The 144,179-nt window shown below is 39.0% G+C and overlaps 2 protein-coding genes and 1 long non-coding RNA gene across 3 annotated transcripts; 2 read left to right on the top strand and 1 right to left on the bottom strand.

Moving 5' to 3' along the window:
- The first annotated feature begins 39,242 nt into the window (after positions 1–39,242).
- On the top strand, positions 39,243–73,603 carry ADORA2B (adenosine A2b receptor). The gene is made up of 2 exons (XM_053457003.1): positions 39,243–40,416; positions 72,197–73,603. The coding sequence occupies exons 1-2, from the start codon at positions 40,091–40,093 to the stop codon at positions 72,876–72,878; spliced, it is 1,008 nt and encodes a 335-aa protein (XP_053312978.1). The 5' UTR covers positions 39,243–40,090; the 3' UTR covers positions 72,879–73,603.
- A 4,428-nt stretch (positions 73,604–78,031) lies between these two features.
- On the top strand, positions 78,032–78,476 carry LOC128474638 (uncharacterized). Its single transcript, XR_008346381.1, has 2 exons — positions 78,032–78,071; positions 78,175–78,476. It is a non-coding gene; the product is annotated as an uncharacterized LOC128474638 (long non-coding RNA).
- Positions 78,410–111,446, bottom strand: ZSWIM7 (zinc finger SWIM-type containing 7). Its single transcript, XM_053457002.1, has 6 exons — positions 111,366–111,446; positions 111,166–111,244; positions 101,923–101,944; positions 99,854–99,956; positions 80,996–81,100; positions 78,410–78,618 (listed from the first exon to the last, which is right to left on the bottom strand). Exons 2-6 carry the CDS (start codon positions 111,239–111,241, stop codon positions 78,511–78,513), a joined length of 414 nt encoding a protein of 137 aa, XP_053312977.1. The 5' UTR covers positions 111,242–111,244; positions 111,366–111,446; the 3' UTR covers positions 78,410–78,510.
- Positions 111,447–144,179: the final 32,733 nt, after the last annotated feature.

The raw sequence follows: 144,179 nt of genomic DNA, 5'->3' as shown, positions 1-144,179 counted from the left end.
TGATGGGAGTGATAAAGCACCTCTGTATGCTTATGAAGATATTCCATTAAAAATTAGCTGTTTACAACAGATATTTACAACATTAAAATGTCTGTATTGTATTTCTGACCCATTTCATGTTATTTTAATGGACAAAATGTGCTTTTCTTTCATAAACAAAGAAGTGACCACAAACTTAAAAACTATTTGAATTTTTAATTTTAAATTGCTTTATTGAATTTATTTTAATTGGTTATTTAATTGATTTTTTCAGGGTCAGCTTTTAGCATACGTAATTTAATTGATTTGAACTAGTGTGTTGATTGGTTCAGGCAGTGTTTGTAAGGATGAGAAGAAGGAACAGGAAATTGACTATATATGCCAGTTCCGACACTAGTTGCCATGGTTTAGTGCTTCCATGAGGTGAAAATGTACCCTTAGTTTGGAAGTAAACATGTCGACAAGAATTAGATTGATTGGAAAATAAAAAGCACGCGCTATAGGTAATTGTGTTAGATGAAATTAGTTGTGGTACAAAATGTGTACCCTTATAAATGTGTAAAAGAAATAAGGCTGAAGGTGATGAGGGTAAGAAGCAGCATTGGGTTCATGGAGTTTACAATGTCTGGATCACCACAAATACAATTCATTTCAACACAGAGAAGACAAACAAAGCAGTAGTAATTTGTTTGCATTTTGCTTGTCTTAATATCCTGGGGGCAGTAATTAGTTACACAAAAACATCACAACTCCGCAGCCTTTCTTCTGAGAATCTCCAGTGCCTCCAGCACACAATCCATGCTTGTTTAAACCCAGATTACTTTAAAAAAAACAATCACTTCTCTTTCCCTACACAAATAAGGCTGTGGTTTCGCAAATCTGCACGTCCTTCTTAAGAAGGCTAATCTTGGAAAATGGGTGGACTATTTTTCAGGTTGGAAGACCAAGGTATTGCTCTGAGCAAACTACGCTAACACCTCAGGTACTCAATAAGGTACTCCCAGTACTTTAGCCATCAACAAAGTATTCTTAATTCATGACTTTATTCTACTACCCATAACCAAAGCACAGTCCTCAAGTACTCAGAAGGTACCCTCACTGATCATGACCTTAATAAAGGCTTTCATTCCAGTATTCCGGTAAATCAATGCAGTCTTCAAGTTTGCCATGATAAAAATAGCTATACAAACGTCATTTTTTTGTTTTGACTTCAAATATGTTTACTATCCTGGAATTCATTTTCCAACTAAATGAATGTTTTCCAAAATAGTCACACGGATACGCTGATTTACCAAACATAGATTGTATTTACACTAAGGCTTAAGAATCAGCTATTCCTGACACACAACTACATTGAAGTTATGTGGAACCTTGTAAGATTCTTCTGTAATAACACCATCTACAGTCTGTTTTTTTTTATATAGAAATTATAAAGCATGGCGTGAGAAACGTTTTCAGTTGCACTGAATCAGCAAAGTGTCCAACCGCCTTTCATTACTTATTTCTTTAAATATTCACTATATTTACAGTCAAACCTAGAACCATTCTAAATAGGCCAGTTCCAAGACTTTTATCAATATTAAAAGCCATATAGACAATGAAGCAAACTGTCAGCTGTTTTAGGCCAGTGGGACAACATAGAAAACCTGCACCACTATGGCTGTTTATGGGCAGATTGAGAGCTAGAAGGATAATGAGAAGTAGAAGTGGCTACATTGCATTATCTCTTTTAATAAACACTTACATTTTAGAATGTGGAAACAACCAAGCTGAATAATTGACCTCTCCATGGATGATCCTCGTCATGAGAACCATTTTTCAATTTTCTGTCTTATGTGTGAGAGCCATTGAGTCAGTTAGATTATAAAAGGCAGCAGCTAAAACATGTTTCCCTAATAAGCCATATCCATTTTTATTATAAATAATGAAGGTTATCATTATTGATCTATTGATGCGAGATTACATTGTAGTATGGATAACAGTTCAACTTATTTAGCCATTGTAAACAAAACTGGAAACTGGTTGCAGCGTTTCTCTAGTTATGATTATTAATATAATTATTTACTTATGCCATTATTACAAAGCAAGTCTGAAAATGTAAAAACATGGTTTTCTCATAATTCTTATTTGTTGTACTCAATTCATATTTTCAATACCACATGGAAAGATGAAATACAGATTCAGGTTGTAACAGGGGTCCTGTACACAAGGATCTACAATGTAATTTGCTGGAGGTTAAAGGAGAAGTCGCGTGGAAACCCATACATTTGCTCTTTAAGCTTTAAATGCAATGTTGTATATGTAATGTAGCTTAGCATTAAAGAAAATCCAGAATCTGCACACCTGGACGGCACCATTGTTATCAGTCATGTGATACTGAGCTGATTCTTTATGACAACACTAATAAAGCCACTGGAGTCAAGCTATCAGACAGTTTCAAATCAGTGGTCATGCCATCAGACGCTTTTTCTTTAGATTAGCAAAAGGTGCCTTAGACCTGGAAATGTGATAATAATCATATAATGTTACAATTTTTAGTGGATTTTGCAGAGTTCTCACACAAATATATCTCCCTGCAAAATTAGATACGTTTATTAAACAAATTAAAGGTAAATATCCGCTCATATCTAGCAAATTACCTTTTATAACATTTCTGCATATATTACAAAATTCCACCGTTGGACCAATACATTTACACTGTACATATCTCACATATACACCCCTATATAATATCTTACAATATGATGCATTTTTACTGTGGAAATTTAAAGATATAGCACCCCAAATAGCAGTGCAGTACTTGATAAATGTCATATTTCAACATTCTACATGGGGTTAAAAATAATCCCCCATTGGACCAATACAGTTACACTGCACATATCTCAAACACAACCCCCTCTATTATTTCTGAGAATATGGTGCATTTTTACTGTGGAAATTTCAAGCTATAGCGCCCCAAATATCAGCCCGGTAGACAGCAACCGTAATTTTTCAACATTCTACATGGGGTTGAAAAAAATTCCCCCATTGGATCAATACAGTTACACTGCAGATATCTCAAACACATGCCCCTCTATTGTTTCTGAGAATATGGTGCATTTTTACTGTGGAAATTTAAAGCTATAGCGCCCCAAATATTAGCCCAATACATAGCAAATGGGATTTTTCTAAAATCTACAGAGGGTTAAAAAAAATTCCTCCATTGGACCAATTCAGTTACAGTGCAAGTATCTCAAACACACCATTCTCTATTATTTCTGAGAATATGGTGCATTTTTACTGTGGAAATTTAAAGCTATAGCACCCCAAATATCATCCCAGTAGACAGCAACTGGCATCTTTCAGCATTCTACAGAGGGTTAAAAAAAATTCCCCATTGGACCAATACAGTTACACTGCACATATCTCAAACACAACCCCCTCTATTATTTCTGAGAATATGGTGCATTTTTACTGTGGAAATTTCAAGCTATAGCGCCCCAAATATCAGCCCGGTAGACAGCAACCGTAATTTTTCAACATTCTACATGGGGTTGAAAAAAATTCCCCCATTGGATCAATACAGTTACACTGCAGATATCTCAAACACATGCCCCTCTATTGTTTCTGAGAATATGGTGCATTTTTACTGTGGAAATTTAAAGCTATAGCGCCCCAAATATTAGCCCAATACATAGCAAATGGGATTTTTCTAAAATCTACAGAGGGTTAAAAAAAATTCCTCCATTGGACCAATTCAGTTACAGTGCAAGTATCTCAAACACACCATTCTCTATTATTTCTGAGAATATGGTGCATTTTTACTGTGGAAATTTAAAGCTATAGCACCCCAAATATCATCCCAGTAGACAGCAACTGGCATCTTTCAGCATTCTACAGAGGGTTAAAAAAAATTCCCCATTGGACCAATACAGTTACACTGCAGATATCTCAAACACATGCCCCTCTATTATTTCTGAGAATATGGTGCATTTTTACTGTGGACATTTAAAGCTATAGCGCCCCAAATATTAGCCCAATTCATAGCAAATGGGATTTTTAAAAAATCTACAGAGGGTTAAAAAAAATTCCTCCATTGGACCAATTCAGTTACAGTGCAAGTATCTCAAACACACCATTCTCTATTATTTCTGAGGATATGGTGCATTTTTACTGTGGAAATTTAAAGCTATAGCGCCCCAAATATTAGCCCAATAAATAGCAAATGGAATTTTTAAAAAATCTACAGGGGTTAAAAAAAATTCCCCCATTGGACCAATACAGTTACACTGCAGATTTCTCAAAGGCATGTCCCTCTATTATTTCTGAGAATATGGTGCATTTTTACTGTGGAAATTTAAAGCTATAGCACCCCAAATATCAGCCCAGTAGACAGCAACTGCCATTTTTCAACATTCTACAGAGGGTTAAAAAAAATTCCACCATTGGACCAATATATTTACACTGCACATATCTCAAGCACACCCCCTTCTATTATTTCTGAGAATATGGTGCATTTTTACTGTGAAAATGTAAAGCTATAGCGCCCCAAATATCATCCCAGTAGACAGCAACTGGCATTTTTCAACATTCTACAGGGGTTTGAAAAAAATTCCCCCATTGGACCAATACAGTTACACTGCAGATATCTCAAAAAAGTGCCCCTCTATTATTTCTGAGAATATGGTGCATTTTTACTGTGGGAATTTAAAGCTATAGCTCCCCAAATATCACCCAGTAGACAGTAACTGACATTTTTCAACATTCTACAGGGGGTTAAAAAAAATTCCCCATTGGACCAAGACAGTTACACTGCAGATATCTCAAACACATGCCCCTCTATTATTTCTGAGAATATGGTGCATTTTTACTGTGGAAATTTTAAGCTATAGCACCCCAAATATCAGCCCAGTAGACAGCAATTGCCATTTCTCAACATTCTACAGGGGGTTAAAAAAAAATTCCCCATTGGACCAATACAGTTACACTGCACATATCTCAAACACATGCCCCTCTATTATTTCTGAGAGTATGGTGCATTTTTACTGTGGAAATTTAAAGCTATAGCGCCCCAAATATTAGCCCAATTCATAGCAAATGGGATTTTTCAAAAATCTACAGAGGGTTAAAAAAAATTCCTCCATTGGACCAATTCAGTTACAGTGCAAGTATCTCAAACACACCATTCTCTATTATTTCCGAGAATATGGTGCATTTTTACTGTGGAAATTTAAAGCTATAGCGCCCCAAATATCATCCCAGTCGACAGCAACTGGCATTTTTCAGCATTCTACAGAGGGTTAAAAAAAAATCCCCATTGGACCAATACAGTTACACTGCAGATATCTCAAACACATGCCCCTCTATTATTTCTGAGAATATAGTGCATTTTTACTGTGGAAATTTAAAGCTATAGCGCCCCAAATATTAGCCCAATTCATAGCAAATGGGATTTTTCAAACATCTACAGAGGGTTAAAAAAAATTCCTCCATTGGACCAATTCAGTTACAGTGCAAGTATCTCAAACACACCATCCTCTATTATTTCTGAGGATATGGTGCATTTTTACCGTGGAAATTTAAAGCTATAGCGCCCCAAATATTAGCCCAATACATAGCGAATGGGATTTTTTAAAAATCTACAGGGGTTAAAAAAAATTCCCCCATTGGACCAATACAGTTACACTGCAGATTTCTCAAAGGCATGTCCCTCTATTATTTCTGAGAATATGGTGCATTTTTACTGTGGAAATTTAAAGCTATAGCACCCCAAATATCAGCCCAGTAGACAGCAACTGTCATTTTTCAACACTCTACAGAGGGTTAAAAAAAATTCCCCCATTGGACCAATATATTTACACTGCACATATCTCAAGCACACCCCTTCTATTATTTCTGAGAATATGGTGCATTTTTACTGTGAAAATTTAAAGCTATAGCGCCCCAAATATCTGCCCAGTAGACAGCAACCGTCATTTTTCAACATTCTACAGGGGTTTGAAAAAAATTCCCCATTGGACCAATACAGTTACACTGCAGATATCTCAAACAAGTGCCCCTCTATTATTTCTGAGAATATGGTGCATTTTTACTGTGGAAATTTAAAGCTATAGCGCCCCAAATATTAGCCCAATACATAGCAAATGGGATTTTTCAAAAATCTACAGGGGTTAAAAAAAATTCCCCCATTGGACCAATACAGTTACACTGCAGATATCTCAAACACATGCCCCTCTATTATTTCTGAGAATATGGTGCATTTTTACTGTGGAAATTTAAAGCTGTAGCGCCCCAAATATTAGCCCAATTCAGAGCAAATGGGATTTTTCAAAAATCTACAGAGGGTTGAAAAAAATTCCTCCATTGGACCAATTCAGTTACAGTGCAAGTATCTCAAACACACCATTCTCTATTATTTCTGAGAATATGGTGCATTTTTACTGTGGAAATTTAAAGCTATAGCACCCCAAATATCATCCCAGTAGACAGCCACTGGCATTTTTCAGCATTCTACGGAGGGTTAAAAAAAATTCCCCCATTGGACCAATACAGTTACACTGCAGATATCTCAAACACATGCCCCTCTATTATTTCTGAGAGTATGGTGCATTTTTACTGTGGAAATTTAAAGCTATAGCGCCCCAAATATCAGTCCAGTAGACAGTAACTGCCATTTTTCAACATTCTACAGGGGTTTAAAAAAAAATTCCCCATTGGACCAATACAGTTACACTGCAGATATCTCAAACACATGCCCCTCTATTATTTCTGAGAATATGGTGCATTTTTACTGTGAAAATTTAAAGCTATAGGGCCCCAAATATCAGCCCAGTAGACAGCAACTGACATTTTTCAACATTCTACAGGGGTAGAAAAAAATTCTCCCATTGGACCAAAACAGTTACACTGCAGATATCTCAAACACATGCATTTTTACTGTGGAAATTTAAAGCTATTCTCAGAAATAATAGAGGGGCATGTGTTTGAGATATCTGCAGTGTAACTGTATTGGTCCAATGGGGAATTTTTTTTTAACCCCCTGTAGAATGTTGAAAAATGGCAGTTACTGTCTACTGGGCCGATATTTGGGGTGCTATAGCTTTAAATTTCCACAGTAAAAATGCACCATATTCTCAGAAATAATAGAGGGGCAGGTGTTTGAGATGTCTGCAGTGTAACTGTATTGGTCCAATGGAGGAATTTTTTTTAACCCTCTGTAGAATGCTGAAAAATGCCAGTTGCTGTCTACTGGGATGATATTTGGGGTGCTATAGCTTTAAATTTCCACAGTAAAAATGCACCATATTCTCAGAAATAATAGAGAATGGTGTGTTTGAGATACTTGCACTGTAACTGAATTGGTCCAATGGAGGAATTTTTTTCAACCCTCTGTAGATTTTCGAAAAATCCCATTTGCTATGAATTGGGCTAATATTTGGGGCGCTATAGCTTTAAATTTCCACAGTAAAAATGCACCATATTCACAGAAATAATAGAGGGGCATGTGTTTGAGATATCTGCAGTGTAACTGTATTGGTCCAATTGGGGAATTTTTTTTAACCCTCCGTAGAATGCTGAAAAATGCCAGTTGCTGTCTACTGGGATGATATTTGGGGCGCTATAACTTTAAATGTCCAAAGTAAAAATGCACCATATTCTCAGAAATAATAGAGGATGGTGTGTTTGAGATATTTGCACTGTAACTGAATTGGTCCAATGGAGGAATTTTTTTTAACCCTCTATAGAATGTTGAAAAATGGCAGTTACTGTCTACTGGGCTGATATTTGGGGCGCTATAGCTTTAAATTTCCACAGTAAAAATGCACCATATTCTCAGAAATAATAGAGGGGCATGTGTTTGAGATATCTGCAGTGTAACTGTATTGGTCCAATGGGGGAATTTTTTTTAACCCTCTGTAGAATGCTGAAAAATGCCAGTTGCTGTCTATTGGGATGATATTTGGGGCGCTATAGCTTTAAATTTCCACAGTAAAAATGCACCATATTCTCGGAAATAATAGAGAATGGTGTGTTTGAGATACTTGCACTGTAACTGAATTGGTCCAATGGAGGAATTTTTTTTAACCCTCTGTAGATTTTTGAAAAATCCCATTTGCTATGAATTGGGCTAATATTTGGGGCGCTATAGCTTTAAATTTCCACAGTAAAAATGCACCATATTCTCAGAAATAATAGAGGGGCATGTGTGTGAGATATCTGCAGTGTAACTGTATTGGTCCAATGGGGAATTTTTTTTTAACCCCCTGTAGAATGTTGAAAAATGGCAATTGCTGTCTACTGGGCTGATATTTAGGGCGCTATAGCTTTAAATTTCCACAGTAAAAATGCACCATATTCTCAGAAATAATAGAGGGGCATGTGTTTGAGATATCTGCAGTGTAACTGTATTGGTCCAATGGGGGAATTTTTTTTAACCCTCTGTAGAATGCTGAAAAATGCCAGTTGCTGTCTAGTGGGATGATATTTGGGGCGCTATAGCTTTAAATTTCCACAGTAAAAATGCTCCATATTCTCAGAAATAATATAAGGGGGTGTGCTTGAGATATGTGCAGTGTTAATATATTGGTCCAATGGGGGAATTTTTTTTAACCCCTGTAGATTTTTGAAAAATCCCATTTGCTATGTATTGGGCTAATATTTGGGGTGCTATAGCTTTAAATTTCCACAGTAAAAATGCACCATATTCTCAGAAATAATAGAGGGGCACTTGTTTGAGATATCTGCAGTGTAACTGTATTGGTCCAATGGGGGAATTTTTTTCAACCCCCTGTAGAATGTTGAAAAATGACGGTTGCTGTCTACTGGGCTGATATTTGGGGCACTATAGCTTTAAATTTCCACAGTAAAAATGCACCATATTCTCAGAAATAATAGAGGGGCACTTGTTTGAGATATCTGCAGTGTAACTGTATTGGTCCAATGGGGGAATTTTTTTTAACCCTCTGTAGAATGTTGAAAAATGGCAGTTGCTGTCTACTGGGCTGATATTTGGGGTGCTATAGCTTAAAATTTCCACAGTAAATATGCATCATATTCTCAGAAATAATAGAGAGGCATGTCTTTGAGAAATCTGCAGTGTAACTGAATTGGTCCAATAGAGGAATTTTTTTAACCCTCTGTAGATTTTTGAAAAATCCCATCTGCTATGAATTGGGCTAATATTTGGGGCGCTATAGCTTTAAATTTCCACAGTAAAAATTCACCATATTCTCAGAAATAATAGAGGGGCATGTGTTTGAGATATCTGCAGTGTAACTGTATTGGTCCAATGGGGAATTTTTTTAACCCTCTGTAGAATGCTGAAAAATGCCAGTTGCTGTCTACTGGGATGATATTTGGGGCGCTATAGCTTTAAATTTCCACAGTAAAAATGCACCATATTCTCAGAAATAATAGAGGGGCATGTGTTTGAGATATCTGCAGTGTAACTGTATTGGTCCAATGGGGGAATTTTTTTTAACCCCTGTAGATTTTTGAAAAATCCCATTTGCTATGTATTGGGCTAATATTTGGGGCGCTATAGCTTTAAATTTCCACAGTAAAAATGCACCATATTCTCAGAAATAATAGAGGGGCACTTGTTTGAGATATCTGCAGTGTAACTGTATTGGTCCAATGGGGGCATTTTTTTCAACCCCCTGTAGAATGTTGAAAAATGACGGTTGCTGTCTACTGGGCTGATATTTGGGGCGCTATAGCTTTAAATTTTCACAGTAAAAATGCACCATATTCTCAGAAATAATAGAAGGGGGTCTGCTTGAGATATGTGCAGTGTAAATATATTGGTCCAATGGGGGAATTTTTTTTAACCCTCTGTAGAATGTTGAAAAATGGCAGTTGCTGTCTACTGGGCTGATATTTGGGGTGCTATAGCTTTAAATTTCCACAGTAAAAATGCACCATATTCTCAGAAATAATAGAGGGGCATGTCTTTGAGAAATCTGCAGTGTAACTGTATTGGTCCAATGGGGGAATTTTTTTTAACCCCTGTAGATTTTTAAAAAATCCCACTTGCTATGTATTGGGCTAATTTTTGGGGCGCTATAGCTTTAAATTTCCACAGTAAAAATGCACCATATTCTCAGAAATAATAGAGGGGCATGTGTTTGAGATATCTGCAGTGTAACTGTATTGGTCCAGCGGGGGAATTTTTTTTAACCCTCTGTAGAATGCTGAAAAATGCCAGTTGCTGTCTACTGGGATGATATTTGGGGTGCTATAGCTTTAAATTTCCACAGTAAAAATGCACCATATTCTCAGAAATAATAGAGAATGGTGTGTTTGAGATACTTGCACTGTAACTGAATTGCTCCAATGGAGGAATTTTTTTTAACCCTCTGTAGATTTTAGAAAAATCCCATTTGTTATGTATTGGGCTAATATTTGGGGCGCTATAGCTTTAAATTTCCACAGTAAAAATGCACCATATTCTCAGAAACAATAGAGGGGCATGTGTTTGAGATATCTGCAGTGTAACTGTATTGGTCCAATGGGGGAATTTTTTTCAACCCCATGTAGAATGTTGAAAAATTACGGTTGCTGTCTACCGGGCTGATACTTGGGGCACTATAGCTTTAAATTTCCACAGTAAAAATGCACCATATTCTCAGAAATAATAGAGGGGGTTGTGTTTGAGATATGTGCAGTGTAACTGTATTGGTCCAATGGGGGATTTTTTTTAACCCCATGTAGAATGTTGAAATATGACATTTATCAAGTACTGCACTGCTATTTGGGGTGCTATATCTTTAAATTTCCACAGTAAAAATGCACCATATTGTAAGATATTATATAGGGGTGTGTGTGTGAGATATGTGCAGTGTAAATGTGTTGGTCCAACAGTGGAATTTTGTAATATATGCAGAAATGTTATAAAAGGTAATTTGCTAGATATGAGCGGATATTTACCTTTAATTTGTTTAATAAACGTATCTAATTTTGCAGGGAGATATATTTGTGTGAGAACTCTGCAAAATCCACTAAAAATTGTAACATTATATGATTATTATCACATTTCCAGGTCTAAGGCACCTTTTTCTAATCTAAAGAAAAAGCGTCTGATGGCATGACCACTGATTTGAAACTGTCTGATAGCTTGACTCCAGTATAAAGCCTGGGTAAATAAATCTGAGACTTTCTATTGTTTGCCACAAGGTTCTATGATAAGGAGTCAGATCACTAGTCTAGGAGAATGGGCGAGTATGAGAGAGCTATATGACATGCTCATGACAATGCTGGTGTCTAAAAATACTGTATTATCTAAACCCTGGAATTGTTTCAAAACAGAAATGTAGTCACTACTGAGAATGAGTTAAATCTTTTTGTTTTTCTTTGGAAGCAGCCAGTTATAGTTACATAATATCATAAAAGGTGTGTGGTTTACATGTTCGAGTGGTATTCTCATCTCTACTTGCTGACGGGCTGTGGCCAGAAGTTAAAACAATACTTTATGAAACGCATTCTGAATAAATTCTACATTAAAAAGCTACTTTACAGGTGCTCAAAACAGCGAATGGATCACACAAGGAGATGCACGTTAACAACAGTAACTACTCAGAAGGTTAAAACAGATGATTAGGTTGGACAATTTATAGATGGGCTCTATATGGCAGAAACAGACCTGTGTAATAAGGGTCAAAGCAACGTAAGGGCCCCCAGCATGCTGATGTCACTGGTACACTTATAAATAAGAACCCATCTCTCTTTTAGTTCACTAAAAAAGCTGAGTACACTTGAATAAAATTGATTCACTATTTTAATACAATGCTTTTCATTTGAACATTTAGGTCTTCCAATTAAAAGAAGAGGAAGCTCTGCAAAGGAGAGCAGAGGGTGAATTGTATCCAGCAGAAAGATGGTTTGTGTCTGGATAGATCACAGATGGTTTTTGGGCAGTGGTTTTTACAGTGTGCATCTTCTTTATCTCTGGCTCTTTAATGCTCTCTGTGGATGGTGTAGAGAGAGAGATTCAGATTCTATGGTCACTGGAGCCAGTACTGAAGAGATGTTTGCACTGTCTTTGATATCCTTGCGCAAGGATTTTGCTGGGGCATAGGTCTTTGGGGGCCATCGGTTCTTTTTATATATTTCCAGGAGGGCTTCTTCAAGCAACTCCTCCACATTTCCAGTCTTGATGAAGTTGTTGTTATCAATGAACTGGAGCCGCATCAATAGAGTTGCCAGAGCCTTTCTGTCAATTGAGCCGATCCATTTGAAATACGCACTGCCAACTGGACCAGTTCTGTCGCCAAAATGCCTGGCGCTTCCTGGTATCCCACATTGGCATGCACGTTTTTGCTGAGGCTCTGGTGATGATGTTGTTATTGCTGCATCTCGCCCTACAGCACGTGATCTACAATAACAGTAAATCACCACAAATACCAGAACACATAGCAGCGTGATCGGCAGTGGCACTATGGCAATGGAGAGTGCTTCTGGCTGGTTAAAAGCACAGTCATCCATGATCCAATGATCCACCTAAAAGTTGAAGCAGATAAGGTGGTTAGTTTTCCGAACAAGGATAACATGTGTGCGTGTTGGGGGAACCTATGTAATAATTGTAACTTATCTAAGAAATTATTAATGGGCCTATATAGAGCTCTTAGCATGATCCTCTGCAACTACATAGCATGTTCGTGGTATGTAAACGAAATGTCATGTAAAGGTAATAATGTATTGACGTGTGTTGAGGAAATTTACATTTTGTTCTAAAGCGACTTGAATCTATCCCAACAGCTCCAAGTAACAAAGACAAGGAGGGTTAAAAGGGTTGAAGAGTAACAATATTGCATAACCAGTATCATAAGCATAAAGTGAAGAAGCCGTCAATAACCCAAACCATATTCTTCTTACCTCATAGTGCCACTCAGCTTCTGGTGGTTCACATTCACAAACTGGAAGATTCTGGATCCAGTTTTTAATGGTCTGTAAGAGAAGCAGTGATTAGCACAGAATAACTTAACTAAGATCTCCTGACCAGGCTCCAGAGATAATATGTAACAATATCCGATAATATGCAATAATACAGTAAGGCGCTTGGCTTGCAGTGCTTCATAAGCAGGATAAACATACATAAACCTTACTCAGAACACAAGGGAAATAAGTGAAATATTCTTCATTCTTTCTCAGAAAGATACCAGCTCATCACAATATAGAAACACCGAACCTGACTGTAAATAAGACCTATTTTGCCCATCTAGTCTTCTCATTTTTCCTAATTAAAAGATTCAGTGAGACCTTAATCAGTCCTTACATAGCATCTAATCTGACATTGCAAAGGGAATGAAGCAACACATTACTGTCTATATATTTTCTTTTCTTTTTTTTTATATATGTTTTCTAAATACAATAAAAGATTTCATGGCTAGAAATAATTCCTCCTTTACCCCTTATTTACGATTTCCCCCATTTCTGCTCAGTATTCTTTTTGTGTGTTACTGAGATATTGAACAGTAACATTACCCACCACCAGAAAACATCCACTAGAAAAAGATTGAAAGTTCAGAAGGAATATGAGTAAGAGGATTCTCATCTCATTAGAAAGTACATTTTACTGACACGTACTGCTCCTTGTGTAGCCAGACACCAATTCCCTGCCATTGTGACTGCAAAGTGACTGCATGTAGGTGTCCAAAATCTGAAACTCATGGCGGAAAATAAAAAAATCCTTAGATATTCATAAAGCCTAAATGTTTGTTATGTTTCGTAATGTATAAACCCTTTTCTGTATTAAAAGTGAGCTAAGAAAGACATATCACACTGGATTTCCAGGAAAAAAATCTTTCTGTTCAGAGATAAAAGTATTGATTAGTAGTGATTATTACTCATATATTATGCACTTTCTGATTCCCTTTTTAAATGAATGGTATCCACATTCAGCCATAGTTTCAGGACATATACATTTCCCATGTTGCTGCCCTGTAGTATGTGGAATGTATAACGGTAATAAATGGATTTATACAACTGCGTACTTAAATGTTTTTGTGTTCTATAAAAAACGGCTGAATTTGGTCACCATACCTGGAGCCCCCTTGCAGGTTGCGGGCAATAAGTCCCGCTGATGTCGGTGGTGCTTCTGCTGTTTTCAGTGGGCGTTCTGACGTCTTAGGACACTCGGAGAACCAGAGAAGCAGTGATTTTCTTGGAGTCTCCAGGGCGAAACCTGGAGAGTTTCCAGGTATTTTAGTCAGCATAGCATTTTTAATCACGATTTCTTCAGTTAGAGAACGTATCCTGAAACCCACTGGCCTGGGAATGACAACGAAAAGTATATGGAAACAGACTTCTTTCATTACTCTATCTCACTTTATGTCTTAACCAACCCCCCCCCAATGAAACACATCAAAGGAAAGGCGCATGACATTTAACTTTACCGAAGAATAGGTCAGAAATGAACCAAAAAGTCAATTTCTCACGTTAATTTATGATGTCAGTGTCCGCTCTTAGGGTCAGTCAACTCACATCCACTGTGATAGGTAGCAGGCAAATACATTATTCATCCCAGCCGTCCCGAGCAACGTACCCTGGTTCAAATTAAACATCGTAACAAAACATTGTGAACTTTTGCTATCACAAATGTTACAAAAGTCAACAATGCTAGTACAGAGTATGTAGTGATCTCCTGTAAACATTTGTTGGTAAATTATGGTTAAATCAATAATAATTTTGTATAGTTACAATACCTGTTAGTTTACACAGGGTAGTATTTTGTCTGGGCTGGTCAGCAATATGTAAGCATTACATGTGTCCTGGAACACATGGCTGATGTGGTCACCCTAGCTGATTGCTGTCATATCACTGAATTATTTTTGTGCAAAATAAATCTATATGCACTATAGCCTCAGCACAGCACAGACATCCATTGATTTTTCGCCTTCCTGGGCAAGTAAAGAGATCAACTGAGCAATGCTCCCCACTGCCAGCAAAAGCAGGAGATTGTGGCGTCAAACCCAGGATAGTCGGACAGACACAGGGAGAGAAAGGAGCCACAATGCAGTTGGAAAAATATTTCAGTATCCCATAGTTTTTCTTTTTGTTGTGTTCAACATTTTAGACAATGTTTAAAACAGATCTACACCAATGTCAACATGAACTGTCATGTCTCTATATTGTTGAGCTTCTAAGATGACAAAGTTTTCCTTCAAAACCGACCTGTCAAAAAAACTGCCTAGATTAACTATGTATTTTGCAGGGTCAGCTCAGCCCTTCGTTCAGTAAAAGCCCACTAGAGTTCTCCCTTCATAGACAGAGGAAAGATGATGCTGGAACTCTCTACAAACAGTCATACCCCCCAACATTTTCAAGTTGGGACACCTGTCTTGAGGGGTGGTGTCAGACCTGAAAAATGGGCAGAGTGGAAGATGTGGAGGCAATGTGGGAACTGTTGTTGAGGTCTATACATTAATTCAGTAAAAATAAGAGTTGCTTTAGCATATTAACTTCACTGTGCATTATGAAGGGTCAACCCCTTTACATTATTGTATTTCATTTAGTGAACAAGGTGTATTCAGTCTGTAGAGACCATGACTGGATCCTTTTCATGCTCATTGAAGGCACGTGTTGTTGTTCATGAATATGCTTTTTTTTTTAATAATCCCCTTCCTCGGGGCATTTGGCTGGGTTTAGATGATTTTGGCTTGGCACATGCATTGTAAACATTTAGTAGTTCACTTTTATAGCATTACTGTTATAGGAGTCAGCAGGCAATGTGTCCAAGATTAATTAGGCTTCATCTTATACACTGATTTAACAGCAGCGAGCTTGCCAAGTATCAATACTTTGCAATGCAAGACAACAGGATACTTTTATTATTAGTAGCATAATATGCACAATGGAGCATTAAAACACATTACTACCTGACTCTGAATATTCATAATTTATGAGCTTCTAATAGAATCCTTTTTCAGAGACATTATCTTTATAGTAATAATATTTTAACCATTGTATTCACAGCTGGTGACATTTCTCTGTACCTTTTTTATTTTGTCATTTATATTTCATGTCAGGAACATATTGTCCAAAGTCATACATAATCAAGGCAAAACTGGAGAAATTTGGTGGAAAATTGATCCAGTCTTAATAAATGTTTTTTCTTTTTTTAATTTTCTGAGCCAGGCCAATGTGTTTGCCTCAGAGAATTGTTTGCTTCTTTTGACTGATGAAGACTAAGCGGGTAAACATGGTGCACTCTTTCATTTCTACTATCTGTGGAAAATACTTAGACCAAGCTTTAACAAAATGGATTTTAAAAGACACTTTTAAAACTCTTAAAATACTTCTTTTTCAAGCAACATATCCTTAACTCCAGGGGATCGGTTCAGAAGTGACAGTGATACAAGATAACCGTGTTATTATAGTAGCCAATCAATCTTGAATTCTTGCCAGAGCCACATTTTTTACATCTTGATAGAAACTGCTGAACACTTATGTTTCCAAATCCCCTTAGGCTACAAAACCATCCCTGTCTGCAGTTCATTCTTGAAAAACAGATTCAAAGGAAATCCTAACTTTCCACTAAAGTTGCTGCTGAACAAAGAGCTGATTTGCCTTTATTTAGTTATGAAAAAATTAAAATGAAAAAATAAGACTGCCTGTTTTCTCATGTTTATTAACAATTTCATTAATTGAAGATCACTGGTAAGAATTGGGCAATTCTTTGCATGACTGATTGTTAATAAGGGCCTTGATTGAACAACTCATCTAAACTTTAGTTGATGCCAACGTTGGTAGGCAATGCATAGTCTGGGATTCATCTCCCTCACCAATTCCCATTAGTTATTGCAGACTCTAGATTGCGACCAGTAAAAAATCAACATGCAGCAACTTCTTCTAGGTGCCTAAATATGTGGCACATCATATAAGTGCAGCTTAAATGGGTGAATTAAAAAATATCTAAAATTTATAAGACACAGCTTAAGAAATTTATTGAAAAGCTACAATAAACACAACGTGCAGAGAGAAAAACACAGTATACAAGGAACCATTGTAATTGTGTTATATTTTGATCTTAGTAAATAATATTAGCTACAAAAGCAAAACAAATCTATTAATTTAACACAGGAGTAAAGAGACATGAAAACAAACATCATTAAAAAATCATCAAAAAACAACTCATGATACTGTAGGGTTTCCATTACTGGCCATTTTCCCTTGACACGTTTAATTTTTCTATGTTGCTGACTACAACTGATAAAGTGCTTCCCTTCATTATGAAGGGTGCGTAAACTTGACCAAGTAATATATTTCCTTCTGTGAGATTATGTAGTGTAGGCCAGCAATGTGTAAAAATCCTGTGTCCTGGATAAAATGGCTGATATTACAACAATACACTACTGGCTGTATCATATTGGTTTAATGAGCTTCAGTGGTGGCAACAACATGGGCCAACATCGATTAGAAGTTTTCCTTTACCTTACTTAACAAGGAAATTAATAGGTAAAGAGATGTAATCAGAAATACAATTTATGCTAAAATATCTGAAAAATCAGATATTTATAGTTTATATAAAAGTATGGCATAACCTAGATTATGAGAAATATTTGCAAGGTGTTAACTTATTTGCAAAGTCAAATGATCACACTGTGCGGGAACAGGATGTGTCCTCCCCGCTGATTTCCACATACTAATCTCATGGCTTCAAAGGCGAAAACATTTATGCTAACTGAGATATATGCACTTGCTTTGATGTACTTTACAAGAATACCAGTGTTTAACCCTCTGAATGCCACTGGTTTGCACACATTTAAACTCAATAAATGTGGTCGTTACAAAATTAAAAATATTAGTTCTCCAAAAGCCAAAACTGCTATGTATACTGCCCATAAAAAGCTGAGTTCTTAATAGATTTGTTTTAGAACAATGATTTATGATTATGTATAAAGGTTTTGCAAAGGCATAAGGCACAATGCCTAAAACTGCCCTGTTTCCATAATGGTACATATACACAGTTCTGCGTGCAAGGCTTCATTGGTTACCTTTTTGCCAAACTGGACAAAATTGTTAAAACCAGGCCCGGACTAGGACAAAAAATAGGCCCAGGCATTTAAGCCTGAGCAGCCCATATTTATTTATTTATTTATTGTTAAAGCCCACCCGTACCATCTTTGCATTTAATCATTCACACAAATCATTAACACATTCATTAATGCAGTCTCACAAATCATTCAAGCAATTCATCCTCAAATGAATTCATTAATTGTCATACACATTCACACAATTCATCCACACATTTATTCATTCATTCTCATACGCATTCACACTACCCCCTCTCTTCATCTTATCTGCCCCTTATCACTATGTTCCCCCTTTTCACTATGTAACCCCCTTCCCCACTTCTCAATATGTACCGCCTCTATCTATCCCCTCTCCCCCTTTCTCACTATCTAACCCCCCCTCTGCCCCTTCTCACTGCACGCCCCTCCCTCACCCTACTTACCTTGTTGCTGGAGCAAGCAGCAACTGCGACCGCGCCTATGCCAGGGCAGGATTGATTTAGGGGCTGATGGAGCTGCAGCTCCAGGCCCCCACCTTAAAATAGGTCCAGTCAGGGCTGGACTGACTGGTCCTATATGGCCGCATTAACGCAGAGCCCCTTAAGCCCGCTGCAACTACCCCCTCCTAACTATCTACCCTCTCCCTCTTTGAAGTTCACTTACCTTTCAGGAGTCCTGTGGTAGGGGTGCAAGGCCTCTGCCTCCCAGCTCTGCCACTGTATGGAACAGTATAGAGTGATGGGAGTTATGATGTACTTTTAGAGCATAATTAGATCATGAAAAAGACATTGGAAATGGTACAGCATAACACCCATCACTCTCACACACTTACCAATCCACACATATACTAATCCACACATATATACCAATCCACACGTATACCAATCCACACGTATACCAATCCACACGTATACCAATCCACACGTATACCAATCCACACGTATACACCAATCCACACGTATACACCAATCCACACATATATACTAATCCACACATATATACCAATCCACACACATATACACCAATCCACACATATATACTAATCCACACACATATACCAATCCACACACATATACCAATCCACACACATATACACCAATCCACACATATATATCAATCCTCACATATATACCAATCCTCACATATATACCAATCCACACATATATACCAATCCACACATATATACCAATCCACACACATATATATCAATCCTCACATATATACCAATCCTCACATATATACCAATCCTCACATATATACCAATCCACACATATATACCAATCCTCACATATATACCAATCCACACATATATACCAATCCACTCTCACTGAATGTTTTCCTACCTTTCCTCTTTTCTCCTTACAGCTCCTTTTCCTCCTCTTCGCTCCTCTTCTTCAGTTCTTCTGTCTTCTCTGTCTTCTTCCGGTTCAGAGGGCACGGACAGCGGTGGGCGCGGCTTCAGTGTTGTGCGCCGGGATCTGACAACAAACCCCGGCGCACAGCAGCTGTTACCGCGCAGATCACAAGGGAGCGGTATCGGAGGTCTTTAACAGACCTCCGGCTCCCTTGAGTGATTTTAAGCCGGGTTGAACCCGGCTTAAAATCACTCAAGGGAACCGGAGGTGTGTTAAAGACCTCCGATACCGCTCCCTTGCGAGCCTGCGCCTCCAGCGGCGGACATTACTGTCCGTCTCTGGAGGGGTGCCGGGTGCCGCAAGCTGGCACCCCCTGATGAGCGGCACCTGGTGCGGACCGCCCCCCGCCACCGCCCCCTGGAGTGTGGCGCCCTGCTCTAAGAGGCCGGGAAGCCCCCACCAGGGCCGGCCTTAGGGGTCTGCGGCCGCACAGGGTTTAAATTAAAACATCGGGTGTTTTTTTTCCAACTTTATTTAACATCCTCCATGTTAAATAAAGTTAAAAAAAACTTTATTTAACATGAGGATGTTAAATAAAGTTAAAAAAACCCCGATGTTTTAATTTAAACCCTGTGCGGCCGCAGACCCGTAAGGCCGGCCTTGGTGGGGACTTCCCGGCCCCTTAGAGTGGCGGACCCGGTCGCAGTTGCGGCGGGCTTAAGGGGCAGGTGCCCCTTATGCCCTGCGTTAATGCGGCCGTAGGTAGGGTAGGGGCCTGGAGCTGCAGCTCCATCAGCCCCTAAGTCAATGCGGCCCTGCCGTGGCCCGGCCCACCGGGCAAATGCCCGGTGTGCCCGATGGCCAGTCCGGGCCTGGTTAAAACCCTTGTTCATTCGAGATCCCACTGACCGGTATAATTTCTAGTTTTGGTCCACACATGTTTTGTTGCAATAGGCTTTGATTAGCACCATATATAGGCATTTTAGATCTTCATAATCATACCTGATCAATTTGTTTTGAATTGAAAACATATGTTACTATTCAAAATGCCCTAGGTTTGTTTATTCATTATGTTTTACCGTGCTTTTTATACCACTCAAACAACTCCCCTCAGCAGCCGAGACAGCTGAAATATTCATAAAAGAGATTGTTCAGTTACATGGAGTTCCTCTTCAAGTTTTAACGACCGGGGGTTCTTAATTTACATCAAAATCCTGGAGATTTTTTTGTAAAGAATTAAAAATTGGACTGGCCCTATCCTCTGGTTATCATCCTCAAACTAATGGGGCAAACAGAAAGAGTAAACCAAAGTCTAGAGCAATACCTACTATGTTTTACTTCTTGCCTTCAGTCAGACATGTCCTCTCTGTTACCTATGGCCACATTTGCGCATAATAATGTTAAAAATACATCTACAGAAGAAATTGCGTTTTTTATATATATCACCCACCTGATCTACCAATAACCCTCAGTAATGGATAAGATTAAGAATCATACAAAGAGTCCTACAGATAGCGAAAACCAACCTATCAATTGCTCAACAACGGTACAAGGGTCAAGCGGATAAGCGGAGATGCGATAGTCCTGATTATCAACCAGGTGACAAAGTATGGTTATCCACCCGACATATGAGATTGGCAATATCCTCTCTGAAGTGGGGACCCTGACTGTTAGGTCCATATGCTATAACTCACCGTATTAATCCTGTCACATATCGGCTCGATGTATCACCATCTCTCAAAGTCCATCCAGTATTCCATACCTCATTACTTAAACCAGTAACAATCAATCGGCTGACAAGATGTTCTCCACTACCTCCTTTACCCATCATCGTCGAAGGGCACCCAGAATATGTTGTTCAAGACATCGTGGATTCACATTTTCGGGGAGGTCATCTGTATTATTTTATAGATTGGAAGGGCTATTGTTCCTGGGAACCTGCATCTTCAGTTCATGCATCTACTCTGATCCGACAGTTTCACAGGAATCACCATTTTAAACCTGGTCCTATCGGTTCCTGGAGGTTACCGTTAGGGAGGGGGTACTGTTATGAACCTCGTTCTTACCTGCTCCCGTGGCGGGCAGACGCATCACAAAATATCCTTTCCTCCCCTACTCGCTGACACAGAAGCGAGCAGGGTCTCTATGGCAATGCGCCCCCACCGTTGCCGACAGAGGCCAATAGACAGGAGGACGCGTCCACAGGTTGCCATGGAGACACGTCTCCTCCCCACTGGCGGCAAGGCGGGCGATGCATACAGGCGTTGCTATGGCGACACGCCTCCTCCGCTGACATCATTTTGGCGCCAAATTCAAATAAAAGCCCTGCTCTCCCAAAAACCTTTGCTCAGGTATCAGTTGAATTTTATTCCTATACCCAAGCGTTTCTCTATTTGACTCTTTGTGTACGGGATCTTATTTTGTGACTTTGACCAGTGTTTTGCCTCGTGACCCGACCTTGCTCCTGGATTATGCTTCTTGTACCTCCCCTGACTTTTTCTGTGGTTTGACTCCTGCTCACGAGCTCATGTTGAGATCTGTCATCTACTCACCTAGAGGCATAACAGAGACAGAGATGAAAATGTATTTTTGTTTCTGTCAATGTGTTAGTTGAATGGTATTATAACTTCAGGTCCATGTTATAAGATTATTCTAGCTGTATCATACTGAATAAAACATTAAGTAGATAACAGTTTGTGGTGATCTCATACAGCCTGGAAAATGTAAACCAATTTTACACTTAGCCATAACAATACACATTTTGACCTATGCACGGTTAAAGACATTTACATTAATCATAGTTAGATCAATAAGAATTGGTCCAGATGGTGTTTAACTGATATTCAGTGAGTTTTATTGCTAAATTACCCCTAAATTAAAGTCACTTGAATATCTCCAAAATGCTTTTATGCGTCTTTTATTGTAATTGAATAGACAGTCTGACGTAGCCTCTGTTACAGTCATTTTGTTTGCATATTTTTATGTAAACCATAATCTGCAAGTAGACTTCTTACATGCAAAGATTTCCCTGATTGACGTCTATGAATAACATGACTATTTAACTCATCCAGACTGTCATTTCAGGAAACGCTTAAAACATATATATTACCAAAAAGCAGTTACCCAATGCAGCTACAAATTTGGTTTGTCCGATATTGTCCCTACATTTTCCTTCCCACTCAGTAGAATTGGTTGATGGATCGTTATGGGCCTCTATAGAGAATTAGATAAAATTCAAATGCTACACCTATTCTCTAATTCTAAAACAATGAGCAAGTCCGTAAGTGTAGTTTATATGAAATCTGTGGTCTTCACAAATGTTCAGGTACTTTGGGACTCTAAAGTCAAAAGTTACAGTAGAACAAGACAATGTCTGAATGCTGAAGTCAAGAAATCAATTTTATTATAATAACAACACGGTGCTTCTTGCAGAACGTACAGAACTAGACAAACCAATACATTAGGTAATTAGGGCCCTGCTAGCAATCTTACAGCTTCCAAGAATGAACTCCAAGGTATAATGGAATGTATGCGACGGCTAACAAATTGAGTGATTTGGTTAAATAGCCGTAAGGAGAATTAGGAAGCAATTTTAATTAAACATTGGAGCACATGGAATCATAGATTAGGATCTAGAAATTTTACAGACATTGGGGGCCCTGAAGGACAAAACATGGATGAGGTTATGTTCAAACAATCCATAGAAAGGAAACGTATTTCAATGTACGTTAAGTGATTTGTTTCGAAACCATAAAGATAGACATATGATTCTTAAGCCTACATGGTCAGCTTAATTCAAGAGCCAGTGGGTTTCATCCATGCTTGCTGATAAAATATGGCTAAAATGGCTTTAACACATTAAGCTTGTGAGCAGGGCTCTCTCCACCTAATGTATTGGTTTGTCTTAGTCTGTTAATTCTAGTCTTGTCATACCCCTTGAATATATGTATTGTATTAAATGCTCCATAAACTGTTGGCACTATATAAATAAAAGATAATAATAATAATAATAATAATAATAATAATAATAATAATATAACATACCCATACTAGTAAGCGCACTTCCAATTGGGCCTGGAATACTGGATTAAAGTGAACTATGATTTATGGTGCACATGGAACTCAAGATTGCAGTCCACATACACAATGGAATTTGGGGTTTCTCTTCTACGTAAATTCATCCTTGTCCATGTTATCTAGGGTAGGGCAAACAGTACAGTGTGGAGCAGAAATATGTTTTGTAGAAACCACTGCATCATCTGGAAATTGAAATGTCTCAGACGTGTAAAAGAAAAAAAAAAACAATAACTCTGTTCATAGGACAGGAAATAAATTCTCACAGCTATAGATTTCTCACCTATCTGAACATTCAAAACCTTTAGTTAATGATTGCAGAAGTTATTTGCAATTACAATACCTGGCTGTCGACGGTTAGAAATGAAGAATAGTGTACAGGAAAAGGGTTTTCTCTGGAAGAACCGGCTCCAAAGAGTTTGTTCTAGTAAATAAACTTTAAATTCCCTGGTAAAGATGTGGCCTTTATTTTATGAAGTCGGTGTTCAGTAAATTACTTAGTGGAGGGCGCTGCCTTTATGATCACACAAACACAGCATTTCAAAAGACACCATGGGAGTATGACCACCTGTTTGAAACACTGGATTAAAAACCCATAAACTCCTCTAGGAGACAAAGGTCAATGTAGAATACTTTAATGAGTAATTTAAGAATAAATATTTTATTTGGTATTTAAAAATGCAGCAACTCCTCCAAATTGTCTAAATTATTTTTATATTTATGAAATCCCATTAAAAAAAAAGATGTGACCCGTGTAATAATTTGCAGCAGTCATAAAGACTTTTGCATAGTTTATGTAATGTATATGATAATAAGAAAAAAACATTTTTCTGACAAAATAATTTTTTTAGGATTTTTATATGTATTGTCATTTGTCACAACCATAAAAGAATATGGGCAACACAATTTTAGAAACAAGTTTACTAAAACATCTTCAGAATTATTGAGGGTTATTTTAGTCCAGTATTTACTTAACCAAATGCATTTGCAATCCACTTTTAATAAATCAATGGAATCTTATAAATATCCAAATGTGCAGACAGTGGGAATACAAAGACAAGAGAAATAATGGTTCATTGTCAATGAGGTCCAGCCTAAAAGCTTGTGGTCAAAACTTAGTGTTATGTCAATGATTCATTATGTAAGACCTTGGGGTAGCAACAAAAAATTGCTTTGTTGCCTGGATGTTTTCGCCAGGCAGTGGGGTTTATGCAGGGTACTTGGGCCCTTTCATAAGAATGAATAAAAAAAAGCCAAATTAAGGAACTTGGGACCTGGAGCACTTACCTGCTATTTTTCCATATTCGCAAATATAAAGCATAATTTATTAATTAATGTAAAATAAAACAGTTTATTGCAGGTTTCTGCAAGTACTGGCGTCACATTCTGTCCTACCTAATCTAATGCTTGGTCACTGCAAATGTGAAAACCATGTTGCCATGTAAAATATGCACTGCGCATGTGCAGTCAATTAGGTGTGACATTGTTGTGACATTAGACAAGACTGTTAGCAAGTGGCACATAACCATACCTGGGAACTTCTGAGCTCCGGCTACCCGGAGCCTTCTCTTGTGGGACGCGGCCAGGACTGCCCACTGATGTCCGTGGGCGGTCCCACTGATGTTGGTTGGCGGTCCTGTGACATAGGTGGGTGGTCCCACCCTCATTGAAAGGGAAAATGGGCAGTGAGCAGGACGTGTCAAGACCCTGCTCCCGCAACCCGGAAGCGGTACTTCACCCGGAGATCAAACCCGGAAAGTTCCCAGGTATGCACATAACTCCTCATCAAGACTGTTTCATTAATATTAGAACAATTGGCAAAATTCGAATGTGGCACAAAATACCGTATTTGCTCGATTATAAGACGAGGTTTTTTTCAGAGCAAATGCTCTGAAAAATACCCCTCGTCTTCTAATCGGGGTCGTCTTCTAATCAGACCTCAAATAGAGGTCTGATTAGGAGACTAAGATCCAGATCCCCCGCACCGCTGCAGGGGACCTGGATCCTCCTGTCTCACCCCCCCCCATCATGAGAGAGAGTGTGTGTGTTAGTTAAATGGGGGTATAGGGTGTGTGTGTGTGTTAAATGGGGGCATAGGGCATTTCTGGAGTGGCGTTAAGGGGGCATTTAATAGAGCACTCTGCCTCCTGAAATGCCTTATACCTCCCTATATGCCACTCTGCCCCATAATATGCCTTTTAACCCCCTAAATGCCAGAGTGGCATATAGGGGTATAAGGCATTTCTGGAGACAGAGTGCTCTATACAATGCCTTTTAACTCCCTTAATGCCACTCTGCCTCCTGGAATGCCTTATACCTCCCTATATGCCACTCTGCCCCATAATATGCATTTTAACCCCCTAAATGCCAGAATGGGATATAGGGGTATAAGGCATTTCTGGAGGCAGAGTGGCACATAGGGGGTCAAAAGGCATACCATGGGGCACAGTGGCATATAGAGGGTTAAAAGGCATATCATGGGCCACAGTGCCATATTGGAGTGGCAAGCCTGGGGGCAGATGTGCGTAACTGGGGGACAGGTTGGAAAATACAAGAAATAAAAACAAAAAAAATATTTTTCTCAATCATAGCTTTTATTAAAAAAAATAGTTTACATGAATTAACATTTACTGGTAAAACTTTTTTCCTTTGGGGTCGTCTTATATTCAGGCTTTTTCTTTTTTTCCTAAGTTAATATTCAGATTTTGGGGGGTCGTCTTATAATCAGGGTCGTCTTATAATCGAGCAAATACGGTATCTGCTGCTGACCCTCGCTCTAGATGCGCCTGTCTATGATCTCTACAACCCTTAGCCTGGTGTAGGTACTAACAATCCTGCTACAATTATATTTCTATAAACATAACTTACAATGCTACAATTGATGACAATGGCAATTATAGGAGAAGCGTTGTTTGTGATCTGTTAACACATGGCTTTGAGAGAATACAGCATCTTGCTGCTGTTAAACCTGCCCTTGATTTATTTGGATTTACGTAACTTTTCCTTATTCTCCTTGCCACTTCCTCTTCTTGTGACGCAGTCTATTTGAGACAGCAAACCCCCTCAGCAATAAACTGGCCTGAAAGGAGATTGCACTTGTCAGGCCCACCCTTGCAAGTTATGGAACTTGACAGATGCTGCGTTCTCTCTGTGACCATCCTGGCGACTCCGAGTAAATGCATGCTTTCTGCCTGATCCTGAATTCAATTATTGCTATTAAATTTGATAACGGAAATTAGAATTTTTATACTCGTACCGGTGACTCTGCAAGAAATATGCAAATATTCTCAAGGCACTGGAAAGTTTTAAGCCCTGTTTATGACAGAATCCTGTAAACTTTTTTTGTTATTATTAAGAAAACAAGAGAAAAAATAATACAAAAAATAAATCAATTAAACAAAATATCCCATTATTGTGTGCTGGTTGGTTGGCTAGCTCTAACTACTCTAGACAGTACGTGAAAGCATGTTTGCAGTATGTCTATTGATTAAGAATAAATAAATGGATATCATATTTAGAAAACAAATATCCTTTGTATTCAAGAAAGTATGTAGCAAAGTCATTCCAAATACAAAGTGTGGAGTTTGGGGGGGGGGTGTTTGTAACTGTAACAGTGAGCAACTAAATTAATCTGACCAAATATGTCTGCGCAGATATCCCAGGCCTAGGATTGCTGTAGCTGCATAAGAATAAAATTAGGTTTAATATAGTATCTTGGGTATATACTGATATTGTTTCAAAATGTCTGCATAGATGACATGACTGAGAAATGGATACAGATCAGCAGGCATGTCTAGACATTTTGGACATCTTTCCTCTGGCAGAAAAAGGCAAAGTGTCCGCACAAGGATGCGAGCGTCTGTGGCAAGGTTTATGAAGGTCCATAGAACATCATTCAATTGTCCACCACAGACCCCAGTAAATGTCCACCATGAGCAATGTTGGTGCCCATAAGATTTATAGAGAGATTCAGGTGCAAATTGCATGAATAATTCAATAGTATACTTCAGTGTCGAAGATGGGAGAAGCCAACCCAACGACACCTTAACTTTGATAAAATTCTCATATGAAGTGTACCAAAATGCTGACTTATACACTTATAATACCCTCATCATGATTTTGGCTATTCCTAATCAAAGAATATAAAACACAGATTTTGGGCTGTACATAGAAGGCTATATTGGCCAATCAAAACTGTTCACTGATGAACAAAACCTTGTAACAGACAAATGGCATTATGGAAAATTGTAGATATTTGTATTTACAACGGACAAAGGGTCATGTTTTATGAAGGCGTCCCACTGTTGAAAAGGAGGGATTATTAAGAAAATAATAATAATGAAATAATGAATATTGCCAACTAAGTCGTAAACAAAAAAATAGTACAGTCAAAAAAGTATCACGTATGTTGAAGGTAACTTCTCACAGGTGCACATGTGCTTCCTTAGAGTTATCACAGAGGTATGTATGCTACTCATGAATTATTCTTAGATTGTCTGGATATGAGAGAATGAATTGAATTCTCTTTTCAAATAATTACTAGAATAATCATGTATCCCCCTCATGGGTCACTCTTAGTTTGTCTAAATAACAGAATTGGAATTGAATTCTCTTTTCAAATTATTGAGAGTAAATATTTGGAAATTCTGAACTTTTTGCCATCTCCACAGCAAAGTAATCATGAAAAAACAAGATTTTATCACTTTCGTATTTTAAACCTGGCACATTCATATAAGAACTAAGAATCGAATTTTGAGCTTATCTGTAAAGTTAAGTAGTTTGATCATAGCTGGCCAAGACTCAAGCCATTGATTATTCTAAAAAAGCCAATAAGATGTATCTGTTGACTAATCATCATTATAGGTAAATCCTGGTGATGTAGATTAAATTAGGAAGTCTTGGGTTGTTTCTCCTATTTTAATTTTCCAAGTCTTCTGCAAGTGATGATTTGTTTATCCAGTGCACTACAGAGCTGTTGCAAGGTGTTCTCAATGTGCTCAGACACAATTAGACATCCTTGCTCACACACACACAACTAGACATCCATGCTCTCACTTATACACATGCAAATAGACACCCATGCTCTCACACACACAATTACATATCCATGATCACACACACACACCCCCATAGGTTCTCACCCTATTAAGAGTGTGCCTTGGCATGGTGGGTGAGCTTAATTATGCTTTGGCCAATTAATTTAACTAAAAGCTCTCATTTATATTATGTTTATATATTTGTAGTCAACTTTATTAGGTTGAGAAGCACAGAAAGTTTTTGTTTTTGTACATACACACACACACGTAATTACACATCCATGCTCATATACAAACACAATTACACATCCATGCTCACACACACAATTAGACATCCATGCCCTCACACGCAGAATTACACATCCATGCTCACACACAAACACTGTTACACTGCAGGGCAGTGTATGTGGGTAAGCATGACATCTACTTGTGATATCTTTGCATTTGGGCAGTGTTCAACTTGCCACTAATGAACCAAGGCCATAGTTTGGGAAGTAGATTAAGAGCAGTAGACTCCTTCGCATCTGTGGAAGAATGGACCACCAAAAGATGTTCCAGATTAGTGTGTCACACCTTTCCATAGGAGACTCCACAGATCAGCCTCTGCACAGTTTCTACCATGGAATTAATGTTACCATTAATGCGGTCAAGGGGTGATTCATGTGGTTGTCAGATGCTGTTTGTCCACCACTACATCATGCAAAAACCTGTTCACTGCTCCATTAGTTTGTGGCACAGCCTTGATTGCATGACCCATCTAGGTATTCTGGCACAGCATGGCTGCCAGACAATGGGCAAATAAGGGGTGCATAACATTAGGTTAGTTTATTTATCTGTTTTTGCTATGAACCTGTAGTTCAGGTTATCCCTTAAGATTCAGAGCTATCAAGCACTTGTATCATCTTCTACAACAAATAATTCTAAAATAAATAATAATAAATGATTCAAGCACTCTAATGGGAATAATAGGGACATATTCTTTAAAATTATCAGAAGGAAGTTGAATGTCTGCTTAAAAGTCTCACAGGGACAATGCTTTTTGAAACTCATGATCACTCTGTGAGGTTTTGTAGAAAAACCTTGTCCCCGAGGACTTCAGTTCCTCTTCATGCATTGGACATAGTCAGTTATTTATCCTGATGTTTATTGAAATTCTGAGGTTTCCAGCACATTAGAGCATTGTTTGTCAGGCCTTTCTCAAGTAATGTTATGACTGTATCTTTGTGTGAATTGTATTTTTTGGAGCATGTGAGAGGCTGGTTTTCAAGCTGATTGTCTTTCTTTAAAAACGTATCTTGCCATTAGTAACCGCACGCCAGTAATTGACTTTCAAGTGGTCATAAAAGTCATGATGATATTTTGCAAGGATGTTTTATTATGTTTGCCTCATAAAATTGGTGTGGCGGAAAATCGTAAACCATCAGTGCACCCATTTTGGTTTTAAACGTCATAATGGAATAGTTGGATTAACTTGGCAATTTCCGAGAGTTGGAGAACTCACTTACCTGACAGTGCTCGGGGTGATTCTAGAATCATGTATTCATTAGGAAATGTACAAACCACATGGAAAGATCCAGGAATACATGTTAACACGGCTTTGCCGTGGTGAGCAAGCTCATAAATGACGATATGAACCTGGAAAGAGTTCAGAGATGGGCAAAATCATTAAAAGGGATGGCATATGAAACTGTTTTTTATTATTTTGGTTTAATGGGATATTTTTTCAGTTCAATGAAAATCATTTTCTTGGAACCTTTTCATAAATAGAAGGTTACAAAGGTTTAATATTTGGCATTGTACTTTGCCAAGATACCTTAAAAAGATGTTGCTTCTCTAAAAAAAGTGAAAAAAAACTCTATATAGTAAGTATTAAAGCTGGTAGAAATATTGGAACTTGTGTCTGAGAAATGTATGCTTGCAGAAACTCAGACAAGGGATCAAGTTTTTTTCACGCGATAGATCCCCTGCTCAGTTTTTATTGCAAGCTCTAGTAAATATAACTGTGTCCAACCTTTGTAGTGGAATATTTACTTATTTGTAATTGATGTGGTTTCCCTTTTTCTTTTCCTATCACCTGCTTTGATGAAATACAATAAGGTCTTACTCAGTACTGTCTAATTAATCAATGTGCCATAATTTATTAGCAAACATAGAGCAAAAAAACCCCAGCAGGCTAAATTAGTATCTGTCAACACAAACAGCCTTATCATAGTCTAGAATAGTTCACAAAAAAAGGTTGTAAGAAAAACAATAACGCTGCGACAGAAGCAATACTGAATAAACTCATACGATAAAAGCAGTACACTGTTCAAAGTTTACTTTAATATATAATACAAGAAATCTGAGAAGATATTAATATTTCAGGAATTGCATAAAATGCTGCACTCACAACTGAAGCGAGAGAAATCCATCTGAATGCTGCATCCATCACCTCGTTTTTAAGTGTACAGATTTTACGGAGGGATGTAAGTATTAGAGAAGAGGAATAAACCCCGCACAAGGGTGACGCTTTACATAGTGTCATCATATTCTATAACGCTGTACAACAGGTATATGGCATATCTTGGCTGCCTCTGATGTCTGCCTCCCTCATCTACCATGCTGGGTGTCAAGATATGAACGTACCTGGGAACTTTCTAAATAAGCAGACTCTGAGGTTATGTTAAACCTTTAATAGCCCATTGTGAAGATTATATGTAGTAACTATGTGTTAACCATATGGCTGTAATAGTGGCCCTCATGGAAACCTTGGCTTGTCATTGTTTCAAGATACACCTGATTGAGTCATCTACATTCAAGCAGGGATATCAATAACATACTGGTAGCACAATCACTAACTAGGAGCCTTAGGTATCATCAGATCAATAAAAAGTAAGAATGAGTTATCTAATGACTGTGTGACCCTGAGATGTGTTCCTTTACCCTGAGATCCTGAGATTGGAGCTAAAACTGTCAAACCCTGACAGTTCCCAGATATGCATATGGCGTCATATCACTGCGCCATGCATGTGAGCTGTGGAGTAAGGTCACTATGGAGACTGTCAGTTAGATCTCTGATCTACCCCACTGGCCCAAGCAGTAGTGGAGCACCGGGGAGTTTGATCGGCAATAGGATGATCAGGCACCCGGTGATGGAGCAAAGGGGCTGCTACCCCCTGGAACTGCTGCCCAAGGTCTAGTTCAGTATGCTTAATTAGCCTATAGAATGTGGATTCAAATGGGTAGCTTTAGCTCTAGAAACCCAAGCCATATGCGTGTTTTAGTCTCTAAAGAGTAGTGATACATCCAAAAAACTGACCATTCACAGCTTCCTGCATAGTTATTGGACGATATATCACTTTCATTTTATATATTTCTGACCTTTGATCATTGCTTCATAATAAAAACAAATTTTTAGGAAATTTTAAAAAATCTATAATAATTAGCCTTTTTGTCTTTTCACAAATACCACAATTTATTGGCAAATTATCGTAACTGGTAGAAAAGTAAACAGCAAATGACCACAATTCCCTTGACACCTGATCCTAGCTTTCTGGGATAAAATGGTAGAAAATGTAAAACTGTATTTAAGTCATTAACTATCTGAATTTTACCACCAAAGACTGGCTTATATATGAAAGGTGTTCACTCTAAACACTAATCTCTAAATAAGCCTATGTAATGATGTATTATATATGTTTTAGAAATACCATTTGTGGTTACCATGAGAACAGCTGGCCTAACTTCCTGTTCTGAGAATCTGCATGATTATTCCTCCTGACTATTAAATTGCTGATTGTAGTTGATTGGTTGAGGCAGTGTTTGTAAGGGTGGCGTGAGTAGAATGATTGCCTGGACTGGGAATCTGGCGCATCGAGCAAATGCATGGATAGTCGGAGGCTTCATACTTACTGATACCGCCGCTCCAGCAGATTGGGATACGCTTGGCAGCACACTTTGTTCATAACTTTCAGCCATGAATATCCAGTCAGCAGCCAAGGCTACGGCTACAGCTACATCATTATGTGGCCACTAACCCAAAAATGCCAGGGCTTGTTTGGTCCTCCCTAGTCTGGCTCTGCAGACACTCCTTTTTTTACCACGAGTGACCAAATTCTACTTGCATCAGTTCAGAACTAGAACCCCATCATCACCTTAATAAGGCCCTGGATTGTGGGAGATGCAGTCTAACAGCAGCTGAGGTATTGTGGACATTTCTGCTAAAAAGTAATGTATTAAATATGGAACTGTTTTATAGCCCTAATATCTTACAGTAATATGGATATAAACAGCAGAAACTGTGTCTATGTATTGAAATGTTTACGATTCATGCTAGAAACACCTTTTAAACAGCCATCAATACATCATACAGCACATAAAAAGTGATAAGATAGAAGGGAGTGTAGGGGCATTGACTACATAATGTAAGGAGAAGGTTGTAGATAAATGGAACAGCTTCTTATCAGAAATGATAGAGGCTAATACCATGAGGGAATTTAAACATTCAAGGTATTGGCATAAAGCTATACTGAACCTAAGACAAGACCAAGGATTCATTAAGGTTTGAGTCTTTACAAAACTAAAACTGGGTACACCAGATGGGCCGAATGGGTCTTACTGGCCATGAAATTCTATGTTTTTATAAAAAATCTCTAGCCGCACCCACATCTACACCACAAAGAGTCCATCTTACCATTGACAAAATATGTAAATTTTTTCCATTTTGTTCGTGGTGCAGTATGGTTAAACCACTTTTCTCTGTACGAAAATTATTATTTAAAATAATTTTACACAAATGGAAATAAAAACTAAAATGCTAGTTGCTGGTTTTTAATCATGATTGCCAACAGGGAAAAATTGCTATGTGTCTCCTTGGACTTATGTTCTAGCCTTAATGTGTAGGCTATCTTCAGTAGGTTTGGGGGCAGAGGTTTAGTAGTTTACTTATTCCGTTTGTGCTGTTTTCCATAGTAGCAAAACCTGTTTAAGGAGAAGAGAAAGTAACAATAGGTTTTGTGACAGACATTTGCCCAAAGGATTTGCTGGTGCCACAGACACTTTACCTGCCCCAGTTTCTGACATATGCTTTCCCATTCACAAAGCCTATTGAAGGGACGGTCTGACCAAGTGTGTAATAGAGTGAGCATGTGTTAATGTGTGTGTCAGCTATGGAGGCGCAAGGAGGGCACTCGGCTTGACATGTCCCCATCTAGAAGGTGCCAACCATTTCCTGGCCTATTGGCACCACACACAACTTAAAAAAAACTTGAAAACATAAAGCTTTGCAGGAACAGCATAGATGGGACATTCTTTTAAAACATTGGCAGATCACAACCATCCAGCCTGAGGAATAAATTGAGACGCATTCTGGAAACAAAGAAACATACTGACTTTCTGACTGCTGCTCTCTCATTTGTTGTCTATGCTGATATACTGTGTTAGTCATAAGGTACCTTCATGATGCGCAACATCCATGAAATAAATACAAATTTAATAAAAAATAATTAGCAGTCACTGCTAGGGATTGTGTTAGATTGAATTTGGTGCTCTAGGGCTTGTGATTTAAGAATCACATTGGAGAATGAAATTCTGTTTGGCCCTGCGTGATGAGCAACTCAAGCTTAACCATGCATTAAAAGAGGCCAACTTGGACTTTGTCTCAGCAGACACTAACTAGGGTAGTCCCATTATATAATTAAAGGAGAACTGTCGCCGTCAAGGCCTTTAGCATAACTAAATTAACATTTACTAAAACTGTCTACAGCTTGTGCTTTTGCTTGTCAGTCATTAATGTCACCTTGGTCTCTTCCCCTTTCAAGATTAGACACAGAGTTCAGTAGGCCAGTGGGATGGATGGATCAAGCTAGGTCCATCTGAAAGAAGGCTGTCAATGAATAAAACGTCAATAACTACCCCTGTACAGCCTAAAACAATGTCTAATTTTTCCTTATGTAGTTTTGGAATCATACAAAAAAAGATAATGACTTTCTTTAGTGGAAAAACTTTGATCACTCAAACCTTTAATACTTAAATGTGTTTTTAATTTAACATAGTTTGTTGGAAAGAAAACAAATAAACAATACCCTATAATATTTTTAAACTGCAAAATGTTTGTTTCTTGTTACTAAAACACATGATACTGAGAAACAGAAGAGAAATAATGCAAAATGATTTATGCAGATAAATGATTCAGGATCTCTGCTTGAATGTTTATTGGTACCAGAGTAGATTTTGCTTAATCATTATATATAACAAATATTTGTATTCTGGACAAATATGTCCTTTCAGACACGAAGCAACGTGTCCATAATAAAATAACTTTATAAAAAAGATCTAAAACAAACTCATAGGTTCTGAGAACAGCTGCTTCCCTCTGGATACATTACACAACACAACTAATTGTTAGTGCGCAAACAATTCAGCTATTTTGAACAATGCTTGGTATATGTATCTATTGAGGTTCACCAAATGGTGCAATGTCAGTTGGGTTAAAGAGTAAACTCAACAGACATAAAAGTTCTGTTTTCAACCTGCAGATCTTGTATGAACCTAGCAACGCTCCTGGCAACTTTCTAGGCAAGTGGTAGGATAGAATGGGGATTATGTCAGTGTAGAATAGAGATCCTGGAGCCCTTAGCGAAAGGGTACATGACCAGGCTAGTCCCCTCCCCCCCCCCTTTTCTCCTGTCTTGGACCAGGACAGCAAGTAGTCTGTCCAGAGGCATTTCTTTGAACAGACCTGAGGGTGAACCAATAGTAGCTGGGTGTTGGCTAGGGCATTGAAAGAAGCAAGCAAGGGGTGATGGGCCTCTTTGTTAGCTGGGGTATAGTAAGAACCTGGGCTAGAGAGGGACAAGTTGATTAAAGTTGTAGATGTTAGAAGTTGGGCGGGGGTGGTAAGTATGACTGCTGCTGGAGATTCCCATATTCTTTTCTCAGATGTTCGAATATGAAAGTTATGTAAAAGAAATTCCAGGAAGAATGCAAACCCCCAAGGAGGTTAAATTACATGGACAATAAAAGGTGCAAGGTACTAGCCATTAAACACTAATGAATACCTACAATGGTTTCCTACCTTGTAATCTTATTAGTTCTCCTGCAATCCCCCCTTTGCGAACAATTTTGGACTGGCACTGGCACAGGAACGCAGGTTACGTAGCCCTGCGATGAAAGCGAGGCAGCTCGCACAGTGTGCAAGTAGCCAGGGAGAAAGCTGCCAGTGAGGTTAGGGTGGTCCAAGAGGGAGGGAGTCAGTGTGTGGGTAAGGGAGGAAGTATATAGAAATGTATATATATGTTAGAATAAGATTGTATGTATAAGTGTGTGTGTTAACATGAATGTGTATGTGTAAGTGTTTGTGTGTTATTATTAATGTGTAAGTGGTATGAGAGGGAATGTGTGTTACCAGGAGTGTGTGTGTTAGCGAGTATGAGTGAATATATGTTAGTATAAGTCAGCGTAAACATGTGTAAGTGTGTACATATGTGTGCTAGTACATATGTTGAAAGGGACCAATGGGGCCACTTGGCTTTTTTTGACTTGAAAGTCCATGGCCAATTCTAATTGTATAAGAAAACTGTAAGACAGGTGCCTGATTTATCAGGTGTGTCACTAGGTTGTCACCCATTGTGGTAACTTATTGTGTTACCACCATGGACCTCCTACCGTACCAGACAACATACATACAAGTCATGCAAGCACATACACACACACATACAAAAAAATGGTTCAGCGCTTTGAGTAGTCTTTGACCGGAGGTGTAGGCAGCAACACAAACCGTGCCAGGAATCAATCCTATCTGGCTTGAAGGTAGAATCTTTGGGATGTGTGTGGCGGTCACGCCTAAGGATATGATGGCTGTAAAGGTCTTCCAATATAACCAGGGGACGGAGGTATGTAAAATGAAGAAAAAAGAAAAAATAACCCAGGATTGAGCAACCTTTATTTGCTCTGACAAATATGAGTACTTTTTCATTTCTTTAAAGCCTTTCCCATTACCACAGTGTACACTAGGTCTTGTATAGTTACATAGAGACTCAGTCACATACATGCACACACATACAGAAAAAAGATAATCAGAGGACAGTAGCTTTGGATGTCACCAGGGCAGGCATTAAGTGTTCAGGTGCCATGTGCAGGCCACCCCATAGCTCCCATAATAGTCTCCTGAGCCCTATTGTCCCCTGCCAGTCTGCTTTTTTCCTACCCTATGAGGTGTAGATCAACTGAATAAAACATACAAACTCTGTATTTGCAGGTATAAGGTAAATAAATAACATATTGAAACATGGCATTGCACGTATAGAGCAACTGAATAACATACAAATCCATCCTTGCAGGTAGAGATTAACTGAAATATTACATGCAAACTCAGCATTTAAGGTATAGATCAAATAATGCATGGAAACCCTAAATTGCAGACACAGATCACAGTTCGCCCATCCTAAAAACCAATAAGACTTGCCAGCACCTAAATTCCACACATAGCACTTGCCCCAGGATCTAGATTGCATCCACAGAATTTGCACAGCACCCATATTATACACATAGGACTTGTCCATCACTGAAATTGCATCCACAGGACTTGCCCAGCATCCAGATTGCATACATAGGACTTGCCCCAGCACCCACCTTGCATCCACAGTACTTGCCCCAGCACCAATGTTCCCTATCATTTTTAGTAGTTGATGGGCACAGAACCCTGCTTTTTTGCTTTACCTCTCCACTTGAAGTCTCCCATTCTATTTGATTTCCCTTTTCATTTTATCTCCTCCTCTCTTTATATCTCCTTTCTCTCTCTTCTATTTCTCTTATTGCTTCCCTTTCTTTTTTATCTCTTTGTTCTTTTTTTTTATCTCCCCACCCTTTCTATGAATACCCCATCCTCTTTCTCTTTACCTTATCCTTTTTATCCAATACCTGCCCTTTCTATTGATCTGCCCTCTTCTTTCTCTCTCTCACTTTCCTCCCTATGCCTTCTCTTTTATCTCCTCCTCTTTTCTTTGATCCTCTTTCATTATCTCTCCTCTTATTCTTTATCTTATCTCTCCAATATCTCTTTATCTTTCCTTTTCTCTATATTGCTCCCCTTTCTTTTTTATTTCAGTTTTTTTTAAATCCATCTTCTTTCTGTGTTTTTCTCCTTGTCTTTCTCCCTGCCCATCTCTCCCCTTTCTCCCCATCTCTTCTTTCTCATTATCTTTAACTTCTCTCTCTTTCTCGTCTTCATTATCTATCCTCTATACCTTTCTTTTTTTCTTACGATATATTCTATACTATCCATCTAACCCCTTTCTCATTATCTCACCCTCTTTTATTATCCCCCTTTCTCGTTATCTCTCCTCTTTTTCTTTACCTCATCTCTCCAATTTCTTTATCGCCTCCTATGTTACTTTATCTCTTCTCCTATTTCACATCTCTTCTCCTATTTCACTTTATCTCTCCCTTTTTCCCAAACTGTCCCCTTTATTTTTTATCTCCCCCTTCACTTTGATCCACCTCTTTCTCATTATCTCTCTTTTCCTCTGTATCTCTCCAATTTATTTTTATCTCTCCTCTTTTTTCCTTTTTTCTTTCTCTCCTTTTTCTCATTATCCTTCCCTTCTCCCTATATGTCCCCTTTCTCTCTCCTCTCTATATATTTGTTTTATTCCTTCCATTCTGCTTTTCTCATTATCTCTCCCTCTTTCCACACCTCTGTTCTTATTAGTGTGTGTGAGCATGGATGTATACTTGTATGTGTGAGCATGGGTGTGTACTTGTGTGTGTGTGTGAAAGTAATAGTGTGTACTTTTGTGTAAGCATGGATTTGTAACTGTGTGTGTGTGTGAGCATGGATGTGTACTTGTGTGTATGAGCATGGAAGTGTACGTGTGTGTGTGTGAGCATGGGTGTGTGTACGTGTGTGTGTGTGTGAGAGAGAGAGAGTATGGGTGTGTACTTGTGTGTGAGAGTATGGGTATGTATGGGTATCTCTCCCTCTTTCCACAACACTGTTCTTATTAGTGTGTGTGAGCATGGATGTGTAATTGTGTGTGAGCATGGATGTGTACCTGTGTGTGTGAGCGTGTGTGTGTGAGCATGTGTGTGTACTTGTGTGTGTGAGCATGGATGTGTGCTTGTGTCTGTGTGTGTGTGAGAGAGAGTGTGTACTTGTGTGTAAGCATGGCTTTGTAACTGTGTGTGTGTGAGCATACATGTGTACTTGTGTGTGTGTGTTAGCATGGATGTGTAATTGTCTGGGTGTGAGCATGGATGTGTAGTTGTGTGTGTTATCATGGATGTATAATTATGTGAGCATGGATGTGTAATTGTGTGTGTGTGTGAGCATGGATGCGAGCAATGATAGCACAGGCCAGCTTTTGGAGGCTCTGTGATTTCTAGTTACGCCCCTGACTAGATGTATTAATTTTGAAGCTATTATGTTTCCACATACATTGTATCATCTCGCTGTTCTTTCACCTATATGTTTGGATATGTGTATTTGCTGTCACTGAGCAACTGCTTCTTGCCGCTAATGAGTGGGTTTAAGTTCTTCGGAATAAATCATAATGGGGTGACTAATAGAAAGGAATGCAAGGAGATGTAACATACTTATTTTCCATAGCACTGCACGGTACAGACACTGTTCCCGCTCGGCCGGGTACAGAACGCATGATTTGCGGGTGTGTGAGGACAGTTCATATGCAAAGCTTGAACGGACGGGTGTCCCATAGGCGAGGCGTGTATATGAGGGAGGAGGGGCTGGAGCGTTAGCGGGCGTTTACTGCAGCCTTCCTCCAAACTCCGGCGCTTATACAGTATAAGTGCAACGCACGTGCACACTGTGCTGTACAGCAGCTGGGAGCCGCTGTTCAGGATACACGGATTGAACGAGCTACGACTTCACCGGGACTGTATACACACGGTGAACCGTACCACTGGGGAAGTGACTTATAGGCTGCGTGGACCCTACCACTGGGGAAGTGACTTATAGGCTGTGTGGACCTCACCACTGGGAAAACTGCGTGGAACGTGGAGGTTCAGATATCCAGGGTAGCAAGTTTGCTCCCCTCCTGGCTTGACCCAACGTTCCATCTTCTGCCATGTAGAAGACCAGCCCTGACCTGCTGGTGACACCATGCTGCTGTGTGCCCAGAGCTGCCCCTCAGTGGGCGCTGAGCCTTCTTGAAGTAAGAGGCACCAGTGGTGGTAAACCCACCCACACGATTGGCTGGCAGAGGGGCAAGTGCGTCCTGTCCCCTCCTGCGGGGGTGTGAGTTGGGGCTGTGAAGAGGCTCCAGGGACATGTGAAGTAGATGTGCTAAAGGATGTACGTGTGTGCACCCCTGGAGATGGCATGACATGGTGCTGAGAGCACAATCCCCCGTGGGTCACTTATGGATCTGACCTTCTAATGGATCAGGAGTAAGGACATCAAACATTCCTTTGGGACAAGGAGGAACAGGTGGCGATCACAAGAAGCACCCAGGCATTGGACTATAAAGCGCAGGAGCTTGGGCATCTTTATACTTTATATTCAGTCTGTGCAAGGCTTGTCTCTGTCCTCAATTTAGACATTAAGCCTTTCTAGGGTGTTAGTGGACAGGGGCTGAATCCAGCTAAAGGGGGGAATATCCTCCTCTCCCACCCAGATGTCTGTAACTGTCTCCTTATATGTTCTTAACCAGTAGTGGAAATGAAAGCAAGTCCAGCTTACATAGCTGTGGAGGTGATCATCGCTGTGTTGTCCATTGTGGGGAACGTGTTAGTGTGCTGGGCAGTGGCCATTAACAGCACCCTGAAGAATGCCACCAACTATTACCTGGTCTCGCTGGCAGTGGCTGATATAGCAGTGGGACTGCTTGCCATTCCTTTTGCAATCACCATCAGCATAGGCTTAGAGACTGATTTCCACAGTTGCCTATTCTTTGCCTGCTTTGTACTGGTGCTGACCCAAAGCTCTATCTTCAGTCTTTTGGCTGTAGCCATTGACAGGTACCTGGCTATCAAGATACCCCTCAGGTAAGGTGTTCACAGGACTTCCTCAACCAGAACTGTAATTTGAGTCCCACGTTCTCTGTCTGTGAGAATAGGGAACCTCTGTTTCTGTAAGCTACCAATATAGCTTATTTAATGTTAGTTTAGTGGACAATCTTTTCTAGATTTTATAAATAGTTTCACCAGATATGTTAGTGACTGCAACTCTCAGTATACCCAGGCTGGCAGAGCATGATGAGATTTGTAGTGCACACCAGCTGAAATAATATTTCCTAACACACATTTTATCCCCCTTATAGTCACAGCCCCTGACCCACTAATGTCATTAGCAGCCAATGTCCTTGAGCACTAATTCACAAGCTGCTGTAGAGGATATTTAGATACAGTGTGTTAATGGTGTATTACTGTTAGTAAACCTTCTAGTGAAGTCTAAACAAACACCATGAATTAAAGACACCGTATACACCAATATGTTTACCTGGAGTGCCCATTGTTACAATTGTACAAAGCAAAGTTTATAGAACTCTATACAGTACACACTGTGTAAAAGTACTGCAAAATATCTGAGAGACAAGTAATATGAGTGAAAGCCAGTCCAGAAAGTGCTTAACACCTCGGTGTAAAGCTTCTGTCTTTGTTTCATCTTTTATCATAAATAGCAAACATATCTGTATTGATAATACAATCACATCATAATCAATGAAATTGTTCTTTACTATCGTTTTGTGAACACCTTTATACGGTTAATATTTTAGATTTCCACTATGCTTGAGACCTTGACACCTAAACTTTACTTCTTTATTCTAGCAGTCACATTCTCGGTTTCGTTTAATATTAGATTTTTAATTGCAAGTAAAGAAGGTATGTGTAGTATATTTTATATGTCACTATGGGGGATTATAGATCAGTTGTGGTTTTGGTGACCTTTACTTTCTATTTGTAGCTTATATTGGTAAAGAAGTCTCATTTGTGTTTTATTTTGGTTGGTTTCTTGGGTATGCTTGTCTGGGTGAGTGAATAAACATATTCATGGGAGAATACATTGTGTAAAGCTTTACTGTCTTTTTGTATAACAATGGCAATCAAAATTTACCGGCATGTAAAATGTAATTTTATGGTATTAAGATCACGCTTCAACTTAGCGGGTTCAGATTGTGGGTTTGATTCATCCAGTTTGGACGCGATTTGTTTTTTTTTAGCCCAGCTACACATATGTTGAAGACTAATACATTACCAAGTGCACCAGTTATTTTATTCACAGTATAATTGATTTAATGTGACCGTGAATGAATTTTCTTAAAATACGTCACAGCACTGTTGAGTTGCTATAATTTGGTCAATTTTGTAGATATCCACATTCATACCCGGGCTTGAAATATAGGGAGAAAGACATTTCTACATGGACAGAAGAGCTTGCAAACAATTGTGAATCAAATTAATGATTTTTTTGTAACCCGGATACGGTTCATTAAAGGAGATTGATCTACAGGGTGGGAAACAAGAACAATTCACAAGCCTCTATTGTTGTGTTATGCGATAAACAATGAAGAGCTCTGATTACCACAAACATTGTTGATTTTAGGTAATCCCATTATGATCAAGTTAATTCATTTAATAGGTGGATATATTATGACGGGTTGATTGACAGATTGATTTATACTTGTAATGAGAACTTGATAATCTCCCCTGTGGACTGGTTCTGCAGAATGACTGAAGACTGGGATACGCAGATCTGTTAACTGATGGCTAATAACAAGCCAAACATTGAGGGACATCTCTGCTTAAACGCTTGTCTTTGCAGGAGGTTAATTATATTTCACCCAAAAACTAACATCAATTAGAGTTTTATTTATTTGGCCATAGAGAACCAGTAAAGATCATGTTTCATATCGAAATGAAACATAACATTATAGTACTTGGTTTTAAATAGTAGAAAGGGATAGATACAGTAGTTAAAATGCCAGGTTCTTGTGGTCTCCAAGAATGAGACATTCTTTTTGTCACTGTCCAACAGAGCATTTTGGGATAGGCATTATGATGCCATTTCTAGGCTGGTTATTATTTGAAATTTGGCAAAATGTGCTAACAGCAAAAAAGTGAGATGAAAATACTTATGTAGACCCTTGTTCTTCTTCTCTCTGTGATATTATAAGTTTTACACATTTCAATAGATCACAAGGATGATAGATTCGAAACTCTACTGCAATTCGCACTTTAAACTACAGTTGCATGTTTCTTAAGCTCTTCCTTTCACACCAGATGATAAGTGTTAATGGAAAGAAATGTCTTATTTCCTAACTCAGTTGCCCATAGGATAAAAAAAATGTCAAGCTTTGATGATTTAAAATGTAAGGAACATTAGACATTTGACACAAATGGTAGAAAGGATCTATTCGGCCAATATTGTCTCCTGATGTAAAGACTCAGACTTTACATTGTGTTTGGTCCCGTCTTAGATTCAGGATAGCTTTATGTCTACCCCATGTATGTTTTAATTCCATCATTGTATTAATCTCTACCACATCCTCTGAAAGGCTGTTTCACTTATCTGCCTCCGTCTAAGAAACACTTATTTGACGCAAAACATTCTTCTCAGATTACTGCAGTTACGTCTCTGTTTCCCTGTTCCTCAGAACCCCACCGTCGGGTTGGTGTGCTATACATGTTGTTGGTTGTATATTGTATACAAAGGAAGCATATGTAAATAGAAATGATAAGAATAGACGCTGATTTGTGTCTTTTTTTAGTAATAACCGTAGGTTCCGGCTGTGAGATTAGGTATTACCTGTGTATCACTACCTAAACAGTAGCATTTGACCAACGTGCTTAACGGACACCTTATAACTGATAACAAGAATAATTGATCCTTGTTTTAGTACAATGTTGTTTGGAGACAGAAACATGTTATTTTATGTTGTTTCTATTTAAAGGAGCAGTATCACCTCACTACTTTTAGCACGAGACATTTCTTTTAAGAGTTAACTTTAGGGTTTAACTTTGTGGCTTTAGTGTATAAAACTGTTGGAAAAGTTACACGTTTGTTGTGAGGGCCATTTACTAAGAGTAAAACTAGAGAGGAGGCTTTGCCGGAGCTGGCTGGCTCATGTTCTGGAAACAGAGCCGGCCCAATGCGATCCTTAAAAATGGACCAGCCAGCTCTAAGGGGCAGACAATCAGAGGTAGTACGTGACCAAAAGCGAGAACACGCATGTCTAATAAATAACATCATGAATAGAGGATAGAGTGCTTTACCGTCAAGAGGGAAGACATTTTCCTGTGTGCTTTATTAAGTACTTCTCCAAAATTGTATGAGCCGGGTGCTGATGTTTGAAACAAAGAATTATAAGTAAAATACAGTTACAGTTAAATTATGTTTATCTCTCTCAGGATGCAGGAAACTTTACATATAGAAATACAATGCTGTGATTATCTCAAATATAAATAGATTTTACCTTTGGCTCTGGCTCACTAGATCATATGTTATTAATTTATTAATTTATTTTAAAAGGAAAATCTTGAAAACCATAGCTTACTTGCCAAATATCCCTTTGTTTCCCCACATCTTTCTGCCCCACTTTACTTCCCTAATGTCTCTTTTTAAGGAGCTCAGAATGTTAGTTATGTAAAGCGGTGTTAAACTTTTCTACAGTCCTAAAAGTCACACAATTTATTTTCTAAATATATTTTCCACCCACATCATCGTAAGCAAAATACATTCTTACATTACAAGCGTTCTTAAAGCCCTGCCTCAAAGCCATGCTTGTAGCCCCACACCCCCTCAATCCAGGGGCAAATGCAGGGGCATTTGCTTTATGGCCCTTTGTGTCAAATGTCCCCTACTTGCGGTTAACCTGTTGTGTAATTTATACATTTGCCTGCACACACACACAGATAGTGCTTGTTGTGCTGGGTTACATGGGGTGCCACATGGGGGCACACTTTTTCATGAGATCTCTCCTGCAGCAGGGTATTTTGCAAAGCCATAGTCTGCATTTCAGAGGGAGCTTCTCACGTTGTGTCATAATCGGGCAGTAAGAAGCTTCCTTTGTAGTTACTTGCGGTTACACCTTTGTGGCTGCATATCTGTGTATGCACATACAGCATTTGCTTGATTATAAGACAAGTTTTTTTTTTCTTCAGAAAATCATCTGAAAAAGTCCACCCCGGCTTATAATCAAGGTCCTTTTTCATTATCAGCGTCGCATGGACTAAGCCTAGAGGCTTGTCACTCACTCTTCCATGCTCCCTCATACACTCTCCTGCCCTCATTCACTCAACCTAACGTCCCTGCTAACCTAACTTCCACGTCCCTGAGAGAGAGTAAATTAAAGCATGAGAGTGAGAGAGTAAGTGAGAGTATGAGGAGAAACAAATTAAAACCAGTGTTTTTGCTTTTGTTGCTAATAGGGTGGTCTTATATTCAGGCCTTTTATTTTCTTTAATTATGACCCAACGTTTGTGGGGTAGTCTTATAATCGAGCAAATACAGTGTGTAAGCATTATGTCTTGCATATATTTTAATGTTTTTTTCTGATAAATGTGTTTGGGCATTCGGTTAATTAAAGTTAACTTTAACTCAGCTTTGTGAAAGCGAAAATTACAAAAGAGTGTAAGCTCAGTAGACAAGCCCTGGGAAGTTCCCAGGTATGGCCATGTCTTCCTGTATAACTGAAAAGAATTACCTTACCAAGAACCATTTTAGGAATAGGCGAGTCTCAGGAGCCAGATGGCGTCACAAAATTTACTGCATGCTTCTAGTTTTTTTATACAATTTTGGATAGATCTGTATTGAGCATTTTCTCCTGTCTCCTAAAAAGTAATGACTTGGTTGTTGCGCTAATCTGTAGATGTTTCAACCCCTGAATCTGATTTATTTCTCTGGGCAAGGGAGCTGTAGCAGCTTTCAGCCTTCCAGCATCACTAAACTAAACAAAGGGCTGTTATATGTTTATTGTAAATGAGTTTATGAGTATTCAATATATCACCGTTAAACATTTCCTTTAATTGTCAAACCATTTCCAAGATAATTGTAATCTAACATTTTATTAGTTTGCCATATTAGGTTCTATTACCCCTTTGAACCAAAACATACAATGAATGTGTTTTTTTTGTTGTTGTTGTTTATGTAGTATTCTCTAGAATAACATAGGATTTTGAGCAAATTCATGGAAAAGTTTAATGGAACCAGAATAGCATAATTTATTATTCAGCCGTCACTAGAGTTAGAGAGCTGGCATTTCATTTAATAAATGATGGTGAAACTTTCTGTACGTCATTCATTATAAGCTTTTCGGCTAATGAGCGTTGAGCAGAAAAATCGTTTAGGGAGCTGGATGTGCTGAAAGGAAAATGACCTGTTATATATGCCTTCTGTACCTAAATACATCCTTCCCGGTGCTGCTTATTGCAATGGGTTTTTTAATTACATATTTAGAAACAATAAAAATAAGTTGGGTACACTAAATATTCCCAAAGCCTACATCATTCTTAGTTACATATTTAATTACGCTTCCTTGAGATATGTTATAAGCTTGCCTGTGCCCCTAGGCCTTTAAAACTCCTTCCTCCAGCTTATCTGACCACTAGAACAATTCATTTTGGTACTGTTTGAGAGCAAACGGGCAACGTGAAGTTAATATACTGAAAATATGATTACATGTTAACTTTAACTTATAGATTAGCTAATTTTAGCCATCTTCCCCAGGTCTGGTTTGCTGAACTGGAAATCTGCACATGGACCAGGATAAGTATAGTGTGTTTTTAAATAATATACTAGGAAATGCATATATACTTTACATTTTATCAGCGTAACTGATTTATATATGTGTTACTGGTGTGTTGAAATTCTGAAATATTAATGTTTTAAGGGTACGTTTGTACTGCAACCTGCTGCCGTAGGCCCAACCAACCTTGTCCTAAATACACTTCTGCTGCCCCAATGAGACCAAACGTCCGATTAACACAAAAGTCAGCTGTGCAAATCCAGTTTTCAGTTTATTGTTGGTTCCTCTGCAAGGAAATGAGAGAGTCGGATTCTAACATGAGAACTATGTCTATCTGATTACATTCTAAATGGACAACTTAATTGATAGTTACTGTAAGAAGTGAGTGACTACACTCAAAACAGCCTCACTAATGCATATTTTGTTAACTTCAGTATTGAATCTAATTTACAGTCATCTTGAGTACTATGTATAATGGCCAGTTCCTCGATCCACATGCAATTTAAGAATTGAGTTAACAAGCAAATGATAACTCTTTAAATGCCAGAATAACTCTTAAACAACAGAAGCATATCAAAATACTTTGTAATATGCATTCACCAAAACTAAAAATAATAAAAAACCATGACCTTGGGGATAAGCTGCAGCAGCCAATCAATGCATATTTAAAGAACACTTACATTACTCATACAGCATCTCACAAAAGCGAGTACACCCCTCACATTTTTGTAAATATTTTATTATATCTTTTCATGTGACAACGCTGAAGAAATGACTCTGCTACAATGTAAAGTAGTGAGTGTACAGCCCGTATAACAGTGTAAATTTGGTTTTCCTATCAAAATAACTCAACACACAGCTTAATGTCTAAACCTTGGCAACAAAAGTGAGTACACCCCTAAGTGGAAATGTCCAAATTGGGCCCAAGTGGCAGCATCTTAATACACAGGATTTGAGTACTACCATTGTAAATGTGGCACTTGTAAGTGTTGTTTTTTGTTACGAAAGATATAATATCATATAATAATAGCTCACAGAGGTGTACTTATTAAAAGCTAACACCAGACATCAACCTGCGCATCAGGTTGTGAACGGCTTTATGGTTTGGAAATGAAATAAACATAACAAGTCGGAGCCAAAGCATTATATAAGACATAAATTAGACTATAAATTAGAATCCTTATCACCCAGAGGGTCCCTCTGACTAATGACATTTTGGGGTGGAAAGGATTCCATTAGGCAAGCAGGACTTTGTTAGCATTGCCATAAAGAAGCAGCTTGGTGTGGTATTAATTTTTTTGACCATGACTGCCTACAATGAAGACGCCCAGATAAACAAGTCCTTTTAACTGATGTATTAATGAAGTTAATGTGATACAGTATTAGCATCCGTTCCTACACACTGCAGACGGTGCTTTTAAATAGTTTGTATCGCCATTATTTGGTTTTGTGTCTCCAGACAGATCAATATAATAGGTCCAGTAAGAACAAGCTTCCCATTAATTGCCCTCATTCTCAATTGTAACACAGGCAGCAGCTCATTTTCAAATCATTGTGGTTGAATAAAGGTGGTAGAAATAGCTACAGCGTCTTCTAGAAGCTCTTAAAGAGGAATGTATTAATCCTCTATGGCTGCATCCATTTTGATTACTAAAATGATCCAGCTGGCTTCTAAAATGTTCTTTCCGGCTCCAAAATCCTTTTTAGATTTGTACAGCCGTGACACCTTTCTTCTTCTAATGTCAATCAGAGCATAATTTAGCAAACATGTAGCAGGGTCTTGCCCCTCACTGGCTGTATCCTCTCAGTAGGGACTAGATGACGAACAGCTGATACAGAAAATAGCCTTCATGTTTTCTTTTGTTCCCTGTATGGAAAGGCATTGACCTTAAAGTGAACCATCCTAAGGTCATTCGCTATTCTTGCAAGAAATGAGCATCAGCCCAGATTGTTCCTGTCAACACCAATCATGTTGTGATAGGAATGGTCGAATGTGCTATAGAGAAGTATCATAGTGCATTACATAGTACATAGTATCCGTACAAGGCCAATCTTTTATTCTTAGCATTAGTGCTATAATACAGTATCAATTTGTGACACGTTATTTGTGACCTCCTGTAATTTCTGCTCCCATAGCAGTTAGGACTCTCGACCCAACCAACCAAAAAGGGGTGAGAGGAAGGTAAATGGCTGGGAGGTATGAGAAATGAAGGGGTTAGTTGTAAGAGGCTGATTCAGGTAAAGGAATAAGAGGTTAGGGGTGAGTTGCAAGAGCCATGGAACAATGGGATTTGTTTCCAGCTTGAGAAACAAATAGGGGCTAGATTTGTATATGGATGTCCTGTAAAGAACACATAAAACACAATGTGAACACTGTACTGTTTTGTGATAAATCAAATATATAGTCATCTTACCTTTTGGTGATTTTTTTTTTAACATAACCCTTGGTATCTTCCAACTTTGCTGGAACTCAACATTATCCGGGAGGATGATATTCAGCAACCCTGTGAAGAATTCAGTTTCTAATATAAGAATTTCTGTATGCTCCACCCCATTATTTAAATGTAAGTCAATATTTGAATTAAATATGTAAATAAAAGAAAATTAACCCCTTAATGACAAAGCCCGTACATGTACGGGCTCAAAATGCATTGTTTTCAATGGGTTTAGGGGCCGCCCATTGTCCTTAAGGGATTAAAAATAACTATTTATTACAGATACACAACATTTAAATATATCTTACATACTTAGACTTTTTTTTAGTATTTTGCCAGAAGAATAGATAATGTCTGACAAATGCAGATCAACGGTATGCCATCGGGGCTGAAAGGTAATATCATGGGGGTGTTATTAGAGCTTCATGAACCCACACAGACCTACAGAGATCTGTCATGGAAATGAAGAGGAATCTCACTGGCCCAAGGGTTTCCTTTTCTAACAATTCTCTATGTAGGCTTTGAGGTTAAAAGCTGGAGCAGTCCTGATAAATTGCCTTAGGCACCCATTGATTTTCTATGTTAATGCTCGTTTTTACAAATTGTTCTTTTTTTATTCTCCACTCAAATGCCTGGTTGAAATATTGGAAAGCGAAGCAGATCATGTCCATTTAAACAAAAGAACATGGAGCGCACATATAACGAGACTGTTAGTAGTAAAACAAAGACACTGATTTCTCCACCCCTAAGGTGACCTCGGAGTTAATACTTTATACCACTGTGTCCCAAGGGTTCGACTGACTCATCCTGCATGCGCAGGAAATGGGCTACAATCGCTATAGCCTTGAGGGTTTTTTCTTCTTTTGTAAAGTAAGATTCCAGTTATACCAACTTCAAACTTAGAGACCCTTTTGACATAAAAATGGAAAAACACCTGGGTCACAGAGACTGCTTCTAGGAATCAGGATTGTCACTTTAAGCTGGGACTTTCCCTTTCAAGTGACTGGTTTTGTTTGTAGGTAAATATGGAATTTTTAGTTTACAACAGATGGCTTGTTACTTACCCTTAAATTTAACTGGAAGTCAGGTCAGGATATGGACCAACAAGAAAACGTTAAGATGAAAATGGTGCATCACACATCACACATATATATATATCACATAGTGAACACTATCGATATGGAAATGCAGTTGCACTGTGTCATATGCTCTGCCAATTGTTACAGGAATATTCATGCAGATCCTGAGAAAATGAAGTTATGTTCCCATTGTACATACATTAAGGGATCTTATATTATTATGATCCTTTATTTATTACGTGTCAACATATTACACAGCTCTGTACAATTTAAAGAAGGCGTGGAATATATTCGTATATTTTAATAAACCCTATTCTGCACATGTATTTTGTGTACAGAACTGGAAACATGGTAGATCCGCGTGAAATTTGTCTGGGTGTATAATGTGTTGAGTGCTTATGATACCTTCCCATAATCCTGTGGTTTTGGACAAGCCCAGCACTGTTAATAATTGTACATTTAATCAACATGAACTTTTAATGGTAAGGTTATTTATAATCTGGATGTGATACACCTTCTAAATTTACTGTAATTGCTTTACACAGTAGCAACTTCTTTTTTAACTATTAGATGCTTAGAATATAAGACAATAAAATAAACAATGTTGTATAAAATGTATTTCAGTACATAAAGTTCCAGATGTTGTGTGTCCAGGTGTTGTCCACATGTTATCTTAGAAGGTCTAGATTTTTTTATTTTGAAATATGGTTAACATACTATATTTAAAGTAGGGGGTATATTTTCTTTTTATTTGAATGTATTTAGACATCTAAATTCTATTTTAAAATTCCCAATAGGTATGGGTAATTTCCTTAGTAATCCTCTTTTAATTTATGAACCAACAAATGACCAAAAGCTGTAGGTAAGAAGCCCAGATGAAACAGTAGTGGAAGATCCCTTAAAGACGTCACTCACACATCAGGCTATTATGAGATTAGAAGATTCTTTTCCTTCTGTCGTCACTATAATCTGTGGTCCTGAGGGAAGGAAATGTGTGACTTCATCATAGATAAATACATTTCAATAATGCTACTGGGGACAATTATTAGTGTACAGAATGGTGTAGTTAATGAGTGGTATTACTATTACATTCATGATTTTGTTAGCATTTCATAAAGCATCAAAAGTGGTTGATTTATAATTAGTAACATTAAAAATGGAGTCACTTATTTAACTAATAGATGTCAAGTGCCTGTTTTCTTTACACATATAAATATAGACTGTTCATAAGTAGTGATTGGCCAACTACATTTCGAGGCCTCAGTATTTATAAATAGGAATCGACAGTCGTGGGTCACTCTCACATATACATCTGGGGTTTGGGCACTCGGTGGGGTCACATGTATGGAAAACATTCATAGCAATTGAAAGAGGAACACACAAATGGGATTACCACCAAACCACTTAGACCTATCATCTTAAAAAGCATCTTGGATGTCCAAAGTTCTCCCTCCCCCAACTTTTTTGGCTTATTAATGGAAAGGTTTGGTGACACAAAGGGCAGTAGTAATTTCTCCCACAGCAAAATATAATACATGAAATTGAATCATAATGGCCACCTCCCCAAACTCTGTCTTCCTTTCTTGCTGCTTCAAAAGTTTAACCACAGTTGAGCATCACTGTTAAAAATAGAACGCCTGGGACTAATCAGCATAATCCATATAGCAATGCTATGCGCAAATTCCTCTCCAGCAGCTGGCACGAATGGAAAAGCTGTGCATGACATTGTCAAAATGGAAATGTGGCGTTGTATGACCCTACACAACTAGTGTGGCAGCTTGCACTGCATCCGAGAGGGAGGACCTCCTGACCCAGTCACCTGTGTGATGCGTATTTCGAGTGCGTGCCATCTGACTGAAAATATTTTGCGCATCAAAGTAGTTTTGTGTGTGTTTTGAAGGGCCAGTGTTGCTACTCCACCAGTGTGACTGAGAGTGATCAGAGTATTTGAGTTTGTGTCTATCAGTTAGTCTTGTTCTTCACAAGGGGGAATGCTCCCCTACAAAAGTGAATTTTAGGGCCAATGTATACTTAATACCTAAAATATACGGTATGTTCCCCTACATTGTAACACAGATCCTTATATTTTCTGTGTGTAGTGGAGGGGCTGCAGATTGGCTGCTGATGGGAAGTCTCCTATCGTTCTTAGCAGATTGGCTGCTGATAGATAGTCTCCACGCGAGATTTCTGTTATACACCAAAGCCTCACATGTACAAATAATGCATCCACTACAACTCACGTGACCCCAGTGGCATATTTTAGCCTAGGCCACTATGCCACGAAAATGTGGACCAAGATATGACATCATATTCCAAAGTTCACTGTGAGCTTGCAGCATGAAAGACTTAGCCGAAGGATGTGCGGCTGAATGATTCCAGGATGAGGTCTAAAAGTTCAATGTTGGGGGATTGTTGGTGAAAGACTAGAAGTGATAATTAGAATGTTGCTTAAAATATGTCCAGACGTTATCACAAAAAGCTACTGAGTTACCTTTCTGCATAGAAGAGCTCAACCAGGATCTGATTCTATATTTACACAGAAGACTGCTCCTGCCAAGGAACCACGCTTCAGATTTCACCCATAGTAATACTGGCGTGTATGCTTTATAGGTTTAATAAAAAGGTGTGTTGGTGAGTCATCGTGACACATCTTGGGAGCAGATTTGTTTACTTTAATATAAAGCTTCTTCGGACTTACCCAAGGAACAATCCACAACACCTTGCACCTTGCATGTATTTCATGGAAGCAAAATGTGAATGTGATCTGCTAAGATGAAAATAGGACTTTCATGATTATCACTAACTAGCTTTTAATTTCACAGTATTTACCATACGAGCAGAGCGTAGGATGTGATCCAATCTGTATTGTTGTAAGCTGGAAATATAATATTGTATATGTGCTTGAAATTCTTATACCCTGATAATATCCTGGAACCCTAGATGACCATTCATATGGAGGGACATTGGAAAACATTAGATACCCTCTCTAAATTATACACAGCGTAGATTGTAGCACTCCAGTGATGCATTTTTATTTAAATAAATAATTTTTAGTTTTGGGTGATTACATTTATAAAGAATGTTACAAAAACATGTAAACAAATACCTTAATGTTTTTTCAGTACAGCCAGGTTATATTTGCAACAAAAAGTGTCAACATTTGGGGGAAAGTTTAAATTTAAATTATTTCCCTGTGGTCACAAATTTCAGACTTCACTTTTCACAAGTATCTTGTGCCATTCTTTATACATAAGATTAACTGACATTTGCAGCATTGCAATAACTCTGATCGCCCATGAAATCACTGCTTACCAGTAGGTTGTGGTGGCTTTATATGTACTCCTTTCAATATGAGGAAAGCTATGTGCGTATGGTAGGAAAACTGCAATTTACAAAGTGTGAAGTCATCATAAACGAGGTCTGGGAAAGATGTGATCCATGACACAGGGCTGTTCCCAGAAGAGCTTCTGGGGCATAACATTTTTGAATATGTAACATAGATGTTTATGGATGTACCTATTTCTGGCTCTGAAAATATCATAACAAGTTTTTATGATTTTCTGTCTGTCTCCTAAATTTTTCTTAAATTTGTTCAGCTCTGTCATAGCAGATCTGGATACTTCAAATTTCCCTTCCCCGTTTTCCTCTTCTGATGCCCCTATTTTCTGGGAATAAAATTGTGTTCTAAACGCCTTATTCAATGACATAAATAGCTATTCAGTAAGTGACAAACTAACATAGTAAGCTTTGTTAAAGCCTTGCTCCCTTGCCATGCCTCTAAACAAACAGCCCGTAACAAATGTTCCCTTCTTAGACAATTTAAAAGGTTGAAAGGACTTTCTCTATAGTAACTTCCCAAAACATACAATCAGTGGAAGAAAAAGAGTGTCAATCACCAGCTAATGCCAAGAGAAACCTTGGGCTTCAGAAGAAGGGATCTATTAAATGCATCTTGGATCACACCTTTCATGCATACGGCTATTCTGAGCAGTGAAATATGGTGTGTGAATTACCTTCAGTAGGTTGATTGCACATATTGTTTATATAACACGAGAGTTGGGGAGAATGCCAGTTAAATACGACATGCACGGGATTGTACAGTGCATCCCAAGCCAATACTCCGGGGGTAAAAGCACTCATAATTAAGGCGTAGACTATAAGGATAATGCACATTAAGATCTTGTTTTAATAGGGAGTCCTGGACAACATTGTAAAATCACTAGGCGACCTCCTATAACAAACTATGGCTCTCCAAGTGTGAAAATTTCTATATCTAGTGGCAAACGTACTTTATGGTCATCTGATGCTTTAAAGTTTGTTTTGGTCAGCCTGCTGATTCAATACTGAAACTCAAGTAAAACCTGTTTATTTTTTTATAGCAAAACACACCACAGATCTCTACTAATCTCTTTGGAATTGCTGTATCGCTTTCATAAGCTCTTAGGCCTAATGAAATCTGCTGCTTTCACATGGATTTTTGTTTCTATGGCATCCACCACTAGGTGCAAAAAGAAAACTTTTCACTGAACACAGCTCTGACCAATAAATTATCTCCAACATAAGAAAAACCCACATTTTAGCCGGAATGATGTAAAGGCAGATCTATTTGTATAACAAAAAAATGCTCCGGGGCATACTGTCTTGCACAGAAATTAATTTCCAGATGCTAATTTCATATCCATTGCTGTAAATTGAAGGCTGAAATGCACCTGTACCCTGTTATGACACAACGCCCAAAAATTACCGGATAATAGTAATTGGAACTCGAGTGTAGCATATGTAAATACCAAAAACACTTTGAACACAAGACTCCATGTAAATGTTCTCAATTATTAGTGTGCTGATTTTTAAATATAGAATTCGGGAAAAGTGGGGGAGATCCACTTTTAACCTTTTGATTTCACTGCCCAGTAGTCTAGTACACAAGGCAATATGGCAGAGTTTGTCTACTCATTTATCTACCTTGCATACGGATCATCTCAGTGTCATTGTGATCAGCCTCGGGGGAACAGTAATCAATATGTGTACTGCAAGGGAAAGAAGAAGGGTTATAATGAGCATCCAGCTTCTTTAACTTGAGATATATTACTTTGATTTCAAGGACTGGAAGGCTGTATGTCTTACACTCCCTGTTTTGTATTATTGTGAAGAGTACATCCAACTTGTTTATCGGCTAAGATGCTCAATTATGTCAAATGAGGCCATTTAAATTTAGCATATTGTGACCTCCAACCAATGGAGGCTGGCAGAAGGTGGCGGGACTGGCAGTACAGGAATAGCTAGCTTGTAGACCTGGCTTGCTTACGTATTATCTAATAAAAGTCACATTGTTTTGTGTACTGATTATTTTTCTCAGGTCATAAGCAGTTGTTTGCATTGTGATATTTCATTAACCGTTTTAGGAACTGATCCATGTGGAATCAAGAGCGGGATGTTTTAGAGGACTCATATATATATATAATGTATCATTTGTTTCTCCTTGTTGTTTATACCCCAAAGCATATTATAAAGATGGAAATGCCTTGCCACAACAAACATAGATTATGGTTCGATAACTGATTTCAATTATTTAAGAAACAAATCACGTCATAAGATTGTAAATTGTATTATAACTCCAGATGAGGTGTTCCAGAGCTGATTTGACCTCACTGCACCTGTCGTCGTTGTTGTTGTGTGCGTATGTGTACTTTAGTGTCTGACGCTTTAAAAGCATTTTCCATCTAATTTGGTCCATAAGATCTCATGTGTTTACTTTCAGCTTACCATCCTGGTAACCTAACCAACAAAGGGACAGTATGCAGCTACGATGAGCTGGAAAGGTGTTTATAGAATGTCTTGTGACATTACAGAATTCGCTGATGTCCTTGCATAACCCGCGGACTGGACTAGAAGCCCTGATTTCATTGAAAAGGGAATTCTGGTTATGTTGCAAGTTCTTTTTTTTTTTCAAAATCTTTATTTAGACCTGTAGACTGCCAACGTTATCAGTCATACAATACTTGGGTGACATTCCCAGCCCAAACAGCACACAATGCTGATGGTTTATAGCTATACTAATGAAATAGGTTTGTTTTGTATTCTTTCTCTGGTCCATGCCATTTATTAAGACTGAGCTACTCTATTGTTTACAACAGACAGTATTATAAAGAGTCAGAGTGTTTGTTTAGTAAACTGAGCTAAGTTAATTGAGTTAACACAGTTGCCCACAAATATATTATGTAAAATATGTATGTGTATATTTTCGAAAATATATTCTTAATCTGATGCAGTAATATAAAAATTGGAGGTTCCTCTTTAAAATGTATTTTGTAAATGGATTGAATGCTCTAGGTGGAAACAGATTTAGAACTGCAGGTGGAAAGTTTGTTACCCCACTCCTTCCCAGAGATACCACCCTTTGAGAATTTGTAGCTCTAATGCCACAGCATGACTGGTGTATTCAAAGTTGTATGTGTAGAGTACAGAACTGAGAAGTGGTTAAAATGCACCAGGCAAGCAGAGAATGACGAGCCATATCCAGGCAAGCTTAAGCCAGCCATGTGTTGGTGGAAGTTATCTGTTGGGTTGCTTGGGGGTAAGGGGGGAATTATATATGTACCAATTTGTATTTTCTTTTTAAACAACATTGCTATTACATTTTGGGCATGGATTGTGCTTGTTCTCATAAAACAATTTCTGGCCCATTCTGGCTCCTTGGCTTTGACACAGAGACTCGTGGTTTGCTCACTTCTAGGAAGTCACCAAACTCTTTTTCTTAGAAACATAATATAGGCGTTAATCATGATTTTCTTTAACTTTCCATTAAACTGTTTTTGTGGTGTACTGTGCTTTCAAAACCGTGTTAAGTCACTTGTTCAATTAAATCAATAAGAAAACAAAAAATATTCTTAGTGTCTTCTGAACAGCAAATAAAATGAATTCATAATCCTTTAAGGTACATGCGAAGAAACCAAAATATTCCAAAAACAGAACCATTAAACATTTTTGGAAAGGAAAGACTACAATCAGATGTAGGCTGTGTTAGCTTCTCATGGAAGACGGATTGTTGATAAAAACGTGTCCTCTTCCTGCCTCTTGTATTTTTATTTGTATAGAGAGATACGAGAGGACTTCACTTACTGGCTCATTAAGCACTTATGTCCAAGCTGTTGTCATTGCTTTTATGTATTGCTTTCGTGAACATCAGCCGTGTTCCAGGCAATCAGCAAACACCCCATACTCTCTTCCTAACACCGCTGTAGTTGTCATTAAACCTGTTCTTGTAGATTACAATCAGATACGTTGTTCTTTGTCAGTCTGCAAAAGGGGAATGCAACCTGACAGTTGTTGTCAAGCTACAGTACGTATATTCCTCAGTCAACCGAGTGAACATTAAATATAGATCATACATAATGGTGTTATTGGAGAAAATAATGCACAGGATATACATTGCATTATATACATATGCTTGCTCCAGTGAGCTTTTTTATTGTGAGCCAAAGCCAGATTCACGGTACCTTATGCAGGGAGGCTAGAGGGTCGTTATCACATAGGGAGTTTATGGAGTCACTTACAACACAGTTAAGTTACAGGGGCCCAAGCAAAGAACCAAATAACAGTCTAATCTAGAATGTCAGAGGCCTAGTTTTACAACATTTACTTTACTGAGAGGGTTGTAGTTAAGTTGTACATCATCCCAGCAGAAGTGGTAGAGTTTAACACAGTGAAGAAATTTGAACATGCGTGGAATAGGCATATGGTTGGTACTGAATCTTAGACAGGTGTAGCCACCCAGTAAAAGTAACAAAGTTTGCCAAAGGAAGGGAATTTTTGCATGTGTATTTGGTAAAGGCTATCCTGAACGTATGACAAGACCAAATAGGGATTGAAGCATTATAGCAGATAGAAAAAATCCAGGAGACTAAAGTAACCAAATTATTTATCATCACATATCTCATGCAAACATTTCTCTTCCCATGTGTATTCCAACATTTCACCATTCATTTTGGTAGAATAATGTTTTCACCTGCCCTGTCTAGACGCACTATTTACTTTGATAGTTTGTAAGACTGTTGGATAGCACAAGCAAATTCCTTTTCCAGGCTGTTCATGCTCTGTTTTCCATCCAGAGCATGAAAGAGAGAGTGGACAGGAACGAGAGTGTGAGTGAATGTGGCTTTTATTGCTTCATTTTTGTCCGATTCGTGGGGGTCTGTCCTCGTTTTCGTGGCTTCATATGAATCACAGAATTTACCATAATTCTGTACATTTGCAATTCGTACGAATCTGAATGCACAAGTCTAATATATATACATACATATAATCTATTTTTAGAACATGTGTTGTAGTAATGCCTTTTATTGTATGAGATCATCATACCTGGAAACTCTCAGGGTTTGAGCCAGAGATTGCCGGGTGAGCGCTGCTCCTCCGGTTCTCCGGGTCAAGATCCGAATCCTCCGGGTCGCCGGAGCAGGGTCTTGACACGCCCCGCCCATTTTTCCCTTTAAATGGGGGTATTTCCTGCCACACTGATGTCAGCGGGAAGTCCCCCGACATCAGCGGGAACTCCCCTGACGTCAGTGGGACCGCCCACCGACGTAGTTTACACTTAACCACTGTTTATTACCGTGTTTGTTAAGGTTTATTAATTCATTATTGACTATAGCATAACTTCCTGTGTATTTGTGAAATATAGAGTTCAGGTATGGTGGTACAGGCCTAACCTTGGCCAGTTGTAAATATAAGGAATTGTTAGACAAATGAGATATTTCATGCGAAAACACGCTGCATTCTGCCTCACAGGTACCTTGAAAATGGGTTTCCTGAACTGTAGATAGAAATTATTGACTGGTTCATTATTGCTAAATCAGTATATATACAATTTGTTTATTTTTTGAAGAATAACTGTTTTTTCTGCTTTGGCCTTAGAAGCAGGTTAGGTATATTATTAAACATGTCACATCATAATATATTGAATTGTATTAACAAAAAATAACGTGTTTATGGACATTGTTTATCTTGTATCAGTATCAGGGCAGCACTAGAATTCAATAATCATCAGTTTACTGTAATTAAATAACAATGAAAATAAACTTTAACACGTTGTTTTACTCGTTAAATGGTACTAGGCTGTATTTCTGCCCAATGTCCCTTTTCTTATGGTTGACTTTCCCCTTGAGTCTTTAAACATGTATAACATGGACTCTTGTCAGAAATATGTCCAGGACGCAGACACTATTAGCAGCCTGTGGTCTGCTCTAACAAAAGGATAGTTTTAAAATATTATTATGTGGTCTAAATTTGACCCTTGAGGACTATTTTACATTCTGCAAGCTGCCTGAAAAACCAATTGCTCATTGCTGATTTAAAGAATTCCACCTTCCAACGTCCCTCCAGATATAAGAGAAATTTAGAGGGTAACAGATGAAAGGGAAGACAAAAAGAGAGTATGGACTTTAGGAAATCAAGTGACATTTATTAATTTTTTAATAAACAGTCTGCAGATTCAGCAGAATAAGCTGCCAGGCGTGTAACACACATAGGGGCACAGGATAGGCATCCCTACCTCCTGCGTGAATGAAGAAATATTTGCCTTGATTCTGAAGTATGATCCACCCAAAAATATATTGTTCATATATTTGTTTTAACTTACACCATTGAGCAATCCACTGTAACTTAATAACAGTGTTTACATAGAGAGATTGCAAAAAAATATGCAGAGCTGCCATGGTATAGGTGTGTTATGTGACAGTCCAAAGAGAAGTACTATAACCGTCTTTATATTTGCTATGATGAAACAATATTTTCAAGAGTCACCATAGCGACTTTAAGAACGAGGACCACTTCACTTGAGTGCCTGCATTAATCTCATGGTTTAATACGAGTGTTTAAAGTGAAGTCACATCCTTTCAACATTGGGCAAAAGATTACATTAATTTGAGACTGTGGGTACATTGAGGATCTTGGGTCCATTAAGAGGAAACCAAGTCATGGAGACTGAAGACCAAAAACATAAAGAGTACTTTTGGGCTGTAGCTTTAAAATGTAAAGCAATCACCAAGGAAAGCAACTCAATATTTCTTGCCCATATTTAGCACTTTGCACCTGAAGTAGGATCTAAGGTGTTTTATAACATTCTTTCCTGTAATATATTATGGTGGTGTAGGATTAACCATATGTGTTTATGCGTGACCAGAGTAAACAATGGCGTGCAATTATCCCTATAGTATGTTGAAGAGGTTTTTCTTACTGGACTTTTTCTAGTGGAAACTTTCCAACTCATCATACATTAAATTTAGGAGTGTTCATTAAACTGGGAGTTTAAAGGTAAGATGAATACATGTTCATAAAGTTTGTCATACAAGATGGGCTGAGGTGATCCTACATAATGCAAAGGCACACTCCAGTGTTGCAACTTGGTTTTTTGCTGGCTACATGCCTGGTAACCTTCAGAGTCCAAATGATCCATGTCTGTGCCTCTACTCACATCATCCCTGAAAGGGAAAGAGCCCTTGACATCCCCTCTAGACAAGACCAAACAATACAACAAAGCAAATATCTTGCACACAGGAGTTGGATCCAATTGGGTATATTTATTAAAGAAGGACAACTTGTGAAGAAGCATAATGCGTTTCGAGTCCCAACTGGCCATAACTCATAAGTGTCCCATGCAGCCTCACCAATAAAGAATGCATATTAAAGCACTCTGTAAATACTTGTCAGGATTTTTATTCCAAAATCAGGTTTATCTCATTAAAATCGACTTTTAGATTCTGATTCATAAATATGCATAGGCTTTACACATGAGTTTTGGTTACTTGCAGAATAAATTGTCTATGGGACTTAACATGCCCATTATCTGATATAGCAAAATATGATTTCAATGGTAAGTTTAATTCAAAGCTTGCATAGAGCTCAGAAAAGAATAACTGCAAGTCTAATGTTCTTCTACAAAAAGTGATTGTTCAAACCTAAGAATACCTAATGGGAATTTGAGTTAGCTGGGCAAGCTTGCTTTTTTTAAAGGAACACTCTAGCCATCATATGCACTTTAATAAATATAACAGCTGTGTCCCTTTAAATTGTAATTTTTCCCACTTGCAAATACACAGAGAGTTCCCACAGAATCCCCTTATGCATTTGCCTCCTTCTGCGATCCCCAGCTACTAGACTTTTGCTGATGATGCAAAATTAGGTAAGGTTACACAGTCTGACCAGGATGTAGCTTCAGAATGATTTGGATAAACTAGGGGACTGGGCAAATAAGTGGCAGACGAGATTCAATATAGATAAGTTTAAGGTCATGCACTTTGGTACCAAAAATAAGCATGCACTTTTAAGAGCATTGCATTGGAAAAAGCTGAAAATGAGAAGGACTTAGGTATAATTGTAGACCATAGACTTAGCAACAAAGTGCAGTGCCAGTCAGGGGTTGCAACAGCCAGTAAGGTATTGGCATGCATAAATTTTGGGCACCCGTTTTTAAGAAGGATGTTATAGAGCTTGATTGTCACTATGTAATCAAGAAGGATTTTTTTCCCTGTTGTGGCATAATTGGTAATTGCCCCAAGTAGGGTTTTTTGCCTTCTTTTGGATCAACTTTAGAATTAGGTATGTGTGAAAGGTTGAACTTGATGGACTGAAGTCTTTTTTTCAACCTACTGTACTATACTACTATACTATATTACTTACACCAGATATGTTTGGCTGACACATCTTGCTTGCCAAAAGCGTATGTAAGCTATACTCACCACCATCCAGCTTCAGTGCTGGCTCGCACTAGAGTTCCATGGAGTTTGGTAAGACCCCCTTGTGCAAATACAGAAAGCTCTGCCATTAATTTCAGTGGGGGTGCTTTCCTGCCACTGATTAAATGCTTCATGCAGCCAAACGTGGTGTACAAACCATACCACAAAAGGGACATTGGTCAAAAGGGTCATTTTAATTTGTACTCCTTATAGATTAAATAATACAGTATTTCTAATGTATCTACTTGTTTCATTAGTAATGCTGAATGGGATGCTTGATGCTTCTTTAAGTGCCAGCTCCAATTTCATAGGGAGCGGATTGCATTATCTCATGCCAAAATAGTTACTAAGCAAGTGCCTAGCAGCAATACACAGTCTGGGCAAAGCATGTTGTTGCCCATCTTAGTTTGGGAGACAATGTAGAAATTTATTTTTGATCATTATTTTAAATAAGGCGTGGTAGATGATGAAGGGTGAATGTATGTCCTTGGAACATTTGTGGTATTGAAGGTTTTTACTTTTTGAATGCCCAGAGCTTTGCAAAGCATTGAAGTAAAAAAATGCGGGTGAATCAGCTTTCATTGTTTAGGCATACCACGGCATGATGGGAAGTCTGGCAAGTAAAGTAATCTGTTTAAGACTTCATTAACTAATGAAGAACGTGCCTTTGATCAGTTTGTCTTCTGTTTATGTAATACTTGCACATTCAGGTTTCAGATGATGAGGTCAATTATGACATATGCGGCATGCACACTTTATATTAAAATATATCGGTTACACAAAATTGAAATGCTTGTTGACCAGTTCATGTATTTTAATAGCTAGTACTTTAGCACCCCAATTTTTTCTGTTATTGAGGTATAGGGTATGAGCAAAACAAACATTTAGTAGACAAGGCTGGCCTGCAACAGAAGGAAAGTCCTGATGAGCTAGATGGGCCAATGGCTCTTCTCCGCTGTCAAATTCTATGTTTCTGATTTTGTAGTACTGCTTCATACTATCAACAGCAAAGTCTCAAGTGGCATAAAAGAACTATGTTCACCTGGATTTCTTTTTTACTATATCATGTTACACTATGCAATAATATACTATATTATTCAAGAATTTCCAAGATTTGTTTGGATTCATAGTATATGGTTATAGAACCCACTAAACCTGGCACATGTCGCCTTAATGCCAGTTAATACCGCCCCCACCTACTGCTACAACAGGCACACTGTTCAGCAGCGTCAGGTCGACACAGGTGCCAGGAGAATGCCTTCTTTATTAATGATCCAGTGCAATCTGCCAAAGAGGAACCTCTAGATTAAATGGCACTATTCAGTCATCTGGACGAGACAGTGGTTTACAGCAGGGTATCTTTGCTTAGGCAAGGACACTTGTGCGTATCACAACAGTCTGGCTACTTAAAAAAAAGGCCATAAGTAACAGGTGATACATTGGGACCGGAGCAACTTAATGCTTTTTTCTTTTTTTCTTTTAACAAGTTGTCAGAAGCCTGTTTAAAAACGATCTGAATGAGTCCAACAAAAACATGTAATTTTGAGACTAATATTTGAGACACTTTTCAAAAAGGCTGGTCCGCTGGATGCTATTTCCTTGGATCACACATGTGTTTCTGAAGCCCAGCTGCATGCCCCATTTCACAGTGGTGGGAAAAATATGTTCTATCCAGCCATGCTATTTATATTGCATTAATAAATCCTTACACAATGTTATTATATTCACGCTAGCTGAAAGTTAGTGAGCTGTGTATATCATATATTTCTGGGGAATAAGCACAATGTTGTTCTTTGGAAATGTCAGTTAAACGATATAGGGTTGGGTCTCTTGCCAAATGTCAAACCTTTAATTCAATATTCTGAATCAGGCACAGCAACCACAATGGCGGCTGCCTAGGGTACTGATCAAGTAGGAGAAGGGAGATGCCACCAGGTTCTGTCCAATGTTTGTAAGCAAAGTGTGTGCTGGAAGGGGAGCATGCTGCTCAGCTCAACAAACCCTAGAACTAACCCAGTGCTGGAGTCCTAAGAAATTGGTACTCATGGATTTAACTTGGTCCTCTGTTAATAAGGTGGATAAATTCTGAAAGTACCTCATACATTGAGCATTCATCCAGTGCTGTGCCAGAGGTAAAGGCTATACCTGTTAGTAATTTACACTTTCATGAAAACAAACACAAACTTTCATCTTAAAATTACTATAAATTATATAGGGCCATGTTTAAAACTTACAATTATATCGAGTGTTGTTAGCACAATGTAATCCTACAGTTGGATCTTTCTTTCTTGATATTTGGCACTTGTTTCCTAGTGGTTCCTCAGTGATGATACAGGGTGCAATGAATTAGGTCACTGTTGTAGGTTATAAAACATAACATATACAAAACATGAAATGATACAAAATAAAAGGTATACTTCAACACTAAAACGTTGATGAAGTTCTTCCAAGTCTTTCTCTATGCGTCTTTCTCTATTTCTCCAGTTACAGCATTCACCAGGACACCATCTTGTGCACTTCTGTTCTCTGAGCTCTTCTCACCAAAATGACTCTTGCAGTCCCTAACTAGTTATACCAGAATCGCTTGTATCTTCCAGAAAGTGGTTCATCCAACCCTTCCAGAGAGTTCAAGCAAACACGTGTAACCCAGTTATGGAGGAGACAGTCTATGTGAAACCCATTGTTTCAGGTGTCTGATAACCTGAAGATGTTGGACTTTTAAAAATGGCCTAACACTGTGAAAACAGATTGAGATGTCATGTACACAGATGTACACTATTTATAACCAGTAGTAATATTAAAATTTAGAAATTACCCTTCAATTTCTCACAATATGCTGTGTTGGAATTTGTTAGCACAATATAATCCTACGGTTTCAATCTCTTTCTTTCTTGATAGCTGGCATTTGCTTTTATGGAGTTCCTCACTTAGTGATGATACAGGGTGCCATTCTCCCCATCCAAGGCATAAAGTCAAGGAAAGAATATTATTGGGTATCATTCACTAAACATTATTACCATACCTGACATAATGACATTTCTAGATGAGACTATTAAAATATTAACTGTGAAAGTATTATTCACGGCCCTGAGAATTTATCATTCCATTAGTGCATTATGAATGGTAAATTATGGGCAGACTAGATGGGGCAAATGGTTCTCATCTGCTATCAAATCCTTACATAGCTACCCAGCACAATAAAGTAGTGGAATCACTTGAATTTGTACACTAAAGATGTATTTATGGGTGCTACTTGTTATGTCCTGTCTACCCATTGTACCGTGCTACGGAATTTGATGGTGCTATATAAAACAATAAATAATCATTTCCTGATTCCTAATTAAAAATACATAGCAAGCACTGAACATGAAAATGTTATATAAATGTGCTAAAGTTTGATAGACATGAAAACTAAGTGAAACAAGGCTGCACTATAAATAAATAATGTATTTTTAAATGTAAAATATCATCAATATGTTTCATAAACAACATTTATACTGAATGTCCCAAGGATTTTCTATCATATCAAGTATATCGAATATTACAGGATTTGTGCAACTCTGAGCATGTCATTTGCAGGGATGACTGGATTTCCTTGACCCTGGTAAAAAGGCTTATATATAATGTATTGCTGTTATTAACATAACATGCTTAAATTGGCAACAGACAAATTGATCGTAAGTGAAATGACCTTGCATCCTGTTTTGACTATGTGAATTTATGAATTAAAATTATTTACTTGTCCCAAGGGCCTTCCTCACTTTTTGTAAGTCCAAATTGTTATGTGATGCACTGCTTGTTATCTCCTGTTTAGCCATTGTGCACTGCTATGGAATATGATGGTGCTATATAAATCAATAAAAAACAATAATAGTAATAATAATCAGGCTGCAAAACACTTCCAAATCACTCTGTTCCTACTTGTATATTGTATCCTTATAATAGATTGAATAGACAATGTGAATATTTTTAACGCTGATAGTAAAACAAAAAGACAATGTATGTCACACCTCCTAAAATTTAAAAGGGACCTTTTAGTTTTGGGGTTGGTGCTAGAGGTGTGCCTGGGATAGGGCTTTACTATGATGTGACTTTGATGAAATGTTGATAGGTATTAATGTAATTATGGCATTAAAATGGATAATGCATTTCATTTACACAATGTAATTCAGGGCTCGACAAATCCCAGGCGCCAGGTCGCCATGGCGACAGAAAATGTTGTCCTGGCGCCTAGGTTTTGTCAGCCTCTTACATCCAGAAAAAAATGTGGATGTAAGAGGCTGAGTCACCACACGGGGGCGCTGCTGTTGCTGTCTGCCCAGGAGTCTGGGCAGACAGCACAGCCACTGCGAGCCCGCCCCCGAGCCTGAGATCACTCCCACGGAGTGAGCCTGTAGGCTGAAAACGTGGTTGCTGCAAAACCAGCAATCGCGTTTTCAGCTGCCACAGGCAGCTTCAGGAAAGGAGGTTGTGTGTTGATTGGGTCCCCACACAAGTGTGGGGACCTGACACAACACCCCCCTGCTGCCTGATCACTCCATGAGAGCGACAGTGCAGCGTTAACCCCTTTAATGCCGCGATCGCGGCATTTAGGGGTTAATTCCCGTTTTTGTAAGGGGCTCTGCTGCTGGTGGTCTGCCTGGAAGCCCAGGCAGACCAGCAACAGCAAAAACGAGCCCCCACAAGCTCTTTGATGATTCCTGTAGGCATGGAAGCCTACAGCAGTCATCAGAGACTCCCCCCTGCAATGGCTGGTCTATAGACCAGCAATTGAGTCCCAGCTGCCAGAGGCAGCTTCAGGGACCGGGGAGAGGGTTCTTTGGTCTCCCCATGAGTGTGGAGAGCAGCCCCAACACCCCCCTGCTGCCTGATCGCTCCCTGAGAGCGACAGTGCAGCGTTAACCCCTTCAATGCCACAATTGTGTATGACACATTCGTGGCATTGCAGGGGTTAACATTTGTCCCCACAAGCTTGTGGGGACTAAATATCAGTCAATGCTGTGCTCCAATGGAACATCAGCATTGAAAGGGTTAAAATAATAATAATAATAATAATAAAAAAACAGCACTGACCTGAAAGTCCAGGGTGCTTCCAGGTCAAACGCTGTGAGTTTAGTAAGTGGGCTGATGATGATCAGATCCCTCCTAACCAACTGTTAGTTTAAAAAAATCCTGGCTCCTAACTTTTTTACCTGGCGCCTAGATTCACAACAAATTTGTCAAGCCCTGATGTAATTTATAAATACATTTCATGCTGTTTCTATAGAAATTATTTTGACTATTCTACCCAACAAATAGTCTGGGCCTTAGGACTGGTATGTGAAGACCTGTAGCTGTTGTTGAACTACAATGCCTATGTTTCATCTGACTGGCGTCTTGGGAGGTATAGGCCAACTGAAATGTTGCCGTTTTCCTGGAACAAGTTTGATGCACTGTGGGTTTCAGTTGGGATAACTATTTATTATTAATGATTACTTGGAATGTTACAGTGTGGCTGAGTTTATAATTCAGTAAATTTAACCTGGCACTTGATAGGGTTGCAGGTCTTGAGGCATTAGCCACAAAACAGGGCAGATTATGCTACTGGGTGATCAGGCTTCCCCCCTGTACAAGTTCCAAAGGAGATCATTGATCTCTCCAACTAACCTATCATATTCCAGCACTCATCAGTAAAGAATGATGGCTGCTACCGTCAGGCCCCATCCAGGCTGCGGAGCTGCTTATCTCCAGTTCCCCTGTCTTGCTACAGTTCCCCCTTTGCTGTAATCCATTCCTGGATTTCCTTGTGCTCTGCCGTTTACTTCTGATACTTTGATTACAGTCCTGCTGTTAGCATCAGCTTCTGTTTCCTTTGTAGGTTGTGCCCCACCCATCTGTTATGTTTATCTCAGTCTGCAGGTATGTCCTTTTGTGTTTAGATTCAATGTTTAGTTTCAGCTTATTAGTAATTCAGTAGGCAGGTTTAGGCGCTAGGACCCACCGTATATTGGAGTACTTTGTGTAGTGGTGGGCTAAGCATACTATGGCCATATGATGTGACTGAATCTCCAATTGTTATCATATAGTCCTAGGCTAGTCCTGTATATTTGTGTGTCTGTATTTTATGTACCTTTGCCCTCTTTTGCCTGACTCTTCTGAGGATATTGGTTCCTCTATCCTCTCCCTCTCTCATGCCTGCTCCAGGGTGCCTGCAGGATATCACCAAGTTCTGCTTTGTTCTGGACAACATCCACTGCTATTTCAGGGCCCTAGTATGTGGCCGCACAACCCTAGGTGCTCACCACTCGGGGGAAAGTGGTTACCCAGCACCAGGCCCTGTCTACTGCGCATTAACTCCTGAATACCATCATTGGGCGCTCTGGGACATTACAGTCGTCTGTATGGACCCAGTCTCTGACAGCTACTTAATTTAGACCCTGATTAGTAAGGGACATCTATGTTAAGAACTCAGATGAGCTAGGCTTTTGTTTGTAGGGATTTTTTGGGATGTATGGTTCTGTTACTAACTGCTGGCGTCGATTAACAATAAACTGTGGCTGATTAATTCACCAAGACTGTGGCTTTAATACATAGAGGACCATGCTGTTTGCAATGAATTGGTACCCTGTGTGGGTGCAGGGTCACTACCATTTAAAAGTTTGGGGTCTAAAGAAAAGCAAATTTTGCCAATCAGAAATACAGCACAGACGTTAATGTTGTAAATATGTAATACTGATTTTTAATAGAATATTTTTATAGGTGTACAGAGATCTTTATCAGCAGCCATCACTGTTACTGAAATTTGCCATATCCATGGAGTCCTTCAGCTGAAGTTGAAATTTGGGATGATGACATACAAATCTTAATGTTTTGTCACTGAGAGAGTTCAGTGGGCCAAAAAGTCCACATAACGGCCCCACTCCAGACCTAGCCAGTTCTTACTGTCTGAATGCTTATTGCTTATGGCAAATCAACCAGGCCTACAACTGTATACCTATAAGATAATGCATCAATAGATGTTGGAGGTTTGTGTCAAATACTGGCTCTGGACATTGCCAGTTAAAACTGACAATGTTGGATGATTATCTCATAACTCAAGTCACTGACTAGAAAAGCATTTGATCAATTCAAAGGTCATCACTAAAGTCATAACATAACCACTAAATAATTTGAAGGCTACGTTCAGCATCACGCCTGCTTTGAATTTTCTTAATTATCTAGAGTTCATGGTTCATGTCAAGAGAGTGATCAAGGTATGTCGGCTTCACTACCAGTTACTTGCAAGGAGTCTCATGATAGAACTGTTAGTGTTAAAATGTCATATTTAATCTTGTACTGCAAAGGAAATGAAGAAATAGCGCAGTTTAAAGGGTCATACAGAACACTCCACATTTCCAAGGGACGTTAAGATATTGCGATCCATATCACAGGGAAGGAGAAGACATATCACACAATACTGGACGCAGTCTGTCTGCAAGAAGGAGGCTGGATAGGGACAGATAAATTCCTTATGCTCAAAAGTCATAAGACCTCCTAAAGCAAACTAAATGTCTGGAGTCTCATTATTGTACGGGAACCTGTAGGGCACAAAAAGAGGAAAAACTTGGTAGCAAATCCCACTCATTTCCGCCTATGCTTCGGAAATGTTTATTCTCACATCCATTCTTCATGCTGTGTCCATTTACCATACATGTCCCACATACAAAGTGTTACATAGTAACAGCAGCTTTTAGCACTATTACAGCAGAGGTAATACCCTGCCTAAATCACTGACAGGGCCGGAAAGGAAATTTTGCCAATTAAAATAACGTGGATCAGAAATACAGCACATACGTTAATGTTGTAAATGACTATTGTTGCTGGAAACAGCTGATTTTTATTGGAATATTTTTATAAGAACAAGAACATATAAGCCTTTCCCGCGATATTTTAATTGTCCCTGTTTCAAGTACGAAAGTGAGAAGTAGGGAGAGAAAAAGGATTATGTCAACACAGCACATTTTCTAATTGTTTTAGACAGCTTATTGAGGACTATTGCGGAGTTTACAAACTGCTTTCAATCTTTTTCTTGGGAGTTCCATCAGCAGTGGCTTCCCAAGGACCCATTAATAGATGGCATTGCCAAAAACATTTAAATTATATTTAGACAGCATATATATTGATGAAAGGACATTAACAAGGAAATACTAACAATAAGGGTTAATTTATATCTTAATAGTAGTATCCGTACATAACCACCTTTGCTTTATTATGGCATGTACCTTGGAAATATAGATCAAGTAGAATTTATTTTGAATAAATATTATCTTGGGATATATTTTCTTTAAGATTAAGAGGCTAATTCCAGAGCCTTTCACCAGACAAGTGCAACTGGATTGTTTTTTCCTTATGTGCTCGCTCATTGATAACAAGTTTGAATATTGATTTGAACTCTTCATAGAGGTGAACTGAAGTGGCCAACTGATTTCTATTCACAATGAGAATGTTGACCACTGTTTATTCCTTAGATCCTGACCCATGAGAAATGAGATTCTTTTCACACGAAGGAAGAAGTGCTTTGTTGTGTGTTGATGACAGAATGGATCATTTTGAACTATTGAAAGCAAAGAATCAATGTTATAGCAAGGGCAGGCAGTTATACCCATTGACTGATTACTGGTGGTTTCTTTTACACTTGCTACAAAGAACATGAGGCTGTAAAGTATGAAGTATATGTATTTTCAATTTAATGGACACATGAGGCATTTTTATGATATTTGTTCTCACTGGCCAGGTTTGGACTGATATGATAGGAAATGCACAGCAGAAACCCAGCTGTATGTAAGAAGTAATAGTTTATCCAGACTATGTGCAACCCAAAAGTATTATAGCTAAAACTAAAATGTGTTCATCATATTGGAAAATCAGTACTTAACTGAATATATTCCTAAATTCAATATTTATTGTTACATTTTCACCTTGTTGTTAAAATTCGGAATAGGCACATATGGCATAACTGTTGCCCGGGGGGGGGTTGGGGTGTAAGGGAGGAATTGCCACCTGGGCTGCTCTAGCTTAAAAAGGTTGGGCCACTACCTGAAACATTTCTTTGAGGATCACCAACCCCCAGGGGCTAGTGTAACAAGGGCCTTTAGGTAGCATTTACATCCTGAATGGATCATCTCGGTGTTTCTTTTATTCGGTTTCTATGCATTCCATTTATGTTAATTTGTTGGACAGGAATGGGCTTTAGATATAAAATACATTGTGTGGCAAATGGGTTCTTCTGGTTTATTACTGGACCACACAGATGGATTTGTCCCCAGGCTAGACGGTGCTTATTGATGTGAATGATGGTTCCTATGATGTTGAGTCAATCACCTGCCGATTGAGCAGTGTGGGAGTCATAGTCCTCAGCAGCCAGTGTGGCAGAGAGTTGCTGGTTCATGAATAGCATTGATTATATCATGATGTTTATCTAGGAATGAGAAGGTTAACTAGCCACATTCTGGACACATTACAGTATGTTCTGTCTCCATGTTTGTTATGATTCTGGTAAAGTTTACAGAAGGCATTCCCAACGTATAACGTTTCTCTCGTCGAAAATATCCTATAAATATGTCAGCTGTGACTTCTAAAATTCTGGGGCCAAATATAGCTGCCACTTAGGGCTCCTCCTGTAAGCTTGGGTGGTGCCCTGAATATTTCTGTATTCGGTTAGACATAGCGTGAAATGTTAACATTTCCTGCTGTTCACGGCTCAAGAGTCATGCTAAATGGATAATTATAGCATGCACACGGGGGTGTACCAAACTAAGGGCTTATAGCAGAACTTTTATGTTATAAACATACATTTTGAATTTGTGGGGTGGGTAGCAGCAGGTATTTATTGATTGCATTTTATAATGTAAAGTTTTGGCTTTTGTTCCTGAGAACAAGGATGTTAGGCCTTTTCAGTCACAAACAGAAACAGTGTTACTGAGAACTTTCTCACATGGCTATTTATCAAGCTTCAGTGGTGCAGAACTTGGCAAGAACAAGGTTTTTATTTAATGTTTTCAAGCATTTATTACATTTTCGGTCATCATCAATGCCGTGAATACTTAAGGAGTTATTGCAGAATCCTTATATTAAGCATACTTTTATTATGATCAAAATCTCATAAAATATGTTTTATGTGTTATGTTTTATAAAAGTCAAGCAGGCTGTATGTGTCTTGGGTTGGGAAGTATTGCAAAAAAGCATTACCATGAGACAGAGGATATCCCAAAAAGTTCAGTGAGCTTTGGCTGTAGAAATAGTGAGGTTAGAAATGATGTCCAAAGACATTTGCATGTAACCCCAAGTGCCCCTTATGATCAGTATATGGTCCACATGCTTCAGAGAAGGACAGAAAAGTTGCCCTCTTGTCCGCCCACTTCCCTATGGATGTGGACCATTTAAGCAATTAATATATAAGTCTAATATCGTGGCTAATCTAGTCTTATCTAAATTTGTGTAGCTCATGTGATATGGGTTACTACTACTTCCCTTTAAATGCTAAGGCCATTACCGTTTAAAACAATGTCTTCAACAACATATTTACAAAAATAGTTTTTGTAGAGTAGTTTTAGAATTCTTAAAAAAGCTTGTGTTTAGAATTATCTATTTGATCCTACTGTGAAAATGGTCATACTTTAAATAAAAACAAAATTTGAAACATTTTAGTTAAAGAACATAGTTCTTGGAAGTCTATGGACTTCTAGGTTGAAGCCATACAGTAAAATGCAAATCCACAAACAATACATTTTTTGTGACAGTACAATGTGTATTTGTTCTTGTTGAGTAAGAACTTTCAGTAAACTTAATGCTCTTTTGTTGTTTTTTTTTGTTTTTTATAGGTATAAAAGTTTGGTGACTGGAAAAAGAGCTAGGACCACCATTGCTGTGTTCTGGATTTTGTCCTTCGGAATTGGCTTGACACCACTTATGGGCTGGAACCGTTTGGACGAAGCATGTCCATCAGCCAGGAGCCATAATTGCACTGTTCCATGTTTATTTGAAAAAGTGGTCACAATGAGTTATATGGTGTACTTCAATTTTTTTGGTTGTGTTCTACTTCCCCTCTTGATCATGCTGGGAATATACATAAAAATCTTTATGGTTGCCCGCAAGCAGCTTAGACAAATTGAACTTAAATGCATCAGTTCAGACAACTCGAGGACCACCCTCCAAAAAGAAGTGAACGCCGCTAAGTCATTGGCCATCATTGTGGGCCTTTTTGCATTTTGCTGGCTGCCCATTCACATTCTAAACTGCATCACTTTTTTTGAGCCCAGTTTTAATAAGACTAAGCCTGAGTGGGTAATGTATATGGCAATAATATTGTCTCATGCTAACTCGGTGGTCAACCCTATCATCTATGCCTATAAAATAAGGGACTTCCGTTACACTTTCCGCAAGATCATTTCAAAGTACTTAGTCTGCAAGAAGGACAACTTTTCCAAATGCCCCAATGGCAGCATCAACCACAACAGACACTTACAAATAAGCACTGTAAGTGCTGGGAACACCTTGATGTGATGATACTGATGTAGATGCCTCCATTCATACCACTGGGTGTGACTGGCATTGAAAATTCCAGTGTAATTGGGTCTTATTGACACATTGTATATTCTTGCTGGGACCATTGACAGTTTGACGACTGACCACATTGCTGCTGCACTTTGCTCTTTTTAAGAGATTTCTTCACCATTAGTTGTTTTTTTTTTTTAAGATATTATTGACACTTTTTGCAACCTCTGATGTGCTGACCATATGCTGTCATATATTGTCATTTCCTTTACGTAGTCAAAGATCTGGTTAGGTTTAGCGCAGTCCTTTGGTAACTGCACCTTGTATCAGCACCTTGTTTTAGTACTCAAGTTTGTCAGGAGATATAAAATCAAAGAACGGAGTTATACGTTTGGGACAGACTTTAAATATAAATGATTACCATATTTGTCAAATTTAACTGGCTGAAAATACATTCTGATCAAATACGGGGGAGAAGTTAAACAAGATAAAAGGAAGGGTAAACATTTACTCCAGTCGTTAATTCTTTTAGATAAAATCAAGGGCAGGCATAAAACAACAGGGTAGTGTGTTCAACCTAAATTGGGAGTAAGCATGTGTGGTAGCTGCCAGCTGCTAGCATCATGGGACTTGTAGTTTACAGCAGTTGAAAATCTAGTGGCTGTCCATTCTTAAGTAAATTTGTTATACCAAAGCTGAGATTATGTCGTTCTATGTGTGTACATTTTGCACAATAAGGCACTATCTGTTCTGTGACATTTTATATTTCACTTCTCTTCTACTGAATGGGCTAAACTTTTCTGTAAACAAAATCTCTAAACTTGTTTTACATTGGTGTTTTTAATTACTGGATTTCCCAGGCTGAGGCAAGAGGGAGTAGTTAATACTACACAATAGTACTGTTGCCTCATAAATCCTAAGTAGAGGCTCCAGTCCCATAACACAGACCCTAGTTTACAGACACATGGAGACTAAAGGAAATATTAGATTCGCCCCATTCGGCAAGAAAATAAACATGTGTAACGCAAAACACTGGATTTTCCAGTCTGCACAGAACAAGCTGTTACATGCATGCTCTAGGTCTACATACTGCATCAATGTACTTATTACAGATTTTTTTATTATAATTTATTCAGTTTGTAAAGTAACAAAAAAGCTATTAAGATTACAAATGATGGGCAAATTCTCAATACTTTATTCCATTTTAGGATATTGGAATAAAGATACACAAAATTAGGAAATGGGAGATTAGGTGGGTAAAATATCCAAGCTATAGAATAGGAGGAGACACCTTAAGTAATTCATATGCATATACGCAGATATGTTTTAGCCATTCTTGTGTATGAGGTTGTATTTAACGAAATGTACTTTGTTTTAAAAATATGCTTTCTCTCATTGCTTTAGTGCAGTTTGGGGAATACCTGTATGTTTTTAAATTTAATGTAGATCCAATTTTTTTTTAATTTATATCAGAAATGTAAATGCTTTTATCATCAGTCCTAAACTGTGGAAATCATGAGGATTGGTAATGTTTGGCATCATTAATTTGTCTGCATGCCCATCCGTACACTACAAAATATATTTCTGAGCAGTTCAAAGTAACACACAGAGAGTATGTATTCACAAGCAAACAGGGAAACCTCTGCTGCAGACTACAGCTCTCATCTGAGGATCGGTGGATTAAACTTTGGAGCATGCTGTGTGTTGTGTTCAACAGCAGCTGTAAAACAACTGGTTGCTTAGCCCTGAATTCACATCACCCATGGTCTTCAGGACAGCATAACTCCAGCCCTTAAGGGCCACAAACAGAATTCTGCATTTTCATGCATGAAAACAACTAGTTTAATTTTTAATACCAGTGCTCAAACTGGGATATCCAAAATCTTTGTGGCCCTCAGGGAGTGGGGTTGTGGATCCTTGGTATTTATTATGGAGTCTTACATCATTCGTCGTAAACTCTTCTAGACCTCAGCGGCATTCATGCCATATTGGCTTTGTCTCACTTTGCCTTTTCAGCAGGGTTCAAAAAGGGAGTAGCTTGGGATCATCGTGTCCCTGAATACTGTTCTCAAGAAAGAACCCAATGAAAAAAATCAGTGGTTAGACAAAGTCTAGAAGCAAAAGCACAACATATATACATCACAAATAATTACGTGTGTGTGTGTATATATATATATATATATATATATATATATATATATACACACACATTTATATTTGTACTATTCTGTGATTTCCATAAGGAAATGTTGTAAATAAAGAAAAAAACAAGAACTATGACACCATCTGTAGGCCTTTTCTGAGAACATTTTAGAATTACATGACTTAACCAGTATGGCAAAGGGCTACGTATTACTGTGACCATAATACCAAACCTAAAACAGCTAATTAGTACAACCTTTGTTAAATAGAGAATAGCTGTAGTTACTAAATTGTGAATAGCTGTAGTTAAGTATTCCACATCCTACTACATTGAAGTTCCTCTAGTATCTGGCTGTTTAATTAACCAACACATTTTTCATCCTGACTTTAGCCACCATCATTATACATCTAACATTTTATACAATTTTTCAATTGAGTCTCAAAGTGATTGTCATCTGAAAATCTCTATCTGGCTATTACATTACAAGAAGAATATAATACCAATAATCTATCCAACGTCATTCCACGTGTGCATATTTGAAGGATTTTTTTTTTTTTGCGTAATGTTAACTTTTTCATAGGATAACGTTATCCGCATACTGTGATAATTTTGTTTTTAATACTGTATTGTTCTGTACTGTTCTCGCACTTTACTGGAAAAAAATGCAGAATTTTACAATATTTATGAAGATGTGTTGGTTTGGTCCTGTACATTCCCAGGAAATTCACAAATTGTGTTTTTAGTGAATTTTTTTAATGTTTTTTTTGTAGTATATAAAAGGGGAAACATGCTTTATAGTTAGGCAGCTATATAATTTGGGTATTTAAAGCTAAACAAAGTATTTCTGTACGATTAAAATGTGTTCAACTGTGATAAAGTCCACTTGAAAAAAAGCTTGTGTGGCCCTCCATTACAACAGACTGGTGTCACACATAAATTAGTGGTAGACTCAGCCAACCTGTAATTTGTCATTTGTTGGATTATAACACCACAACACCTACCACCATCCTTAGCCTCTTGCCTTGATTCACACTAATGTGGTTCAACATCAGCTGGGTAATTACAGGTCAGGTATATGTAACAATTCTGGCCAAAGAAATGTCTTACTTCAACAGACCACAAAGGGCCATATTTAAAAGTAGCAATTATGGGGCAAATGTGGACCAGTCACCATGGAAGTTTCAAGTTAATAGCTTGGCTCTTAGCACTTTGCACCATATCTGCTCTTTATACATTGATGCAAATATACATAATGCTCAACTTACTTTAAATTATGTATTTAACTGAACAATATGTGAAGCTGTGTATATTTTTGAAGTTTATGGATATTCTATGTTTATATGTAAGCACTACAGGGAGAGGGAGAAACAAGTACGCAAAACATCTGCTTTTGTGTTTTGTGTGCCATATAGCGCTAAATCACAAATACAAAATAAATTATAGTAATATTGCCTTATTTATTAAAGTGTCTTTTTAGTCTACCTATAAATTGCTTCAGGGATCAGGAAGTGATCAGTACTATTTTCTTGTAGGGGACCTCACACTCTTGGTGACACTTGTTATTGTCAATGTGATTAGACACATTGGCAGTCACACAACCGTATTCCATTGTATAAAATAGTGTGATCATGATTCAATGTATGTACTTCCCAGCACCGCTGCACTGATTTTCAGTTTTGTGTCAATATAGTTATGAGCCTTCTTAATGAATGTCTACAGAAAAGCTGTGTTGCCACAAGAGTTTTTAGCAGTGCTTACTTAGAAGATTTCACCTGGGCGACGCTGTATGTGCGAGATATTTGAAACCAATAGTTCTAATGTCATGTTGATAGAAGGGCATTCATTTTTTTACTTTTAGTTGCATTAGAAATTCAAACAAAACATGGGTCTCTTCCCCACACATGCACATAGAAAAGAAGTATTTCCTCCAAACTAAATGTACTTCCAACACAAACAAACACAGGAGTGAAATCTGGATATGTTTATTTGCTTGTGACAGGGAATATTCACACAATATAAAACACAAAAGATGCAGTATTTAGCAACATACACCTAATATGTGTATATTCTAGCTAGGCAAGACATTTGCCTTTTTAAAGTCCTCTTGATAAATACTGAGGGGAAAAAAACCATTTCATAGTTCCATTTTTGTGCTGCCTTTCAACTAATGCTCCTTCAGTCTTTCACTGTAAATATGGCTTTGCAGACATACTATGCACCCCTTGAAGCCTCTAGTCAACAATTTTATCTTGCTTATAAACAATAAAGTAGCACTTATCACGTTTACTTAATCTGCTGCTATTAAAAATCTTCTCTCTAATTTCACTAAATGTTAATGCTTTCCCTGGTAACCTTGTGGATCCAACTGATTTCCTCTGTCTTTTTTTGTTTCGCACAACATAACATAAGTATTTAATGTGGGAGGATGATATGAACAAAGTTGGTTTTAAAAACTTTCATTAGAAACATAAATGCTTGGAAACTCCCTGTCCCACTTAATGCGCTCAATAACCATTATCTCCTAGTCATGTAATGTGATTTATTACTGTAATGTTCATTGACATATGGCATATGTATAAAAGTGAATTTAGATTTTACATTAAACGTATCTGAAAAACATGGCGTGTTACTTACTATCCCTACATAGCTTGTAGAAGTCAATAGATGTGTCTGCATATCTATCATCAAATATATTACTAATTACATTGATCCAGATAATACAGATAAATGAGTACGCTAAGTTGAGTAACAATTGTTTCCACAAAGATTACTTCATGAATCCAGGGGCTGTCAGGTTAATGATTCGATCGAAGACACATACCAAGGGATGTCCTTCCAAGCCAACAATGAATCTAACTCCTTAAAAGTGTTGGGTTGTTGGCTTTTGCAGCTGCTACTTGGCATTGTGTGCAAGCCTAATTTAATTTACGTTTCCAAAATAAATATTTGTTACATTACTTTGCATTTTTTTATGTAAAATATTACCTAACTTGATGACCTTTATCTTAATTTAAAGAATCAGAAAACTTTCAAAAGAACGACTTTTCAGAAAACTACATGTATCTAATGGCATACTTTTCATTTTCAGTACCTATCCAGCTGATCAGGAATTGACTGCAGACCAGGAATAATATGGGGAGGAGCCTCCTTGCTCCATGAGAGTCAGGGGACCAAAGTTTATTTAAATTAATAAATACTCCAAATAAACAACACAGATTTAGAAAGTTAAATAACACTACCCTCAGAAAACACCAAGATGTAGAAGGCTAGATACCTAGTTCCAAAGGCGTTCTGGATCAAGAACAATACAAATATATTTTCTTACAAAATACATAAGGCAATGACTTAAGTGTGTTTGTGAAACTTGCATATTCTCAGAAACGTGTACTCAAACCCCTGTCTCATTACAATATTTTATTTTCATTTATTTACTGTTTATTTCTAATAAAAAATGTATATTGTGACAGGTTGGTATTTCTTCATTACATGTGATAGGATCTAATCTTCTTTTGACAACAAAATGTCACATATCTGCTTATCAGACACTGTCAGCTCTTGGCACAGTCCCGTGGCTTGGCTCAGGTACACTGCAAGAATATGCTTGCACTGCAATTTCAAAGGCACACACGTTAGTATTACTGATCGATACTGCAACCATCATTATTACAACAACTAAGCTTGCTGGGTGATGTTTCAATACAGGCTATATTTTATGAGAGGATACAAGTTCTTTATTGCTATATATTTATCAGGTGATGGGTTTAACCCTAAGGAACAAAAGTGGTAATTCAATTTTGAAATTGTACAAAAAAAAGAAAGAAGCTAACAGTAAAAAAACACAACAAAAAAAACACCAAGATGACAATATGACTATTTCCAGCTTTTATATGTCCTGAATACCAGATGCCTAATCCAATCATCTAGAGAAGTTCATCAGTCAGCGATTAAAACTGAACCATTGCTTGCTGGGACACAAGGTAAACCACTGCTTGCTGGGACACTGTGCATTTACATTACTGGCTGCCAAGCTGGAATCATCTGTACAAAATACCAGTGCGAATGAATGCATTTCAGCCCGTCAATCTAATTGTAACACATATTTTAAATAATTGGCACCGACATTCCTGAAGATTATATTACAAGAAAATATTTTAAAATGTATATATTTTAATTAGTAGCCTGTTCTAGCTACAACTACCAGCACTTAGAGGCAGCAACAGACAAAGGGAGTTGACATCCAACCAACAGTGTGCGTTAAGTAGGTTTCCTTTCCTTGAAGCAGAAGAGCAAGAAAACATACATAAAGTTTTGGATGGATGGTCCTTAATTCCTGTTTTCCAATTGTGATTTACCTACAGTAAATCCAGTGTTTGTTACCGTTGATGTTGCGTGTCTCCACACAGTATATGATACCAGACGCATTTTGCTATTTTTGCAACAATACATGGCTTGCATAAAGATGTTTGACGCCATTTGCAGCATAAATACTTATGCAATTGAATCAGTCGGTGCCGTGTTCAGATCTCAAAGTCACAAGAACAAAAGCAGTAAAATATACAATTTAATGATTTTGATTAAATATATATGTATTCCTGTAAAATCCAACCATACTATAAACAATAGAACAATAACATAAGATATAAGTACGATGGGAGTTACTGTATAATGCAGATACACAAAAGACATGTTTACCCAGAGACATCTGCATTTGATTATCTCCTTTCCATGGCTAAATGGAAAATTTAGTAAAAACTAAAGTTTAGAATAGAAATGTTCAAGATTGTGTCTGCCCCTTAGCTTGTGCTTTAAGCTGATTTTGCATATCCAATGGACTGAGAGAGAGACTGCATCACTGAAGTTCCTTTAAATTTATATTGCTATTTATTATTACTATTTTAAAACGGTTCCTCCTTTTTGTCATTTGTTGGATTACAACACCAACAAACAATCACCAGGACAACTTGGAACCAGAGGTTGCATTGTATGTACAGTATACAAACATCTTTTGACTTAATATATTTCTAAATCTGCCCTGCCCTTCCTACATTTTTGTCAAGAGTTTTACATTCAGTTTGAGAAAAGGTGGTAAGCAAAGATCGCGTTCAAGTTTTGGTACATACAGCCTCACTGGAACACCATAGAATATACCCTAAATCCTCAATTTATACTGACCATTAGTGAAAGGTCTGTGAGAACCACTGAAATACAGTAACTAACCTACTTTAGTTAATATGTGGTTGTTTGTATTCATTATTCTGTTGGGGGGGTGAACAGTATTATTATTAGAGTTATGTCCTTTTTAGCTCAGATGAATGTCCTTAAATCTGCTTCTTTGGCCAAAGATGTGTTCTGTAACAAAGCTTTACATTTCTGACATCGTAGTTTTATATTTATTGAAGATATATCTGTGCACAGGGATCCATTATTATTCTTCCTTACAGCTGGCTCCAGACTCTTGACAAACTGCAGCAGAGACTATCTTTTATGACCAAAAATGTGTTTGTAGGTTGACATTACAGGGGATGTTGTTTCTATTGCCAGCTGACCTCCGTGAACTCACATTTTTCTTCTAATTTTACATTTCACGTTGTCTAACTTGAATAACACTGCTACTATGAGCAAAGTAATTTTGATGGATGGATGAAAACAGAAAAAAATCTATATCGATTGATGTCTTCAGTGTGGCTAATTTATCAGACCATATAAGCAAAAATGATCTCATTAGCCTGATGGAGTTGTGAAACAATATACAGTGCATTCATAAACGATATATATGAGAGTAATATATATACATGCATAATATTATATATGCACACACAGAGGAGGACTATGTACGCATATATAATGTAAATATACCAGAGTAAGATAACTTGCTGGGATATCATGTTCAAATTGATGTTAAGCTCCCCAGTATGCTTCCGCTTTTGAGATAGGAGGCTATGCTTGGCTGCTCAAATCAGAGTCACCTGGGCAAACAACTTACCACCAAAGCTTCATTTTTCCGCAGTACAGAGAACGAGAAGGCTGGGCAGGAACAATAATGGCAGGAAGAATAGCATGTATACACTTTGCCTGAACTTCCAGTTACCTAATTTCAGAAAAAGATATATGATCAGGCTGGACTAATTGAAGCAGAGGTATAATACAGAAGAAAATACAACTCTACAAGCTAGCTGACAAATATATGAAATACAGAATGTCATTCCAAAGTAGATTGTATTATTTAGAATCTTGTTATCAAGCTAATGGCCCACTGACCCAATACAGATCTATATCTTGGAATACAGTGAAGTCTGTATCTACACAGACTTTCATCAGTCAGAGTCAGGATGTGCGATAAAGTCCGAGCCATTCTATTCATGAAAGGCACTATGATGGGGTGTTTGTTGAGCAGATTGGGCTAACAGCACCTTGGTGATGCATGAATTTACTAATAAGAAGACAAAACAAATCTTACCACACTCCAGCACTCTTTGTACTACAATTCCTATAATTCACTAAACAAGAAGCCATCAATTTCTGTCAGGACACATTAAGACAACCCTGGCATCGCAGCAAACCCATCGGTCTGGCACAGATTTTACGCAAGGAAAATATTAGCAATGAATAATAATACAGTATAGCCTGCATTTACTACCATAATCATATCACATACTAGTAATGTGCTCATGTCACTGCAGCAAGTCAGGATTTGGTCTCTGGATCCTGTTTGCGAGGTGATTTCAGAACTCAGGCCAGCTCCTAAGCTGATTACTTACAGCCTGTCAGTTCTCAACAGGCAGATCTGGAGAAAAGGAAGTTTTGACACCCTTTGTTGTGCTATACACTTAATGTATATATATATATATATATATATTATATATATATATATATATATATATATATATATATATATTATATATATATACACACACACACACACACAAAAACTTCTTCAGATGGAATTTCAAAACATGTTTCATGAATGATTGGCTTCTACAACATAGGACTATTTGTGGCTCTACCAGACAATGAATGAATCGGCAGTCTTGATTACACAGCCCATTGATCCATGGAGACACCTAGGCACATGGCTACATAGACAAAACATGGATGCATGCAGCTCTGTTAGCCTGCTTTTCATGTGCTCCTAGGACATCAGGGAAGCCTGCCTTCTCTTAACACAAGTACAAGCTGTTCCTGGGATAGTCTAAATCATCTGTGAAATAACCCCACAACCCACCGAGAAATGACGATACTATACAAGTGCTAGAAGTAATCCAAATATAATTAAGTAATCGGTGGGAAGTGCAGATACACATTTATTACCATTCATAAGAAAAATGTTAATGAATCCTTCTATTAAAGGAGCCATTTGGTAAAAGGCATCACTTATGCCATTGAAATGCTTTCTCCCTTTGAAGCTGGAATTCGAAATGTCAATATATGTACAGAAAAATATAAACTAAATCCAAGTACTAGAATTAGGGCTGAAACAACGAATCGATAAAATCGATAATAATCGATAACGGAAATCGTTGTCGACGATTTCCGTTATCGATTAATCGAGTGATCGATTCGTTGTTGGAGCACTCGGCTCCTTTTACTTACCTCCGCAAGCGTTCCCCGCTTCTGCTACACGCTCTGCAGTCTCCGCCTTCTAGCTACGTGACGGATGTGACGCGTTCCGGAGGTAAGTATTCTTCATGTCTATGTGCACAGATCGCACAGAGCCACTCGCACAGAGCGAATCGCTCTGCGAATGGAGCCACTCGCACAGAGCGGTTCGCACAGAGCGGTTCGCTCTGTGCGAGTGGCTCCATTCGCACAGAGCGATTCGCTCTGTGCGAGTGGCTCCATTCGCACAGAGCGGTTCGCTCTGTGCGAGTGGCTCCATTCGCACAGAGCGGTTCGCTCTGTGCGAGTGGCTCCATTCGCACAGAGCGGTTCGCTCTGTGCGAGTGGCTCCATTCGCACAGAGCGGTTCGCTCTGTGCGAGTGGCTCCATTCGCACAGAGCGGTTCGCTCTGTGCGAGTGGCTCCATTCGCACAGAGCGGTTCGCGGGGGTGGGGGTCCACGGTGGGGTGGGGGTGGGGTTTCAGGGGATGCAGGGTGTGAGTGTGGGTGCAGGGCAGAGTGGGGGTGGGGGTGCAGGGCAGAGTGGGGGTGGGGGGTGCAGGGCAGGAGACTGGGTGCAGGGCAGAGTGGGGGTGGGGATGCAGGGTGTGAGTGTGGGTGCAGGGCAGAGTGGGAGACTGGGTGCAGGGCAGAGTGGGGGTGGGGATGCAGGGCAGGGTGTGAGTGTGGGTGCAGGGCAGAGTGGGTGCAGGGCAGAGTGTGAGTGTGGGGGCAGGGCAGAATGTGGGGGCAGGGCTGGGTGCAGGGCAGAGTTGGAGACTGGGTGCAGGGGCACAGTGCAAAGTGCTGGGTGCAAAGTGCCAGTGCTGGGTACAAAGTGCCAGGGCTGGGTGCAAAGTGCAAAGTGCTGGTGCAAAGTGCTGGGTGCAAAGTGCTTGCTGGGTGCAAAGTGCCAGGGCTGGGGCAAAGTGCTGGGTGCAAAGTGCCAGGGCTGGGGCAAAGTGCTGGGTGCAAAGTGCTGAGTGCTGGGTACAAAGTGCTGGGTGCAAAGTGCCAGGGCTGGGTGCAAAGTGCTGAGTGCTGGGTGCAAAGTGCTTGCTGGGTGCAAAGTGCCAGGGCTGGGGCAAAGTGCTGGGTGCAAAGTGCTGGGTGCAAAGTTCTGGGGCAAAGTGCTGGGTGCAAAGTGCCAGGGCTGGGGCAAAGTTTCTTGAACAGTAATAGTCCACCTCTTTTCAGAATGTTTGGGGTTATTTTGTTTCATAAATATTGTGTTTGGGTTCTTGTACTTTGAAAATATTGTTTTTTATTACATCATAACAAAATAAGAATGTTAATGTAAATTTTAAGTTGTTTTTTAACATCCAGTTCATTAAATTATTTTAAATAAACGAAAAATTTGCATATTGTTTTTTTTTTATCCGATTAATCGATTAATCGAAAAAATAATCGGCCAACTAATCGATTATTAAAATAATCGTTAGTTGCAGCCCTAACTAGAATAATCAAAAAAAGCAGGGAGGATTGGAAGCTGGCAGCTAAATGGCTTACATGACATCAGCCCAACAAGGAAGAAGCCTAGTGAATCTTTAATATAGAAATTAGGGATGCACCGAAATACAAATTCGGGACGAAACTGAAAATTCAGCATTCACTTGGCCGAAATGGAAAATGACCCCCCCACCTTTAAAAATAAATAGAATATAACCACACCTTTATTAAAAATAAGTAACACACCAAAAGCGGACAGAAAAAATCCAATAGCTTTATATATATATATATATATATATATATATATATATATATATATATATATATATATATATATATATATATATATATATATATATATCATACCCAGGCATAACCAGATTCCAGCATGTACTGGCTGACTTGGCATGATAGGAGTGTGATTGCTAACAGCAATCACACTCCTATCATGCCCAGATTCTAGCATGTACTGGTTGCCTGGGCATGATAGGAGTGTGATTGCTGTTAGCCAATATATATATATTTATTGATAATATTATTGATTTTGTTTGTCCAATTTTGGTGTGTTAACCACACGTTTATTAAAAGTAACACCAAAATTGGACAGAATTTAAATTTATAAATGGTTATTGAATTTGAATTTTTCTGTCCAATTTTGGTGTGTTATATATATTCATTCCCTTTTTTGGCCGATATATTGGTGCATACCTAATAGAAATGATCTGCAGATCTTTAGCTGTGGGCTGTCCCTTTTAACCCATTTCCAACTCACACATAACACCTTCAAAATAAAAATAAAAAATCCTCTATAGAGATGGATGCTGTTAAGAGCCAGTTAGCATCCAGCAGGTAAAACCCTGAGCGCTAGGAAGCAAATGCTTGGGTGGCCTGTGGGTTATCATCACACAAATCCTTCTCAACACATATTAGAAAATCTCCACACTTATCTCCAGTTAACTTTTATATCACTCCTGGCTGTATGTGAAGGATAGGAGTTCTAGTGCAAGACAACCTTCTGTGTCAAAGATAACTAGTTTCTGCTCTCTACCCTCACCACCAGGCAAAGACTAAGCAATATTTAAGAAATTAAAATATTTCTGGAGTACTTTAACAGACGTAGATATGGCTAAAGTAAATATGTACTAGTTAAAAGTTACCATGGAGACACTTTCCAAAACCGAAGAGGAATCTTTATCCGGTCTTCCCCTCTAATCCTGAGCTTTCCATATAACAAGACAACTGCAAGCTATTCCAGAGCACGTATTAGTGAAATGAGATATACAGAGGAAATCTGTCAAGAAGATTCCGGTCATGTTATAATGAGGCCTATTAAGAGCGGTTTTGAGTCCCTTTTAGGAAATTACTTAAAAAATGTAATGGCTGGTTACTAGGCAATATACACTCACTGGCCACTTTATTAGGTACACCTGTTCAATTGCTTGTTAAAACAAACAGCTAATCAGCCAATCACATGGCAGCAACTCAATGCCTTTAGGCATGTAGACGTAGTCCAGACAACTTGCTGAAGTTCAAACCGAGCATTAGAATGAGGAAGAAAGGGGAATTAAGTGACTTTGAAAGTGGCATGTTGTGCCAGAGAGCTGGTCTGAATATTTCAGAAACTGCTTGTCACAGAACCAGGGCTGCAGGGGACTTTTAACCCTAAATATCTTGGATGCCCCTGGCCCTACCAGACCGCTCTTTTGCACAAATATACCACTGGCAGCGGGGCACAAACGAGGGGTGGTTGGGAAAGGGAGGACCTTGGGATCACCCCGAAAATGATTTAGGGTTTTTCTGTGCTTGGTGGCCTGATTGTGGCACCGGGCTCTGGGTGGGGTATTGTTTGTTGTGATGGGATTATCCCCTAATCGGATAGAATTTGGATATAAGGCTGTGTGTTTTCACAATAAAGTGTTCTTTACCTCAACATGAGTTCTGATGCTTGGGGTGAGCTGCTACAATCGCTTACTGTCAGGACAGTACATGCGGTGCATCAGCTAGATTTCGGTCAGCTACAGGGCGACTCCATTCTGACAAGTTATGCTTCATCTTTCTATCACTAGTTCAGTCTAGCACTGAGAGGGGTTTTCACGCACAAACATCTCTAGGGTTTACAGAGAACGGTCCGAAAAAGAGGAAAAATCCAGTGAGCAGCAGTTGTGTGTGTGGTTTTAAACCAAATATAAAAATATAACACAAAGGTTCATCTACTTTAACATATATTTAATAAGAGACAAAAACACAGTAACATACAATAAAAAAGTGACAGCCCAACATACAATGCAACACTTTCCAAGACTAACCTGCAACATAAAGGTCCAACATAACCCAGTACACCACCGGTTGCCCCATCCATGCATGATGGTGAGCAGAGAGACTGAACTAAGATTTTGCATTCAACAGGTATACTGAATCACTGTAGGTGTGCCCTCATTAACATATCAAAAGGCATGTGATACAGGAAGAGTTCAACTGGCAAAAACATTGACAACAATACTTGTTACAATAATGTCCCCACAGTGTGGATGCAAAATGCCTTGTTGATGTCAGAGGTCAAAGGGCAGACTGGTTTGAGATGACAGAAAGGAAACAGTAACTCAAATAACCACTTGTTACAACCAAGGAATGCAGAATACCATCTCTGAACGCACAACACGTCGGACCTTGAAGCAGATGGGCTACAGCAGCAGAAGACCACACCGGGTGCCACTCCTGTCAGCCAAGAACAGTAAACCAAGGCTACAATTCGCATAGGCTCAAAATTGGACAATGGAAGACTGGAAGAACGTTGCCTGGTCTGATTAGTCTCAATTCCAGCTGTGACATTCAGATGGCAAGGTCAGAATTTGCCGTAAACAACATTAAGGCATGGATCCATCCTACCTTGTATCAACGGTTCAGGCTGGTGGTGTAATGGTGTGGGGGACATTTTCTTGGCACACTTTGGGCCCCTTAGTACCAATTGAGCATCGTTTAAACGTGACAGCCTACTTGAGTATTGTTGCCGTCCATGCCCATATCTTTATGATCACAGTGTACCATGTAACAAAGCTCACATCATCTCAAACTGGTTTATTGAACATGACAATGAGTTCACTGTACTCCAAAGGCCTCCACAGTCACCAGATCTCAATCCAATAGAGCACATTTGGGATGTGGTGGAACATCATATCTACATGGACCAAAACCTTGGAGGAATGTTTCCGGCACCTTGTAGAAAGTATGCCACAAAGAACGAAGGCAGTTCTGAAGGAAAAACGGGGTCCAACGGGCTACAAGCAAGTTGTACCTAATAAAGTGGCCAGTGAGTGTACAATAGGCAATACGGTCTACGGAGCTCCGTATGACATAAAATCTGGAACAATTATAGCATTGCTGTTGAGCTTATAGATGCAGTTTGGTATGGCTCATACTTGACTGAAAACTGAAAGAAAAAAAAAAAAGAAAAAAAAAAAGACACTAATCAATGAATCACCAAATGCATATTTAGTGAACAAGCAAAGTTAATGATTGCTGGTTCTCACAGCCTATTCCTCTGAAATATATTAAAATCAAATACGATATCACTTATAAATTATTAGATGAGCTACACTATCATCCCAAATAGGGAAGCCGTTCTTCATGGTTGGGACTGTAAAGTTGTGAAATACACTGATGGAGGGGATGGTGACTAGAGCCACTGTGGAAGCTTTTAAAAAATGGATTCCTTTTGTATGGTTTATTTTGACTGCCCTTGTAATCATGAAGAATTCTCCCCTTCTGGATCAATGCAATCAGGCATATTTTGGAAAGGTTGAACGCTATTTGCTTATGTCATCATGCCAACACCATTCCTCAGGACAGACATCTTTTAACACGAACTGCAAACTGATACTAGGTTGAATAAAGACAAAAAGACAAATACGCATTTAAAAAATATACATGCTGTTGTTTCTTTGTTTATATTCACATGGTTTCAATATTTAGCTTATATATATATATATATATTTAGAAGACACTACTAGAAGCTAAGTCTGTTGGGTTCAATGTAATACACAGAACTATATAATATACCAAATCTAATATAAACGCAAAAAGAACAAAGTATATTCCCAGACATCTTTTTAGCTGAGAGCAACTGTTTCTCTTCATATTCACTCTCTACAAGTGAGGCTGGCAAATATAGAACCTTAAACTAAGCACTTCCTTTCCCACATATTGTCTCTATTGAGATGTTTTTGTACAGAGGAAGCTCAAACAGAAGGGGGCAGAGGCCACTTCTACACAAACATAACTTTTGCAATTTCTAACAAGTAAGGGGCCAAGGCTATTGCAGACACACTATTCCACACTGGCTATCATCTCTTCACCATGCACTTAATAAGAACAGAAGAGCTAACGCTCGGGGTGGCGTACAAGATGTAGCTTGCCGGTATCTTGTTAAATAGCACACTGATTTAGTAAGTAGCGTTCACCTTGAATTTGTCATTTTTTATTGGAGATGATTTTAATGGATATCATGTGGGTTCAAATGCAGTAAGGATGAAAAGGTAAACTTTGGTAAAGGAACAATTCTCAACATTTTAACATCATCTGCTTAATATGCTCAGAATACTCATAGTGACTGTATCAAACAATTAAATTAATTCAGTTTGATGCCAGACATAGGAAATCCAGAAAGTAAACAGCATTTCTAACATAAATAATTCACTGATGTTTGTAATGAATTGTAAGGTTTCTGCGTACTCCGTGAATATACCATTGTCTCCCTCCTTATTGGATAATCTTGTTTCCGCTTACGTGCAATTTCAAATAAAATTCCACACCCAAACTCTCATGGCTCTCACCTTAGTGAGATAATAGGATCCCCCAAAGAAGTGCTCCACATAACAAAATGAAGCGACTAAAATTGTGACACGTATTCATGCTAAATAAAGCTTTGATCACTAATGATCTACCCGGAGGCAATCAGTTAATTCCCTGGACACTGCAATCAGCGAATCCCTAATAAACTTTAGCTGAAACAATAAAAACACTTCTTCCTTTACTAAAGCACTATAGACTGATCAGCTATAACATGACCACCTGCTTAATATTATGTAGGTTCCCCTTTTGCCACCAAATACCCCGGACCCGTCGCATGGATTCCATAGACCTCTGAAGGTGTGCTGTGGTATCTGGCATAAAGACCTTAGGAGCAGATCGTGTAAGTTGCGTGGTGGGGCCTCCATGTATGCATCCTGGTGCCATGTGTTCTCGAGGTAAGCGACACACGACCAAGGTAAGCGACTCACACTCACATGAATAATATGTGCTCCTCATTAATCTTTTCTTTGAATATTCCGCTCGTTGTTTGCTTTTCTTCGCCACAGGATCGCACTGCAGCAAACTCTCAAAACCCGTCTCCAGGGTCCCAGCCACTGACTCAGGACCCTCGGCAATGAAGAAGGACCACACTCAAAGTAAAAGTAAGTAGATCTTGTATTTATGATAGATAGTTAAAAGTCTTTAAAACGTATTTTAAAAGATAAAAGCGCTTTATCTTTTACAATACGTTTTAAAGACTTTTAAATATCTATCATAAATAAAAGATCTACTTACTTTTACTGCAGACCGGGAACACCCCACAATAGTTGCAGTTTTGGAGATGCTCTGACCCAGTCGTCTAGCCATCACAATTTGGCCATTGTCAAAGTCGCTCATATCCTTACGGTTGCCCATTTTGCCTGCATCTAACACATCAACTTTGAGGATGAAATGTTCAATTTCTGCCTAATATAACTCACCCACTAACAGGTGCCATGACTACAAGATAATCAGTGTTATTGACTTACTGAAATATTAGACTATGCATCAGGGCTAAGCTAGTAAGGAATGGTCCCAGACTACAAACAGTCTGACACGTGTTTTGCCTAAGGTTTCCTTACGGACTGAACCTGAGAGGGTTCATATACAATTAAACCGTGTATAAATACATATTTTTTTTTTATCTGTAAGCATCACAATACTGGTTTAATGACTCTGCAAAACTTGGGAAAGTAATAGAACCATTTTAACTTGCTCTGCGTTACATTAAGAAGTATTATTCCTCCAGTCACTTGGAAAGCCAATAAATGAAACACAAATCAGTTGATGATAAATTGTTATACATTTTGCAAAGTTCATCTTATTTTGAGGCACGTATGCAGTATAAGTATAAATCCGTATTTTATATATGCATTCTGAACAATAAAATGTCTTATTTAGGAAAATGACACAAAAATGATATAAAGAACTTTTGGCAAGATTAATGCAGATATAATGATAATCTGTTTCACATAAGCACGTAACAAAAATGTTCCAAAGTGAAGAATAACCAAGTGATGTAATAAAGAAAACAGGTGTTCAATATTTAATAATAATATTTGCTCCAGCACTGTAAACCATTATTGTATTTGGCTTGATAAAAAACAAAGCATTTATCGTTATTCCGATAAATGCTTTGTTTTTTATCAAGCCAAATACAATAATGGTTTAACAGAAGCAATTAAAGAACAATGCATTTGAACTGTAAAGAATGGCTGGTTTATGGATGAGTTTCTAAGTATTCTATAGAATTTGCTGTTTAAAATGCCTGTATACCAAAGCCAGTTATGTGTTATTTATTCTGTCCCACAACATATATTTAGACCAGTCTGAAGGCAAAACTGTTTTATATGAACATACATAAATGAGGATATCAAAACATAGAATTTGACAGCAGATAAGAATTATTCAGGCCATCTAGTCTGGCCATTTTTTCTGATGTAAAGACCTTAAGCAATCATTGGACTCATCAGGACAGCTTTATACCTATCCCATGTAAAGTCTCTCACTTGATTAGTCTATACTACTTCTGCCAGAAAGTTGTTCCGTTTACCTAAATGTCTATCAAAATATGAATCAAAACGTTCACTTGTTGAAGACTGAAATGATTATTACTTGTAGTAAACTACTTCTGCTGGCTAGGCTACCATCAAGGCAAAGAGCAGAATTGAATTAAAAACATAAAAGGTATCCAATAGAAAAGAGTCATTACAGTCTTACTTTCAAAATATTATAAATCAACACAAACATGTTAGCAGATTAACTTGTAACTCTACACACAGTTACTTGCCATCTAGGACAGGAAGTAGGCAGATTTAGGAAAATACATCATCCTTTCACCATTCCTAGGGCGAGCTCTTCACGTAACCATTTTTATAGAGGGCATCCATGTTGGGCATGCGCAGATATCACTGTGTTTTTAAACAACTATAGTCCTGCTGCATTCCATTGGGTTTATAAGCCTGCCCTTAGAACTAAAACAAATGTTTAAGGTCAGCGATAGCCAAGAAAGAGTGAGAAACCAAACCAAAAGGAACATATACAAGGATACAAATTTACATTTCCATGAACAAGTAAGAAAATGCACCACTAAAGAGCAAAGAAATCTGTGTTTCTTCTATATTTACTACTGGGCAAAAAAAAAAAAAAACATTTCCCGTTAGAACTAGCAGCTCTTTCCTCCAACTGGAAATATTTGTGGCAATTTTAAAGGCATGTACATGTATATAATGTGGTTTTCTACAATGGTGTTAATGAGATGATAATAAATAATTATCAAGGATATACTGGGATCCAAACATTTTAATAACACTGTCATTTAGTACATGATATACTATATATAACATACTGGGCTTTACCTTTGTACGTGCCCCTGCATGAACTTATGCTGAATCTAAGACAAGACCAAGGAGTCCCTACATCAGGGAAACGGGGCACACAAGATGGACCAAATGGTTCTTATCTGCAGTCAAATTCTATGCTTCTACCTTTCTATGTTTAGTGGTGGCTCCCGTATCCATATCCATATGGTATCCATACTTTATTTACACATTTTTTTGTATGACTAAAGTGAGTCATTCAGCCTCAAAGTAAATTGTTTGCTTTATTTTATATATTAGTTTAACAATACCGTCTACAGTAATGCAGCACAATACAAAGCTGTCCATATCAATCATGAAAATCCCAGGAACTGCTAGAATGAGTAGCACAGTGGCAGAAACCTAAAGCAAAGCTCAGATTTATTTATGGAAATTTCACTACCACAAAATTTACAGCTTTGCTTTGCACACATGTAGTCACACAGTTTATACTAGCTGAGCAAACATGTCAGCCAAAACAGATGACAGGGCATTAGTAATAGATTATTTTTGGCTTTGTCTGAACAATAACTTTGCATTGTGGTGGGTTCCCAATAAATCATTTCAGGAATCGAGTTAAAACACCAATTAAAAGGAAAACTAAATACATATAGCACATAGAGCATAGTATAGTGAAAGAATAAACAAACATAGTATACACACACGCATATATATATATATATATATATATATATATATATATATATATATATATATATATATATATATATGTAGACGCATTATATGCAATATATAATGTAGATTTATTCTGGCCGTTTAAAATCATTAGCTACGTAGGTGGATTTTCCGAGCCATGGCGTCTGATTAATGATCTTGGACTATCAAAGTTACATATTACTAGTAAGTTAAACCATAGATACTCTTTATTAGCCATCTGATGTAACATAAACAAGTGTCTCTTATGTAATGTCCATGTGAAAGGAAGGAAACCGTTGAGATCTAGTTAAACTTGAAAATAAAAAGGGGCACTAGTTCAACAGATGGCTTACTGCATGCCATGAGATTTCCAGAGCAAGGGGTCTCGTAAAAACAAAACAAAAACATTCTGGTTTCTTTAAAATTAATATGTTTTAACGAAAAGAGCACCATTAAAGTCTCTCTATACCATCCTTCTACATTTTGGGGGTGGGGGGTGCTTGGGGTTAACTTAATACAGTATACAATCCTTTCTCCAATTTGACCTACATATGTTTTTCTTTTTAATTGCATAGTACAAAGTTTAATGTTTCCAGACAGTTTCCATAAATTAACTCAGTGTTGCTTTTCTGGTACAGTCTTAAAAGTTTTTCTCATGACCTTCATGTGCCTACGGGGGAGAGCAGGTATCTTGGCCCACAGGGGGAGAGCAATCAAGTGGTCCCCTAATACAATGGAGTATAACACACATTTGGAACAGTCATTACAGTGTTAAATGCCATTATACAATATAGTGCTCAGTACAAAGAGAGCCTTGGAGTGACCGAGTATTTCCTATATCTGAAGAACCCTGCTCCCGTATGCAATATGGCATGTGCCGAGACATTTAGTTTGCTTTGTTTTCAGCACATAACTTGCAATTCTATAACATTTGTTTCTAGAAACATTTTTTTATTGTATCTGGAATAATTTACGATAACTGTCTAAACAAAATGCTCCCAACAATTACTGTATACTTATCTTAAAGTGGCATGGAATGATTTTTCTCCTTGAGCAAAAAAAATAAAAATGAAGTGTCGTATAGAGTAATGTAGGTGTAACCTGGCTGTTGTAAGAAATGAAGGGTGCCTTTAAAATGTGATACTACATTTACTGCATAATGTTTTGGGGACGATTTGGGTTTCTATAAGGTGAGATATCTAGTTTTACAATGTAAGCTAATTTGCATAGTAATGCATTACAAAGAGTTTGGAACAGAGGCTCCAACAGAGGTGGGATACCCCACAAGGGGTCAGACAACTGAAGCCAATGCATATTAACATAGCTGTGTGTATTTTTGCATAGACTACCTGTCTGCTCCATAATTGGGTTATACAGGAAATCTCTGGAAAGAGGGGTTGGGTGAACCACTTTTTTGGAAGGTACAGAAGAGTCTAAGAAAGGAGAGCGCAGTGAACAGAAGTGTCCTGGGTCAGGAGACTCAGAACGAAGCTGCACAAGATGCCGTTCGGGAGAAGCCTGTGAGCTGAGAGAGGTTTCCCAAGAATTTGTTTAAGTATCCCTTTTGTTTTGTGTTATTGTCAAATATTTTCTGTATGTTATATGTTTTATAACCTGTAACAGTAACCTAATTCAATATCAATATACATTTTTCTATACGCTTGTATTTGTGCTCTATTCGCCACACATTCCCTAAAAGAATAACCCAGTAAGAGGGTCATAATTTCTTACACTGTTACCATTGTTGTAACTCATCTAATATTATTATTTCCCAGCTGAAACTCTGCTCTAGGCTGACTCTTTATGGTAATGTTGATGAAGTCTGTTGCCCTATAGACAGCCTGGCTCTGTGATTAAGACCGAGTCATACTATTGTTTACTACAGGCAGCATGAAGTAGTCAGGTATTTCTTTAGTCGACTGGGCTGTAATAACAGAGCCAGAACACATGTCTAATGTGCATCTGCCTTAAAATATAGTATATAAAAACTAGGATTGTTTGAAGAAAAAAAAAAGAAAGCACAATATTTGGATATATACCGTATTTGCTTGATTATAAGACAACCCTGATTATAAGACGCCCCCCCAAATCTGAATTTTAATTAGGAAAAAAAGAAAAAGCCTGAATATAAGACGGCCAGTAAATGTTAATTCATGTAAACTATTTTTTTTTAATAAAAGCTATGATTGAGAAAAATATTTTGTTTTTATTTCATTTTCCAACCTGCCCCCCCCAGTTATGCACATCTACCCCCAGGCTTCCCACTCTGCCTCAGAAATGCCTTATATCTATATGCCACTGTGCCCCATGATAGGCCTTTTAACCCTCTAAATGCCACTGTGCCCCATGATATGCCTTTTAACCCTCTATAAGCCACTGTGCCCCATGATATGCCTTTTGACCCCCTATGTGCCACTCTGCCTCCAGAAATGCCTTATACCCCTATATGCCACTCTGGCATTTAGGGGGTTCAAAGGCATATTATGGAGCAGAGCAGCATATAGGGAGGTATAAGGCATTTCAGGAGGCAGATGGCATATAGAGGGTTAAAAGACATTTCTGGAGGCAGAATGGCATTAAGGGGGTTAAAAGGCATTTCATAGAGCACTCTGCCTACAGAAATGCCTTATGTCCCCCATTTAATACCGCGTGTATGCGCGATGGACGAAGACAACCCCCTGCTGCTAACCACACCTCCTTCCGGCTGCAGCGGAAGTTGTCTACGCGAATTGCGTAGACTTCTACACGCTACCCTGACTACACATCGGGGACTCAGAAGCACCGGTAAGTGGTGGTGGGGGGGTGGGCCAAGCGCTGCGGGCATCTGGATCTTAGTCTGATATTCAGACCTATTTGAGGTCTGATTATAAGACGAAGGTGGGTTTTTTTTTTTTTTGTTTTTGTTTTTTTTTTTTTTAGAGCATTTGCTCCGGAAAAAACCTTGTCTTATAATCAAGCAAACATGGTAGGTTTTGTCTGATCTACTAATAAAGATATTTGGTTCCACTTTAAAGCCCATCTGTAGATCAACTTAGCCCATTCGCCTACAATATCTTTACATGGGAAGTCTCATGAAAACGATTTGTCTCTGAGGTTTACATACCAGTGTTTTATACAGTAACGTAGTACTGATGAGAACAGGGATTTAGTTTATCTTTTTACTGTAAATGTTGTTTGTTGAAGATCTGGAAACCATCATTGAACACAGTCATGGGACATTTTGGTTTCATTCCAAACAAACACCACTCTACGGAACAGATAATTTAGGGCAGTGAAAAGTCCCTTTCCCCACTGACCTTAATTAGTTTCTACAACAAAATAATGAATCTGTTTGTCTTGTACCTTGTGCAAAGATAACAGAGCTAAAACATTTACAAGAGGCCCAGATGTTACCATACACTGGGATTACAGAAAACTAGATTTTTTTTACACTACTATTAGAAAAACTATGGTCAGATCCTCCCCTTTAAATAGGCAGCAATGTCAACATTTCCAGACATCTCTGATACAAATAATGGTATTTCACATAAATGCTCAGTTTTGTACGGTACTGCAATAAACCCCTTCAAGATATGTAACACACACACACGCTAACAATCTACACTCATATACACACACTGGCATAAGACTATACATACCAGTATATACAAACATACTCTAACACTATGCACACATACACACTGAATATGGCATTAGAATACAGTAGACATACTGACTCTGGCACTAAACATTTACACACACTGACTCTAGCACTTTAGATATACACACACACTGAATCTGGCAGGAAAACATAGGGTGCCACATTCACAATGATAGCCCTGGACAATCTGTACCTCCTTGTCCCGCAAAACCCTGGGTTTTCAGTCATCATGGCAACCTGGTGCCCTGGGGTTGTCAAGCCCTGTAGTATATAACTGTTCTTGATACGATCCTGTAGTATCTCTGCTTTGGGGTACACTAAAGACATTTACTAGGAACCAAGTCTCATGTGCATAGTACAATATAATAAATGGCAAGAACATTATTTTTATTATGTTCTACAGTATGGCTTGTCTTGTTTTATTCAAAATGTTATCTCTATTTATCATTCTCTATATCCGTAGAAGTACAAAAGTGAAATACAATTCAGACAGTGTGGTTAGCACATTTTACATTCTCATTAGCAATTTGATCAAGTTAAACAAACAATTTAATTCAGATTCAGAAAAGGGCAAAGATATATAAAAACTATATTATCAATACACAAGCATGTATACATTTACATGCACAGTGAAAGCAATTATTGTTTGACATTGCTTAGCATGCTAACAGAATATAGTTTAAAATAAGTGAAGCAATATTGTGAAATATTTACTTTTAAAATAATGGACTTTATTATAACTGGGGTTTGTTTATTATTATTTTATTTTTTTTACTTGTCCATATCTAATACTGCCCACATAGTCAATAACATGAAAAATATCAGATCATCTTATCTTCTATAAAATATTAATGCAAATATAAATCCATTCAAATTATGTATTAATGTATATTTACACTTGATTGGCTGATGCATTCATGCTGCTAAAAGAAAAATCCCAGTAATATATATAACAAATCAATTAAGATAGAGGAATTAATAAAAGAAAACAATGGAAGCTGATATTATAGGGTTAAAAGACCGTGAGAAAAATGCTAAGGAATTAAAAGTTATAGAAAGTCTACTGACACATTTCCAAAAATAATAATATTTCTGTTTTGCAGATTGTACTGGTGACTACGCCAGATGTGTGCATCCTGGACAGTGAGTCTCTTATGAATAAGACAAGTCAACAAAAAGATCAAATGCCTTGTTATTAATAGAGAAGCAACTATGACCCTGAGTAAAACTTCAGCCAAAGATTTGGCTTCAAATATTATTCTGACTTACAAGAACAGAAAACTGAACATCTTTAGATTTGATGAGGTTCTATGTGCAAGAGATCAGATCACTAAATATATAAATAAAATAAAGATTTGGTGGCAGACAATTTACTTCAGACTGGTATGTGACATTAAACATTATACGGGGGAATGTCAAAACACAGCATTGAACACTACTTGAAACATATTACTGTCTGTGCCTTTTGCTGTACAATTATTTGGGGTGGATTTTTTTTTGGTTTGCAGGTGATTTGTTTAAACGTAAGGGGAAAGTCGATTTATTTCAAAGGGAGGCTACATTGAAGTCTTCACTTTTCCTTATGCAAACTTAACAAAATAAAGCAAACGAAAGAAGAATTGGCTGCCACCCAAAGGACAGCATTTTTACAAATGGGGAAAAACACTGAAGTAGATAAAATCATACAACAGAACTTGACCTGGGGTCTCAGGGGTTTTGCTCTAATTCAAGAAGCCCAGGGTCAGCTCATTTAGAAAGTAAGAATCCTGCATCTAAAACCTTTTAGGTTACCCACTCATAGGTGGTTATACAAGCGTTTCGTATAAGAAACGGGTAATTGTTATGTCCAGATATGTAAAAACTATAGGTGTACTTTCTTTTTCACACAAATGTAAGAGTTTTTTTTTGCACCTAATCTGACCTTATCAAGGTTGTATATATCTCTATTAAACAGAACTCTTCTGCAGATTCATAATCTGGAGCTCATTATTAAGAAATGGTCAAGATAAAATAACTGTACAGCATAGATTTCAGACATTCTTACCTTGCATCCATTTCTTTTTATCAAGAAAAAAAAAGTACAGCTGTTCTATTTTACAATGCAATTCCCTACTTATTTTATTTCAGCGAAAACTAAATAGATCTGGGTTGAAAATAGAAAATCGAATTGTATGGCAACAGCTCAGTCTTTGTAGCTACACAATAATCAGATACAAGGCAAGACCAGCTGGATTACAAAGTGCTGCAATTAACGCTTGTCCATCACCGTGATACAAATCCCACTTTTACAGAGCTTTACAAACATGCAGAAAAAAGCTAGCTGCATTCACGAACTGTAAATATACATTGAATCCAGTAGATCATGAGAATACGAGATACCAAAGCCACATGCTACTGATACAAGTTTCAGTCTATTAACCCCTTCACTGCTGGGGTTTTTAGTACCCCAACCGTTGTTTGGTTTAATCAAGATTACCCTTGATGTCACAATGACATCATTGACCTCATTGTATAGTTCATTTTTTATATAATAAAAAAAACAACTAACCTTTTCCCTTTGTGGTAAGAGGGAGAAATGTTGTCTCTCTCTTCTCTTATTCCTCCCTGCACTGTTAACATTGTGATCAGCAAGCAAGTCTCCATTGACTTGCATTGCTGATCACAATGCATCTGATTGGCCAGCAGGGGTAGCAATCGGATATCTCAAAAAGGGTGTAGACAGACCCTGCAGGGTATATCCTGTCCCCCAGTGACCTTCAAGTTGACGTCAGCAGTGACGTCTACTGGAAGGGAATGCTCAATTGCATTACGTATGTCATGCCCGTCAGGCATTGCGTATGTAAGTGTAATGGTGCTAGATCTGCTATGTGCTTTTATTTACCCAGAAGACAGGGGTTCTTAAAACCCTAAAGGTTTTACCCTAAAGGACGTTTTGTCACACAACATATAATGAACATACCAAGTTTAAAATGAGGCATCTCCACTTGCATTTATCTAGATAACAAAACACACAACATGTTAAACTCATGTCAGTTCAGTCTATAGGAGTACTGAAATAACAAAATGTACAAAAACTAAGCATAAATGTATCCCATTCATTCACAAAGCCTTAAGGCCAGAGGACAGAGTTTTCCCTCTCATAGGTGCTTGTTTGGTAGAAGAGCCATCATTAAACCCTGTTCATCCTTTTCAAACCCCATCCTTTGACGGTCTCCTCTAGCTCCTCTAATTGCATTTAGCAAAAACTCTTCTACCCTAAAAACACCAGAACCTGGGGGATTCTTATATAGTTATTAGCAAGAACAATCATGGAAAATTAAGTAATTTTGATTTTACTCATGCAGAACATGGAATCTTTTAATCGTAATGGGCACTGTTTATGTGAAGCATCATTCACATTGAACAAATCAAATTATAAATTTCACTTACAAATTTACTATGAGGAACATAAGAGGAAGGCGCATATGAAATCTGCACATACACAACATTATATACAATATTTATTAAGACTCTGTACGTTGTACGTGTCTGAAAATTATTTAGTATAATGCCAGTGCCTACAAATACAAATTCTTTTTTTTTTAGTCTAGTACAAAAGTAAATTAATTTTCTAAGGGATTTAAGAGTAAATGCATTGCACACAAAGAGGAAAAATGATATAGTGCCAATTGTCCAAGAGAAGAGAATATGGAGTCTTAGTAGGAGGCGATGCCTTTATTGGTCCAACATAGACAATTATGTAAAATCATATCGTATTCAGGGTCTACTAAAGAATCACCATTGCATTAAAAAAATAGGTATTAATACACTTACCTGGAAGGCCTTTCTCCCACATGGACTTGTCACATGTGTCACTGAACGCTGGTCAACCAAATCCAAGGCATATAAGGCTGTAGGCCCGAATATAAATTTCAGCCTGAAAAAAACAATACTTCTGACACAATAAAACTGAAAACAGCAGTAACATCATATAAACTGTGAAGAGCGCCGATCAGGAGGATTTATTGTGCAAGAAAGCTAGGAGTGACTAAAGGGCAAGGTGTTTTTTGTTCCACCTTCTCTGCTAAATATACCATTCATAATCGTTCCACTAGAACTTGTCATTATAATGTAACACAAAAGCAATCACTGATATGCTGTTGCTATGTGAAATGGGAAAAAAGGTTCTTAAAAGCATCATTTTTAATGCTAGAAATAATATATATATATATATATATACACACATAATGCACATATCTGCAAGTAAAAGCAAACTATTTTGTACTGCTGTTTATTATACACATTTTTAAGGGTGTTCTTAGGTAAATATTTACAGATATTCACTAGGGGTCTTTATATATTGCGTGTAACTGCAAACTACTTTACTTATTCTACAGCATTGGTGGTTAATACACAAATGTACTTCTATTCAAGAGTGAACAGCTTTGTACTGTTTAAAAATTAGGAAAGCTTTCGGATCCCAACAAAAATCCCAAACTGAGGTTAGATATGGTCCAAACAAACATATTGCAAATATATTTGCAAAGGAAAAAGTCTCTCTCAAAAAAACAAAAATGGAGGTCTTGGTCTCCTTAAAACAGGAATGTTGGCCCAAAATTGAAAAATCATTAATAAGGGTCAAGACAGTTGACAAATCATCTGGATATCGCAGAAAAAAAGCCTTGAAAAGGCTATTAAGAGATGTGCAAACGTGCCAAAAAGATTCAGAAAATATTGGCCCTTTCATTTCAGGCAACAAATTTAGTTCCCTCCCCATACGGTTTGGCCAAAAATTTTAGGGCATTTTTGATTTACTAATTAAATTCATTGGCCTGTGCCCACATTCACACTTATTCTCTTTCTCACGCACTCTAAATATTTTCCTACCTTCTCTGCCAACAACTTCCGTTTCTGCTGACCACTTTCACTTCTGCTCTCTGAATGCTCTCTCTGCAGGGGCAACAAGGCGAGAACTTCCGCCCAAATAGTGTCAGGAAGAGGACGTCACCGCAAGCGTCGCCATTTTGGCATTAGTTCACAAAGGGTTATATCTCCAGAGATGTGGATGAAGATAGCAGAGGGCAGAAGATGCAGAGCATGGAAGAGGTCGGCAAAAGCGTTTGAGTTAGAGGGCCTGTGGCTTTAGGATGAAAATTTTGAGATTTTGCTTCCTTTTAGGAACCGGCCTTGTATTCAGTGCTTCATACAAATTGCCGAATTTACCAAATTTCAGAAAATTTGCAATTTGTACGAATCCGAATGCATAGGTATAGTTATTAATAAAAACCTTGTACAATACTGTACAGCTGAAGTGTTGGAGGAAGATCAAGAGAAAGTTTATGTAACAATCTTAGACTTTGTAGAGATACACACCCTGAAAAACAACTTTACAGCTAGGCAATCTGTGATTCCCTTATTAAAAAATGATGTTATGTCTAAATGACATTAGTTCTATTTATGCTCTGATAATCCCTCAATCTCTAAATCTAAAGATTAATCACTGTTGGTTTTGCATTCTTTTATAGCCAATAAATGATTACCCTTAACTGGAAAAACAAATCTCACTTTACTTGGAACAAACTAAAAAAACAAACAGTATTTCAATGTAAAATGAAAAAAAGGTTTAAGATGGGTTTACGCCATTACTGATCCATGGCTTAAAAATTAGAACAATTTACATAGATACAAGACCATTGAGCATACAAGGCTTAACAATGGTTTTTCTAGGCCTTCATTTCTACAGGATTGTAATATTGAAAATAGATTGGATTGATTAACAAAAAAACATACTGAATTTCTGGGAACTTTTAGCTTTTAAACCTGATTTTTTCATAACCAAAAGTAACTTGGTTATCAAATGTTCCATGTTTTTGTGTAGAAAATAAGATAAGATGAGTACTCACCCTAAGAGATGTTCGTCAGAAACTAAAAAAAAAAAAAAAAAAAAAAAATTATGCATTTCTACAAAATATATGTATTTGGATGATCACTAACTTAAAAAGCATACTCCCGCACAATGAGCTCCATGATCTCCAGAGGAGAATACAAACACAAAAGGCCTGGGCTACATGGCTTATTATCTTATCCTTAAAGGTACACTCCAGCCATCATATGCAATTTAATGTATATGACAGCTGTAGAGTCCCTCTAACATTTTCTGTGTGCTCCATTTGCAAGATTTGGCACATTCCACCCATTTGCATTTACCCCTTTTCAAGAGATATACCATATGCTGCATATGCAGGTGTAGTAGTCTGTGTCTCTGCAGGGTACTCTCACAGCGGGGCAGGACACAGCAGAGGCGCAACTCACTTCCAAAAGTGCTCTATTGGCAATCCATCAGGTAACATCCAGTACCAACCTGGAGACTTCTCACACTGGCCTCTCTTCTAGGTTCAAAACTGCAGCACTTGCAGCGCTGCAGCTCCTGCTTGTGCAATGCATGCAGAATTTTAAAGGCTTGACTCCCTGCCCTGGTTTGGATGACTTAAACCCTTCCATTGAAATGTCTCAGGTAAAAGCTTTAATTTTATTTTTTGAAGAATGCATTGTAAAGTACTCAGAGTACTTAAAAATGCATTCTTCATTAGAGAAGGTGGCATGAACATCAGACTGATCCTTTAAGACATCCCCACCCTAAGTCATCTTATCATAACCCTTTTCCCCCCTTTTCTTCCTTTGCACAAAGATTTCTATATTTGGTTCTTAGAATTTCCTCCCTTTCTTATCCTAAGTATATTATACACACATATATGTCAACTGTTGAGAAATAGTATCGTCTCACATTTCATTGTATAATTATTTTGCATTATATTTTTTACTCATCTGTACTATGAAAACAAAGAAACAAAATAAGTTTGAACTAAAAAAACAATACAAATAGGAGACAACTTGGGAAAATGGTCTTTATCTGCCATCAAATTCTATGTCTATAACTTAAAGTTCATACGCTAATTAAACCATCAGTTTTTTGTATTGTAATATGATAAACCTTACAACAACTCTCAGATATACGACATGATATATGATCATAAGTATCTTGACACACCTCCTAATGACTGAGGGTCGTACTGAAGAGCTCAGTGACTTTAAATGGGTCCCACTGTCATGGGATGCCATCTTTGCAACAAGCACATCTGCCCTAGTCCACCGTAAGTACTGTTATCGTGGAGTACTCTCAGAGTAACAGCTCAGCCACGAAGTGTTAGACCACGCACACTCACAAAGCAGGGCTCTTGAGTGCTAAATTGCAAACGTGTGAAGGTCGTCTCTCCTTGGTATCATCACTCACTACAGAGTGCCACTGGAAGAAACATCAGCACATACACTGTGCTGCTGGAGCTTCATGAAATGGGTTTTATGGAGGAGCAGCTGCATACAAGCCAAAGATCACTAGGTACAAGGGCAAGTGCTTGTTGGAGTAGTGTAAGAACACCCCCACTGGAGTCTGGAGCAGTGGAAACGTGTTCTCTAGAGTTGTGAATAGCACTTCACTATCTGGAAGTCTGATGGATGAATTTGGGTTTGGCAAATGCTAGGAGAACACTACCTACCGATATGCATAGAGTCTACTCTAAAGTTTGGTAAAGGAGGAATAATGGTCTATGTCTGTTTGTCATGGTTTGGGGTAGACCCCCTAGTTTCAGTGAAGAGTAATGTTAATGCTACAGCATACAAAGGTATTTTGGACAATGCTATGTTTCCAACTTTGTGGTTACATTTTGGGGAAGGTCTTTTGTATTCCAGCATGACTGTGCCCCAGTGCACAAAGCAAGGACTATAAAGACATGGTTGGATATGTTTGGTGTAGAATAACTTGACTTTAACTTGATTTTAATGGAGATTCAGAGCTAGACCTTCTCGCCCAACATCAGTGCCTCACAAATTATTTTTTGGCTTAAGAAAAAGAAAAAAAAAAAAAAAAATGGTAAATAGCAATGCCTGCCTCATCTCAAAAATACTGAGATGATATGTGATGTGACAAATTAAAAATTGATGTGTGAAAAAGCTAACAAATTCTATCTAAACCACTCTTGTTTTAATGCTTTCTGCTTCAAACATAATTTATAAATATGCGCGTGTGGCAATTTATATACAAAAAGGTATTAACATTTTCATATATCAGTACTAAAACTATTTGAGGTACAAACAATAACATATCTGCAGGGTGAACATTAGACATAACAACTTAAAACATTACAAATGATCCTAACACCACTGCCCTTTAAACAATATTGGCAGCTTGAACAGTTACTCCGCGATGCAGGCTTCCCCAAACAATTTTATATTCGATGTTTAGTATACTACATTATGTTCCTAGAAAAGATGTCTCGGCTAGATTAAACATATTCCACATGAGCTTTATTCATTCTGCCGTGAAGAACTGATTGCTGTGTTTTCCTTCTGATTATAAACCAATTACTAGCATGGTGTCATCCTAACACTGGTACCAAGTCAGAAGAACATCAAACAAGCTCCATGACAGGTAGGATAGGTGTTAATGCACTCTGTTTTGGTTTGTTTTCCATCAATATCACCCACACATATTCATATGCTAGTAGAAGCAGGCACAAGAACGCTTAAACATCTATTAATCTGAAGGGCACAGTCTGACTTTCCACTTTATCAATACACACAACAATCAATTAAAACTGCCTTTGGAATATAGCTAATTGTTAGGTTGTCTAAGGCACAGTAATGAGCATCTGAAACACAAGGAAATTAATTACGATGAGTTGGGAGGCCAGTTTGTGTCCACTCAAGAAACTCCTTTGAGCCAAGTCTCCTCTGTAAGCTTGGAGCTAGGTGATAGAGAGTGGATTAGCGGAGCCCTGCCTTTCCGTTAATTAAGTCAAGCTTATAAGCAGCATGCTAACTAGCTTCATAGCAAACACATGTTGGCTCAAGTGTTCAATACATATTAACAAACGTCTTACAATCATATATCTGGTTTACAATAATAACTTAATAATGAAGACAAAGCAGAGGCCAGTGACACAGAGTACACTGCAAATTCTGAGGTTAACCCAACCTGTCTACCTCATTTACATTTTTGCAACCTTTTCTGGCCTGCCCTGCTACCTACCCTCAGTCTGCAATTGGGGATTTGAATCTTCCAGTAGATCCCTTCTAAAGTTGCTTTATTAAGAAAAAATAAAATGTGAACTAAAAGCCCTAAGTTGCTCATACCATCCAGGCAACATGGGTTTCAGATTTTTTTATAATAAAAAAAAGTGAAATATGACTTAAGGAAGGTGTAAGGAAAACTAAATGTTAGAACTAACTCAGATGAGCCTGTTCATAGACGAGGGATACCAGGGACGCCGCTTCCCTTTTCTCCAGACAGGGGAGCAACTTTGGCCGTGCCTACTCCTGGCACACTCCCCCTCCTACTCCACACCTACTTAGATCTGCCTGGGGCCAACCTTGCCCATATCACAGCAGGCGCCACCCTTCAGAAAGCCATGCCTCCACAAGTGGTTGAGCCCAAGGTGAGAGCCCAGTGACATGTATTAGCCAAACCTTTGGTCACTTTGTGTGCTGGCTAAAGAGCTAATATTTATTCCTATCATTTGTTTTAGACTAAAAATTCTACTACTATGAAAAACATCACTTTAAATAAGTAAAATATAAGAAAATGAAAGCATTAAAGAGTCATATTAAAGTACACCTCCAGGCAGATTGGTTGCTATACTAAATCACTTGTCAAAAAAGAGGAGACATTTTATCTGTTGTCGTGGCAACAGTACAGCTTGACATTATACACACAGTTCTCTGCATCATACGAACAATTAGATGTGTTAACATCAATAAATTAGATCCCATACTGCTTTTTGGGATGTAAGCCTTTTTTCATTTGTGGTCATCTGGCCGAGCTTGTAAAATAATTCAAAAATGTAATGAAACCAATCCTGGCTGTAAATATTTGTGTCTCATAATTCACTGCCTGATTAAGCAGGTTATTCCTATGGTCATTACGCATTTACTTTAACTGGTTTACTTGATCATACTAAGATTAGATGTTATTTCCTCCAATTCCAGCAACACAACTGAAAGCCGTCAGTAACTTCCTTGACGTTACATCATTGTGTCGGGTTACATTGAGCCCAAGACATTATTCTATTGAAGATGAACAGGGCTGTGGTTTTCCTGGCAAATACATGGGGTGAGGTTTCTCAGCAGCTCAAAGGAAACAGATTAAAAAATATATAATCTCCAGTCAATGTGGTTGGCACAAAAACTGAAGTTTTCTTTGTATGTATGAATTTCAAAAACAAAAACGAACACTGCTGGACCACAAAAGAAGTAGTTATGACAAACCATAAACCAGGCATGTCCAAACTTTTTATTTTTTTTAAAGTGCCAGATTTGATGAAGCGAACATGTGCGAGGGCCGACCATTTTGCCTGACATTCTTTGAAACATTAAAATTAAATGCAAATTAACTATTTTATGCAAAATTTATTGAAAACTGCATACTTTTCATTTTGTGACTTGGATGACAAATCTAAACAGGTGTTAGATCACGCTGCCTTTAATATAAAAAAAAACAGATCTATATTTGGGCAACTTATCTCTAGGGCCTTATCAGTCCGGAACACGGGCTGCAATTGGCCCTCGGGCCGGACTTTGGACATGCCTGACATAAACCATTAGCCGTGGAAGGGATTCACAGTAACCTTTTAATCATTTTATTCATGTTTGTGCTAATGCACGTGAAATACTCCAGCTTTCTCTCTAGCTCTGAGCTGATTAAATACTTGAAGCTGAACTAGTTACATGTGAAGACCAACATAAGCTTTGGAAAGAGAGACAGCACAATTTTCCATTGGGGCATCTATGAAGGGTATGGTACTTGAACTGCCCAATCTCATCTAATGTAGCAATAAAAAGAGATTTTTCTGAATGAAAACACCCTCCAGAGAGATTACTTATTATTTGAAGCTGATATAGCTATTAACATGATGATGATGATGACCAGGATCATAATTACTGCTGAAGCAACAGTTGCAATAAAAAATAAATAAATAACTGTGATTCAGTAAACAGAAGGTTAAAGGAAAAACAAACATGTAATTCCCCACAAAAGGGGTTTGGCACTCTCTGCAATACAAAAATTCCTTCATCTGAGGTAATGTTCCACCATATGTTCCCATAAAAAAAAATATATATATAATAAAAAATACATCTCATTCTAAATATAAGGATCTTATATATATATATATATATATATATATATATATGTTTTAAAATGTTTTTAAAAATGTAATGGCAAATAAATACACTTATAAATACATTCTTGGAAACATTAATTCATAAACTGATAATTCAATACATTAGATTATTAATATTTATCAAAAAGTAGCTTGATTTACAAATTGCTAAATAGATTGTAACTAAAATACATGCCTAAAACCATACAGTAACACACTAATGCACACGTATGCTAACAGCATACACTAATACATACACACTCACACTATACACTCATGCACATTAACATCACACTCATACACATACACGCTGACTGGCACTGTACATAGATATATATAAAACATACACACTTGCTCTAACACTAAACACGCACGCACGCACGCACGCACGCACACACACACAAACTAACTGGCATTATACATGCCTAACCTGGTGACTAACACTACAGTACAATACACACACTCATTCTAGCACTATATAGAGACTATGCATATACACACACTATTTAGGCATATACCTAATGGTGAGACTCGAACCACGGAGGAGGCGCAGAGCTGCAGGTAGGTGATTTTATTTACTTTCTAATTCATATTAAAGTACTCACAAAGGGAGTATGCATTATTTTCAGCGAAGCTGCCCAGGGCATTAAACAGTCACTTTAACATTACATATGTATATTTAAAGTAAATATGAAATATAAAAATAACAGCACATGCACTAAGAAGCATCTTACCACAACATTTACATGTTGCATGAGATGTTTAGGTTCTATCACTAGAGAAACAATTATACTAAAGAGGAGGAAAACATATGCAAGTCATAAACAAACACAGCACTTGCATGAAAGGAAGCCTGAATGTACAGACATAATTCTCAGGCATCAACATTTGCACAATGAACCTAAGGGACACCACAGTCACAACTATGGAATAAATACATTATTATTTAGTGATTTACACAACACCTTCATATTGCCCAGCCCTGAACAATGGGAAAACAGGACATTACAAGTAGTGCAACACATATCAATTTTAACTTACAGAAACAAAAAAGTAAGAAGGGATCTGCTCAAGGAAGTGTTTAAACCTTTCTGTTCCATGTTTTAAAAATAGTAGAAATATAATGTATTTTATACACATGTTTATTATTTTGTAGGACAATAGTAACCTTTCAAATTCTGCTACAAGGATATAAACCTTAACACATGTTTATTCATCTAGATACATACAGCAATCTAGGCAACACCCTGCACTCATCCAACCCTCCCGCAGTTTCCTGATTTCTGAATACAACGGTATATGACAATTTTCCCAATTTTTTTTTTACCATTGTATATATTGGTTCACTCAATAAACACATGTGATTAACATAAGCAATATACTGTATATGTATTAGAAAAAGGTGTACAGCTGTGGAGCAGACATAATTAGCCTTCCATATTAAGTTACCACTCTGGTAGTTAAGTTGCTAATTAGTGCTGAGTAGTTCACGCTTTGTATGGTTGGGTAAGGAAGAGAGATAACTTCTTATTAATTAGATAATGCTAGTCATGTCACCTTATTGGCATAGATTCCATGATATCAAAATGATTATCTCAAAAACAAGAAGTAGCTTTAAGAAGTTTTAGGCAATAAACTGTGACACGTTCCATATAATGTATGGCCAATATTATTGCATCGTATGGATTATTTTCCAAAGAAAAATAATCCAAAATCTAGACTTCTGCAGCGATAATGTCATTACATGTTTACCAGGCCATTTCTCACATGTAACAAGAGCTTTTCTAAACAATAATGCCGGTGAAACTAGAAATGACATAACTAGAATAACTAAAGAGGCTGATTATGGATGAAAAATGATTACTGCTTAACACATCAAATGATTATACAGTTATGGATACAATTTCATATTCTGTTTTCTAAAACTGTGATCAAGGAAGGAGCAGAGCTGATTTATATTTTAACACAGAGGTGCAGTCTAGTGAAATTTTGTTAAAAATACAAGCTAGAATGGAGGTTGGCAGAAAGTACTTGCTCCAATATCCGTATTTCAAACATAGGCTGAGTTCTTCTTAATCTTTTATAATTAAGCACTCAATATCTCTGAGCAGTGTCTCAACATCTACATACATCATTGTATCTACATGTCATAATCCACAGCCCCAGTTAGCATCTTAAAGTTCATGACAGTAAAATTAGAAAAAGACTGAACAGGTACAGTATGGTATGTTTGGAAGAGTTGCCAGAATAAAGCCTTTTCTCTCTAAAAAGAACTGGGCCGCACAGCTTAGGTTTGCGAAGCTGCATGTGAACAAACCACAAGACCTAGAGTCAAATGTGAGGTCATCTGTCCGACAGCTAAAGCTTGGCCAAAGTTGGGTCATGCAACAGGACAACGATCCCAAGCACACCAGCAAACCTACAACAGAATGGCTGAAAAAGAAAAGAATCAAGGTGTTGCAATTGCCCAAAGTCCAGACCTTAACCTGACTGAAATGCTGTGGCCGGACCTTAAGAGATCTGTGCATAAACAAATGCTGCATACCTCAATGAACTGAAGCAACATTGTAAAGAAGAATGTGGGACAAAATTCCTCCACAACGATGTGAGAGACTGAAAAAGTCATACAGAGAACAATTCCTTCAAGTTATTGCTTCTAAAGGTGGTTCTACAAGCTATTGAATCATAAGGTGTACTTGGTTTTTCACACATGGCTTGTCCATTTTGGACACAGTATAATATGTCATGTGTTGTTGCTCATCTGAGATTGTACTCTAATTTTTAGAACTGCTAAGGAGCAGATGATTGTTATGTCCTGATATGTAAAACCGTAGAATTAAAAAAGGGTGTACTTTCCTTTTAACGGTTATAAACTTGCAATAACTAACCGTTTTAGTACCTTAACCTGTGGCAATGAGCACATAAGGACGTACAGGTCTTTCTAGACCCTGCTTGGCTCCCCCTTTCCCCATCTGCTGGCTGATCACAGTTACTGCAACAGATCGAGAGGCGAGGGAGAAAAATTGTTTCTCCCCTCCCACAAAATGGAAAATTAAATTAAATAAAATGGAGAGGAAAAAAATGAAATAACAAAAAAAATTAATTGGAAAGCTAGCGATGTCATCATGGCATCACTGGCATAAAAATGTATGAAAGACCCCAAGGGGTCTCAAGCCTTACTACCAAAAAACAAAAAACTATGAAAATAATAAAACAAATACAATTTAAAAACATTAAAAAAGTACCCCTTAGCCCTTTCACTCTAAGTAATTAAAAAAACCACCCCGCCTAAACCCTTAAGCAAATAGTATTAAATAAATATGTAATATGGGGTAATATGCATGTGGCACTCTGGAACGTAAAAAAATACGTATGTGGGGTATGACTAGGAGATGATCAGGAGATGTTGCTGAACATAAATTGGATCATTGTTCAGCTGTGGCATTTACAATATAGAATAAAATATAAGCTAGATTGCAAGAAATTCTATTTTAGTATAAGTTGTATTTTAGTATAAATTGTTATCTATTACCACTAATAATGTGTTTATATATTTCTATGATTTTAAAAAAAGCTCTACTTCTCCTGAACACAATTATGCAATATTTGTGCAAGTTCACCAAATATGGGAAAAGGGGGGTATTGTTTAACAAACATATTGTAAAAATTACAAAATATTTTCGTCCCTCAGTTATTGAAAATAATTGAAAAAAATAATAATTCAATTATAATTAACATTTGTACATACAGAATGAGCTGAGACTCCAAGGCAGTAAGACATAACAATTTGGACTATAAACCATTGGCACTCAATATGCAAAACACAAACTTACAGCAATTTTTCCAGTATTAAAAAAGTATTATAACCCTTCATACAAAAGGAAGACTCTAATGGTAGATAATATAAAGTACCTTAATAACCATAAAACTTACTTTGTAGGGTTTCTTGGTAAGTCTGCTTTATTTCTCGAAGGAGAGCTTCTGCAACTGAAGGTAAAACGACTTCCATCTTCTGTAAAATACATCAGCAACATCTGAATATCAAGAGACCAGCAACAATCTACAGCTTTGTTGCCTTTTTATAAAAATAATAGAAGAAGATAAAAAAACAGGAAAAGAGAAATTCACAAAACTTGTTAAAGGTGTTACTTGCAAGATGAGCGGGGAAGCTGGGAGCTATGGTCTCTCATTTTCCAGGCTGGGAGTGGATAACACGGACACCCATAAGTTGTAGTGTGTACCCCTTATGTAGCCCATGACAGCTTTATTTTCAATACTATTCTTTAAATAAACCATTACATAACTGCATTGTTCTCACAACTGTCACGGTGCTGTTTATTTCTTTTAAAATTAATTTACGCCAATGTACATAAGCCAGTTCTATAATTATTATTCAACTGGAACCAGTGCAAATACGTCGACAATGCACCTTAACCTCTTAAACCGACCGAACTGCACTCAGGGACACTGCCGTGAGGCTGCAGCTTCATACCCGTTATTTCTTGAGCAGAAACCATTTGCATTATTATACTCACGCTTATCTTATACTATTTGTTATTATGCAGATACCACGGAACACGTGCAAATACTTCCGGGATTTGATCCCATAGCAACCAGTGACAGGATTCACTGGTGTATGCTAATGCTTATTGGCTACTTCATATCATGTGATCGGTACTAGATATTTGCATTGACTTCTGGGAGTTGTTGTTCTGCTGTATTATTATGGTCTTTGCGCGGTTTATAGAACAATACAAAAGCGAAGTATTGTTTTTATTCTCGGGTAGCCCACGTATTCTGGTCAGGCGGGTTAGTTTACCTTTCTACAGTTTACTTTTCTAGTCAGCTTGTTGCCTGTTGGTATTGATCCACCAAAACGTATCTCTATCCCAGTTTACCCATTTCTGTCCATAAACACTCACTCGCTCATTCTTTCACTCACCCATTTGCTCTCCCACACCCCCTTACCTCTCTTGCAGATTTCACTGGTCCGGGGACCATCCGAGCATCACTGGGGCCGTGCAGACATCTCTCTTTTTCCGCCCAGGGAAAGCAGGAACCTGGGCAGGAAAAGAGTTTCCGCGCACAATGTGCAAGCTCTACAGTGCAAAGCTGGGGGCCCACGTTAGATGGCCGTTGGGCCCCATAAACATCTGCTCAGCCAGCCCACTGGGCACCCCCCCTAACAAGTGGCACCTAAGGCAGACCACCCACCTTAGGTACGCTACTGGTGCAGGATTACCAGATGTCAAAATGCCATAATTAAGCCCTTGCAAAAAATTACTGCAGTTTTTCTGAAGTAATACTGCAGTTTTTTGGACATGAAAAAACTGCAATACTGCACTTTTAGTGCAGTATTACTGCACATTTACTGCAGTTTTACTGCATTTGTACTTCACTGTACTGCAGTTTTACTGTACATTTACTGCACTTTTTTTTTATATTGCAAACCTACACTTGTACTTCAATGTACTGCAGCTTTATTGCATTTGTACTTCCGTACAAAAATAACTGCAGTAAAATTGCAGTACAGTGAAGTACAAATGCAGTAATACTGCACTAAAAGTGCAGTATTGCAGTTTTTTCATGTCCAAAAAACTGCAGTAATTTTTTCGTAAGGGAAGATATGCATCTTTCAATAGGGTGAAAGTGCTTGCTCCATAGAGTGATCACGTAGGACCCCTACATTTTTGTTGGTAAATGTCTCAACACCGTTTGAGCAAAGAAAGCAATCATTGGTCGCTTTCTAAGTATGTTTACCCCTATGACGTGCTAGGTTTTTACACCATAACATAACTTTATTGTTCTTACAGCTGTTACAGTGCTGTTTATTTTACAATCTATTTATGCCAATGTGCATAAGCAGATTGTGTTCTGGTTCCATTCTTATTCAAGTGAAACCAGTACAAATATGTTGACACTGCTCCTATATTTTGAACTATTTGTAAAGTATTTTTTGAAGAGGGAGAAACACTGTTTTCCTCTCTCCTTTCACTTTTCACTACACTGCTGCGGATCAATCTGTGAAGGCTCCAGTACCTGAACTTATCAGAGGTTTCAAGAGGGTCTGGACAGATCTGACAGTGAAAAACCCAGTGTAGGCCAAAGGGCCTACTTTTAAAATCCTTGAAATACATAAAATATAATACATATTAGTACATATAATACATATTAGTGCTAATATGTTACAAAAAAAACACCTATAATAAAATAGGAAAAAAAACTTTTTTTTTTAAATGTCACATAGGATTTCATCTACATAGTAGGTACCACTGCTGAACAATGACCCAATTAATGTTCAGCCACATCCCTGATTACAGTAATACCCCAAATACACACTTTTATAATCTAGATGTCCACATCTATCCCTTATATTACCCTATATTGTATTTTTTAATCATGGCAGTTTAAAGCGAGACTGAAGCCATCATGTGCACAACACATCACATGAGAGGTCCCTCAAATACATTTTCCATGCAGAAGATTTGGCTGAAGACATCTCCTTGCAGGTGTTAGAGTGACTTTTCTGTGGGACTGTCCCCTGGCAGAGACTTTAGTCTCTGGTTATTATGTTTCACTGGGAATGCCATCTGAATGGTTATTAAACCCAATCTTAAATTAAATTCTGCAGAATCTCTCCATATGCATTTTCCCCTTTCCCCACTGTCCGCCCATTGCTTCTGCAGGAGATGTGCTGAACAGCACATCTTCTGACACATGATCTACCGTACTTAACGCTAGCCAGCTGTAGCACTATCTCGGCCGGGGGACAGATAGAGGCCTTCTCTTTGAAGAGTGCATATTAAAGTACTCATAATGTGAGACTGGCAGGGACAGTAAACTGTCCATTTAACACGCTTACAGTGGCACACATTAGATTGTTTTCCTGTATTACTTTTTACTTTGCAAATACCATTACATAAAGTTACAGATCCCCTTCAAAAATGGTAAAAATGCATATTCATATACAAAGCAGAATTCAAGTTAATGCAATACTGATTATTGAAACGAAAAATAAGACTAACTCAGCATCTCTAGTCCAGTGGTTTTAATTTCTAGAAATAAGGATAGATTGTTGTTAATGCCAATCAAGTTCTTAAAATTAAAGTAAAATTAATCTTCCAAGTGTCTCTCTTTTGAGGCCAGGTGCCACTGTCCCATTTTCCTCTCCTAATGCCCCTTTTTTTTTATAGAAGATTATTTTAAAGGGGCACTCCAGTTCTCAAATGCACTTCAATTAATATAATAGCAGAGAGGCCCCTTTAAATTTCCACTGTGTCTTTTTTGCAAATTAATGGGGGGATTCTGCATTTTCCTCCTTTGCCTGATGAGTGGCAAGAGTCATCAGCACACAGTGGAGGGCAGCTGCAAAGCTCCAGTGTCGACCTCAGGTTAGTGCCACCCTTGACATTCAGGACACAAATGATAGTCCCAGCAATCACCACAAAGAACAGCCCACAACACAACCGGACAACTGGAAGGATTTCATTTTCTGTAAGAAAAAGGAAATAATGCAGTTAATAAAGTTTAGCAAATGATTATGAACATCATTGTATTTCAGGATTTCTTATACAATCCAGTGGGGCAATGCCATAGGGGTTGTAAAAGGCAAGCAGTGTGTTGGTTGTATAGCTAGGGGTATTAGTAGCAGAAAGAGGGAGGTGGTTCTGCCACTTTACAGATTTCAGGTCAGGCCTCATCTAGAGTATCGTGTACACTTCTGGAGACTTCAACTCCAGAAGGATAGTAACATCTTGAAGAGAGTTTCGAGTAGAGCCCTGCATGGGACTGTTTTCTTAATCCCGCAGCACTGCAGAGAATACTTCTCTCTGGCAGTCGGTAAACGCCTGCGTGATGCGCGCAGACAACCTCCGCTACTGCTGCCCGTTACTTCCGCTGGGCTTCTATGATGGAGCACCGGAAGGTCATGTAACGCTGGTGCTCCATCATGGAAGCCCCGGGGGAAGTATCGGGTAGCAGCAGAGGTTGTCTGCGCGCATCGCACAGACGCCCACTGGCTGCCAGAGAGCAGGATCGAGGTCTCCTGCAGCGCTGCGGGGATCTGGATCTTAGTCGTATTTGAGGTCGGATTATAAAACAAGGGGTAATTTTCAGAGTATCACAGATACTCATTCATTCACAGATACTCAATAACAGATACACACTCATTCCCTCAATCATGCATACTCGTTAATACACCATCCCCCACACCTTTACCTGAACTGCAGATTACGTGTTGCCGCTCGCAGACTTCTGCAGGGGCCACTGATTCCCTCTGTGTTGCTCGCACACTGTGCGAACAACTTCTCTTGTCGGCCCAGGGGAAGCAGGATCAGAGTGGAGTAACGTGACGTACATTCGCGTGACTCTGCTGGGTTCCTGCTTCCCCTGGGCGGAACAAGAGATGCTGTGTGTGCGAGCAACACGAAGGCAGAAATATATTGTGTGACCACCCGCTCCAACCCACAACACACGGAATAGTGCCTGAACCTACATCCCCATGCAGTCCTCTAGTAAAGAGGGGGCTAGGTGGATAAATGTTAGCAGAAGAGTAATCTAAAACTAAAAGGACAAAGGTTTAGATGTAATATAAGTTTTATTTGACTGTTGAAAGCCTGAATCTTTACATTAGAACAAATTGGCAGACTAGATGAGGTTCTTAACTGTCATTAAAATTATAGGTTTCTATCATATAAAATGATTGGGTTTTTTTTGGAATTATTTTTACATAGAACATATTTTCACAAAAAAAGTTATTTCACTTAAAAAACAATAAAAGCTGCTTCCTGTCTTCCGGTGGGTTCTCATACCTGGAAACTTTAGAGGGTGAGATTCATGCAGGACCAGGGGTAGCCACTCAAGAAATAGGGCTAGTTGTGGACAGGAGGGAGGCTATACCCAGAAAACTTTACATTTGTGGGAGTGGGAGTAGAATTGGGCAGAGTGTGTATGGCTAAATGTCGATTCTGTTACCTGGAGACCCAGGGAAGCAGAGCCTTGCCTGGAGACTCCAGGTCAAAACCAAAGAGTTTCTACATTAGAGGAGGACATAAGAGGAGCTATAAATAGAATGTGTATCTACCAAAAAATCCACAACCTATCGTAAAGATTACGTCCGATGAATATTTTAAATATAGATAAAGTTTGATAAATTAAATTGAGACTGGAAGAAGTGAATCTTTTCCTTTTCCTAGACTGTATGTGTTAACATGAAAAGTATAAAGAAAACATGTAATTAAAGTAAAAATACATAGTCAAATAGAATCTTTCTTACCCATTTGATTAAGGTGCTCCACAAAAATAATGGTATTCTATAGTATGTTAAGCAAATAAATTATAGCAGATCTGTCATTTTACTCTTACCGCTGAATTTTTTTCATCTCAAGGAACAACCTATCAAGTTATGTATACTTGGAAAGTTTTGGGGTTTGACCCAGAGTCTCTGGATCAGTTTCTGATTTCTTTGGGTAGTGGAGCAGTGCTTGGCCATGCCTATTCAATGTGCGCTTCCCCTCCTACTACCCACCCACTTTTGGCTGCCCTATGTGCATCTAGCTGCTCCCATGCATGACTAGTCCTGCCTCTGTGCATGAAGCCGTTTCACAGAAAAAGGGGAATTTTTTAAAGTGTGGTGATTATACATAATGCTATACACTGCTATACATAAAGAAATCAAATGTTTTTTTCAGAGTTGCCCTTCTAGTTACTCATTGATGATGAAAACCTAGTGAACACACTGACTGTATGTGTAATGTCGAGAGAGTGTCTTGTTTCTCCATATTACCTTTAGTATATAGAATGTGAAGGTTAATTACTTTGGTCTCCACAATGTGATGAATTCCATTATACAGGGTGCAGCTTATGTTACCACCATCTGAGAAACTAAGGTTCTTCAATGATATGGAAAAGTTATTGTCCTTCATTTGTTCTTTAAAGACCTCAATGCGGTGCCCCCATTTGCCCCAAAACTGTACTAAATTTGTACGGACAATGAGTTCCACAAGATACATCCTGGTGTCCAAATTCATCCAGACAACAGATGTGTTATTGCACTTGGTCGTTGTTCTGGTGTCAAAGACACAGGGGAGGATCACATCAAAAGTATGGTATCCCACAATTTCTGTGTACTCCAGAATAGATTCATTATTAAAGCCAGTAGGACAGCAACTGCAAGTGACTTGGGAGAAAAATAATAATGTTAGTGGCTCAAACAGTTAAGAGCAGCCATGTAAAAAACAGCAACTATTCAAAATGAAACAAATGAAGTGTCCTTCCCTCCACCTTTGATGGTATTATAGACACAGAGTTGTGCCTTACCATATGTGGACATTTTTACTAGATCCACCATCAAAAGGTACTTCAGTGGCAGGACATAAAAGTCCATTAATGGTACAAATAGTTATCTGGTACTCTGTTTTAAGTTTCAAACAGTAGTTGAATCATAGAGGATGGCCGTGTAATATAAGCCTGCTGATTTATAGTGAGTAGAGTGGCAGTGGTTAATTGGGGAATTCTGGCTCCATCAGAATCCCACCCATACCGCATCCTGCACTCACGGTTCTATCTTATTTGGCAGAGGTCAGATTTTTTTAAACATTTGTTCCCGAAACATTTTAAATGTTATGGATATGGTTTTAGGATGGCATTCATTTAAAAAAAAAAAAAAAAAAAAGGTTATTAATCTGGTTTTAGTTATAAGGAAAATACAGTGGGGCAAAAAAGTATTTAGTCAGCCACCAATTGTGCAAGTTCTCCCACTTACAAAGATGAGAGAGGCCTGTAATTTTCACCATAGGTACAGTTCAACTATGAGAGACAGAATGAGACAACAAAGTCCATAAATCAAAGTGTCTGTTTTTAAAGAATTTATTTGCAAATTATGGTGGAAAATAAGTATTTGGTCAATAACAAAAGTTCATATCAATCATGGGCGTAGGAACCGGGGGGACAGATCCCCCCCAGTAACTCATGCGGGGGGACCGATAATGAAGAAATCTCCCCCAGGGCCCTAGGAACACCCCCCCAATAGAAACGCCGCAAATGCGGCCCGCGAGACCTCGAGGTGCGGCCTGCGTAAGATCGGCAGTCAGGGAAACCGATCTTACGCGGTCCGCACCTCGAGCCCTGCTACAACAAGAGCCCTGCTACTTACCTGTGGGAGAGTCTTCTGTACTGCACAGAGGAAGCAGAACCCAGCAGAGTTCACGTGACATCACATCACATCCTGCTTCCTCTGTGCAGTACCAGAGAACACAGAGGGAGGCCGCGCCCCCTGCTGAAGTCTGTGAGCGGCATCGAGGAGCTGCAGTGCAGGTAAGAGGGCGGGGAAGTTTGTTTGAATGAGTATGCGTGATTGAGGGAAGGAATCTGTGAATGAATGAGTATATGAATGAATGAGTGTGTGTGATAGCATGGATGTGTAAGTGCTGGAACCTAGGCATGATGGGACTGTGATTGCTGTTAGCAATCACACTCCTATCATGCCAAGTCAGTCAGTACATGCTGAAACCTAGCTAGCTGCCCCCCCTTGTCTATTGATGCTGCCAGCAGTATGGGGTCTGCAAATCACTTACAGCTACCCTGTACCAGCATGTACTGGCTGACTTGGCATGATAGGAGTGTGATTGCTAACAGCAATCACAGTCCCACCATGTCTAGGTTCCAGCATTTACTGGTTGGATGTGTAAGTGCTGGAACCTAGGCATGATGTACTTCGTTGCCCGGGCGGTATGTTTGGGATCATTGTCATGCTGAAAGACCCAGCCACGTTTCATCTTCAATGCCCTTGCTGATGGAAGGAGGTTTTCACTCAAAATCTCACGATACATGGCCCCATTTATTCTTTCCTTTACACGGATCGGTCGTCCTGGTCCCTTTGCAGAAAAACAGCCCCAAAGCATGATGTTTCCACCCCCATGCTTCACCGTAGGTATGGTGTTCTTTGGATGCAACTCAGCAATCTTTCTCCTCCAAACACGACGAGTCTAGTTTCTACCAAAAAGTTCTACCTTGGTTTCATCTGACAACATGACATTCGCTCAATCCTCTTCTGGATCATCCAAATGCTCTCTAGCAAACTTCAGACGGGCTCAGACATGTACTGGCTTAAGCAGGGGGACACGTCTGGCACTGCATGATTTGAGTCAATGGCGGCGTAGTGTGTTACTGATGGTAGCCTTTGTTACTTTGGTCCCAGCTCTCTGCAGGTCATTCACTAAGTCCCCCCGTGTGGTTCTGGGATTTTTGCTCACCGTTCTTGTGATCATTTTGACACCACGGGGTGAGATCTTGCGTGGAGCCCCAGATCGAGGGAGATTATCAGCGGTCCTGTATGTCTTCCATTTCCGAATAATTGCTCCCACAGTTGATTTCTTCACACCAAGCTGCTTGCCTATTGCAGATTCAGTCTTCCCAGCCTGGTGCAGGTCTACAATTTTGTTTCTGGTGTCCAGGGCCGGACTGGGTCTGAAAAGCAGCCCTGGAAAAATTTGGAGAGCAGCCCCATATAGTTTATCTCACGGTGAAGCTCTTATACCCACACGCACCCCTTATACACACCCGAGTCACACTATGTGCCATTCTTTTTATCTCATTATTTGTATTAAAATGCCAGAAAGCAAAAGTGTTAAAAGGCCCTAATAAATGAAATACATTACACATAATGGGATCAAAACATTTACTACTGCGAACATTTTTAGATGAAAGAGTCCATTTTATTCAGTGGAACAAAACACTGATCACATTATTCTTCACGATATTCTGGTAAGAAACTTTTATTTCTTTGTTAATTCATGTAGACTATTTTTTTCCATATTTAATAAAAGCTATGATTGAGACAGGTTTGGTTTTTATTTCCTTTCATTTGACAACCTACCCCCGAGTTATGCACCTCTGCCCCCAGGCTTGCCACTCTGCCCCCTGATATGCCTTCTAACCCCCTATATGCCACTCTGCCTCCAGAAATGCCTTATACCCCCTATATGCCACTCTGTCCCATGATATGCCTTCTAACCCCCTATATGCCACTCTGCCATATAGGGGGTTAAAAGGCATATCATGGGACAGAGTGGCATATAGTGGGTATAAGGCATTCCTGGAGGCAGAGTGGCATGAAGGGGGTTAAAAGGCATATCATGGGACACTCTGCCTCCAGAAAAGCCTTATACCCTCCTATATGCCACTCTGCCCCATAATATGCCTTTTAATCCCCTATATGCCACTCTGCCTCCAGATATGCCTTTTACTCCCTATGTCACTCTGCCTCCAGAAATGCCTTATACCCCCCATATGCCACTCTGCCTCCCTGATATGCCTCAACCCTCCTATATGCCCCTCTGCCCTGTGATATGCCTTTTAATCCCCTTTTTGCCACTCCACCTCCAGATATGCCTTTTGACCCCCTATATGTCACTCTGCATCCAGAAATGCCTTATACCCCTATATGCCACTCTGCCATATAGGGGGTTAAAAGGCATATCATGGGACAGAGTGGCATATAGTGGGTATAAGGCATTCCTGGAGGCAGAGTGGCATGAAGGGGGTTAAAAGGCATATCATGGGACACTCTGCCTCCAGAAAAGCCTTATGCCCCCCTATATGCCACTCTGCCTCCCTGATATGCTTTATACCCTCCTATATGCCACTCTGCCCCATAATATGCCTTTTAATCCCCTATATGCCACTCTGCCTCCAGAAATGCCTTTTACTCCCTATGTCACTCTGCCTCCAGAAATGCCTTATACCCCCCATATGCCACTCTGCCTCCCTGATATGCCTCAACCCTCCTATATGCCCCTCTGCCCTGTGATATGCCTTTTAATCCCCTTTTTGCCACTCCACCTCCAGATATGCCTTTTGACCCCCTATATGTCACTCTGCATCCAGAAATGCCTTATACCCCTATATGCCACTCTGCCATATAGGGGGTTAAAAGGCATATCATGGGACAGAGTGGCATATAGGGGGGGTATAAGGCATTTCTGGAGGCAGAGTGGCATAAAGGGGGTTAAAAGGCATATCATGGGGCACTCTGCCTACAGAAAAGCCTTATGCCCCCTATATGCCACTCTGCCTCCCCAATATGCTTTATACCCTCCTATATGCCCATCTGCCCCATGACATCCCTTTTAACTCCCTTTATGCCACTCTGTCTCCAGATATGCCGTTGACCCCCTATATGTCACTCTGCATCCAGAAATGCCTTATACCCCTATATGCCACTCTGGCATATAGGGGGTTAAAAGGCATATCATGGGACAGAGTGGCATATAGGGGGGTATAAGGCATTTCTGGAGGCAGAGTGGCATAAAGGGGGTTAAAAGGCATATCATGGGGCACTCTGCCTACAGAAAAGCCTTATGCCCCCTATATGCCACTCTGCCTCCCCAATATGCTTTATACCCTCCTATATGCCCCTCTGCCCCATGACATCCCTTTTAACTCCCTTTATGCCACTCTGTCTCCAGATATGCCGTTGACCCCCTATATGTCACTCTGCATCCAGAAATGCCTTATACCCCTATATGCCACTCTGGCATATAGGGGGTTAAAAGGCATATCATGGGACAGAGTGGCATATAGGGGGGTATAAGGCATTTCTGGAGGCAGAGTGGCATAAAGGGGGTGAAAAGGCATATCATGGGGCACTCTGCCTCCAGAAAAGCCTTATGCTCCCTATATGCCACTCTGCCTCCCCGATATGCTTTATACCCTCCTATATGCTCCTCTGCCCCATGATATACCTTTTAACCCCCTTTATGCCACTCTGCCTCCAGATATGCCTTTTGGCCCCCTATATGTCACTCTGCATCCAGAAATGCCTTATACACCTATATGCAACTCTGGCATATATGGGGTTAAAAGGCATATCATGGGACAGAGTGGCATATAAGGGGGTATAAGGCATTTCTGGAGGCAGAGTGGCATATAGGGGGACACACTTACATACACACACATGCCGATTTTTTTTGTTTTTAACAAATACAAAAAACATTATACAGTACAAAAAATACATTATTTTACTCACCTTCTACTTCTCTTGACTTCCTGGTAGCTGCACACTGTTCTCCTCTATGCTGACAGGATGCCACTGACCTGACATCCGGTGCTGCAGCAGTGCGAGGGGGCGGAGCTTCCATCTCACGCTGCTCCCATCACTATGCAGCCATCAGACTGCTGGGAATGTAATCTAAACGGCCGGTGCGTGCTGATGCCGCCGGCCGGAGCTACTTTAACACTTTTTTTTTATTTATATGGTAAGCTGGATCGGCTTGCCATATAAAATAAAAAAAAAAAGTATTAAAGCAGAGGCGGCCGGCGGCATCAGCACGCATCGGCCGTTTAGATTACATTCCCAGCAATCTGATGGCCGCATAGTGATGGGAGCAGCGTGAGGGGTGAAAGGTCAGTGCGAGGGGGCGGAGCTTTCACCCCTCACGCTGCTCCCATCACTAGACGGCCATCGCACACGGCTGCTGGGTGCTGATGCCGGCCGGCCGCATCAGCACCCAGCGGCCGCTTTGATTAGATTTCGGGCAGCCTGGGGGGCAGCTCAGCGGCTGTCTTCATGGCCGCCCAGCCCACGGACCTTCCGGTCCACCGGGAAATTTCCCGGTATCCCGGTGGGCCAGTCCGGCCCTGCTGGTGTCCTTCGACAGCTCTTTGGTCTTGGCCATAGTGGGACTGTTTGAGGTTGTGGACAGGTGTCTTTTATACTGATAACAAGTTCAAACAGGTGCCATTAATACAGGTAACGAGTGGAGGACAGAGGAGACTCTTAAAGAAGATGTTACAGGTCTGTGAGAGCCAGATATCTTATTTTACCAGGGAATTTACCAATTAATTCATTAGAAATCCTACAATGTGATTTTCTGTATTCTTTCCCCCCATTCTGTCTCTCATAGTTGAAGTGTACCTATGGTGAAAATGACAGGCCTCTCTCATCTTTTTAAGTGGGAGAACTTGCACAATTGGATGGATGTGTAAGTGCTGGAACCTAGGCATGATGGGACTGTGACTGCTGTTAGCAATCACACTCTTATCATGCCAAACCAGCCAGTACATGCTGAACCCTAGGTAGCTGCCCTCCTTGTGTATTGATGCTGCCAGCAGTATGGCGTCTGCACATTACTTACAGCCACCCTGTACCAGCATGTACTGGCTGACTTGGCATGATAGGAGTGTGATTGCTAACAGCAATCACAGTCCCATCATGCCTAGGTTCCAGCACTTACACATCCAACCAGTAAATGCTGGAACCTAGGCATGATGGGACTTTGATTGCTGTTAGCAATCACACTTCTATCATGCCAAGTCAGCCAGTACATGCTGAAACCTAGCTAGCTGCCCCCCTTGTGTATTGATGCTGCCAGCAATATGGGGTCTGCACATCACTTACAGCCACCCTCTAACAGCATGTACTGGCTGACTTGGCATGATAGGAGTGTGATTGCTAACAGCAAGCACAGTCCCATCATGTCTAGGTACCAGGATTTACTGGTTGCCTGTGTATGATAGGAGTGTGATTTCTGTTAGCAATCACACTCCTATCATGCCAAGTCATATTGCTAATTTTTGTTGTCCAATTGTGGTGCGTTACCTACTTTTATAAAAAATGTGAGTTTTTATTATTATTTTTAAAGGTGGGTGGTCATTTTCGGTCTTGGCTAAGTGAACCGTGAATGTTTTGGTCCAGAATTTTCATTTTGGTGCATCCCTAGAATAAATAGAACTATTTCATTTTTAACTATCCTGAATTTGTAGTCACAAAACTTTCTAGGCCCAGAAATCAGTGAGAGGAAAAGTAAAGGTTTTGTGTCATTTACTTTATTTTTATCTTCATAAATTATTAAAGGCCACATTTTCTCACAGTGAAAAATGAGTGCGGCCCGCGCACATATACAGTTCTGATGAAGTGGCCCACTGCAGAAAAAACTTGGACACCCCTGATCTAGACCCTGCTGGGATATCCGATTTCTCCGATGAGGCACTGATCACAGACACTGTGAGCTCTATTAATATTATTATTATTTATTGTTTTATATAGCGCCATCAGAATCCGTAGCGCTGTACAATCTCTAAGCAAGTCTATTGGGACTAGCATGGAGATCACAGTGTGATAAGTGCAGGGGGATCGCAGGGAGCTGAAAAACGAATTAAAAAAAAGAAAAAATGTTAGTGTTTTTTTTAACAATAAAAAAATCACTAAAATAATACAATCAATAAAAATAAAAAATTCAATAAAGTGAGCTAAGTGATGTCATTGCGATTAATGACAGAGATCACTAAGAGGACCTCTAACCATACTGCACCAATAACACTGCAAACATTTTTTAACAAAAAATAAAAAATGAAATAAATTATAAAAAGATAATAGTAATAAAAAAAGAAAAAACCCTTACATCCCATTGCCCTAACACAACATCTAAAAGGTATAACCCCCTCCTCCTGTTCACAACCCCCAAACCCATTAAGCAATAAGTATAAAAAAAATACTACCCTATAGGGTACTATATGTGAGGGATGGCTATGACCCTCTAGAAAGAAAAAAAACTAAGGATGTGGGGCATGCAGCTAAACAATTCTGGCTAGGTTTCTCTGCCGTAACACATACCCTGTGTTCTAATCTAAGCAACACTGAAGTGTTGGTGCGAAAAAAGCGCAGGAAATAATTTCTGTGGCCACCTTTCACAGTGATTGGTGACCAAATAGCTGCATGAAGAGTGCCCAAATACCCCTCATACGATAGTCTGGGTTGTCTGCTTTACCAAAATATATACCTTTGTGGATATTTTGGGTTTATTTGTTTAAAATTAGAGTTGCAATCCTTTCATACCTAATGTATAAAGAATAATGTACACTTTATAGTATGTTCCCTAGAAGTGCTGGGAAAGTATGGAAATTCTATATAAATTAGGTATTTCGGAAATCAGGACATATGAACTGATAAATTTGGAGGGATTTTCCATCACTTTACCTAATTTTGTGAGGATTCAGAGGGGGAAATATATAAAAAATTCGGGTTTTTTTCAAATTTTGCTAGTTTTTACTAAATTTTCAGCTAATTATCTAACTATGGTATCAAAAGAAAGAGCTCCATCTCTCCTTGAAAAAACAATATCTAGTTTACATGACTACACTATTCACAGGAAAGGGGAATAATCGCTGAACAGACATACTGCAAAAATGACAAAATTTATCCGGGCCCTGGGGTACCAAAAACCCCTGGGACTGAAGGGGTTAAAATTAGAGGAAAGCAGTTATTGGCTTTAACAATAAAAATGTATTATTTACAGAGCTATAGGCTTATATAGTTGATACCGTTCGAAAAATGAATGGGGATCTAGTACAGCGCCACGGAATCTCATGGCGCTATATAAAACAATAAATAATAACAATAACAAACAAAGCAAAAGCCCAATATATAATGTAAGACTATGATAGAGTTATGTATAACATATGTATTTCTAAGTATACAAGAAATCCTTCTGGAATATACCGTATTGGCTCGGATATAGGCCGCCCCCGTATATAGGCCGCACCCTAAAAGTTTGGTGCTTTTTTAAAGAAAAAGTTTTTTTTCTTTAAAAAAGCACCAAAAAAAACATGCTGCCACTCTGTCCCCCCCCCGAGATACACTACCACTGTCCTCCCTCCCCGAGATACGCTGCCGCTGTCCTCCCTCCCCGAGATACGCTGCCGCTGTCCTCCCTCCCCGAGATACGCTGCCGCTGTCCTCCCTGCCCGCGATACGCTGCCGCTGTCCTCCCTGCCCGCGATACGCTGCCGCTGTCCTCCCTCCCCGCGATACGCTGCCGCTGTCCTCCCTGCCCGCGATACGCTGCCGCTGTCCTCCCTGCCCGCGATACGCTGCCGCTGTCCTCCCTCCCCGCGATACGCTGCCGCTGTCCTCCCTGCCCGCGATACGCTGCCGCTGTCCTCCCTGCCCGCGATACGCTGCCGCTGTCCTCCCTCCCCGCGATACGCTGCCGCTGTCCTCCCTCCCCGCGATACGCTGCCGCTGTCCTCCTCTGCCCCCCCCTCCTCGACTTACCGGAGCAGACTCCCGGGTGTCTTGCGGGGCCGGCGAGGGACATCTACGCAATACGCGTATGCAACTTCCGGTACCGGTACCGGAAGTTGCATGCGCGTATTGCGTAGATGTCTCCCGCCGGCCCCGCAAGACACCCGGGAGTCTGCTCCGGTAAGTCGGGGGTGGGCAGAGGTAAAACGCTTAGATAACCTCCCGTGCCGGCTGTGGGAAGTGCTGGCAGGGGAGGCTGTCTGAGCGTATTGGGGGGAAGGATGCAGGTCCCCTGCACCGCTGCGGGGGATCTGTATCTTAACCCCGCTGCCTGCCCGGCGCCCGGGACTGCATGTCCCGGGCGTCGGGCGCTAGACCCCGAATATAGGCCGCACCCCCACTTTAAAAACTTAAAGTGGGGGAAAAAAGTGCGGCCTATATTCGAGCCAATACGGTATATGCCAAAATAGCCATGTCTAATTTTATGAATATTCCCATATGTGCAATAAAAATATTGCACATATTGGACAATTTATTTCAATTATATATTAGGTTATACAGTTTTCCAGTTTGTTTCCATGTAAATTGAAAAAGAAAGTTGTTTTACTCACAAATATGTGATAAGGCATTCAGAGTCAGGAGAAGGAGATAGTTAACAGAGTCCATTTCTATTTTTCTAAACAGGAAATATCTACACCACTGTACATCAGAAAGGAACAGCCTTCAGCTGACCACAGGCATTAAAGACATACCCATTTAGCAGGACAAAATTGTATCCTGTCCTAAAACATGTAATATGTGATTTCTCTAATTTGTGGCATCTAAAAGAAATAATAGACGTTTCAGATACAGAACATTAAAAAAATAATATATATCATATATACATACAGTCGTGTGAAAAAGAAAGTACACCCTCTTTGAATTCTATGGTTTTACATATCAGGAAATAATATCAATCATATGTTCAGGACTAACGTTTAGTTAAAAAAAACCTCAGCGGAACAACATATGACATATTACACCGTGTCATGATTTATTCAACAAAAAAAGCCAAAATGGAGAAGCCATGTGTGAAAAACTAAGTATACCATTACTGCTTCCAATTTAATTGATCATCTGCAAGTATGACCACCTCCACAAAAGCCAAAGTTTTAGCAGTTTGCTGGACTGAGGCATATAAGGTAATTTCCAAACAATTAAAAAGTCCATCATTCTACAGTGAGAAAGATTGTTCAAAAAAGTGGAAAACATTCAAGACTATCAGTTGCCAGTCTTGCCAGGAGTGGACTGCCAGGAATTCACTGTCAGACCGTGCAATGCTCAGAGAAATTGCAAAAAGCCCAAGAGTTACACCTGAGATCCCACAGCCTCAGTATGGTAAAGTTCATGGCAGTACAATTAGAAAATGGCTGACCAAGTATGGTTTGCTTGAATAGGTTGCCAGGAGAAAGCCTCTTCTCTCAAAAGGAACACGTTAGCACCGCTTAGGTTTGCAAAGTTGCATCTGAAAAAAACATAAAACTTCTGGAACAATGTCCTTTGGACAGATGAGGTCAAGGTGGAGATGTTTAACCATAATGCACAGCACCACATCATACCAACTGTCAAGCACAGTGGTGGAGGAGTGATTATTTGGGCTTGTTTTGCAGCTACAGGACCTGGGAACCGTGCAGTTATTGAGTCTACTATGAACTCCTCTATGTGCAATACTATGTGCAAAAGTATTCTAGAGTGAAATGTGAAGCCATCTGTCTGGCAGCTAAAGCGTGGATGAAATTGGGTCATGCAACAGGAAAATGATCCCAAGCACACCATAGAGGGTATACTTTCTTATTTACATGACTGTATATAGAATTCTATTATAAACAAAAATATTGCTGCCTGGATAGGGATATTTCCTATGTTCAAAAGTAGTAGCACAGATTGCAACTAGTTTAGGTGCCTCTTTGAGACCCCTAACATACCACAGCATCATACCTCCCAACATTAAAATATGTGAAAGAGGGACACTTTTTTTTAATCGCATTTTAAATCCCAGTCTTTTTAAAGACAACCCAAAATGTAGAAGACCAGGTGATGTAGATGTGAAAGTTAATAAGTCAGTGAATGAAAAGGATGTGAAACTGCTTTCTTAAAACCAAGCAAGCTAAAATCTGTAGTGTGCATTCACATTTTTTAACCCCCAGGGAAGGTTTTACACTTCCTTTTCTTAGGTTTAGAGAATAATTTTATGCAAATACAGTACTTTCAGTTCTTGCTGAACTTCTTGTTATGATATTACATTAACAATTATCATTCAGTCATGTTGAAAGTAAAAACCATGTACATACCTGGGAACTTCTGGGCTCCGGCTACCCAGAGCCTTCCCTTGCGGGATGATGTCAGCGGGCGGTCCCCTGATGTCAGTGGGAGTTCCCGCTGACGTCGCAGGCGTTTCTGTCGGCGGCAGCGGGAAACTCCCCCGTTTAAAGGGAAAATGGGCGGGGAGCAGATCGTGTCAAGACTCCGCTCCTGCTGTGCTTCACCTGGCAATCTCCAGACAAATCCAGAGAGTTCCCAAGAATGATCATGTAGCCATATTGTTTTGTTCTCATAAAGATGTAAATCTGCTTTTTTCAGTTTTGAGTTCACATAAAAAAGTCAAAATCATCATGTTAGGCATTGTTGAGTTTGCTCAGAGCCGGCCTTAGGCCCTGTGCGAACTACTCCTCTGGCGCCCCCCCTCACTACCCCCCCTCTGCCCAGGGCCGGACTGGGACTGAAAAGCAGCCCTGGAAAAATTTGGAGAGCAGCCCCATATAGTTTATCTCACGGTGAAGCTCTTATACCCACACGCACTCCTTATACACACCCGAGTCACACTATGTGCCATTCTTTTTATCTCATTATTTGTATTAAAATGCCAGAAAGCAAAAGTGTTAAAAGGCCCTAATAAATGAAATACATTACACATAATGGGATCAAAACATTTACTACTGCAAACATTTTTAGATGAAAAAGTTCCATTTTATTCAGTGGAACTAAACACTGATCACATTATTCTTCACGATATTCAGGTAAGAAACTTTTATTTCTCTATTAATTCATGTAGACTATTTTTTTCCATATTTAATAAAAGCTATGATTGAGACATGTTTGGTTTTTATTTCCTTTCATTTGACAACCTACCCCCGAGTTATGCACCTCTGCCCCCAGGCTTGCCACTCTGCCCCCCTGATATGCCTTCTACCCCCTATATGCCACTCTGCCTCCAGAAATGCCTTATACCCCCTATATGCCACTCTCTCCCATTATATGCCTTTTAACCCCCTTTTTGCCACTCCACCTCCAGATATGCCTTTTGACCCCCTATATGTCACTCTGCATCCAGAAATGCCTTATACCCCCTATATGCCACTCTGTCCCATGATATGCCTTCTAACCCCCTATATGCCACTCTGCCATATAGGGGGTTAAAAGGCATATCATGGGACAGAGTGGCATATAGTGGGTATAAGGCATTCCTGGAGGCAGAGTGGCATGAAGGGGGTTAAAAGGCATATCATGGGGCACTCTGCCTCCAGAAATGCCTTATACCCCCCATATGCCACTCTGCCTCCCTGATATGCCTCAACCCTCCTATATGCCCCTCTGCCCCGTGATATGCCTTTTAACCCCCTTTTTGCCACTCCACCTCCAGATATGCCTTTTGACCCCCTATATGTCACTCTGCATCCAGAAATGCCTTATACCCCCTATATGCCACTCTGTCCCATGATATGCCTTCTAACCCCCTATATGCCACTCTGCCATATAGGGGGTTAAAAGGCATATCATGGGACAGAGTGGCATATAGGGGGTATAAGGCATTTCTGGAGGCAGAGTGGCATAAAGGGGGTTAAAAGGCATATCATGGGGCACTCTGCCTACAGAAAAGCCTTATGCCCCCTATATGCCACTCTGCCTCCCCAATATACTTTATACCCTCCTATATGCCCCTCTGCCCCATGACATCCCTTTTAACTCCCTTTATGCCACTCTGCCTCCAGATATGCCGTTGACCCCCTATATGTCACTCTGCATCCAGAAAGGCCTTATACCCCTATATGCCACTCTGGCATATAGGGGGTTAAAATGCATATCATGGGACAGAGTGGCATATAGGGGGGTATAAGGCATTTCTGGAGGCAGAGTGGCATAAAGGGGGTGAAAAGGCATATCATGGGGCACTCTGCCTCCAGAAAAGCCTTATACCCCCCTATATGCCACTCTGCCTCCCTGATATGCCTCAACCCTCCTATATGCCACTCTGTCCCATGATATGCCTTCTAACCCCCTATATGCCACTCTGCCATATAGGGGGTTAAAAGGCATATCATGGGACAGAGTGGCATATAGGGGGTATAAGGCATTTCTGGAGGCAAAGTGGCATGAAGGGGGTTAAAAGGCATATCATGGGGCACTCTGCCTCCAGAAAAGCCTTATGCCCCCTATATGCCACTCTGCCTCCCCGATATGCTTTATACCCTCCTATATGCTCCTCTGCCCCATGATATACCTTTTAACCCCCTTTATGCCACTCTGCCTCCAGATATGCTTTTTGACCCCCTATATGTCACTCTGCATCCAGAAATGCCTTATACCCCTATATGCCACTCTGGCATATAGGGGGTTAAAAGGCATATCATGGGACAGAGTGGCATATAGGGGGTATAAGGCATTTCTGGAGGCAGAGTGGCATATAGTGGGACACACTTACATACACACACATGCCGATACACACACATGCACAAATACAAAAAAACATTATACAGTACAAAAAATAAATTTTTTTACTCACCTTCTACTTCTCTTGACTTCCTGGTAGCTGCACACTGTTCTCTTGACATCCGGTGGTGCAGCAGTCTGAGTGCGAGGGGGCGGAGCTTCCACCTCACGCTGCTCCCATCACTATGCAGCCATCAGGCTGCTGGGAATGTAATCTAAACGGCCGGTGCGTGCTGATGCCGCCGGCCGAAGCTACTTTAACACTTTTTTTTTATTTATATGGTAAGCTGGATCGGCTTGCCATATAAAACTAAAAAAAAAAGTATTAAAGCAGAGCCGGCCGGCGGCATCAGCTCGCGCCGGCCGTTTAGATTACATTCCCAGCGATCTGACGGCCGCATAGTGATGGGAGCAGCGTGAGGGGTGAAAGGTCAGTGTGAGGGGGCGGAGCTTTCACCCCTCACACTGCTCCCATCACTAAACGGCCATCGCACACGGCTGCTGGGTGCTGATGCCGGCCGGCCGCATCAGCACACAGCGGCCGCTTTGATTAGGATTCGGGCAGCCTGGGGGGCAGCTCAGCCGCTGTCTTCATGGCCGCCCAGCCCACGGACCTTCCGGCCCACCGGGAAATTTCCCGGTATCCCGGTGGGCCAGTCCGGCCCTGCCTCTGCCCCATCAAACTACCCCCCCTGTGCCTTCAAACTACCCCCCTGCCCCTTCAAACTACCCCCCCCTCTGCCCCTTCAAACTACCCCCCCCTCTGCCCCTTCAAACTACCCCCCCCTCTGCCCCTTCAAACTACCCCCCCTCTGCCCCTTCAAACCGCACAGGGCGCCACACTCCAGGGGGCGCCGCCGCCGGGTCCTCCACCGCCGCCGCTGCTGCCGCCGCCGCCACGGGGTCCTCCGCCGCCGCGGGGTCCTCCGCTGCCACCGCCGCCGCCGCCGCGGGGTCCTCCTCCGCTGCCGCCGCCGCGGGGTCCTCCTCCTCCGCCGCCCCCGCTGCACCTAAATGAAAACGTTGTTTTTTTTGTTGTTGGTTTTTTTAACTTTATTTAACATCCTCCATGTTAAATAAAGTTAAAAAAAACTTTATTTAACATGGAGGTTATTAAATAAAGTTAAAAAAACCAACAACAAAAAAAACAACGTTTTCATTTAGGTGCAGAGGGGGCGGCAGCGGAGGAGGACCCCGCGGCGGCGGCAGCGGCAGCGGAGGAGGACCCCGCGGCAGCGGCAGCGGAGGAGGACCCCGCGGCGGCGGCGGAGGACCCCGTGGCGGCGGCGGCGCCCCCTGGAGTGTGGCGCCCTGTGCGGTCGCACAGGTCGCACACCCCAAAGGCCGGCCCTGAGTTTGCTTACATGGTAGTGTAAATTTCTGTTTTTGTATTTTTTATGTAACAGTCCTCTGGCAGAATTTAAAATCAGTTTGTAACATAATAAGTTCTGTACATTGAGACATGTGTACTGAGATGGTTGATTAGATCGATATATATATACAAATAATACAGTACCTTCAAGGGACACTGCAGCCATAATGTTCATTTTAATGGATATGATAGCTGAGAAATCCTTTTACATTTTCATGGTGTCTTGAAAATGTGTAGGGAAATTCTTCAAGATCGGTGGGGAGAATCACCGGACCACTGAGAAGGAGGGGAGCTGCAGCTCTATAGCTACAGCATTTCCCTAAGGAAAGTGCTTAATGTTTTGTTTGGTTTCATAAGAATACATATTAACATAAAGTACCTTAATATTGATTCCTCTTTAGTGGGGCTATCGGGGACAGTAAACTGTTCCTTAATGGTTACTTCTCATTTGAGCGCTCCTTACATTATGTTTCTGCAAGTGTTATGTAGTATTTGTTGTGTCCTGTTTACCCATTGTACAGAGCTGCAGAATATGATGGTGCTTTATAAATCAATAAATAAGAAGAATAAACAGGGCAAAACAGACATCCTGTAGGAAAATGTTGAAATGACTTCCTCCTCCTTTTGGGGGAAGGTTCTCAATCCAATTGATCTCAAGTCAAAAAGTATGGAGAGAGCAATATTAGTATAACAATAACAATAGGATAACAAAAAATCTTATAAATGCAATATATTTTCATAGTTACTGTAAGGGCTACATCTAATATTTCCCTCAGAAAATCAATGGATTCTATGTGCACATTTTATCTTCCACAGCCATGTTCTGGCTATGGGTTTTTTTGTTTTTTTTTTCACTTCCTGAATTACACCACATGTAACATATGTTTCCACTTATGAGAACAGCCTCTTTTTTTGACCCAAAAACCTTATCTATATGGTATTAGAGGCTTTTGCCCAGGACCCACCTATCAAAGTGAGGCAATGAGTCAGGTATAACAATTTTCAGTTTTATACCTAGTTGTATTGATCACACATAGGAACCAAAATGTCTTTCCTCCTTTAATGTCCCACATTAGGAGGTCAGTGTTTGGCTGCCATGTATATGTTACAGTGTATGTTGCCCTAAGTGCAATACATAAAAAGGAGAAAATATGTTTCAGGAAATCTAAACCACCAATACCGAGCAACATTCAGTAAACCAAAGGTATTCTTAATTTTTTATGTCAATTTGTACCATGTTCTGTTTTAAACAGAGCAGCTTATAAAACATTTTATTCCCTAAATTAAAGAAGAAATTCTTCTATTATTAAAAGTATTAGTGTCCCCTAGTGGAGACAAGATATTGTTACATTGATTGCTTCAGAGCCAAGGGTCAGTAAATTACATGAAGAAATTTGACAATAAGCTGCTTATGCGACTGAAATGGTTTCAGAAATGCTAATAAACAAAACTGTAAATATAGAGAAAGCAATTCCTCTGGAGTCATAGGTGATGATTTATATGATTTGGGTCAAAAAGTAAATATGTAAATGAAAAAGGTACACGTATAAAACAGTGCAGTGCATGTAAATATATGTGGGGTTCTTATGCCCTCATGGCTTCTTTATAACTTGCCTCCATAATTTCAATGCCCATGCATTAGGTATGTGGAGTACCATGTACCAGAGATGTATTCCGTGATTAGATCCCCTTTTCCCCCCACTAGCCCATAAAGATGCTGTCTCAGGGAGGCATCTGAGTGGACCCAAATGTATTCAGCAGAATGACAACGACCCCGACAAAAAGCCAAAGTCATAGCGTAAAGGAGGGCAAGGATTCATGAAAGTGATGGTATGACCCCCCCACAGAGCTCAACATCATCAAGTCTATCTGGAATTGCATTAAGAAAAAGAAGCAACTAGGGCTGCATAAATCCAAAGAACTTTGGTTGGTTCTCAAAGATGCTTGAAACAACATACTTGCAGACCTTAAAAAACTGTGTGTCAGTGTACCTAGAAGAATTGATTTACATTTTTCTTCTGTTCACTCACTTTGCATTATGTCTATGTTCTGAAAGCATTCTTACTTTACAGCATTTGCTCACACCCGACCAAAACTTTTGCACAGTACTGCATAATAAGCAATGGAATACTGGTGTAAATGTTTGTATCAAGACTCGAGCATAAAGCTTTGAGTGATCTGTTAAAATCAAAAATAAAATTACAGTTTTGTTCTTCCTCATTCCCAATTGTAGATTTCATTTTCTTTCATAATTAAGTGTTGACCTACAGGAAATAATATTTTTTATTAGTTTTGTTTTTTACAGATAAGCTTTTAAAGTTTCAAAATACAAAAGCAAGCATTTTACCTACACAGATTTTACCATCACTGAGTATAGTTACAAAAATTACATGATTTTTTTTTTTATTCCCACCAGTACAAGAGATATTTTGGTGTACAATTTTGCACTAAGGTGCATTTTTTTTAAAGCATACATGTAATAATACGAAAACCAGCTCCTGGAGAGCCATACGTGAACGTTCCAAGGGTTGACAATATATGCTTCTGATTATGGGGACTGAGTTGTTTCGCTGATTTGTATATATCTAATACATATAATAATATGCAGATAGCTTACACACGTTAAGCTAATATCTGATTGTAGGTATTGAGATCTTGGTTTTACCTATAGATAAGGCCTGTTAAACTACCTGTTAAAGGTCTTCTTAAAATGTCACTGCCTGGGCAGTACTATGTGGGCACTTTCTGTTATTGTAACTGCCTGTGCTGTGCAAGCTTAATTGACGATAGCAGAGAATGAGGGAAACTATGTGTGAATATATATATATATATATATATATATATATATATATATATATATATGTGTAAATGTATGCTGTTAGAGTGCGTAAGTGTATGTGTTACAGTACGGTGTGAGCGTATGTTACTGTATGGCTTTAGAGTGTGTATGTGTAGCAAAGCATGTGTCTGTGTTGGCACTAGCATTGGTGTCAGGACTTACCACAGCACACTCTCTGTAAGTGGGACTCCACTGTACAACTTCTGGCAGGGGCCGCCGTCCTCACTCATGGCTGATTGGCGGACATGCTTGCTGAGAAGAGCAGCACCCCAGTACTGTCTCCTTAGAGGTTGAGGACGATATTGGACAGCAGCTGGCACCCATACATATCCCCATGCTACGCCTCTTGCTATGAAGGTACAGGGGATTATTGTATTATTGCAAGGGGGTGTAACTTGGGTGTAAGAGGGGCATGGTTACGTCATTATGATCCCAGGAACCCTATAAATTCCTGTGCCTTTTGATTCAGTCTTCTAGTTACCTGAACCTACATTACCCTCCTGGTTATCCCTGTTTGCCGCCTGCTTTTGATTTTGGCTTGTTTATCTTTTTCCAGTCTTCCGTATGCCCTCTGGCTTGTATTTATGTTGTAAGCCTTGCTGCCTGCCTTCTGATCTCTGGACAGTTACTGCCACTCTCTACCGGGGTCCTTGTGCCATTACTCCTACTCAAGTGACTGAATTCTGCCTATTACTTGAGTAAGTAGAGTTTGCAAGTTGGCTATGTCTACTAGCTGCATACTCAAACCTAACAGCATGCGTGAGTGCTTTTAGGATGTGTATGTGCCTGTGACTGTATGATGTTAGAGTGTGTTTGCATATATGTTAGTATTTGGTGTTAGCATGTTTGTGTCGGTGGGCATAAGTATATGATGTTTGTGTGAGTATGTGTGTATGTGAGTGTATGGGTTTATCATGTGTTAGTAGTTGGTGTTAGTTTAAGTGTGTGTAAATATATGGTGTTAGTCAGGGTATGCCCAGGGTAATTGTAAGTAGAAGGAGGGCAAGAGATAGTGTTTGGTGTATGGTGTTAGAGTGAATGCATCTTAGAGCAAAATAGCATGTTAGTATGTGCATGTTTCTTTAGTTAAGGTGTGGGGGGAGGGGCAGCACACATTGCTATGTATCCCACAGACAATACAACTACGACAAGTATAATACAAAAAATGGTTGGACCCATTTCATCCAGATTTCAACTTTCTATTCACTTGGCAGATACATTTGATCAGATAAGTTTAGTTAAATATGTTAACTTTAAGTATATAGTACTACATTTGATGTAACATATATTATAAAAATAAAACATATTAACAATCATGGTATCTAGAATTCAGCAGTAAAAGTGGAAAGTTATCACATGTCTTACCTCTGCACTTCAAAATGGTAATAACAGCAGCAACCACAACAATAATGCCACCGCTGACACATACAGCTAGAATGGTGTGGTTTACTGAAATACACAAGTTTAAGACATATAAATGACAAGATATGATAATTTGGCTCATCTAGTCTGCCATGTTTTTCTGGCAGTTGGGAGCCTTACATTTGACTGCAAATAAGAACTGTTTGTTTTCTGATGCAAAGACTCAGAATCAGTCCTTGGTCTTATCTTGAATTCAGGATAGCCAAATGCCCATCCCATGCATGGTTAAACTCCCTCATGGTAAGGGGCTTGCATTCTCTAAGTGACTTGCTTTCTGTAAGTGACCAGTTTGTGCACCACCACCACAGCAGCAGCAGCAGCAGCAGGGAAGTGGTATTATAACTATACCAACAGTGGGTTTGTATCTCAACCAGCAACAAGAAGGTTGAAGGGTTTGTGACAAAAAAAAACTGTGTTTTGCTTAACTGTGTTTTTTCCCCATTTTGTAGAGTGTAATTAGTTAAGGGTGGGGTTTATAATCAATTAACTGTGTTGCTCTGTAAGGAAGTGGTTAACCTCGCAGAGCTTGCTCATAGGAAGGGGCTTGCATTTAGTGTAGCACAAGAGTTGTAAGAGAAAGTAGGGTAAGGGCCATAAATTAATTGTTTAAATTCTGTGCTCACGTCCTTTCCTAAAGTATGAGCAAGCTTGGAGATCTCACTCAGTGCACATCATGCCATATGTATGCATGCATGCTTGGAACAGCAGTTGCTGGGTCCATATCGCTGTGGCAAGTGTGACCAATTGGTCTCTCTGGAAGCTAAGGTTGGTGCTCTGAAGAGGCACATTGAAACACTGAGAGAGATTAGATGGGGCCCCTAGCAATGAGGGAGGAGATCAGGCAGAAGGGAGTCAGGCACATAGCTGGGTAACCATAAGACGTGGTTGCAGTGGGGGAGGGAAGAGGAAGAGGGAAGCCAGCCCAGAGTTTGCCCTTTTAAGTGAGCACGTTGGAGAGGCAGACTCAGAGGTAGGCTTTCCGGAAAAAGCTGTTCGGGAGCCGGGAGAGCAGCTCATCCAGTGTGCAGGGGATCCGAAAGGAAGGGAAGCCCAGGCAGGTTGTGGTGGTAGGGGATTCAGTAATTAGGAAAACAGACAGGGTAATCTGTAGCTCTGATCGCAGCAACCGAATGGTTTGCTGTCTCCTGGGTGCCCGGGTTCGGCATGTTGCGGACAGAGTCGATAGATTTTTGGTAGGGGCTGGCGAGAATGCAGCTGGCACCAATGACATAGTAAGAGGAAGATGGAGTGTCCTAAAAGGTAATTTTAGGGATTTAGGGAGTAAAATTAAAAAAAGAACCTCCAAGGTAGTATTCTCGGAGATACTACCTGTGCCATGCGCTACACCAGAAAGGCAGCGGGAGATTAGGCAGCTAAATGCACGGCTGAAGTCTTGGTGTAAGAAGGAGGGCTTTGGGTTTTTAGAGCACTGGGCTGATTTTGCTTTGGGGTACAATCTCTATAGTCGTGATGGATTGCACCTAAATGCAAGAGGGTCCAATGTGCTTGGGGAGAGAATGGCTAGACGGTTGGAGGAGATTTTAATGGGAATGGTGGGGGGGGGAATAAATACCGGGCTAGACAGTATAGAAAGGGAAGGCAATTTACTTAGTAACCAGGTGGGTGGATCTGGGGGCTTGGTCTATACAGATAATAGGGAGAAGCATATATTTTGCCCCCCAAAACAAGGACAGAAAGCGATTGCAGCATCAGTGTTAAATGACTAAAGGTCATGTCTACAAATGTTTGCAGTTTAGGGAATAAGATCCATGAACTTGTAACAGTTGTGGCAACTGAGAATGTTGATATAGTGGATGTTACTGAGACATGGTATAATGAGAAAAATGACTGGGACATATCAATACCGGGGTACTCTTTATATAGAAAAGACAGAAAGGGCAAGAAAGGGGGAGGGGTGGCCCTATATGTGAAAAATAACATAAAATCTAACATAACACAAGTTGGTGAGGAGAACATAGAGTCTGTTTGGGTTACAGTACAATTTGGCAAAAGTAAAGTAACTTGCGTAGGTGGGATTTATAGACCCCCAGGACAAGTACAAGAACTAGATAATCTACTCGTGGAGGAAATAGCTAAAATGACAGTGAAGGGGGATGTTATAATCACGGGTGACTTTAATCTCCCTGATGTGAACTGGAAAACGAAAGAGGCAGGTTCTACCCGGAGTGTGGATATTACCTTTAAAACAAGTAGTTGAGGAACCAACTCGTAAGGAGGCCGTATTGGATTTAGTGCTCACAAATGGAGATTTGTTAACAGATATTTCTGTAGGTGAAACTTTGGGATCTAGTGATCATCAGTCTGTGTGGTTTAATATACGAACAGTGACTGAGTCACACCACACAAAAACAAAAGTTTTAGATTTTAGAAAATCTGACTTTTCTAAAATGAGAATATGTGTAGAGGAGTCATTATCAGACTGGCACAATTTAAATGGCGTTCAGGATAAATGGGATTGTTTAAAAGTTGTATTATTGAAGATAACAGAAAATTGTATTAGGCTGGTCAGTAAGAGTAAAACATTTAAGAAACCGCTGTGGTAAGTTAGTCTTTAGTAGATACAAAAATACCCAAAGTGAGGAAGATAGACAGATCTATAAAATTAGGCAGAAAGAAGCAAAGAAAGTTATAAGATCACATGCCAAATCACATGCAGAAGAGCAAATTGCCCTGCCAGTAAAAAATGGAGATAAAACATGTTTTAGATATATAAATGAGAAAAGGAAAGTTAAACAAGGATTAGTTAGATTAAAAACAAAAGGAATATATGTAGAAGAGGATAAAGGTTTAGCTGACTGCCTCAATGAATATTTCTGTTCAGTTTTTACAAATGAAAATGAGGGAATGGGACCTCAGCTGGGAAAAAAGACTGAATCATTTGAAATATTACTTTACGGGTAGTGGACGCATGGAATAGCCTTCCAGCAGAAGTGGTAGAGGTTAATAAAGTAAAGGCATTTAAGCAAGCATGGGATAGGTATAAGGCCAAGCTAGATAGGATAGGATAAGGGCAGGTACTAAAGGAAAGTACTCAGAGGTTGGGCAGACTGGATGGGCCTACTGGTTCTTATCTGCCGTCACTTTCTATGTTTCTATGGTATTAGCGCCTAATGATTCTGCTGTTGTATTTATCAACCACCCTCTCACTAAGGTAAAACTTCTAGTTTTAGATTATGATCTCATGTTCTATTATTTCTCCTGCCTTTAAATAAATAGGTTAATAGATCAGCAATATTTATAGTAAATAAATCACTTCATGATAATAAGCTACCTTCCTGAAACTTTACCCGCATACAGTATATTAAATAGTGAAATATACAATTATTACCATAAAACATTATATTACCTTTTGGTTGTGTCTGCAATACCTTTAGATATAGATTTTTGGCTTCCACAGTGCAATTGTTTCCTTTATACAGGGTGCAGCTTATGTTACCACCATCTGACAAATTGAGGCTCTTCAGTAATATGGAAAAGTTCCCGATTTTCGTTTGTTCTTCATAGACCTCAATGCGTGCTCTCCAGTTGTCCCAAAAGTGTACTAAGTTCGTCTGGACAACCAGTTCCACAAGATATACCCTGTGGTCCTCATACATCCAGACAGCTGCGTTATTAAACTTGGTGTTTTCCATTGTTTTGGAGTCAAAGACACAGGGCAACATAACATCATAAGTTTGGTATCCCACAATTTCCCTGTACTCCAGAATAGATTCATTATTGAAACTGCAGCTGCAGGTGACTTGGTAGAAGAAATAATAATGTTAGTGGTGGAAAAAAAAAGTACAAGAAAATGCTTCATTACAAATAAAACATTTTTCTAGTTACTGGGATACTAAAATGGCTTATATGTCAATAAATGCCTTCTAATAACCATATCTTAAAAAACCTATTTGCGATACCTATCAAATCTGGCTGCATATTGTTGACCACCTAAAATCACACTGAAATTGTTACAGAAAAATCCTAGTGAGGATTTGTGGTTAAAAACACCAGTAAGTACCAGTTTTATTATTATTTTGTTTTTTTTTTTTTACGCAACACCACGCATATTCATAGCAGCGGATTTCTAAATGCTTTAATACTGAGGCTCTTCAAATAGTAACCAATAGTTCTTATAATGGACTGTAAACAAACCCTTACCTTTCTTAGTACATTTGAGCTTCATGATTTAACAATATAAATTCACACATATTCAGCTAGAAATGCATAAATGGGGATGCTCGGATATCAGAGTAGGTTAGGATGGACAAAAGATCAGATGAAAAATGTGATGAGAATTTACACATTTAAACTAAGACCCAGATATTGGTATAAAAAAGATTCCAGGTAATATAATATATTTTTAGAAACAAAACAAATATTTCTGTACACATGTAGTTCTGCAAACACTCTACAAGATCAAACAGGACACCACGCAATATAAAGATGTGTACAATCCCTCCTTACATGGGTCATCAAAGGTATCGTTATCACATTACAACTGCCTTAACCACTAAATCACCCAGTATAATATTGGGCAGACTTCTACTCACACTTAAGGGGTCAGGCTAGTACTCTAACGGACCCACAGCTCTCCAAAAACGTATATCATTACCGATCTATGATCATTTGAAATTGGTCCATACTCACTTGCAATAGCGGAAAAAGTCATAAGAGCTGGAAGCAGGAGGTAATTAACATATGCCATTTTCATATGAATCAAGATGTTGATCGACAATGTATGTGAATGTACTCTGTAAAAACACCAACGAGAAAGAAAAAATAAAAACACAATAAACCCTTTCACAATAGTCGTAACATCCTTGTCACAGGATGAAATCTTTGAGATATGCAGTATGTGTATTTGTCCTCATGGTTTAAGCTGTGTTTTTTTTACCCATATGCTAATTAGCACTTTTAACACACACCTCCAACTGTAAAAATAACTAAATGTTCTTATTGAGATATTGATGTTTTTTAATAGATTTTAGATGAACTTTAAATGATGCCATGGAGAAACATACATTCATGCTCCTACTCCCAAACAGCGGAATTTACATTATTTATTGTTTTATATAGCACCGTTAAATTCCGTAGCGCTGTAGTATGTAACATAACAACAGAAACAACAGATGAGGAGGGCCCTGCTCAAAGGAGTTTACAATGTAGAGGGTGTATTACACAATAGGTAAAAGTGCAAAAGTTAGGGATGGACCAGCCACACTAGTGTAAGTATTGCAGGAGAGAGACTAGGAAAGGTGAACTTAAGGAATATAAGTTCCTTTGGCTCATGTTGTAAGCATCCTTACAGAAATGGGTCTTGAGGGATTTTTTTTGAAGGATTGAAGGCAGGGGGAAATACGGATAGGCCAGGGGAGGGCATTCCAGGGGATAGGGGCAGCCCTTGAGAAATCTTGTAAGCAGGCATGAGAGCTAGAAATCAGAGGAGAGGATAGAAGGAGATCATTGGATGAACGGAGAGACCGGTTAGGAGCGTATTTAGAGATGAGTGAGGAGATGTAGGGAGGGGAACTGCTGTGAAGGGCTTTGAAAGTAAGAGTAAGGGCTTTGAAAGTAAGAGTAAGGAGTTTGAAATGAATCCTGGAGTGCACAGGCAGCCAGTGAAGAGACTGATAGGGGGAGAGGTGTTAGTGAAGCGATGGGAGAGGAAGATAAGTCTGGCAGCAGCATTCATGGTGGATTGTAGAGGGGTGAGACAGTTAAGAGGAAGACCAGCTAAGACAAAGGTACAATAATCAAGGTGGGAGATGATAAGGGCATGGACAAGAGCCTTAGTGGCATCCTGTCTTAGGAAGGGACGGATGCGGGCAATGTTTTTAAGATGGAGACGGCAGTTTTTAGAGACAATATGTAAAAGAGACCACTAGGGGGCGCTCGTGTATACCGGTTGAAAGAAAATAAAACAGAGAAAAAACTAATAGTGTAATAGTATGCACAGACAATCACGCTGTATATCTATTGTATGCACTCACAATGTGTATACGTATACTAAGGCCTTATGTGCATCAAATCCTCCAGGTGGAAGCAGAGAAGAAGCACCTGAGTCATATGGGCATTATACCTCTACACAAAGTGTAAGTGTACATCCACGTTTGCGTGCTCCAGCAATTGTTTGATACCACACCATTGTGGGTTCTATTTGTTTTCTGCTTCCTTTCATATATTTGTCACACATCCACCTGGAGGATTTGATGCACATGAGGCCTGAGTATACGTATACACATTGTGAGTGCATACAATAGATATACAGCGTGATTGTCTGTGCATACTATTACACTATTAGTTTTTTCTCTGTTTAATTTTCTTTCAACCGGTATACACGAGCGCCCCCTAGTGGTCTCTTTTACATATTTTCAAACACCCGGAGAGTGTTTTTTACGGGCTGCAGCTGGGTATCCGGTCATCATAACAAAGGAAAGTATATTGATTTCTCCTTCTCTATATACCCTGTTTCATACTGGTCTTCATCACTCTTTTCTGGCACAGTTTTTAGAGACAGACTGAATGTGGGGGGTGAACGAAAGGTCGGAGTCAACGGTGACACCAAGACAGCAAGCATTTACATAATGCCAACAGAATTAATTCCAGGAAAACTGGTTGGATTCTCCATTTACTGTAGTTCTGGTGGGCCTTGCAGACTGGGTATTTGGAGTTGTAGTCATTGCTGATACAAATGTTATGGTCACCTGTTCTAAAAAAAAATATTCCAACCATTTCACTTTATATCTACTTGCAAGGAACTTAGAGGCCCACCTTGTGTTTTTCTTTAGTTCAGTTATTTTTAAAGGCCATACATATATTTTTTTACATGAGTGTTTATTTCCTTAGGTATTGACATTTCTCAAGCCTTCCCATACTCTGCAGTGTTTCTGTGTTGCAGAGTTAATAGGATTTACTCCCTTTGCTTGAGGGCACCTTAGTCCATTCAGCAGACATACCATTGGCATGGACAGGTCTAAGCCAATCCTGAACCACTCTGCTAGGGGAAACCGCATTCAGACCATAGAATAAAAAGTTAACACGACTAACCTCTGAAAATTGTAAAATAAATTTGAAAATTGATCCCCACTTTCTCCTTAACCCTTCTTTAATGAACAGTAAAATATCTTAGTATATCAGTACACAGCACCTGTGGAGGACCAAGAGAGAGCAGACGAAAGCCCAATGTTTATTTAGGAAATAAGAAGAATGTAGAGATTTGATTCCCAAAAGAGGAATTTGGGAGATATGTTTTCTACCTTCTGTTGCTATTATAGTTCAAGCCAGGTAACAGGTACATTGAACAGGGAAAGGCACACTTATCCCAGCATGTCACTAAATTAAGTGAAACATTGTAGCGACATGCCGAATATCACCACTTTATGAAGAACACCAACAAAAGACTGCACTCTGTGGTTTCACACTAACAGACTACTTCAGGGTAGCAGGAAAGGTGGATCTCGTGTAGTTCAAGCCACATCTTGCACATCTATGCATTGTAAGCAAAATACCAAAAAATAAAACATCTAATATAAGACTAACTCAAA

This window comes from Spea bombifrons, chromosome 2 (genome assembly GCF_027358695.1).
Source record: "Spea bombifrons isolate aSpeBom1 chromosome 2, aSpeBom1.2.pri, whole genome shotgun sequence".
NCBI lineage: Eukaryota > Metazoa > Chordata > Amphibia > Anura > Pelobatidae > Spea > Spea bombifrons.
The sequence above is the reverse complement of the archived record's forward strand: the minus strand, read 5'-3'. Positions and strand labels throughout refer to the sequence as shown.

What these genes read in the sequence shown, in the direction of transcription:
- ZSWIM7 (XM_053457002.1), bottom strand. Translation starts at nt 111,241, where the DNA reads ATGGAAGTCGTTTTACCTTCAGTTGCAGAAGCTCTCCTTCGAGAAATA. An exon ending in TTACCAAGAAACCCTACAAA is followed by an intron (nt 101,945 to 111,165) that starts GTAAGTTTTATG and finishes TTTTTTTTTTAG; the next exon opens with TTTCTGACGAACATCTCTTA. An exon ending in TCTGACGAACATCTCTTAGG is followed by an intron (nt 99,957 to 101,922) that starts GTGAGTACTCAT and finishes TGTTTTTTTCAG; the next exon opens with GCTGAAATTTATATTCGGGC.
- ADORA2B (XM_053457003.1), top strand. Translation starts at nt 40,091, where the DNA reads ATGAAAGCAAGTCCAGCTTACATAGCTGTGGAGGTGATCATCGCTGTG. An exon ending in GCTATCAAGATACCCCTCAG is followed by an intron (nt 40,417 to 72,196) that starts GTAAGGTGTTCA and finishes TGTTTTTTATAG; the next exon opens with GTATAAAAGTTTGGTGACTG.